The sequence below is a fragment of the Lampetra fluviatilis genome, chromosome 46 (genome assembly GCF_964198595.1).
Source record: "Lampetra fluviatilis chromosome 46, kcLamFluv1.1, whole genome shotgun sequence".
Classification (NCBI taxonomy): Eukaryota; Metazoa; Chordata; class Hyperoartia; order Petromyzontiformes; family Petromyzontidae; genus Lampetra; species Lampetra fluviatilis.
Genome location: NC_136320.1, coordinates 7,288,675 through 7,419,931, shown reverse-complemented (window position 1 = coordinate 7,419,931; position 131,257 = coordinate 7,288,675). Strand labels below are relative to the sequence as shown.

The following is a 131,257-nucleotide window of genomic DNA, read 5'->3' as shown; positions in this document are numbered from 1 at the left end:
GGGAGAAGGGGTGGGGGAGAAGGGTGGGGGGAGAAGGGGTGGGGGAGAAGGGTGGGTGAGAAGGGGTGGGGGAGAAGGGGTGGGGGAGAAGGGGTGGGTGAGAAGGGGTGGGGGAGAAGGGGTGGGGGAGAAGGGTGGGTGAGAAGGGGTGGGGGAGAAGGGGTGGGGGAGAAGGGTGGGTGAGAAGGGGTGGGGGAGAAGGGGTGGGGGAGAAGGGGTGGGTGAGAAGGGGTGGGGGAGAAGGGGTGGGGGAAAAGGGTGGATGAGAAGGGGTGGGGGAGAAGGGGTGGGGGAGAAGGGTGGGTGAGAAGGGGTGGGGGAGAAGGGGTGGGGGAGAATGGGTGGGGGAGAAGGGGTGGGGGAGAAGGGGTGGGGGAGAAGGGGTGGGGGAGAAGGGTGGGTGAGAAGGGGTGGGGGAGAAGGGGTGGGGGAGAAGGGGTGGGGGAGAATGGGTGGGGAGAATGGGTGGGGGAGAAGGGGTGGGGGAGAAGGGGTGGGGGAGAAGGGTGGGTGAGAAGGGGTGGGGGAGAAGGGGTGGGGGAGAAGGGTGGGGGAGAATGGGTGGGGGAGAATGGGTGGGGGAGAAGGGGTGGGGGAGAAGGGTGGGGGAAAAGGGGTGGAGGAGAAGGGTGGGTGAGAAGGGGTGGGGGAGAAGGGGTGGGGGAGAAGGGGTGGGGGAGAAGGGGTGGGTGAGAAGGGGTGGGGGAGAAGGGGTGGGGGAGAAGGGTGGGTGAGAAGGGGTGGGGGAGAAGGGGTGGGGGAGAAGGGTGGGTGAGAAGGGGTGGGGGAGAAGGGGTGGGGGAGAAGGGTGGGTGAGAAGGGGTGGGGGAGAAGGGGTGGGGGAGAAGGGTGGGTGAGAAGGGGTGGGGGAGAAGGGGTGGGGGAGAAGGGGTGGGGGAGAAGGGTGGGTGAGAAGGGGTGGGGGAGAAGGGGTGGGGGAGAAGGGTGGGGGAAGGGGTGGGTGAGAAGGGTGGGGAGAAGGGGTGGGTGAGAAGGGGGGGGGAGAAGGGTGGGGAGAAGGGTGGGTGAGAAGGGGTGGGGAGAAGGGTGGGGGAAGGGTGGGGGAGAAGGGGTGGGGGGAGAAGGGTGGGGGAGAAGGGGTGGGGGAGAAGGGTGGTGAGAAGGGGTGGGGAGAAGGGTGGTGAGAGGGTGGGGAGAAGGGGTGGGGGAGAAGGGTGGGTGAGAAGGGGTGGGGAGAAGGGGTGGGTGAGAAGGGTGGGGGAGAAGGGGTGGGGGAGAAGGGTGGGTGAGAAGGGGTGGGGAGGGGTGAGAAGGGGTGGGGAGAAGGGTGGGTGAGAAGGGGTGGGGGAGAAGGGGTGGGGAGAAGGGGTGGGGGAGAAGGGGTGGGGGGAGAAGGGGTGGGGGAGAAGGGTGTGAGAAGGGGTGGGGGAGAAGGGGTGGGGAGAAGGGTGGGAGAAGGGGTGGGGGAGAAGGGGTGGGGGAGAAGGGTGGGGAGAAGGGGTGGGGGAGAAGGGGTGGGGGAGAAGGGTGGGGAGAAGGGGTGGGGGAGAAGGGGTGGGGGAGAAGGGGTGGGGAGAAGGGGTGGGGGAGAAGGGGTGGGGAGAAGGGGTGGGGGAGAAGGGGTGGGGGAGAAGGGGTGGGGGAGAGGGGTGGGGGAGAAGGGGTGGGGAGAAGGGGTGGGGGAGAAGGGTGGGGAGAAGGGGTGGGGGAGAAGGGGTTGGGGGAGAAGGGGTGGGGGGAGAAGGGGTGGGGGAGAAGGGGTGGGGGAGAAGGGGTGGGGGAGAAGGGGTGGGGGAGAAGGGGTGGGGGAGAAGGGTGGAGAAGGGGCGGGAGAAGGGGTGGAGATTCTACTGAACTTGGTTGGGGGGGAGGGAGATTCTACTAAACTTGGAGTCTGCTAAACCGATTATTTATATTCGTTTCCTTAGAACGGCTTTTTTGTATCCCCCCCGCACCTCCGATTAGCACTGTTGGCTACGTACGGTGGGAAAGAAACGTGATTTGAAGCTTTCATGACTGCAGGAATTACTCTTTGGTTCTTTCGGTAAAGTCACGTAGAAATACATTAAATGAAATAATAGAATACGACGTTTCGATTGCAATACCACCAGGTAGGGTGTTGACTGTTGTGTTCGCCTACTCTCTGTGTTGCATTGCATTACATTTTAAAGTTTACTACGTTTGTTTTCTCATTCATTCCTACCTGATGCGGGTTGCTTGTGTTGCAATCGAAACGTCGTATTCTGGTATTACATTTATTTTCTTTCTCCGTGACTTCACCGAAAGAACCATAGAGGTGCAAAAGAAGTTCAACATAAACCGCACCTCCGATTAGCACGTTTGGCTACGTACGGTGTGAAAGAAGTGCAACTTACACACAATACCACCGTGGTAGCGTTCGAAGCAAATGATGACCGGGGACCAATGTTGTCGGTTAGAGAGATCGCTTTTAAAACACACACATATACATACATATAAATACATGTTACCACGAGGTGCATGAAAAAGAAAACATCAGATCGAGATAATTGTCGAGGAGTCTTCTTCGTTGGGGCGGTAACACCTCTCGAATGGCACGACAGCAAAAAAAAAAATCCCAAAAGTTAATTATAGTCAATCAGCTGTAGAGGGGGGGAGGTGTGGGGGGACGAAACTGAAAAGAGCTGTCGTGTGGGCCCCTTTGTGCAGGAAAGATCTGCGGCGAAGGATCGATTCCTGAGAAGTGAATTTTACCGTGCAGCGAGTGACCTTGAGAAGGAGGAGAGAGGGTTTTGCTTGGTGCCTTCGCGGTTGCCGGCGGTCGTTAATGTGCAACCCATACGGTTGACCTCGGCTGGGCTCAGTAGACCTTGATGAGATGATTCATAGATGATTACGATGGCGAGTATGGTTCGTATGTTCATGACAATGATCACGGCGATGGGGTTTAACACCCCTGTGGGTGTGGTGTTGGCCACCCACCCCCTCGTGCGCCGTGCCGGCCTTCATATGTGCTCGCTAACAGCACTTGCCCCAATCATATGTTAAGGATATACGGGGGATCTTTGTCTTTGTGTGCAAGGTTTTTTTTTTTATAATTTACAACCTCCTTACGTGTCTTCGTGGAACTTCTTTCGCACCGTGCGTAGCCACCCGTGCCGATCGAAAAACTGCGGGATGAAGGCCTCCGAATGCCGTGTCGGCTGTTGGGGATGTTGGCCATACTTCACCACGCTGGTCAATGCTGCTTTACGAAGGGACTGTGGGGGAGGCGGGGGTGGGTGGGGGGCAGGGAAGCCAGTGCTTGTTCGGATATCACTCAACAAGGATGATAGCTGTGCCGGGGAATCGAACTCAGGTATGGCGGGTTCGCGGTACAGCGCGCTAACTACTGCACAAGAAAATATATAAATAAATCGGTCGTGTTCAGACTGTAGCAATGCTATCCAAAATGTAAAGGTGCAGCACCTGAGATTACTTGCTGTTGGCAGAAGAGCCTCAACTGGATGGCGGGGGGGCTCTAGAATAGCGCTGCGTCTCTAGATTTGGCCAACTCTTCCAGGCTGGACAGACTTCTTGGGAGAGGGGTGGGTACCCACACTTTACCCCCCCCACCGACACGAGACCTGCCGTGTGGTTTGACCCATTTACACCGCTCGGTGGAACAGAGGCGGGCGTGGAGGGGGTGCATTTGAGAAATCTTGCATCGTTGTTTTGCAACGGACAAGCTGCGAGGTTGAACCCGCAACTTTCTGGACTGTAGGGTCCAGTTTTCGAACCCTTAACACACCACGTGACACACGGTGGGTTATTCAGTTTATTATATTATTAATAATAAAGGTGTTTTGGGGTTTAGATCGCGTAAGTATAAATGTGTCGTTAACCCGCCACCACCCGACACAGCCAACCAGTAAGGTGCCAATTCGTTACTGCTTCAGCCCACCGGTGTGTTGTAGAGTTAATCCACAACATTTATAATTTGAGTACTGTGACGTTTCGCTGGTAATCACGTCAACCGGCATCATCGGGCGACTTGTCAGAATTGCGACGAGATCCACCTTGCTTCCGGTCTTATATAGAGCACAAAGATGACGTCATCACGGTGGCCTATTGTTTGTGTGTGGTCATTGATCGCTTGAAGTCAGGCAGAAAGCCCTTTGGGACCCATCCACCTAACCTCCAACAATGCGAAGTTCGACCTCCTACCCACCCCCCCCAATGAAGTTTGTAGAGAGCTGTAAATGGAGTTCAAAAGAACTCACAAACAACGCCACGTTGTGAAAGATCCAACGCAGAAGATCTCTGGGTTTAATCTTTCCACGAAGTTCATGGTTCCACCCTAAACCACATTCACTGCACAAACCATGGCATTAGATGCGGATAACTGATGATGCACAAATGGGAAATGTAAAACTCTCCGGCCGACTGTGATCATTCAGAGCGGACCGTACAACATATAACGACCCAATGCCCCTAGACATCACAGCGAAGATGATCCACTCCGCTGCTACTGACGCGGTTATCTGGCTTGACCACTTGAATATGAAATCCTAGTTGTTGCTCTGCATCTACATCAGCCGTACGAAAGATTAAGATTGATTGCCAAGTCGAGACAATCAACTGGCTACAATTGAGAAGCCGGTTTCATTAAACTTAGTTGCTGATTTCAACTCAGATTCTCAGGGGTGGGGACAGGCGTGTGTATGTATGTATGTTGAACTTCTTTCGCACCGTATATAGCCAAACGTTGCGAATCGGAGGTGAGGGGGGAGGACACCAAATTGAACACAACAATCAGTTCTAAGGAAATGAATTTTCAATCTAGCTTTAAAAGTGCATAGCTCCAGTGGCTTTCTAATATCGGAAGGAAGAGCGTTCCAGACGGATGCAGAAGCGCATCTGTAAGCGCGCGATGTGGTGGCCGTCTTTGTTCGATGGCCAGCTAAATGCTGCTGCTGCGACGATGACCGGAGTTCGCGCGATGGATTATTGTCCTTGACGAGATCGGCAAGGTATTGTGGTTCATTTGTGGCAAGCACTTTGTGTGTGTAACGGGTGCGACACATTATAATGTATTCGTTCAGTGACAAGATGGTGGGGGGGGGGGGTGGAAAATTCGAAACTCGCCGCATTGTTTCAGCAGCCGCGCCGGGAGAGATGGAAGCGAACCAACGACTCGATGGCAAGTCCCTTGCGTGACTCCCATTTACCCCATGGCAGCATCCTCGTGTTGCAGAAGTAACAGATGGGACAACGTGCCCGCCCGACGTACGTATACGCGTCGGTGCATTGTCGAGACGCAAGGACATTGCCTTCCAAAGCAGCGCACAATTGTGCCATTACGAATTTGCTCCGATGCCAGCCAAATGCCCCCACGAGTCGCACAGGATACATTGCCGCCCGAGACATTTACATGCCCAGCACCAGCGGGGTGTGAACAGCCGTGCGTGTGTCGACTTGCAAGCACGTGTTTATTGTTGTTGTCGGTTGTTGTTGCTTTTGTTGTCGTTGCTATTGCTTCGCTCATTCAAACGTTGCCCGAGTGTTTTGTCAGAGACTCGGGATCGTCCACCACCCACCGTCGTCGTGAACACCGCGCGCGCGTGCCCGCCTCTGCATCTTCCACAAAGCTGAGTCATCATGGGACCTCCCTTGCCAGTATCAAAAGATAAGAGGAGGTTTTACCCTTTCTGGCAATAAAACAGTTTGTGTTAAGATGTTAAAACACCAAGCAGAAGCCTTCTGCAAGGACTCATGTCACTGCATTAACCACATTTGCTTGCGGTGAACATGCATAAAAAAAAAACATGCTGTGGAATTTTTTTTTTGCATGAATGCAGACATGATTCCTTGAAAAAGGTTTCAGTTTGGTGCTTTAGCATCTTAACACAAACTGTTATATAGCTAGACAGGGGAAAACCTATTCTTATATTTTGAAACTAGCAAGGGAGGTCCCATGATGTAGCTGATCACCGCGAGCTCTCAATGCCCTGAGAGTGGCATTGTCTTTGTGCTGTTCGCCTTTTGGCGTCCTCTGGTATAACACCGTTTGAGACTAGGATCTAAAGAAATCTGTCTCTGGTGTGGACCAATCGGTTTCAACGACAATGCATCCATCATATACTGTACTGCCAGAGCATGTTTTTTGTTGTTTGCGTGTTCACCACAGGTATGTGTGGTTAATGCAGACATGATATCTTGCAAAAGGTTCATGTTTGGTGTTTTAGCATCTTGAACACGAACTGTTTTATTGCCAGAGAGGGTTACGAAAATCTATTCCTAAACGCCGAGTCAGCTCACGTCGTAAAGATTGCATGAGCCCCCTACCGGTCTGACTTTACCATTACGTTGCAGCTGGGGATGGGGGTGGGGTGTTGTCAGCGTCGTTATTATTAACACTGCCAAAATGCGTGGCGTATGCCACGGGAAAGCGGGAGAGTCAGTCAAGGACAGCATTTCAGGTCGCCCCTCGCTTTACGAGGGGTTTGGGTCTCTGCGCGATTTCGCGTGCCGTGTCCGGCGAAGCCTGTTGACACCCACGCAGTCGTCGCTGTTTGCCGCTTGAAATCACTCGGCATGCGGCGACTGTGCGGTCGCACGTGGGGACAACATTGTGTGTACTGTGTAGACTGTGTGTACTGCGTGTACTGTGTGTACTGTATGTACTGTGTGCGCTACTCGGCAGTGCCGGAGTGCAGGCCACGTGGGGCGTAGCCACCGCCGCCATGACAGAGCATTCAGAGGAGGAGCTGTGTGTGAAGAGACGTCAGACGAGGAGGGGTGGGCTCCCTCCGACAGTCGGAAGGAGCTATGATGCACTTCCCAATCAGCGAGTGTGCAAAGCCGTGTCTTTAGAGGCCGTCCATAAATGACGTCACGCGATTTTGGACGATTTTTGACGCCCCCCCCCCCCTTCGTCACACGGCGTCACAAAAGTCAGATCCCCCCCCTCAAAGATGACGTCACAATGCTCTGCCCCCCCCCCCCCCCAAAATATAAAACACGCTTCAAATCGCTTTAAACTATTGTCATTGTAGTGCTTATTTAATGTGACGCTGCACTAATGTTGTAGGAGAAAACATTGATTTAAAAGTCTATTTAATTAAGTGGAACCTCTTCTTGGTTCTTTCGGTAAAGTCACGTAGAAGGGAAGTAATAAAATAATAAAAATAAAACATAATAAAATAATTCTCACGACGTTTCGGCTACAACGCAAGCAACCGTCTTCAGGTGAAGAATGAGACACTACCAAGCTAGGAGCTTATATATAAGCTGGGTTGGAGGTGGAAGAGCGCCTTAACAAAAAGAATGTGCATATGAAGAGGAATTTAGCATATTCATGGGAAATGCGTAGGAGGTGGGCGGGGGGGTTTCAAAGTCATATTATGCCCATGCATTATGCAGGATCAGCAGCACCAAGGGGGGGGTGCAGGGAGTAGCATTAACAAAGGAAAGGAATGTTAATGATATGTAGCTGCAGTTACTAAACAACCACGTAGAAAACTAAAGTATAAACTACATAAAAAACTAAAGTATAAACTGCATAACACCATCAGTATACTTACTATACTCTACAATAAGCTGAGTTACTAACAGCAAGTAATACATTTACAATTCTACGTCGTAAAAATTATATAATATGCTTCCATCTAAACTATATTCTCTTACATCACACGAGCATATACCGTACTATATACTGCCATAGATAAACCCAACATTAAATTATATACTGTATTGCTATAAACCACCTTATACATTTTAATAAAACACTATGTATTATTTTACCCACCCTAATGTGTATCGAAATGGTTTATCACGTCCTTCCAATGATTGCTAAGCCAGAATCCATCTTCTCGGTTAAAATTGTCTCTGTGTTTGTATATGTGGATCGCCTCATGAACGAATCTCTCATGATAGCCAGATGGCTTGTAGAGAACCTCTGTCTTGGAGAAGTCAATGTCATATGAGCCCACTGAGTTGTAACAGTGATCTGCCACGGCTGAGGTGTTTGTCCTACCGTGTTTCAGGTCAGCTTTATGTTCACGGATGCGGTCCGAGACATGTCGTTTGGTTTCCCCAATGTAACTGCTACCACAGAGGCAACTTAGTTTGTAGACGCCAGGGTACTGTATGTCTGGAACCACATCTTTTACAGACGGTACCAGATCACGGATTTTACGTACTGTGTTGAATCGGACCTGGATCTTGTGTTTAATCAGGATTTTGGAGATCTTTTTTGTGACCCCAGCAATGTAGGGTAAGGTGATGGTCTTGAAAGGCTCCTCAACAGGATCCTTCTTGATGGTTGGAGTGATGGCTTTGCGGATTATGTAGTCGTAGTAACCATTAGCCTTAAGAGCTTGGCGTACGTGTTTGAGTTCACTGGAAATGTGTTCATGGTCGGAGATGCATTGGGCTCTATGATATAGAGTCTTGATGAGGGAATTCTTCTGGGATGGATGGTGGTGGGAATCCAGTTTTAGGTAAGCATCCGTATGGGTGGCTTTCCTGTAGACAGAGTGGCTCATTGAACCATCAGGTCTCCTTTTGATTAGGACATCCAAAAAGGGTAGCTTGCCATCTTTTTCGACTTCCATGATGAATCTGATGGCTGGGTGTATGGAATTGATGTGGTCGAGAAATTGGTCTAGAGCAGGCCGGCCATGTGGCCAGATGACAAAAGTGTCATCTACGTACCTCTTCCATAAGGTCGGGCGTAGAGTGGCAGTCTGGATGGCGTCCATCTCAAATTTCTCCATGAAGATGTTGGCTACAACTGGAGATAGGGGGGAGCCCATTGGGGTGCCCTCAGTTTGCTTGTAGAAAGTTTCATTCCAGGTGAAGTATGTATTGGTTAAGCAGTGTCTCACCAGGGGGGGTACCCCAGCATTCAGTCCTTGATGAACCAAGTCTTCAATGATTGCGATGGTGTCAGGTACAGGAACCTTGGTGAATAAGGAAACCACATCAAAACTGACAAGCAGGTCGTCTGGGGACAGGGCAATCCCCTTGATTGTCGATACCAGGTCAGTAGAGTTTAGTACCACAGAGGTGGTTTTTCCAGTGAAAGGCCGTAGGATTTCAGACAAAAAACGAGCCAATTTATAGGTGGGGGAGTTGATAGTAGAGACAATGGGACGAAGAGGTGTATCTTCTTTATGTATCTTTGGCAAGCCGTATAATCTTGGTGGCCTGGCTGCAGAAGGTTTCAACGAGAACTGTTTGGTATGATCAAATAATGCGGTTGAATCAGAAATGATTTTGTTGGTTTTAGTGACGAGGCTGTTGGTGGGGTCTCTTTTTATTTTTGTATAGCTGCCATCGTTGAGTAGTTCTTGAATTTTGTTGTTGTATTCTATTTTGTCCATGATGACAGTGGCATTGCCTTTATCGGCTGAGAGGATGACAATGTCATCCCTCTTTTTTAATTGAGCTAATTCAAAACGCTCATCTTTGCTGATGTTGCTAGCTGGCATCTTAGCGTTTTTGAGGGTTGCAGAGATTTCAGATCTTGCTACGTCTGCATTTAATGTTGGGTTTATCTATGGCAGTATATAGTACGGTATATGCTCGTGTGATGTAAGAGAATATAGTTTAGATGGAAGCATATTATATAATTTTTACGACGTAGAATTGTAATGTATTACTTGCTGTTAGTAACTCAGCTTATTGTAGAGTATAGTAAGTATACTGATGGTGTTATGCAGTTTATACTTTAGTTTTTTATGTAGTTTATACTTTAGTTTTCTACGTGGTTGTTTAGTAACTGCAGCTACATATCATTAACATTCCTTTCCTTTGTTAATGCTACTCCCTGCACCCCCCCCCCCCCCTTGGTGCTGCTGATCCTGCATAATGCATGGGCATAATATGACTTTGAAACCCCCCTGCCCACCTCCTACGCATTTCCCATGAATATGCTAAATTTATGCACATTCTTTTTGTTAAGGCGCTCTTCCACCTCCAACCCAGCTTATATATAAGCTCCTAGCTTGGTAGTGTCTCATTCTTCACCTGAAGACGGCTGCTTGCGTTGTAGCCGAAACGTCGTGAGAATTATTTTAATATGTTTTATTTTTATTATTTTATTACTTCCCTTCTACGTGACTTTACCGAAAGAACCAAGAAGATGAATCCCTGCAGTCACGAAAGCTTTAAATCGAAATTTAAGTGGAACCTGTTGTCTATATTTATTTAAAGTTGCGCATTTTTACGTGACGTCACATTTATAACCCCCCCCCGTCACACATCGTCAGAAATGTCTGACCCCCCCCCCCCCCCAACTAGGTGCGTGACGTCATTTTTTTTGGGTTAACCGTCGAGCAAAGAAGGGCATTGCATCTCGCGCGCTTTCAGATGCGCTTCGGCTGCCATCTGGAACGCTCTTCCTTACGATGTTATTGTAATAAAGGACTCTTTCTCAGTGTCGATCTCCGTTGTCCTTTATTTGGGTTCGTGTAAATCTCGCTCACACGGCGTCCTCGCTCAGGCCCGCGTCTCCTCCGACGATCACTCCACAGCCACACTGCTGCTCCGCTCTGCAGCCACCCTGCAGCCACCCTGCTGCTCCGCTCTGCAGCCACACTGCTGCTCCGCCCTGCAGCCACCCTGCTGCTCCACTCTGCAGCCACACTGCTGCTCCGCTCTGCAGCCTCACTGCTGCTCCGCTCTGCAGCCACACTGCTGCTCCACTCTGCAGCCACCCTGCTGCTTCGCCCTGCAGCCACCCTGCTGCTCCGCTCTGCAGCCTCACTGCTGCTCCGCTCTGCAGCCACACTGCTGCTCCGCTCTGCAGCCACCCTGCTGCTCCGCTCTGCAGCCTCACTGCTGCTCCGCTCTGCAGCCACCCTGCTGCTCCACTCTGCAGCCTCACTACTGCTCCGCTCTGCAGCCACCCTGCTGCTCCGCTCTGCAGCCACACTGCTGCTCCGCTCTGCAGCCACCCTGCTGCTCCGCTCTGCAGCCTCACTGCTGCTCCGCTCTGCAGCCACCCTGCTGCTCCGCTCTGCATCCACACTGCTGCTCCGCTCTGCAGCCACACTGCTGCTCCGCTCTGCAGCCACCCTGCTGCTCCGCTCTGCAGCCTCACTGCTGCTCCGCTCTGCAGCCACCCTGCTGCTCCACTCTGCAGCCTCACTACTGCTCCGCTCTGCAGCCACCCTGCTGCTCCGCTCTGCAGCCACACTGCTGCTCCGCTCTGCAGCCACCCTGCTGCTCCGCTCTGCAGCCTCACTGCTGCTCCGCTCTGCAGCCACCCTGCTGCTCCGCTCTGCAGCCACACTGCTGCTCTGCTCTGCAGCCACACTGCTGCTCCGCTCTGCAGCCACACTGCTGCTCCGCTCTGCAGCCACACTGCTGCTCTGCTCTGCAGCTAGCCTTCCACAGCCCGCTAGCCCTCTGCGCCCTGACACCGATGGCTGACGGTGCCGACGTCTCCCAACACGTGGTGATCGCGCCACCCTCCCAGTACTGCCCAGCGTGGCCTCCTCCCGTTTCAATCCGTCTCAACTCCCCGATCCCCTTCCGGTTCTCTCCCTAAATCCTCTCCCCCACGTGACCCTAACTCCTCCCACTCCTCACGTGACCCAGACTCCGCCCCCCTCAATTCTTGCTCGCATTACATTATGAAGCCACTGGAGCTTTGCACTTTTAAGTAATCTACATTGAAAACAAATTTCTTTAGAACTGCCCTTTGTGTTTAGTTTGTTGTCCTTCCCCCGCACCTCCAATTAGCACGGTTGGATTCGTACGGTGTGAAAGAAGTTATTATTATTACCATCATAAATACTCCATTTGGTTTCATTGACACTGGCTCGTAATTGGCCGATTCTTACAAGTGATATCTGGGGATTCATTTGCAACTGCAATTCAGCAGCAGCCAGCGGAGTTATCAATTTGTCGTCTTGAAAGTGGTGAGACTAATGCACAAAGCTGTGGTATATCAACAATAACACAAACATGTGGGCCAATTAAACTACAGTCGATGTATGGAACATAATTGTACATATATTTATTCCGTTCATGCAAAAAAAAATGTAAAAAAAAAATGTCCCGATGATGCTGCCCTGGAGTGCAATGCTTAGCACACCAGAACCTGCAAAACCAGATATCTATCGGTTTCTATCTCACGACGTGGAAGACGAAACAATGGATCAAGTTTCTAAAATTTCACTCACTCTCTCTCCCTACCCACGTTAACTACCTCGCCTGATTTGCACGAAGTCGTGGGTTCAATTCCGACCGTGGCGCCTGTATATTTGGAGTGTGCACTTCGCTCTCTCGCTCTCTCTCTCCGGCTCCTCTGCTTTATTTCCCCTCCACATTTAGAATCAACGTCACGCGCTTGAGTATCTGTTCACGTGATAAGCCACTTCATTGGGCTACGATGTGTGATGGTGTGTGATGGCCCACCATCTAGATCCCTTCTGTAGGGATGCCTCCAGTGGCGTCAGGGAGCAATTGCAGGGATGCCCCTTTGTTTTACTGAAGTGACAAATTGTTCACAGTTTTGTTAAATCGCTTAATGCGTGTGTGTGTGTGTGTTTACATGTCTGTGCAATGTGCTCCTCATTCATGCATTCATTAAATCAATCATTTGTTATCTGTAACCTTGGATTTGAAATAATCTCAGCAAAATATGCGAAGAATTTGTTTCACGGAACTCAATAGAATAGCCTCGGGCCTAATGGCATTCTCATGTCATCTTAACAAAACTCGACCGTGCCCTTCAGCACGTAGCTTGCTTACCTTCCCTCTATGTTGCACTCATATCGCTTGCATTGCGTTGTTCGTTGTTGTAACTTGCTGAACCCGCCCTGACTATACTTGACATCTGTGGGAGGTAAAGAGCTTCATAGCTCATCGGATTCCTCCAGTCTCAGTAATGATTCTGATCGCTATCGAGTATTTCAAGTTCAAGTTCATTTACTAGGTATAGCCCTGTGAGCCATTCGGCTCTTGAATCGGGTGCAACCGCAACAAACAAAAAACAAAAACATGAACAAGAAAACATCTTAAAGTGAATATGTGACTAAGTGCAAACAGAAAATCCAAGAAGCGGTGCAATTGCCACTTTAGAGCCCAGTCGCCAGACGGACAGAAGGGGGGGGAGGACATCGCCAGTTTTGGAAGCCGGAAAGGGAAATTGGACAGGGGGGAATCCCAATATAATGCATTTTGCCAAGGCACAATTCACCAATGCTACGCCACTGGGGCAGTACAATATGTGGCGTGTATTATTGGGTACAAAATATATGTATAATCATCATTGGGACGCGCTGCTCAATACACAATGACTCCAGCATTGCATGCAGTGGGCATAGCTGTCGAGGCTGCAGGCGATGTGCTACTACGCTTGTGCCCGCTGGCCAGAGGAACCAGCTAAACCCATTAAACTATATAAATGTTTCTACATTTTTACCAGGTAAGGCCCACTGAGCTATGTAACTGTTTTTCTGAAGCGACCTGGCTAAAAATTATAGCTCAGCGGAGTGGCTTGTCACGTGGACAATTTATTGTCGTAGCCAAACACTCTAAGACGCGTGGTGATGTTGATTCTAAATGTGGAGGGGGGAAAAGCAGAGTGACCCGGAGACAAAACCACGCGACCACGGGGAGAGAGAGAGACACGCAAACTCACACATTTTCAGTAGCATTACTCTTTGGTTATTTCGGTAAAGTCTTTCTACGTGACTTTACCGAAAGAACCAAAGAGTAATTCCTGCAGCCACGAAAGCTTCAAATCAAGTTTTATACAGCAGCAGGCGTCAGGATCGGGATCAAATCCACGACCTCCTGTATGCCAGGCGAGGTAGTCGACATCTCGCACAACCGTGGTGCCCATCGTCGGGGATACGGTTCTGGGGGAGAGGCAGACAGGCGTCACACCGCCCCTCCTGTGTTTACATCGCGGTCTGGGATGCGAGTAACCTGATGGACTCATTTCGCTGTTGCCATAACGTTGTTGTTGTTGTTATTTGTGCCTTTTTAGTTTTGTTGCCATTGCTTAATGTCTTTGTTTAATTATGTTTAATTTTGAATGGCAGTAGGGGGGGGGGTCTTCATTTGCTTGGTGGTCGGATTTGGTCCTTGTATCTAATTAATGTGATGTACAGCATTATGGGATGCAATTAGAACGAATGACGCTATATAAAATTTAATTATTGTTGTTAATTCATTCCTAGCACCAGGACCCGTGCCAACCACTCATCCACCCTTACATCACCGTGTCCATGTATTGATCAATGCAGAAAATTGGCGGTATTTTTTGTTTGTTAATAGAATCCCATGTATGCATAGTACATCTCTTTGGGGGTGGAGCGGTGGCGCAGTGGTTATCGCACTGCTTGGCGATAAACTGGCCGTCTAACGTCGATTACCTAGACGTCGGCTGACATGGGTGGGGGGCGATATCTGCCCCATTCCACCAATCCGCTCTTTGACCAGCTTGGTGAAATATGTCCAAGCAGCCCCTCGCGACCACCTCTGCCTTTATCCAGCAGCGGACCGACCCAAAGGCCTGCAAATTGCTAAGACACGCAATACGAAATGGCACGACATAATGATTACATTTAGGGGTTCAGTGTATAGCTCAAAAATCGAATTATAAATATGACAGTATTAACTAGAGAAGGAATATCTTGATGTGTATAAAAGTGAAGCTGTTTGATAAATCTGCTGGTTATTAATGGAATCTGGTATCATGGTATTTAACACTATCCACCTTGAAACAGTCAGCCAGCCTTGGATATCATTTTCTGCTTCAGAACTCATTACAGCGCCATATGACCACGCGCTTAGCAACGCGCGGGGTTCTGTGCCCTGTGTGTGTTACGTGTTTGCGTGTATGTGCGTTACGTGTGTGTGTGTTTGCGTGTATGTGCGTTACGCGTGTGTGTGTGTGTGTGCGGGTATGTGCGGTACGTGTGTGTGCGCGTGTATCTGCGTTGCCTGTATGTATGCGTTAGGAGTGTGTGTATGTGCGTTACGTGTGTGTGCGTTTATGCGCGTTACGAGTGTGTATGCGTAATGAGTGTGTGTGTATGTGCGTTACGTGTGTATGTGTGTATGTGCGTTACGTGTGCGCGCGGGCCACTCACCCTCTCGTGTGCCGTAGCCCGCCTTCACAGGTACTCGCTCGCAGCACTTGCCCCAAACGTATGTTTAGGCTATACGGGGGATCTTTGTCTTTGTTGCGGGGGCGAGCGGTAGCGCTTAGCGCGCTGCGTTACGAACCCTGGCGAGCCGAGTTCGATTCCCGTTCACGGCCAACACCGGTGACGATTATCTGAAACGGTTCCTGCCCCCCCCCAGGTCGACTCAACCTCAAATGAGTACCTGACGCAGAGTGTGTAGACATCGCCACGAGGGAGACCAAGGCGGTCAGGCGTGGCGCTGGCCACCTACCCCCTCGTGTGCCGTGCTGGTCTTCATAGGTGCTCGCTAACAGCGCTTGTTCCTACAGTCTGTTACAGCCTATACTGGAGATTATTGTCTTCGTTTACCACTGCTTGTGCCTCTTCATATTACACCGTGGGGCTGCGTGAGCGTGCCTGTGTGAATGCGTGTCTGGAGTGCGTGTGGCCTGGGTGTTTGTACGTGTGTATATCTGTATGTATGCGCGAGGCAGTGCACTATTTTAACCGGTTCTGGGCCTCCCCTATGTCGTCTCAGCCTTAGACGAGTACCTGGTGCTGTGTGAAAACATCAGCACAATGGGTCGTCAAAGGCGGCCGGGCGTGGTGTTGGCCACCCACCCCCGTCGTGTGCTGTGCCAACCTTCACAGGTGCTCGTTAATCGCGCTTGCCACAAACAGTTTGTTAAGGGCTATACGGGGGATCTTTGTCATTGTGCGGTGTCTGAGCACGCGTGGGTGTCTGAGTGGGTGTGCGTGGGTCCGTGTGGGTGTATGTGTGCGTGCGAGCCAGTGTGAACGTGTGCGTGCGCGCGTGTGTGCGTGTTCTTACGCCTGCGTGCGTATCCGAGTTGAGAGCGTGGTGCTGGCCAACTCACCCCCTCAGTGTGCCGTGGCTACCGGCCTTCATAGCTATTCGCTAACAGCACTTGCCACCAGCCCCCCCCCACCCGCAAATTCTGTTCCGACGATACGGGGCGACCTTCGTGGGATCTTTTGGTGTGCGTGTGCGTGCGTTGCTGTGCCTCCCTCCGTGTGGGCTAGCGGAGACTTGGCGCTGAACGGGGCGTGCAAGAGAGACACGGGGCGGGGAAGAGAAAGAGTGAGAGAGCGAGAGAGCGTGCGAGCGAGAGAGAGAGAGAGAGCGTGCGAGCGTGGAGGGAGGAGAGGCAGGGAGAGAGAGGTGTTGCTAGATGCCCGGGAATCAGTGGCACACACACACTCGCTCGCAGATCGGCAACGCGCGCAGTCAGAGAAGGCTGGGGCGCGGTCCGCAAGTGCCGAGCGCTATTCCGGGTTCGATTGGCGTGTCTGTGCGTCCCTGCTGTTCAATGTAATCGCATAGCCCGGCGACCATTAACGCAGCAACGACGAAGCCGAGCGCAGGTAAAATAAAAAGAAGAGAAGAAGAATCATTGTCACCGCTCCTGCAACAAGAAGCGCGCCGAGAAAGACGAACAGCAGACAACCTGCCCAGATATCGAGGGGACGATGCCTTAATTATGCCGACACCCCGCTGGGAGAATTAAAGATACGTTGGCGTGTGTTTTTTTTAATTAAAACACAACTGTGAGAATTAGAGCCACTGAGGAAGAAGAGAGAGAGAGAGCGAGAGAGGGGGGTACGGAAGGAAGACACGCAAGCCGACTCAAACCGAGTCGGCAACTACGCGTGAGCCGACGCTGGTTTGCCGGGGCATGCAGCTGCCCTGTGGCGCCGCTCCACTCGAGGCGTGCGTAACGGGCGTCGCGCCGGACAGGCGCTGTGGACGAGCGGGCGACCAGCTGGCGGCGAGGATGCGGGAGGGCAGACCTCCACTCTTGCCCTTGCACCTCCTCTCCTGGTCTCTCGTCCTCCTCTGCCTCGCTGCACGTGGACACTCGCACCCGCAGCCCTGCCGCATTCTCAAGCAGATTCGCAGCACCGTCCGCCTCGCAGTGGTGCTGCCCACCTCCTCCTCCGCCACTCTGCCCTCCTCCTCCTCGGCGCATTCCACGCTGCCCTCGCCGGCCACTCAGAGCCGCTCGCTGGACGCCGAGAGGGCCGTTTGGGCGGCCGCAAGCGATATCAACGCGCGGGGCCTCCTGCCGTACAACATCACGCTGGACGTTCAGACGGCCGGCGGGCTGGGCCAGGGTCATGATCCGCAGACGTTGATGCAGGAGCTATGCCACGGCGTGGTGGTGCACGGCGTGGCGGCGGTGCTGGCCTTCACCGAGTCACCGCGGCGGTTTCTGCAGTTGGAGATGATGTCGGCCGCCCTCCAAATCCCCTTCATCAGCATCAGCGACCAGGACTACAGCGCCCTGGCGCAGGTGAGCCGGGCGGTCCCTGTGCTGTCACGTCGTGTGCGGTGTGATGATGGTCCGTGCGACGTTGTCCTTTGCCACCCCATTCGTGCCACGTGTTCATAACAATGCCACATTCCGCATTCCATTGTTTGTACATCATCAGCATCATCATCTTCTTCTTAGTCAATCGTGGTCAATTCACTTCTGGATGAAGGCCTCCTCCGAGCTGTCGACACCTCTCGCGAGCCCCGAATAATCCACACCTGGCACGTGCGCGCGAGCCGATTTCACCGCTCCGTCTACTCGCTGGACGCTTCCATAGGACGCGTTTAATTCATTCCCCGTTAACTCTAGGACGCGTTTCATTCATTCCTCGGCATCCACTCCGCGTCCTTGCCCACGTCTCCCCACTTTTTGTTCATAGTTTGAGCGATTCAATTAACCTCAGCCGGCACGCCACGCTGTTCGTGTGGCGAATACGCATCTCGCTCGCCATGTCGGCTTTGTCTACCCTGCCATGCTGATGTTTACTTCATCGCTACTGCTGCTGCTGCCGTAACAGTAGCGGGTAGTCGTTTTTTTTAGGGGGGGGGTGCTGATGAGATCTTACCGGGTATGACTGGGACCCCGCTCAGATTGTACCCAGCATTGGCGGAGTGCATGGCACATGATTGAATCAGACCTCGTTCGCCAGGCTTGCGAGGCAATGCGTTAAGCAGCACTGTCCCGCTAATAGTCCACCGACACAAAATCTACGGAGTGTATAACGAACACCGACTCAGAGTTGCTGAGCGAGTGACGGAGAGGCTAATGATGGTCTGGACGGGGCCAGAAATCAAATATGCGAGAGAAATGAGAGCGGAGTTTGTGCTCACAGTGAGAGGCGCGTTCGGTTGATTGGTTTCACTCGTAAGGCGGGTTCAGCCTGAAGTTCTACTCTGCTTGGAGGTCTCGTGCTAGACATTTACACAAATAGCCTTCCACCCCCAGCAACAGCGAGCCCATTGTTTTTTTTGTCGCTGTGGTGTGTGAGGCTAAATCTGAGAGAGAGAAAGAGAGCGGGTGAAACGCCGCTAGTAACTGGTTACTCGTGTAGATAATAATTATAATGTTTCACGACTGGTTTGTCAATCCACTGCTGCATTGAATGCCTCCCCAAACGTAGTGGGGGGGGGGAGGGTTGTTTGACCATACTTCACCATCACGCTGGTCCGTGCGGGTATGATATATCGCTCGCCACTGGTGTTATCCGTGGGGTGGCAATCGTAAAAATAATGTCCGCCGGTTTCACAGCGCGGCGGTGCGCTAACCAGCTGCGCCACCGCTCCGCCGGTTACCAGTATAACATACTGCACGTAGCAGTCACTCAGTCGGCCGCTCCACGTCAGGCGGTTGTTTGCCCTGTCGCGTTCACGATTAGTGTGCGTCGCATAATTGTGCGTACTTCGCATTTTCGGCGTGCAACACGCGACCTCTGGCATCACGCGCAACCCTGGAACGCGAGTGGCATTGTCATCTGGGCTTCAGGGACGCGACGCATAGGATAATGGTATATTACATTACATGGTCTCATGTGTAATTGAATGGGATTCCATCATAGTTGGGGGTGGGGGGAAACACGATTGTGTCGCTAATTGGGATAGTTATTTTAGTTGTTAAGGTTCGTTATAAAAGTGTTACTTTTTTGCGCGTAGATGATATATATATTTATTAATTACAGCCCCGTTCATTATATTTTATCTATTGAAATAGCGCACACTTGTTTTCAGATTCAAACAAATGTAGAAACAGGTTGCAACCCGAACAATCGACACGCGGTCCAACAAGGAACCTCTCAGCGAATGCCCCAGTAGAGTAAAAGGGGATGAGATCATAATTGTAGCCATAATAGGATATCCAGCGCCGTGGTAATGTGAAGCCTGGGCACACACCGTAGATAATTGTGCGTGTCGCATCGTGAGCGATTGAGTGACGAAAATAAAACTCATTCCAACGACACCAATAACAGCTAAAACGTGACAAAACAAATGCAAGAGTGCACACACTTCCAACGTTTGATTAAAGAAAAAAATTCCAATCCGATTGAGGATTACTGCGTTGACAAAGCCAATGTAGACTCGCGAAGCCAGACTAACACTTTACAGCAGAGAAGCACCCCCCCCTCTCTGACCCCATCCCCCGTATTAAATTAGCAATGTTGAAATTTGAAGCGCAACGGGAGGTAGTTCCAGGAACAACGGAGATCTAATTTAATTTCAGCACCAGGGACAGCTACTTTGTGGTCGAGAGCCGAGCCCGTTTATTCCACGAAGATTCGCCCGTTGAAAAGAGGCGTGGCGGAGTTTAACTCCAGAGACTCCGTCAAGGCCAAACTGAGGCCGCGTGACCTCTGAATTATTACGAATCACTGCGAAAATTGTACTCGGGATCTCATCGTGATGCGTTCAAAGTTTCGCGAGGGCGAGTGGAGCGCTGTCTAGTGGCCAAGTGCTGTTCATTAGCTGGGAGAAGTGGGCGGTACAGCCACCTCGCGGTGCTGCGATATCAGATGTTTTATCCATTGCGTCTAGAGATTCGTGTTTGACATTTAAGTGGAATTAACATTTCATTGCAGTTTCTTCCCTCCACATCACCCCCGGCAAAATGATTTGTATTCTTGATTGTGATATTGGGCCCATTTAATTTACGAGTATAGTATGAATGTTTATGGCCGTGTATGTACGGTATGTCAAAGAAAAAACCTGGCATTGTAATCAGAAAAAAAGACTGAAACAACAGGAATAACTTGTTTGCGCAATAGCCTTCACTTGCTGCGCTGTCACTCCAAGGCACAACAGTGTTTCCCAGGTTTGAGATGATACATTGAAATGAATTAAACTCGACTGCCTGGCCATGTTATTCTGTTTGCAGTACCTCTGTTAACTGTTCTCACTTAGGTGGAAGACAAACGCCTATACTACTTCCTCTAAAATGACCCTAATAATTTCACCTTTTACTGCGTGGAATATTTTTCCGTGTACGCTCTCGTTAACTCACTGACGAATGCACCCTGGTTGCACAGAACACTGCTGATCATCGCCCTGTAAGGCCAATGCATACTCGGAATACAAATGGACGTTTAAATGCCACCTAAACACGCGCGATCTCTTTAATTGAGCTGTTACCATTGTGTAGCAATTATGCGTTTACACCTGTTTTTCAGTGACTGTGTAGATTGCTGTAAATTGTCCTGAGCAAAATTGACGTAGTCGTCATTAATGCGTCCCCAATTAAAATCCTTGCTTCTGAGCATAGAGAGCCGACGTAAAAAAACAATTTTGGTGAAAACAGAAGTTAATCGAGAATGAAACACTGTTTTGCCAAGGATCATTATGGGCAGTGGCACAAAAACCCTACCAATTAAACGTGCAAAATGTTATATACTGATACTATTCCCGGCGGTGGAAAACACAGCATTACTTAACGAAGGTCAGGTGTACCATTAGCAATATATCCTGCCCATTTCGCTCATTACAGACTTGTCATATATGTTATGGTTGCAGGCCATAAATTGTGTCTGCTCCGTGTCCTCGTGCGCAGGGTGCAATGTAATGGATACGTTTGCTTCAGTTGAGTATTAAAGGTTGTATTATTCCACTTGAACCTTTAAAATGATATTCATCAAATCGATCTGTCAATGAGAATGAGTTCAATGTCACTCAATGTGCCTGCCCTTTCTTATAGATGTCAAGATGGTGATCTCTAGGAGAAACACTCCGAATACACTCATATCAGTTATCTATGGTAGGCAGCGCCATGGAGGATCCATTAAATACTCTCTCTCTCTCACGCTCTAAACAAAAGTGGGCCCTTTTAAATATTCAAAGTGGGTATGTACAAAACAAAGGTGCAGCCCTGAAGTTTCTTCTTCACACCACTGCTGGAAGAAGGGCATCCGTTGAAGGGAGATCCCTAATGAGCCCTTGGAGAGAATATGTTGGCCTACTCTTCCACGCTTTGGTCAGACATCTTAGTAGAGGTGGCGAGTGCCCACACTCTGCCCCACCAGGCACCACGGCAGCATCCCTTGAGTTATTGTGACCTCTCAAAACTCGATAACTCGTGAACCTGCAATCTACGAACAATACAAATTTAAATATCCAATGCACTTGGTCGTAACCTGACATTAACAATAACTGCACATGACACGCGCTGGAATTATGCATTCATGGCTTCGTGCGCAGGTCAGGACATTTGCCGACGCAGCAATATTGAGTAGACGCAGGTTGTGCAACGCATAAACATTATGGGGGCGGGGGGGGGGGGAAGCAGCGAGGGTTGGTGGATTACACTGCTGCCGTGACAACTCCCCTTCCTACGGGTGTCGAGCAGGTGGCACACCCTGGCTCGCCAGGAGAAGGTAGTACAGCAAGTGCAGACTAATCGCCATCCATAACCGAGGATTTTGGGTTAGATCGCGTAAATACAAATGTGTTGTTAAAACCTGCCACCAACGACGCAGCCAATTAGTAAGGTTTGTAACGTAAACAAATCTAGCCAATTCGTTACCAGTACATCACACCGCTGTGTTGGAGAGTAAAGTCACAACATTATTCATTCGAGTACGACGTTTCGCCAGTAATTACAACCAGCATCATCAGGTGAAAGCCAGAATCTCCATCTGCGCCTTCTGTGTGGGATACGGCGTTGCCCGTCTCCCTCCTCACACACGTTTGGTGTCTCCACGTGCTCCAGTTTCATCCCACTTCGTTGTATAAACAACTCAGAGGTTGGCTGAGAACATTTTAAGATTCGAAATAAATAAACGATACAGCAGGACCATCCTGGATACATCAGTAATTGTAATTTTTGTATGGTAACGACGTAAAGATTGGTCGTGAAGTCCTTTATGGTGAAGCAACTAGAGCTAAGGACTTTTAAATCTAGATTTAAAACTCATTTGTCTAGGACTGCTCTCTGTGTTTAGTTTGTTGTCCTTCCCCCGCACTTCTGATTAGCACAGTTGGCTGAAAACGGTGCGAAAGAAGTTCAACATAATACATACTTACAATTGTGATACCAATAATAAGTCATAAATTGAAGGAAAGTGGAGTTTGTGTTTGTGTGTGGAGCCAGCAAACAGAGATTAATTCTCATCCGCAGCTATTATTAGCGGCAAGTTTTGTTTAAACCTGTTCTAGAAAGCTCGAGGTCAACTCAGCCTTAAACGGGCACAGTACCTAGCGGGGTGTCAGCACTGGGAAAGAAAACTCGTCTGGGTGCGATTTTCACCACACCCACACCTCAGTGCGCTGTGATAGCCTTTAATTTGTGATCGCTCACAGCACGCAATCGTCGATGCAGCAACATCAATAGCTTCCAGAGCTAGATGTCCGTCTCGTTGATAGGTGGCTTAGAGAGAGCGAGAGACTTCTTCTTCCCTGCTATTGTGAACGCACCTCCGATGAGCGCGGTTGGCTAAGTACGGTGCAAAAGAAGTTCAACATGCACGCGAACAACGCCGAGAACTTTCCTTTTGACACCTTTGCACTTACTCTTTATGTTTTTTTCGGTAAAGTCACGTGGGTAAAAGAATTAATAACATAAAATAAATTAAAACAACTAAATTAAATCACGACGTTTCGGAGGCAACATAAGCTTCCTTCATCAGGTGTAAAAAAGGGCACAGCAAAATAACTATGTAACAATGTCTCATGACAAGTAACTCTCGCTACAGTTAGTTTGCTGTGCCCTTTTTTACACCTGATGTAGGAAGCTTGTGTTGCCTCCGAAACGTCGTGATTTAATTTAGTTGTTTTCACTTATTTTATTTTATTGATTGTTTTACATACGTGACTTTACCGAAAAAAAACCAAAGAGTATGAATCCTTGCAGTCACGAAAGCTTCAAATCTAGAACCTTTGCACTTGTTCGCATCGTTGTAAATCCAATGGCGACACTCACTGGGCGTGATGGTGTCTGCTCAGCTCTGCCGCGCGCATGGCTTCTAAATTTGCATGGGGAGCTCACAGCCGCGGGTGATGCGGGGAACAGCTGTGGCGCAGTGGGTCGCACTGTGGTTAACCCCACCGCACTACGAATGTAGAAACCTGAGTTTGACTCCTGGCCATGGCTAATATCAATGGCGAGTAATATCTGAACCAGTGCCATGGGCTCCCTTCTTATCCATATGCACTGACCAGCAAGATGAAGTATGGTCAACCCACCCCCCCCCACCCCCATGACCACATGGTGAGCGGAACCCTTCATCCAGCAGTGGATTGGCAAAGGGCTGTAAATTTTGAAGTTGTTCATTATAGATGGCAAAGAGAACTTAACCGTGCCATGTTCTGCACTGCGCGGAGATACAATTGTTTTAGATATTCCACACAAATACCTCTCGCATTGCCTGTCATTGGAAGTAATTCTTATTCAGATGCACGTGGCGATCTCAACAAATGGTTTATTCCGTGCAGGTGACTCGAAGCACTCTCAAAAACTTTGTTCGTTGGATTTTTGGCCATGTTACAAAAGAAAATGAAACCGTGGTTCATTTGCATAGCGCCCATCCCTACAAAGCCCTTGAAAGAAACCCACGTTAAAATAAATCGTGCAACTGAAAACCTCATGCCCGCATAACAGCGCACTTACGCGTCCTGCCGATACCATACATTTGTTGTTGCGTTTTTTTGCAAAACGTCTCGTTGTCCAGTACATCATCGGTGGCCAAAAAAGAACAGGGGCAGGTAACGATGGAGGGGTATTTACCGTGAAATGTTTCTATTCGAGACTGACGCTAAAAATGCCCGGGTAATAGCCGCGCAAAGAGCGGGCCGTAATAGCCATCCTGAAACCAACGCTGGCACTTAAGACCGACGGTGTAATTCATCATATCGAAAATGCCATTTTTTTTCACGATGACGGATAAGTGAAAAGGGGCCTCTATATGTATGTTGAACTTCTCTCGCACCGTACGTCGCCACCGGTGCTAATCGGAGCTGCAGGAGAAACGTCTCGGGCAGCGGTGCTTAACCTTCACTGCAGCCTTGGTTCTCAATCGTAAACAAATAAAATAATCTCCAATATTAATAAATACATCGGGTTTGATGATACAAATGTAATTGCTACTTACGTGCTCGCGCTACATTTGTGTTTCGATGATTTACCTTCTAAAACAAAACAAATCTGGCCACGTCTCGCACCCCCAGCAAGGGCATCTCGCAACCCAAGCTGTGTGCAGCGTGCAACCCGGGTGAAGACTAAGAAGAAGAACCGCTGCTCATGCGGCTCGCGTTTTGCCTTCTTTTTCCATTTTTTTTTGTCGCTTCTCTTTCCGGATGGCGACGTATCACGGGCTACGGTTTTGTTCTTGTTGTTGTTGTTGTTGTGTGTCGTCCTCGCCTCTTAAGCGGCCCACGCGGCGTTGCGTAGAACGCCGTCGGGTCAAGGTGAGACGCGCGGCGGCATGCGCCTTTACACTCACGCGGCGCCTGCATCCATCAGCCGTCATCCGCGCGGCGTATCGGTCAACCTTTGACTCCCGTTAACCACTCTCCATCTCGTTTGCCTCCCGCCTAGTTCGCCGCTGCATTGTGGGAGCAATGAGATTGCGCGGCGGCGCACGATCTGTCAGTGGAATTACATTTTTTTCCGTGAAAAAAACGTTACGTTATTCTACAATGTTAACGTTCGAATGTAAGTTGATCGTCTTTCGCACCGTACGTGGCCCACCCGTGCTAATCGGAGGTGCAATTAAAAGGTGCAGCCCTGCAATTGTTTTCCCATGCCACTGCTGGATAATCGGGTATCTATAAGAGGGAGCTCGAGTGAGACACGCACCTATTCGGTATTTGGAACATTTCTCCACACTGGCCAAATGTCTCGCAATACGTGTCAACACCCACACTTTGCAGCACCACACACGACCTGCCAATGAACTGTGGCGCACCCACTTTTACAGAATGATAATATTTATTCATATTTAAAGGAATGTGACGAGCTATGAAGCTCTTTTTAAATCCTTTATATTAAGTTCGCTTGCTTGCTTGCGTGCTTGCTTGCTTGCGTGCTTGCTTGCTTACGACCGTGCAAATCTTTCGGTCGTTTTTTAACCCACTTCCCCTGATCCAATCGAGCTGACATTTTCCACACAGACTCGTTGTGCGAGATAATTAATGTTCGTGAAAAAAAATTCCCAAAATTTTACACTGTTTAGGGAAAACAAATTAAATATTTAATTACCAATTGCTTAATACTGGCAGACAATCATCTGACCCATAGGTGGCAGCCATCTCAAGCCAGAGGACGAGAAGACTCTAGCCGCCACGCATATAAAGGATTAATAGTGAAAAACTTTGTTTTTACGGGTTTACTTGTTCCACAGATACCCATCTCCGTGGTGGTCGTTCTCCTGGGCGTGTGCTCCCTCCTTTGGCTGTAGCTCCACGTTTAGGCTTGACCACCACCCGTCGTGCCCACAGGCGACGTGTCCTGCCAAAGCCCCGTTTGCTTTTCTCAACAGTCAATATGACGACCGTCCCTACCTTGCATGTGTTCTCCAATCCAGAGGTGATCCTCTGTCTCTGGAGTGTCATTCCAAGTGTGTGTCTCTCATCGTTTCACTCCGCCCTTTTCAGCTCGTGTTACTTTGTTAATTTCCTCACACCGCTGTTAATAAAAAATTGGTGCTTTGAATCGGCAAGAGACCTGGGTTTGAGCTTCAACGAAGCTCATGGTGGGCCCTAAACCGTATCCGTACAAACCGTGGCAGTAGATGCGGATGCCTGATGCACAAATGGACAATTAAAAACTCTCCAGTGTGCGACTGTGGTCATCCAGAACAGATCGTACGACGTATAACAACGCAATGCCCTATCCACAAATAACGAAGGAGACGTCCGAGCGATACACTCCCACTGCTCTTGACGCGGTTATCCAACTTGACTACCTGAATGTGAAATTGTAGTTGTTGCTCTGCTTCTATACCAGCCGTATGAAAGAAGACGACAATCGACGTTTGTAAAATTCTGAAGAAATGCCTGAGGCTCAGAACAACATATTATACGGATCATAAACACTTGAACGCTGACCAAGAAAAGCACGTGGATTAGCGATATCTATCAATCGACTGATGAATAAAGCAAGACGCTGGTCATGGAGGTTGTTTGACCATACTTCACCACATTGGCCAGTGTGGGTTGGTAAAGGGTGGGGTGATTGGAGGCTGGGGTGTATCACTGGTTCAGATATCACTCTGCACTGATGCTAGCTGAGGTATGTTATATGATGGAAGAAAAATATGTTACACATTGGAACGTGTTTTTTTTGTCTCATTTAGAGCTATGAAATCAGCTCATGGGAGCAGTTTAGGGTGGCCTTCATCATCCAGCGGTAGAATGACTGTGGGTGATGGTCATTAGTAATCTATCCTGAATCATAATTTTAAATGATTTTTTTCGTGGGGCGGTTATTGTTTGTTCTGTAAATATTGGAATTTCTTTCCTGTTTTCTCCATCCTTATTTAAGGCCACGGTCTGACTTGAAATACAAGACTCGTGGTCTCAGTGGGCTCTTAAGGGGTCACCAAGGTCACCCGAGTGCCATCTATCACCGATTTAGATCAAGGGTAAAGAGTCAAACGCTCGTGCAAAACGATGAAAATGAACAGGTGTGCAAAGCGGGGCAAAATTCTGTTAGTCTTGAGGTTACATCTTGGGAAAATATTACAAATGAACATTTTTACATGGCAGACAAAACGGTGGCCAGTGCTGCACAAGCACAAATAACAACACTCGTGGTGCTGTTGGCGCACTTGTCAACAACACCGCTCACAAGAGGAAACAAAATAAAAACAGCCTGCCTCAGCAGCAGACCATGCTTTCCCACCTGATGACGGACGCTTGTGTTGCGCCCGAAACGTCGTGATTTATTTTATTTTATTTTATACCTACATGACTTTAACGAAAGAACCAAAGAGTATAGGAAATACATATTTTTGACGGTTTTGCTCGCGTAAAAAATATATTTGACCGATTGGCATTCATTATATTATCTACGTGTTTTTCTTCGTGTCTGTAAGTACGTGCGTATGTTGAACTTCTTTCGCACCATACGTAGCCAACGGCGCTAATCGGAGGTACGGAGGTAGGACAACAAACTGAACACAAAAAGCAGTTCTAGTTTTCAACCTAGATTTAAAACTGCAAAGCTCCAGTGGCTTCCTGATATCGGAAGGAAGAACATTCCAGACCGCCGCGAAAGCGCATCTGAAAGCGCGCAATGCGGTGGCTGTCTTTGCTCGATTGGCCAGTAAAAAGAAAGAGGAGGAAATGGCCTTTTCCCCTTCGCACGCAACCTGCTGATCGACCGACTGTGGTGCAACCCATGGGCGGACAGAGGCGAGGGCATTTAAGAGATGTGCACCGTTCCTAACAAGTATACATTCTGAGCACGAATCTCCCCCACGCGTCTTTGTAAACTTTTTCAGATTTGTTTTTGCCATCAAAATTACTCGTCCTCGTTCATAGAGGAATTAATAACTTGGTTCATATGAAGGGGTGGGGGGGGGGTGCAAACTTTTGACCGCTCTTCCATGAGCTATCAGGATTTCCGAGTGTCTACTTGTTATAAATGCGTCTTAAAACATATTTATACGCTTCCACTTATTAAAGTTTGAGTTAATTTAGTAAATGGGTTTTTTAAAATGTATTAATAATATAGTTTTTTAATGCCGAGTGTCTGCTGCTGGTATGATCCTTGATGAAAAGCGCTAGATAAATGGAATTATTATTAAATACAATAAGCAAACAACAATATGCTTCATTCCGATATATGTCTTGGAAGCTGTGATAGGGCCTCTAACGCTGTGGCGACACCTACACTTGTACATGTCGCTCTGAACAATGGCGCTGCTCACAAATCAAATTACTATCTCCCCGCACATTCAAAACATATATTTAAATATATATATATATTTTACACCTCCCATTAGCCTTGTGGGAGTGACTCTTTTCAGCAGCATTGGTCTAATAAAATCAGACACCACCGGTGTTTTTTTTTTCTCCCTTTCATGCAAGTGTCTCATCGGCAGAGTCAGGGTCGCTTGGAACCATTGCTGGTGAATTGCCAGAAATCTCTACGCAAGGGCCCTTTTCGATTGGATGTGGGTCCTATATCAAGCGGAGAGCGATTTAAAAAAATCGCATCTCATTGTCAAAAACAGTGGGGGCCGCCTCCCTCCATCCTTCTTATTTGAATGAGACTTGTGCACTCGCCCTTGGGGGCTTTTTCCAGTGTTTGAAAAAATAATAATGTGTTTTACCCTTTCTGACAATAGAACAAGTATTGAGATGTTCAAACACCAAATAGCTACCTTTTTCAAGGAATCAAGTATGCATTAACCACACTTGCTTGTGGTGAACATGCATTATTTCCAGAAATGGTGAAAGCTATTCTTATTTTTTCATACTTTGATCCTGGAAAAAAAAGGTCCTATGAAAATGTTCAGTGTTAGCTGCAAAGGTTGTTATCATTGTCATGCTACTGTCTCCTTTCACTACATCCATTCGTCTTTTGTTGTTAATCCCATCTACGGGTGTGGGGGGGGAGCCTAAGTGTCATTCGCGTGTGTATTATGTCACTGGTCGACTCATAACAACGAGCGGAGCGCCAAGCGGCTAAAACACAGCAAGTTGGCACGTTTTGGGGGCACAGGTGGTGCATCGGCCAGTCAGTCAACCCATGGCACCTGCTGGGTCTGTCCCGTGACCTCCTCCCAGCGGGCGTTCGACACTTCACGTGGCCTTAAAGTGCACATAGCCTGGCACAAACGCCGTGGTAAAGTAACCACCACTTAGTGGCCAATGGGGGTTGTTGTTGTTGGTGGTCGACTCAGCCTCAAAGGTGACCGGGCGTGGTGCTGGCCACCCAATCCCACGTGTGCCGTTGCGGCCTTCACAGGGTGTTCGCTCCAAGCAAGTGCCCCAACGGTCTGTTCATGCAATACGGGGAAGGGGGTGACGGTGGAAGGGGAATCATTGTCTTCGTTAGACTAAAATATAGAGCTTACTTGCACCTGTACCGAACTTGTCATCTTTACACGTGCACTGTTATTGTTTTTGTTTGACTCGCGCGTGTTTCGTTTTCGGACCGTCACACACCTCGCTTGTTAGCTGTGCAAATATTCCTTAAGGACCCCTGCTGCTGCTGTACTCCGTGCTCGTTCTCAGCGATATTGACGTTTTTCGTCCAAGTTTTTGTTGCCGCTGTAAAATAAGCAGGTGGGGGGGGGGGCTAACTAAACGGGATCACCGTCGTCAACAAAACCAAATGAACTTAGACGTATCAGAAAGTGAAGACAGCAAAGAGCACAATCAGCGAGGAGGTAAATGATGGGGGACAGGGTTGCCGGAATGGAGGCAAAGAGGTTGAATCGATGCGAACCGGCATGCCGCATCCTTGGGTTAACGCTCATCCCCATCACCAGCCATGCTGACTCCACTGCTAGACGGTGTCTCCCCACGAGTTGTCTCCGTCTTTCTCTCTCGCTCTCTCAGTCCTACGTTGTAGACATACATCTGCGGCCTCCTATTGTTTTGGCAGTCACACGGTCACTTCTTGACTCCGGGCCTTTCATCCAGCAGTGGATTGAAAAGAAGCCGTCATTGATTTAATAACAGCAGCCGATTTGTCCATGCGACACCCACGATTGACTGCGATCGACTTGCCACTAAGTGGTACCTCCTTTATTGACCGTGACCAGATGATGGGCCGAGTCAATTCCGAGAGAGAAATGTGAACTTGCCGACCTTCTGATTGCGAGTGTCCCCAACACTTTGATCGCCCTTGCAATGCAGCTTGTTGTTGAAAGGAGGAAGATTTCATGAACAGCGAACGGGCTGGCAATCCACAATGCATCAATTGAGCTTTGCTATTTTGTGACAGAATTCTCGTGCACAAAAACTGTTTACCCACGGCACAACACGGGAAGGGGGAGCAGAGTGAGTTGTGTAAAAGGGGGCAGACCGGGGCAAAGATGCCGGGACGGCGGAGATCCCCAGGAGGGCACTGCTCACGATGAGCGGCAGGAAGGAGGGAGGAGCGCTGGGCTAGAAGGGAAGGAGCAGGAGACGGAATGACTGGGCCACCATGTCGGGGAATGAGAGGATGAAGATGATGAGAGAGGAGCGAAGAGGGAAGGTTGGAAACGTACGGTGCAAAATAAGTTCAACGTGCATGCATTCAGAGAGCGGATGTGGTCGCACACAAGCCACGGGATTTATAGGAGGACTCGAGCCGATTTAGTCGGAGAAATGATTGTGGGCACAGACTCACGTGGCACGCACACACACGTGGGCACACCTGCTGATTTCACGAGCGTTGTAATATATGTGACCTCCTCGCATGTTAATCCCACGGCTACATAGCAGGGCTGAACGATTAATCGATTTCAAATCGCAAAGGCTGCGTTTTTTTGCGATTTGAAAAGTCCTATTACTTTCTAATTGGAATAGTTTTATTTTTTATTATTATAACTTCATTTCTTTAACTTAACAATGGTTCTATGTTTGATTGTTCTATTTCAATTTAAACATTTTCATAAATACATGTTGGAAGCAATTCATATCTTGTAAGTTCTCATCCTTGTGTAATAATCCTTCCAGAGACGGCTTCGGAATCGGTCCTTTTATTTCCACTCCACAATACACTTTGCTCACTCACTCTCCGTTGCTGGCAGACAACGGAGAGAGGACAGACTACGCACTAAGTCCCCACCGCGCACGTGGCAACCCCAGCCCCCGTCCGCGCGTGACCCTGCTCTTGTCAGTTTCAGTCTGCTCCCGATCGTTCCCCTCCACTCGCTCTTAATACCTTCGTCACGTGGTTCCCCCAGCCAATCGTACATGGACAGCTTCGACCATTCTCGATGGTTCCCTGTCAATCCCGGGACCACGCCCCTCATCCGGCTCCCCATTGGCTGGGGCCCCGAATGGCTAGGCCAATCACTCCTGATGACATGCCGTGATCACGCCGGGGCCATGGTCCCTATCTCAACCCTTATTGGCTACAAGCAGGACCGGCAAGCCAATCCCCACGTGAACCCTCTATGGCTGTTATTACACTTGCATTATTATATATAGAGCAGTTCATATTTTGATGGTATCATGTGGTAATGCTCCATCACGTGTTTTAAATCTATTACACAGTGAAAATTGAACTGAAGCTTGACTTAAAAAAATGTAATCGCAAATCAAATCTCAAATATCTGTCAAAAAAATCGCAATTAGATATTTCCCCCAACTCGTTCAGCCCTACTACATAGCAAAGGTGTAGCGCTGTCATTATTTGTAGGTGGATGTCCTCCACACTGCTCTAGCGGACCCCTCTAGACTCTGGTGGCCCCTGGTGGAATTTTGTGCGGCCCCTGACGTACGGCCCCTGGCAAGGCACAAAATCTGAAAACACCCCCCCCCCTCCATCACCATCATCGTGCTGTCAACCCCCAAATGATTTCAAAGTGCCCCCCCCTTCTGAAAATTAGTGAAGAACACTGCTCTCTCTCTCTCTCTCGAGAGAGTATTTTGGTTTTGTTCTACCACGCTTTGTTCTACCACGCTTTGTTCTACCACGCTTTGTTCTACCACGCTTTGTTCTACCACGCTTTGTTCTACCACGCTTTGTTCTACCACGCTTTGTTCTACCACGCTTTGTTCTACCACGCTTTGTTCTACCACGCTTTGTTCTACCACGCTTTGTTCTACCACGCTTTGTTCTACCACGCTTTGTTCTACCACGCTTTGTTCTACCACGCTGTCCAGATATCTTGGAAGAGGTGGGAGTCACCCACACTTTCCTCCAGCACACGCGACTTGCCGATGGCCTAACTATTTAGAGTATTCGGCTGCGATACGTTTCCACATGATGAGCCACTTCGTTGGGGTATAATTTATGATGACCAGGTCGCTTCTGAACAGAGCTGTCGGCTTTACATGGTAAAATTATAACAACAAAAAGTTAGTACACGTGTCGTAAAGAAAATGATACTGCTGTGTGGACAGAGGTGGGCAGCATTAATAATCTTGCACCACTGATCGAACCAGCGACTTCTGAATGGCAGGTCCACTGCATCCGCATCGGTGAAAAGAGAAGGCGCTTCCTTTAGAAAGTATTTCACTTCCAATTTTAAGAGTTGTAAGGATCCCACTTCCAATTGTATTCAAAAACCATTTACAACCGAGTGGTGCCATTGGTAAGCCTCGTGGTATGTTTCACTGAAATCGTTGATGGGTTTTTGTGCTTTTTGGGGGGTATTTTCCCACAATTTTATTTCAATCGTTGAGTTCTCTCTCAGCGTTTGTCAAGCCGTGAGATGAAGAATTCATTCAGAGACGTCTCAGAGCAGTGCACTCCATTTGTTAGAGACTAGCTGTGGAAGACGTTTTTTTTTTCTTCACAGGACTTCTGACAAATCTTTCAAGTGGGCTTATTTGTACACTCTCCACAGCAAAGGATGCACTTTGCCACTCACCCTGCTATAAGATTGTCCCTTGACGGTCAAACCAGTGTTTTCAATTTCTCATGATCTACATGACATGGAGAGGCTCTCATCTAACAGTGAATTGACACAAATTAAGTGCACGTGGTTTAATCTCAAAAACAACATTTCGTGCTTAAATACATCCCAATTTTAGATCTTTTTAAACTACACAATTTTTTATTTCACCAGGCAAGGCCCACTGAACTATGTAGCTCTTTTTCATAAGCAACCGGGCCACAAATGATAGGTCAACGAAGTGGCTTATCACTTGGAAATTCATAGCAGCCAAATACTCTGAACGCATATTTCTAAATGTGGAGGGAAAAACCGGAGGAACCGGAGAAAAAAAATCTACGCGACCACGGGGAGAGAGACATGCAAACTTCAAGGTCGGGATGGAGCCCACAACCTCCTGTATACCAGGCGAGTTAGCTAACATCTCGCCACCGTGGCGCCCCCTATTCATTGGACAGTACTTACTCAGATTCGATGCTGAGCAACGGTTTTGACAAACTTTGCTTCGCTTTTGCCGTTCGTTCTCCTCAACCGTTTTGAAAGCGGAAGTCAGAGACGCCGGGTATCGATTTGCGGTTGAAGTAAAATCTTTTTTGTAATTCCGGAAATGTCACAGGGAGCTCAAGGGAGTTACCCCGTGTTCCCGAAGATGCCGGCACACGGCGGTTGTATTGCTCCGGCTACTGCGCACTTTGTCACAACCGTGTGTGTTATCTTTTATTAAATATTCAGTGGGGTGTTTTTTTTTTGCGCGTGCATTTGGGTGTGTTTGCTACGAGCCCCGCGACCCGAGTTTCGCCGCTGACGATTGTCTGGTTTAGACATGTTTGTTTGTTGAAGTACAGAGTTAGCCTAATAACTTTAATGTAAATTATCTCAAGGTTGTTATTGTTTGACTTGCATCCCATTGGGATTTTTAGCACACAGCAATGATAAACGGTGTTTTTTTCTGGCAGACTTTGCTGTTTTTTTCTTCGATTTTTCTGTTGCGCGTAGTCACTTTAAGATGTTTGTTTGTTGCGGTTGCACCCGAGTCAAGAGCCGCATGGCTCACAGGGCTTTACCTAATAAATTAAACTGAACACCGGTTCTGGGCCTCCCCTAGGTCGACGCAGCCTCAAATGAGTATCTCGTGTTGTTTTTAAACATCACCACTGGGGAGACAAAGGCGGCCGAGCGTGGTGCTAGCCACTTTATGTACCGCTCCTGCCATCATAGGTGCTCGCTAACAGCACTTGCTCCTACAGTCTGTTGAGGCTAAAGAGCGAATCTTTGTGTTTGCAAGTGCTCTTAGCGAGCACCTGTGAAGGCCGGCGCAGATTGGGGTAAGGGGTGTTTGGTAACCAACACCGCACTTGGCCACCTTTATCTCCCCAGTGCTGATGTTTGCATACTGCACCAGGTGCTCATTTACGGCTGAGTTGACCTATAGGTGATGCCCAGGACCAGTTCAGACATTCGCCACTGTAATTGGTCGTAAGCCGGAAAAGCTTGGGTCGTCGTATTCATAGCAGGGTATGTTGAAGGCTCTTCAAGGAATTTTGTCAGCGGTGGTGTCGTGGTTTGGGCGCCACGGTGGCGAGATGTTAACTACCTCGCCTGGTATATAGGAGGTCGTGGGTTCCATCACGACCCTTACGCCTGTGGATTTGGAGTTTGCATGTGCCTCTTTCCCCGTGGTCGTGTGGATTTTTCTCCGGGTCCTTCAGTTTTTCCCTCCACATTTAGAATCAGAGTGTTTGGCTGCTAATACATTTCCACGTGATAAGCCACTTCGTTGAGGTATCATGCGTCGCCAGGTCGCTTCTGAAAAAAGAGCGATATAGCTCAGTGGGCCTTGCCCTGTAAAAAATAAAAGTTTAGTTTTTATTTTAATGGCGTTGGCCATTACAGCCCAGCGGAATATCATCTTTGCTTCACGTAGATTTTTGCAACGTCCACGATTTTGTTTTGCTGTTGTTGGTGGTGTTATGCTGGCCCACCCCCTTCTCACCATTACGCTGGGATAATCGAGAGTTGACTGCATGACAATTGTCTGTGCAAGAGGATCGCCGGACGGCATGCCATCTGGCAAATGATATTGAAAATTGTGAACCCAGAGGTGGACAAGCGACCTGGGGCAATAGTGCCATCACCGACACTCAGCCAGCACCGCTGACATCCTAGATTCGAAACTGGGTTTCAGCCGTCCGTGATTAAATTACCTTTTCAATTGTGGTGAACTTTAAAGGCGGCTAAAGCTCGGCCACCGACAGATGACCGCACGTGAAAGTCAACAAAAAAAACAAGGTTACGTTTAACAAGGTTACTTACATGGCATCAGTATGGGATGACAGCAGGGTGAATGACGCTCTATAAAATGAAAGTGTTATTATTACTACGTCATCTGCAAGTAGGGTTTGTGACTCTGCGCAAGCAAATGTGGCACGTTCCAGCGAGTACGATTGAAGGGTTTTGTTTTGATTGCCATCTGACGCAAACGAAAACATATTTGCAGGACTCATAAAAAGGTAGAGCGCTTTTGGAGTGAATTCAGAAGTGGTTCTGTGACACAGCCTTTTTGGGGGGTCATTCCCTGAAAAGAAAATTGTGGCCTACTGCTCACACAGAGATGCTCTCAATGGACAATCATTTCTTCTCTTTCTCGATTGAGAACTCATTTCTTTAGGACTGCTTTTTGTGCTTAGTTTGTTGTTCTTCCCACCACGCCTCTGATTAGTACGGTTGGCTACGTATGGTGCGAAATAAGTCCGACATGCATGCAAACGTACATTATGACATGGCGTTGACAGCATAATTAAATACGAATTTATTCACAGACCTTTGCCAGTAACCGTACAACGTTGACTCAACGTTGGCTCATTGGTCCAAGTTTTCTGGGTTGTCAGTCCAATTGTTGGATGAAGGCCTCCCAAAGACGTGTTCGTCATGGCGGGTTTTTTTTTTACCATAGGGGCCGTCCATAAATGACGTTACGCACCTAGGGGGGGGGGTCAGACATTTTTGACGATGTGTGACGAGGAGGGGGGGGGGTTGTGACGTCACATCAAAATGCGCTTTAAAGTGATTTGAAACATGTTTTTTTGTTTGGGGGGTGGGTCTGACTTTTTTTGACGCCGTATGACAAAGGGGGTGGGGGGGTCAAAAATCGTCCAAAATCGCATGACGTCCATAATGGACGGCCCCATACTTCACCACACTGGTCAGTGTGTGGGTTGGTGAACTTTCAGCTCTCACTCACCGCTGAAATTCGCTGCGGAGTCAGGTTCAGATTACTGGGTTCGCCGCGCACTGTCCTCAACACTGCGCCATGGTGCCGGGATGTTAGCTAACTCGCCTGGTATACAGGAGGTCGTGGGTTCGATCCCAACCCTTATGCCTGTGGATTCGGAGTTTGCATGTTCTCCCCGTGGTCACGTGGATTTTTCTCCGGGTCCTCCGGTTTGTCTCTCCACATTTCGAGTCATGCGTTCAGAGTATTTGGCTGCTATACATTTTCACATCATACGCCACTTCGTTGCGCTATCATTTGTGGCCATGTCGCCTCTGAAAAAAACGAACTATATAGCTCTGTGGGCCTTTCCTGGTAAAATAAAACATTGTTTAATTGTTGAATAGTTTTAAAAGCACGCTGCAAGCTAAGACACGCACACAAGGCATTCTGCCGATGCACCCGAGTAATGCAGCAACTTGGATAGTGGCTTAGAAGGATATGTAGATGATAAAGATGATGATATTAACAATTCTAGCCAGTAAGACCTCACTGAGCCTCAATATTATGATTCGGTAGGGTGCTGCATTGGGATTATTCGTCGAATTCTTATTATTTTTGTCATAACTCTTTTACATGTTTAAGTATCCAGGGAAAATCCACCGATGCTTGACGCTCGGAAATCCATACGGATATGAAAGTAACCGTTGGCTATATACAGTGTGAAATAAGTTCAACATACATACGGGAAAGTGGTGATGCAGTGGTTAGCGGACTGCGCTATGGAACTACAACAATTAAAATATGTTTTATTGTACTAGATAAGGCCCACTGGGCTATACAGCTCTTTTTCAGAAGCGACCTGGCCACAAATAATAGCTCAACAAATCGGCGCATTATCATGTGGAAATGTATATTAGCCAAATACCAATAATAGGGTTTTTCCCCCTTTCTTTCTGGCAACAAAACTGAAACCTTTTTACAAGGAATCATGTGTGCAAAACAAAAAACACACTGATAATATATGCATTGTCCTAAAAATATCTAAATTAATTAGTCCTAAAAATAGCCAAATACTCTAGACATACGTTTCTAAATGTGGAATGAAAAACCGGAGGACCCAGAGAAAAATCCACACGACCACGGGGAAAACATGCACACTCCAAATATACAGGCGTCAGTCAGGGTGGGTACCGAAACCACGACCTCTTGTATACCAGGCAAGGTAGTTAACATTTCGCCATGGTGGCGCCCTTCTCGCCACGCATGAACGCAGTGGCCATAGCCAACATCAACAGCAACAATTCATTTTTAACCTGCACTGACAGTGTGGTGAAGTAGGGTCAAACCATCGCCACAACAGGCACGGCGTTGAGAATACCTTCAACCGGCCATGACTCAACAGGCCCATACATTCAATTATTGCTCATTGTTCACGGTGTCTCGGCACGCGTGAGTCCCTTTCAAAACTAACGGCATTGTTGTGTCACCTTCGCACGAGGTTGCCTTAATGCACCTCAAGATGTCGTCAACAGTGAATTGGAGACCCCATTAGCTCCATTTGTTTTTGGCAAAATTTTCTACGAGTGGAATGAATTTTGCCTGGAATTTCGACCTACACAAATGATCAACATTGAAGTTACCCCAAGGACCCAATATGCCGTAATGTAAAGCGTCGCTCCACAATTTAGGCCATTATTCCGTCTCCCGCCGCGCGTATAAAAATATAAAAATAGACGAACAAATAAATTGGACGGCGCGCTCGTAGAGTATAATTTTTCGCGCGTAACAGCACGTCCAGGGGAGCGTTTACAAAAGTGCGTCAAGGTTGAAATTGCAATAAAATAAAGACGCGTTATGCGCCAGGGAAGTGCTTCTCGTGGTTGGTAACGTGGCGCGTACCGCGGAGTACGCACTTGCGGCGCTCCGCTCGCTGTCACCATCTCTTCATCGCCCGCCTTGCGACTCCATCTGGCGGGGGTCAAACGTGGGCTGGTCGCAATCTGTCTGGCTGCCGTCAAGAAGGAAAGGCAACAAATGCCACCGATGGATGCCACCCAAACATGCCCTCTGTTCGGCGGTGATATCGTACAGCCCCTTTGGCAAGCCGCTGCTAGATGAGGGCCTCCCGACGCTGTGTCAGTCATGAGGCTTGTTTGACCATACTTCACCACGGTGGTCAATGCAGGTTGGTGAAATGGGGATGGGGAGGGGCAGGACTAGGTCAGATATCACTCGTTAGCCGGTGTGAGTCAAGGCTGAGAACCGAATGCGGGTCGCCAGGTTCACAGTGCAGTTAACTAACCACGGCGCTACTGCTTCGTCTGGCTATGACAGTAGCACTCAAAACGCGACGTGCAGTTACGGAGGCGATTCACGACTTGACCGAGGTGGTCAGGCGGCTTAAACGGAGGTCAGAATCGCCGCCGTGTCATAGCGTGGGACCAGCACTGCTGAAATCCTGGGATTCGAGTTCAGGCCAACAACACAATAATATCAGAGGTGTCCCCGATATTGATTCTTAAGCTCGCGACCTCCACGACCAACGCAGGATTTTCAGGACTTAATCCAGGTGGTGGATTACCTTCAACTCCAGCTCTTTCTGCTGCTCGTCACTGAGGGCCTTTGCCTTGCAACTGTCATTTCGAACACAAGCACACACAAAAAGTGACCATGGCCAAATAAGCCCAGAATTTTCCCGATCTCATCATGTCTCAGACCGCTATGCAAGGTTGAATTTGGGTTTGGAACACCCGCAAAATGTGTTTAACAAATTTTTTTTTACCAGGTAAGGCCCACTGAGCTACGTAGCTCTTTTTCAGAGGCGACCTGGCCACAAATGATATCTCGACGAAGAGGCGTATCGTCACGTGGAAATGTATCACAGCGACTAAACTGGGTCCCTCAAATTGTAGCGAGCTGATGCTCTCATCCTGCAGCCCGGTGACCAATGACTGCACGCAAACAAACAAAACAGCCCCACCATGTTAAATTGAATGTTGCACTCAGCTAAATTCCAGCTCTGCGATCGTACGTGCATGCAGAGTCATTTATTGATTGATAATCCTGTACTCATCGATTCACTCCAATCATTCACTTACCAGAGGTCAGTTGCATTCCTTATTGCTCATCTATCGCTACTACCACTGTGGATACTGTTCCCATGAACTGTAGTCGTTGATTCCTCCACCATTGTTGAGGACTGGCTCAAGCAGAGTGTGGCTGTTTTGTCTCAAAGGCACTGTGTTCAACCACCGCACTGCAGATAACAACAACAACACACTCACTCACCCACCCTCTAACTCACTGCATGTGAGGTCACAACACACTCACTCACCAACTCACTAACTCACGCACTCACTCACTCACCCACCCTCTCGCTCACCGTACAGCATGTCACAACAACACACCCACTCACCCACTGACTCACTCATCCACTCACTCACTCACAAACTCACCCACCCTCTCACCGCACCGCATGTCACAACAACGCACCCACTCACCCACCGATTCACTCACTCACCTACTTACTCACCCTCTCACCGCACCGCAGGTCACAACATTTCACATCTGGTTATTCCCTGCCATAGTCTCCTTTACAACCTTGCTCAATTGAACAAAGTATTCACTCCTATCTACCACAACTTTAATAGCGCTGATTGTCGCTGGCTGCTCGGCGCTTTCCAGCCTGTATTTGAGCAACCGCGAGCTGAAAAACAAAACTTATGCTCAACTAAACTATTATTAATTTCACCAGGTAAGGCCCACTCAACTATGTGGTAGCTCTTTTGCAGAAACGACCTGGCCGCAAAAATTATATCTCAACGAATTGGCTGATCACGTGGACATTTACAACAGCAGCCAAAACAATGAAAGTCATCAAAAAAATGCTTCTATTCACGGTAGAAAAAAACCACGCCCTGACGCATTGCCATTTTTCACCTCGCGGTGTGGGGGGGGGGGCTGGGCGAGACAGGATTCCAACCGCCTGCTGCTGAGCTTCAGGACCCACCGGAGGACCTTCATGGACGTGCTCGTCGAGCTGCTGGAGATGCGCGGCTGGAGCGACGTGAGCCTGGTGGTGTGCAACGGCGACGTCCACTGGCACGTCTACGAGCAGTTCCTCAGCCACATCTACGTCAACTCCACCTTCGACATCCAGACGGTGCTCAACGTCAACCCGGCCGTGGGCCACCACGGCCTGGCGGAGCAGCTGCGCACCCTGAGGGGGGCGTCGGACACCATCGTCATGTTCGGCTGCGAGGTCGCCGAAGCCGGGGCCGTGTTCCGCGCCGCCGCCACCGCTCGCCTCCTCGCGCCCGCCTACCAGTGGGTGCTGGGCGACCCGCAGGACATCGAGGGCCTCCGCAGGGAGGAGTTCCCCCTCGGGCTGCTGGCGTTCGGCCGGACCCGCGACCCGAACCTCTCCAACTACCTGGTGGACTCGTTCGAGCTGGTGGCACGCGCCATCCGGACGGCCGTCATGGTGCGGCCGGACCTCACGCTCGTGCCCACGGTCACGAACTGCTTCGACCTGGACACGACGTCGGAGACTTCGGGACAGTACCTCTTCAGGTGAGAGGGGTGAAGTCATTTGCGGGCTGTGGCTCAGCGGTAGAGGGAGCAGAGGCTCGCGGTCGGAAGTGCCCGGGTTCAAATCCTGCTCAGGGGTTTAACGCCAGGGTCGACGAAAAGAGTACTGGTCCGATTAGCATGGCTGGATACATACGGTGCGAAAGAAGTTTAACATGCATACGAGTTGTTTAGTCTATGGCTAGACTCGATCTACCCTTCACCCCAAAAGCAACCCTCCGTCCCCAACCCTGCCATAGAAATGTGGAATTTCCACCACTGGCGCAGGGCTGTGAACAGCAGACGAGTACTGCCTCGATGCTCATTTGAGAATGAAATCACTTTGACCTTGTTGATTGTACAATCATTGATGTTACACCACAGGAACTTGGGGGATAGGAGGTGACATGGGGAGGCCTTCGTCCACAAGTGGCTTGGCCATGGCTGATGATGACCATGATTAGTATTGTCCTACTAAGTTGGTTTTCGAGGTCATGCTGCCGTACGGCTCTTCCGGTACGTTTCCAGGTCTTACCGCGCGTTCCGCACTATGTCCGACCTTTTGCTCCACGTGCCACGGAGCTTCTTCAGGAAGTGAATGTTGACTACGGTGCTCCGAGCTGCCACTGGAACTCTTTGCTCAAGTAGCCCGATGCCTTCTCAGCCTAATTGTGTGTAGACACACCGCTGCAGGCTTACATAGGCCTTCATCCAGCAGTAGATCGACCATGGGCAGCTCCTGCGGCTGCTGGTGACGATGATACACACCAGAGGTGGGACAAAGTCATTGTTATGCAAGTCCAAGTCGAGTCGCAAGTCATCAAATTCATGACTCGAGTCTGACTCGAGTCCAAGTCACATGACTCGAGTCCACATCTCATAGGTGGGACAAAGTCATTGTTATGCAAGTCCAAGTCGAGTCGCAAGTCATCAAATTCATGACTCGAGTCTGACTCGAGTCCAAGTCACATGACTCGAGTCCACACCTCTGATACACACACACCGTTCGAAACCTCCAGATGCACACTTTCATAGATCTGTGTTGAAAATCTCAAAAAAGAACCGGTATAAAAATTGCCCCCCCCCCCCAAAAGAAATTGGATATTTCCCATGAGAACTAAAGACTCAGCTAGAGTATATTTTTGCCAAATTTCAGCATTCCCGCTCTCCTCGATCATAATTTGCATTAGCGACTCTCTCACTTGCTCACTCAAGGCCAGCTATATATATGAGATTTGGACTTAATAATTGAGCACCGGGCATTTGGTGCGCATGATTAGGATTGTAATGCGAAATATGCCACTCTTGGCAATGAGTGCAAAAACACTCAATTATCTCCTCTCTCGGCTTAAACCCCAAACGGTGTCCCTATAATTACAAAGGGGACACTTTTCAAGAGATCAACAGATTTTGTCGCATTGGCCCAAAGTGGGCCATTTGCTGCCGAACCGTTATATAACGGTTTAACACGTAGGCTGTCGCGACCAATATTATGCATAATAAACGTTTTTGGGTTAGATCGCGTTATTTATAAATGTGTCGTAACCCTCCACCACCCGACACGGCCAAACAGTAAAAATGTGTCACGTTTGCAAAGGACAAAATCATTCACTTCTTTGGCCCACCGGTGTGTCGAAGAGCGAATCAACATCATTTAAAATTTGAGTACGACGTTTCGCTGGTAATTACATCCAGATTTATCTGGCAAATCGCCCGATGAAGCTGGATGTAATTACCAGCGAAACGTTATATAACGGTTCGGAAGCACCCTGAGAATGATTGTTTAAGGGCGCTTTATACGCTTAAATTATAATTATTATTAGTGAGAAGTCGATATTTCAGCATTCTTGGTGAAATAGAGCAGTGGCGTAACGGTGAGCACGCTTGCGCTCGGAAGCCGACAGCTTGCACGCGTCACCTTTGCCCGCCTGCACTAACCAGGGCGGTGAAGAACGGTCAAAGCAACCGTCATGGCCGACAGGAAAATTAGAATGTTAGCATTTCATACATTTAAATACACAACAACAATAACAACAACAAAACTCCCACGAGTTAAAGCTGCGAAGTTTGCAGTTGCCGAGTAATATTTTAGGCAACGTTGACAGAAATAAATGCTCTCCTGCAATGGAAGGCTACAGCGGCTTTCATGGAGTGGTGACCTTTAAGTTTTTTTGCGTGCGCTGATAAATGGAACTTTGACGGGAGGAAAATTGGTTCCTTGTAGCAATAAGTTTGTTCATTCATCGAAAGACATTGCATGAAAAAACGCTTTGCAGGTCTCATTTTAATACAAAGCAGAGGTCTATTGAATCATATGTCAAAATGCAAATGTAATCCAGACTAAATAACTAACTACTATCACGTGACATTTACGAAACGTTCAAACTTCAGGATGATTTTCATTGAACCTCCAAAACATTATTTTCTTTTTCAAAAGATTTCCAGGGGTGCCGGAAGGATGAGGGGGGGGAGGGATATTTGTCAAATTTAAGACGCTGAAATTGCCCTGCAATGTGCTTTTTTGGGTCGTACCGCCAGCATGCTGTCAGGCGCTATGAGCCCAGAACAACAGAGCGGGGGTGGCGGGGGGGGTTTCAGACAAAAAAAAACGTTCGGCTCCTGGAGGGAGTTCACGCAGAGCGGAGCGAAACCTCGGCTGTCACTGCTGACGTTGTGCCGGAGGCAGAGCGCGCGGCAACAACCTGGGAGCGCACTGCAGGGCCGTACAGCCACGGACGCGTGGCGCTGAAACCGTTTGAACGAAACTTTTTCTTTTCTTTAACTCGGTAAGGCCCCACTGCGCTGCCGTGTAGCTTCTTTTTGCAGAGGCGACCTGGCTATCATGGACGACAGCTCAACAACGTGGCTTCTTATCGACGTCGTCGCCATCATCATCACGTGGAAATTCATGGCAGTCCAAATCGTTTTACACAGAAACTAATGCATGAAACAATGCAAGATGGATGTGAACAAAGCCGTCGACGTTTTTTGTCACGTAAGTAAAACAAGTGAAGGTGGTGCAGCCCTGCAATCGCTCGCCACTGCTGGCAGAAGGGTCCTCCACGAGAGAAGGGCTCTCGATGGTGAAAATATCATGGAAGAGGATGGGAATACTGCCCACACTTTTTCCCATCACAAACCACGACCCACAGATCAACCGACTGTCGATAACACTGGTCAATAAAAAAAATAAAAAAAATTTCTGGCCTGGACTTTTGCAGCTGTTTTAGACTAATTTCAGGGTGCTGATTCCAAATCTGATGTCAGATTTGCTCTATCACATCTCATGTTATGCTATCGGCATTGATTTTACCCGAAGTTAACTCTGTCACTTATGATTGCAAGTTGTTGCGAGTCAGTGACTGCTTTAGTGTTAAAATATGGTGTTGTATTTTTAGGATAGTGTGTTTATAATATAATTTTATGTAGATATCCACATTTATTTAATATTTTTCTTCTGCAGTTTTTATTGAAAATGCAATATTTGATATCTCAAAAACCTGATGTGATAGACAAAAACTGATGCCAGATTTGGAATCAGCACCCCAACGTTACCTTTAAACTGTTGGAATACCTTATGCTAGAAAAAGTGTGTTGACCAGTGTAATTGATTTACAACCTATTTAAACTATTAACTATTTGTTATTCTTTGGGTCTATCGGTAAAGTTACGTAGATAGGTTCAAAGAAAATAACAAAAATCTACGACGTGTTGATCGCACCATAAGCGGTCGTCATCATTTCGGTAAAGTCACCGTTAGGAATTCCTGCAGTAACGAAAGCTTTGAGTCAAGATTGAACTATTTGTTATTTTACCAGGTAAGGCCCACTGAGCTGTATAGCGCTTTTTCAGAAGCGACCTTGATATCACAGAGGATTGCTCAACGAAGTGGCTCATCATCACATGCAAACAGCAGCCAAACACTCTAAACGCGCATTGATTCCAAATGTGGAGCGAAACACCGGAGGACCTGGAGAAAAATCCACCCGACCACGTGGAGAGAGAGACGCAAACTGCAAATGTATATAGGTGTCACGGTCGGTATCGAACCCACGATCTCCTGAATACCAGGCAAGGTAGTTAACATCTCGCCACCGTGGCCCCCTTATTCACGCAGTGAAGCACTACCAAGCGCCGCAATTATGGAACACTCCGAGCATTGAGTTGTCTACGCCAACACGTCACTGTTAGAAAAAGTTAGATTCGCAGAGTGCTTTGTTTACATTTTGAATACAATTGTAAGGCAAAGGCAAATGCAAAATACGGTTTTGTTACGCATATAAATGAGGCTATAGCTCAAGATACTTTAACAAGCGGGATTTAAGAGGATTTTATTTTATTTTTACGTATGCAGGGACAGCAGCGTAGAATGCTAACGGGCTTGGGGAGACGATGTTCATAGCAGAAGAGAAAATGAAGAAACTTGTAAAGAGAGAGAGAGAGGCACACAGTCATGAGGCAGAAAATGCAGGTATTGATGATGCATTTGAACACAGGAGGAGTCTCAGCAATTGTGGACTGTCAGAAGAAAGGAAGTATAGACCGTGGGGACAGTAGCAGAGACCATAATATAGTTTTTGTAAGCTTAGATCACGTAAAAATCAATGTCGTTAAACCCGCCACCACCCGACACAGACAATTAGTAAGGTTAGTCTCAGACAATTTGATAACTCAGATTGTAAATGTTGTGGGTTTACTCTCCAACACACCGGTGTGCTGTACTAGTAACGAATTGGCATGTTTTGTTTACGTGACAAACCTTACTAATTGGCTGTGTAAGTTTAATGACACATCTATATATTTACGCGATCTAACCCCCCCAAAAAAACCAATATTACGGATGATATTGGTCGTGAAAGTCTAAGTGTAGCAGAGACGGTTATCCCTCCAACCAAATGAGAGAAGGTTGATTGAGAGGTTTTTTTTACAGAAAGGCCCTTTTCGCGGCATTGTTGTCATCGTTATTGTTGTTATTGCAAAGGACACCTTGGAATTTCAGAATTCGCAGGGCGACTGGGAATGAATGCATTTCTACATCTGGGGCACTGCCTTCCCTAACAAAAGCCTCCACTTGTAAAATAACTTAATACATCATCTGGCCACCTATTTAAAATCGAGCAGCTCTCCATACATAATGAATACAGCACTCTGCATGCAGCCATCACTTTAAGATACAGAGCCGATCAGTTAGGGTAGAGCAGTGGCGGCAGTGGTGAGAACACAACGCTATGAACCCAGACACCTCACTGTGTAGCAATTTTTTTTAATTCCTGGGTAGTAAATGTAATTTTATTGCTTATGCCTCAAAAGTACAGAAAATGGCTATTATTCCCCACAAATTTTGCTTTTGTGACCAGGACAGTGACATTTTGAAATGGACCTATTTCCACTGAGAAAACGTGGTGTGCATTTGTGTCATTCCTTCACATAAAGTCCTGGTCACAAAAGCAAATGTTGTCGGAAATAATAACCATTTTCTATACTTTTGAGGCATAAGCAATTAGAAAATAACACTTAGTACAAAAATCGTGTTACATAGTGAATTTACCAGCCGTGGCTAACATCAATGGTGGTTGTTATTTCAACTGGGCCTGTGCCCCTGCTTGTATCAATCCACACTAACCAGCATAGTGAGGTATGGTCAAACAACTGCCTTGACTTCATCCAGAAGTTAATTAACAAAGTGTTATACCTTATTATTATTATAATGTTACCACCTGCAACCCCTCCACCACTCCATTAATATGCTTTCCAATGTCAATGCTGGAAAAGGTGGAGTTAATACCAGTGCCGGATTAAGCTAGTGCGGGGCCTGTAGCATATGTTATAAAGGGCCATAAATAAATAAATATCACACATACATATTGAAAAACTAATTTTTTACTTGCATAGTAAATTCATCTTTTTTTCATTTGCTATACAGCCAGATAATACGACAAATCGATAACCTTGAACACCCAGTCGTTCATAAAAGTTGAAGGCAGTATAGTACTATAGTAATAGAGCAAGTGCAGAATCACTGAACCGAAATTAATAGCTTGAAAGCATTTCGCGCGGGGCCCTTGAAAGTGCGGGGCCCGTAGCATATGTAGCTACTTTTGCTACGAGGATAATCCGGCACTGGTTAATACACGAGAGTGAAGAATATTATTCGAGTACAATCTCAATTGTGAGCTTGCGAAGGATACCTCTCGAGAGGGGATGGCAGCCGACGGCCAAGACGAACGATTCATAATGAAGGTTTTAGGGGTTAGATCAGCACGCCGGTGTGTTGGAGAGTAAAACCCACAACGTGCACAATGACTCTCCAACACACCGGTGTGCTGAAGCAACTGGCGTGTTTTATTTATGTGACAAACCTTACAGATTTGCTGGTGATGGGTTAACGACACATTTACATTAACGCGATCTAACTCATGAAAACCTTTATTATGAATAATATTGCTTGTGAAAGCCTACTAAGTGTTAAACTGAAGACCCACGATGCAGTGGCAGCCGAAGGGAGAACCTGTCTGACAGCTCGGGTATTCACAGCACAACAAACGTGGTATTTAAGTGACAGTGAGCTGTGTGGGCATTCAGTGTTAATTTAGTAGATGTGTTTTTTGTGTATTTTTACGTATATATGTTCAAATTCTTTCGCACCGTATAGAAACAACCGTGCTAATTGGAGGTGCGATGAGCAGGGTTGGTCGACGAGACCCCGTGGAATTTTAAAGGTCGTAGTCTGTGGATTTCCTTTGGTTATCGTCTCACTCGAGGCGACAAAAGAGCCAGAGATGAAGTCTGCTCTTGATTATTGTTGGTTGCAGTGGAATTCTCTGCCGATGTTATGCTGAGGTCAGCCGTTATAAGTGAACTCGGGTAAAACAAATGTTTAATCTAAGCTTCCTCAGTGCACTATTGGCGTTCGTCTTCGTTGAGACTCGCCAGGATCGCCTCGTAACGGTCGGTCGCGCTACGGTCAGTGGTGGGCAGCGGCCCAAGTGATCGTCGCGCTCGGCAATTTCCACCCACTCATCATCGTCATCATCTAACGGAGCGACAATAAACACTCCGTCGACGAACATTCGAATATTTTTTGCCACCCATTTCATTAGCGAGATGAACGCCGCTTGGCGTTAACAGCCAACAACACTCCACACGATGACCCTCTTGACCACCCCCTCACCACCACCCCCTCTCCCAACCCTCCACCCCGCGACCTCCACCGTTACAGGTTCATCACCAACACGAGCTTCGAGGGCATCTCGGGGTGGATCGAAGTGCAGAACGCGTCGAGGATCACCGCGACAGCGCGCCACAACATCTGGCACCTCCAGCACGACCTGCTGGGCATTCCCACGTGGACCAAGGTCGGCTCGTGGGACTCCTCCGAGATCACCATCGAGCCGAGCCTGTGGCCGGACACGAGGGAGCACGCTCGCAAGGGCGCGGGGGGCCCCGCCCGGCCCCGCCTGCGCGTGGCCGCGCTCGCCCACCCGCCTCTCGTCTCCACGGCCGACGCCGCCGACGAGGGGCGGTGCGCGACGGGACGCCCCTGCCTCGAGGCCGTCGCCGGCGGGGGGGTGGCGGCGATGGCGGCTGCCGCCGCCGAATCGCTGGAGGCCGCGTTCCGCGAGCTCCGCTCGGGCAACGGCAGCGTCGCGACGCCGGCGGGCGACGGCCGCCCAGGCCGCGGCGAGGGTCGTTACCGCGCCCGCTGCTGCTCGGGCTACGCCGTCGACCTCCTGGACAAGCTGTCCCACGACCTGCGCTCGTTCGACCTCGACCTGTACGTAGGCGGCGGCGACGACGTTGACGAGGAGGAGGCGGCGGTGGTGGACGATCGGGGCAAGGCCCGCTGGACGTGGCCGCTGGCCGAGCTGTCGAGCGGCGCGGCCGACCTGGCGGTGACGGCGCTGGGCGCCGGGGGGCCGCGCGCCGCGCCGCCCCTCGAGTTCACGGCGCCGTTCCTCTCCAGCAGCCTCTCCATCGCTGTGGCGCGGCGGCAGGAGGGGCGCCACCCGCTGGGGGCCTTCGCGCTGCCGCTCCACTGGACCGTGTGGGTGGGCGTCTTCGTCGCGCTGCACGCCATCGCGCTCTTCCTCACGCTCTTCGAGTGCAGGACTCCGCGCGCCGACGGCGAGGCGCCGGGCGGCATCTCGGGGTCGGCGGCGGCCGCGGCGGGGACGCCGGCCAAGGCCCGGGGCTCCTTCTCGCTGGCGGCTGCCCTCGGCCTCTGCTACTCGGTGCTGTTTGGCCGCAACGTGGCGAGGGGGGCCCCTCGGTGCTGGTCCAGCCGCTTCCTCGTGGGCCTCTGGGCAATGTTCTGCCTCCTGTGCTTCTGCATCTACACGGCCAACCTGGCCGCGATGCTGGTGGGAGGGAGGTCACGCGACGAGCTCACGGGGATTCACGACCCCAAGGTAGGGCGGCGATGATTCGGGCGATGATTCGGCGGTGCGCGAAACTATGATGCCGTCGCTTTGATGTTGACGGAGCGGTGCTCCAGCAAGGTTCACCGTCATCATCAACAAGGTTCACCGTCATCATCAACAAGGTTCACCGTCATCATCAACAAGGTTCACTGTCATCATCTCCATCAACAAAATTTACCATCATCATCATCGTCATCAACAAGGTTCACCATCATCATCTTTGTCATTGTTCCCATGGTTGTTGTGTAGAGCAGCAGAACGTTCTTTTATCAATTACAAACTCAGATTCATCATCATCAACAACCACAATATTTCGTAGATTCATAGTGTATGGCTCTTCGTTGATCCACATGTTAGATGAAGGCCTCCCCATGCTGTTCATGAACGTGGGATGTTTGACCAAACTTCACTACGCTGTTCAGTACAGGTTGGTGAAAGGGCTGCCCATGAACGCTTCAGATATTACTCGCCACTGGTGTTAGCCGTGGCCGGTAATCGAACTCAGGTGGCCGAATTCATAGCTCAGTGCGCTAACTACTGCGCCACCCCCCCCAACCCACCCATTATATGTTTGAAAATATCTTTCTCAAAGCCAATTTTGTTTTAAAAAAACTTAGAAACTAGGAAGATGGCAGCTTCATTAAAGTAATAAAACAATATGAGACGGAAACAAAACACATCCATGTTTTTTTTCAATTTAAAGCTTTCGTGACTGCTTGTGTTGCAATCGAAACGTCGTGAGAATTGTATAATGAATTTTTATTATTTTATGATTTCCCTTCTACGTGACTTTACCGAAAGAACATCCATGTCTCTTGAAGGATCTTAAAATCTCTCGCAGAGGCCGATGCTGTTTCAAGATATCTAATTATAGCCCACACGTCAACAAAAACCCAAAACAAAAAACACACATAAGGCGCCGTTACAAGATGTATAAAAAAGACATTCACCAGAACAAAGAGGGTTCTTAGCAGTCTGGCTGCAGCACGATAAAGAAAAAAGTCATTTGTAGGCGCAACAACAACAAATTTGCCCAGATTACATTTTCGAAGCTTATTACCCTCAGCGTATCATCCCACGGCAAACAGATTTTCTGTAAATACTAAATACACGTAATATCAAATTCCCTTTAGTATTACTACTTGCTCTGGCTATTTGAGAGCATGTTTAATTTTGCGTGAGAATTCTGCATGGGTTTTTTATTGCCCTTGCTGATGCGCTCGCTCTCTCGATGGCTTTTGTAAAAAAGAGAGATAATAGCGTTATCCGTGATTAAAATTGTTTCATCTACAGAGGCCGTTCCGCAGCGGTTGCGATGTTTGGCGGCACATCAGACCCCAGAGGTCGTCCGGTTCACGTTCAATCTCCAGGCGCGGCAGTTGAGAGCAACGATGCACGCTTCTCACATCCCATAGCCTTCGCCCACCCAGTCACCCCTTTCAAAGCGCTGTCCGCCCAGCAGTTGTGAATGGCCACGCGATCCGCGGCTCGTCGATGGGCCACGTGGCGGTGTGGTGGTGGGGTAAAGTGTGGGTACTGCCGCCCTCGTACCAGATGCCTGGCCGAGCGTGGAGGGAGGGGGTGGAGGTCGCAACACCGCGGGAGCTCTCTGGAGACGCCTCGAGTGGAGGATTGTCTGGCGGCAGTGGCGCGAGCGAGCAATTGCAGGGCCTTACCCTTTACCTTATGGCTCAGCTGCACGAAAGTTAATTAGGAATCGAACGATTGTTTGATTTGATTTATATTTAAACAAAAAAAATAGTTGTGAGGCGCACGTGTTAAGTTGTGTTTGTGTCGCGTATAATTGTTTACTTTAATAATGTATTATACGGCTACAAACATACGTGCTCTGGGTTCATATCCTCAGACAACAACAACATTAAAAAAAACACAATCAGCGCTGTTACTGCTTTGCACCCTGCAACTGTGAATCCAGCGACCCGAGTTCGATACCTGCCCAGGATCCTGGCCTCCTCCTCCACTCCCCCCCCCCACTTCACAAGCCAGCACAGACCACCGTGGTGAAGTATGGTCAAACCATTCCCTCGTGTGACAGAGCAGGGAGAAGCCTTTATCCAGCAGTGCACGTGCACATTCGTTGGGAGACTTATACGAATAAGTATTCTTTGTACGTGGCGGGAGTAACAATTTGCCGAAGACAACTCCTACGTGTACACTTCTATAATCTACCCAATTCAATGAATAGAGGTCAGAAACCTATTTTCTGTACTGCCTCGCCCAATAACTTGGCTGCCGCAGTGGCTTAGACGCATCAAAGACAAACCATCCCCCGTATAGCCTTTAACAGACTGTTGGGGCAAGTGTTGTTAGCGAGCACCTATGAAGGCCGGCACAGCACACGAGGAGGTGGGTGGCCAACAGCACGCCCGACCGCCTTTGTTTCCCCAGTGGCGATGTTTAAACACCGCACCAGGTACTCATTTGAGGCTGAATCGGCCTACGGGTGGCCCAGGACCGGTTCAGATTATCGTCGCTGGTGTTGGCAGTGAGTGGGAATCGAACCCGGGTGACCGCTACCCACTACACCACCGAACCCCGTATCACACAAGCACGTCGCGATCTCCATACAATGAGCAGTGGAGATGCCCGGCCCTTGCAGACTGTACTGGGTCCCAGGCACGGGGATACAAAGAGGGGTTGGGGAGGGGGTGTAATACAGGGGAGGGGGGGACCCCATTAAACCTCCGCGATTGGCTACGTACGGTGCGAAAGAAGTTCTACATGCAAACAGACAAGCACGCCAACTGATCAAGTCCCGACAACCTCTCCTTGACAAAGCTCACGGAGACTACGCACGCTGCACAGGAGGGTCCCGAGCGAGTCCGCGTGTCTCTCGTGGCACGGCGGGGTAAAGCGTGCGTACGTCCACCCCCAATCGAACTCAAACTCATCCGACAACGCGACAGGTTTTGTTGTTGTTGGTGGTGATGGTGGTGGTGGTGGTGTTTCAGCGGACCCCGTTGTGATCGTCGGCGTGGTGTGTTTATCGGGCGGAAACTGGGAATTGAAAGTGTGGGGGACCTTCCTTTGATGGAATCAAACCCCGAGCGATCAAATTCAATCTACGGGCAATGCGCAATGAGCAAACAGCGGTGCAGCGAGCGAGCGAGCGAGCAAGGGGGGACCGGCGGATAAGCAAACACTCCGCTGCAATACGCCCGTGGAGCACATCGCACGCGCACTCTCGTTTGTAGAACGCGCTGCTACTGCGGTCACCGCGGCTACTGGAGTCGATTTTTTGTTTTCTCCGAATCCTCCGTTTTTTAAATATTTTTTTGTGCCCTCCACAATTAAGAAATGTTCGTTGCACGCTATTTAGATTATTTGGCCGCAATGAATGCCCAAATGATGACGTTGCTTCGTCTAGCTGTCATCTGTAGCCAGGTCGCTTTAGAAAAATAAGTGAATACCTCAGTGGGAATTGCCTGGTAGGATGGGGATGATTTAGTGTTGTATTTGTTTGTGTTTGGGTGATTTGTTTACCTCTCTTAAAATTGCACTACTGTCGTGTTTTTGTACTGTTTGTTGTTGTTGTGTAGCGGGTTCCACGGAGACACACACTAGAACTTGGAGGCAACACGTGTATTATAACACCCCAACAGGGTAACTGCAAAAACCTACACTTGGTTAACTAGACCACAACGGGGTAACTACATAACCGGGTCAGTCAGTAACACAATGCCTGACCCACGAAGCCGAGCGTAAAGACCGAAGACCGAGGACCCAGGATGAAAGAGACGTAGCACCGACGGGTTCCACTCCAACAGAGAGCCGCGATTGCTCTCGGGACCTCCCTTTTATACTCCCTAGAGGCGTGGCCACGCCCCCTTCTGGGTCTCACCAAAAGGTTCTCGACCGAGCATCACGTGTCCCTCAAGCCACCCTTTCCCCCCCCTCGCTACCCTGTACCGGTTACGTGCCCTCTCGGGTTCACCCAGATTGTCACGTCCTCACTTGCCCTCTCTCAGACGTCACCAGAACTATCCCCCCTAGGTCCCACGTCCATGCCATAGGGGCCGTCCATAAATTACGTCACGCACCTAGGGGGGGTCAGAAATTTGTGACGATGTGTGACGAGGGGGGGGGGGTTTGAGAAATGTGACGTCACATCAAAATGCGCAATTTTAAATAAATACAGACAACACGTTCTACTTAATTAAATAGACGTTTTAATAAATGTTTTCTCCTACAACATCAGAGTGCAGCGCCACATTAAATACGCACTACAATGACAATAGTTTAAAGCGATTTGAAGCATGCTTTGTGACGTCGTATTTGAGGGGGGAGGGTCTGACTTTTTGTGACGCCGTGTGACGATGGGAGGTGGGGGGGTCAAAAATCGTCAAAAATCGCGTGACGTCATTTATGGACGGCCCCATACCAACTCTGGTGCCAGAGAGAGGCTCCAGACGCACAGTTCCACTCTTGTGACAGCAGCTAGCGCTCATCGCCATCGTGACTCCATTGACGTCACTACAGTTGTAACGTTCTTACCACGTGCCCCCACTGGACATCGGTGAAAAAGAGCTGTATGGCTCATCGGATTCCTGCAGTATTCATATTCTGATTCTGGTCTGGAGTCGGGTTGTGCAAGCGCACTCTCATTTGTAGGACACAATGCTGCTGTTGCTGCTGCTGCTGCTGGAGTCGTGTTGCCACCAGTCCTTGTTTTTGCAGGACAGAGAGGCTGGAGAAGGTGCTATGATAAAGGGTCATATCTACTATTGCCTATAATATACTATTTATCTTTAATGTTGTTAGGTGTTTTTTGTTGTTGTTATTGTTATTCGTGGTTCTTTCGGTAAAGTCACGTAGAAGGGAAATAATAAAATAAAATAAATATAAAACAATAAAAATTCTCACGACGTTTCAACTGCCACACAAGCAATCATCATCACACCTGATTCATATTCATCACACCTGATGATGATTGCTTGTGTTGCAGTCGAAACGTCGTGAGAATTTTTATTGTTTTATATTCATATTATTTTATTATTTCCCTTCTACGTGACTTTACCGAAAGAACCAAGAATATGAATCCCTGCAGTCACGAAAGCTTTAAATCAAAGTTGTTATTGTTGTTGCCGCTGCAATTTTATCAATGCGTATACGAACAACCAGAGCAAAATAAAAAAATGTGCAAATGCATATTCCCGTGACAGCTGCAAGCAGCCGTCTTCCGTGATGGCAAGTCAATACCTACGAAGACAAACGCACATTTGAAATTCATCTTCTTGGTTCTTTCGGTAAAGTCACGTAGAAGGGAAGTAATACAATAATAAAAATAAATCATAATAAAATAATTCTCACGACGTTTCGGCCACAACGCAAGCAGCCGTCCTCAGGTGAAGACCAGGTCTGTCGAGACGACAGCGAAAGAACCAAGAAGATGAATCCCTGCAGTCACGAAAGCTTTAAATCGAAACGTTTGAAACTGTTACATAACCCACGCATAAGCGTCATTCCCCCTCCCACCGCCCCACTGTTTAGTATAGAAAGCAGGACAATGCTCAGTGTTGCTCATCTCTGTTCTTATGGCACTGGAGCAGTTGGTTGCAAAATGTCGCGTTTCCCACTGTGGGGCCCAGACACTTTAAAGTATGACAGCTGCTGTTTTAAAACACGAGCAAGTTGCATACTCTTCGGTTCTTTCAGTAAAGGCACGAAGGTGAAAAAAATTTTTTTACCGAAAGATCCAAAGAGTATAGATCCTTGCAGTCACGAAAACTTCAAATCTAGAACGAGCAGGTTGTTTTTCTTATTTTTAAGGTGTTAAATACAGTTAGAGCTAACATTGAAAGTCCCTACGGTGAACCACATTTTTTTTACATTAATGATATTAATTATTGTACACTTAATGAATATCATTAATGGATATCATGACGAGATGTTAACTGCGCATGACGAAACGTTAACTATCTCAATTAAAACAAAAATATCCCCAATAAACTCACGAAGCTTTAAGTACCATGCAGCATACAAAAACTTTGAATCCTACAATTATTATCTACTTTAATTAACTTCTCACCACAAGCCACATTTCCACGTGTTTTGTAATGGTCTCGGGGGAAAAAATCGCAGCGCCAAGCGTTCACTTTCACTGTTTCCCGTCCTTTTGTGGGATAAAATAAATCACTCGGTGGGTAGAAACGGAGAATATTCTTCAGCTCACTTCCCAGGATGCCTCCGTTGCCCCTTGTGATCAATTCCCTCCACCCCTGTGAACGTGCCATTAATGCGAGCCAGGTATTAGACATCGTAATTAGTGTCGCTTGGACGGGGGGGGGGGAGTAGCCAGCGTTATGTTTCGTTCGAAATAAGTCCGAGAAAAAACACACACACACGTTGCCCGGGCTGGGTTCTTTTTTCACGTCTCGTGCGCATTCCTCCAGATCGCCGGGGCAAAAGTGAGCGTCATGAATGTCTTGCTGGAGATGTATGTGGATAGCGCGCTCTCCGTTGATTCGGCTGCCGTGACATTTTTTTCCCATTTGAACCCCGTGTTCCCACTTTGCCCACGTTGGGAGATCGTTCGATTTTCGTCCAGACAGCATCGGCTATCGCTGTTATCTCTCGCAACTAAGGTGGGAGGGGCACCTCCAATGTGGTGTGTGAGTTTGGGCTACTTCTCGATTGTTTTTTCCTCTAAGCCACAAGTCCCGTTCATGGAACGGGCTCAGCTGCTCAGATTTGTATGCTCCGTGGACTTATATTCTGCACCTCTTTTCGAATTATATCCACTATCTACTGTATGCGGCCTCCTGAGACGCTCTCCCTTCTGAAATTGAAAGCCACTGAAGCTATGAATACTACATATAGAATTGTAATGTATGACTTACTGTTAGTAGCTCAGCTTATTGGAGAGTATATTTAGTATATTGATGATATTGATGTAGTTTATATTTTAGTTTTTTACGTGGTGGTTTGGCTGCTGCAGCTCCTTACTATTATAATTCCTTCCCTTTATTACTGCTCCCTTTGTTGCTGCTAATCCTACATAATGCACGGGCATAATATGACTTTGAGACCCCCCCCCCTCCTACGCATTCCACAAGTAGTGACTAATGCCATATCTGCATTTTTCATAAATATGCTAAATTCCTCTGTTGATATGCAAATTCCTTTGTCAATGCGCCCTTCCTCCCCTAACCCAGCTTAAATATACGCTGCCAAGCTTGGTGGTGTTCATTCAGACGCTGTCTTTCCGACAGACCTGTTCTTCACCTGAGGACGGCTGCTTACGTTGTGGCCGAAACGTCGTGAGAATTGTATCTTATTATGTTTTATTTTTATTATTTTATTATTTCCCTTCTACGTGACTTTACCGAACGAACCAAGAAAATGACTAATAGTTTACTGACCTCCATCAAAGCAGTGCTAATTGAAGGCCTCCCAATTCTCTACTACGCCAACATTTAGTCGATCGACAGGTCGTATGTGGTGGGATAAGATGTGGCTATTCCCACCAGTTCTGAGGAGTGGAAGAGTAGGCCAATATATCCTCCACAGGAAGCTTTCTGGAGCTCCCTTTCGAGAAGGCAGTGCTCTGAGCAAACTCAAATAAAACTAAACTTGTTATTTTACCAGGTAAGGCATTGTAGTTCTTTTTACAGAAGCGACCTGTACAGAAATAATAGCTCAAAGAGGTGGATTATCATGTGGAAATTTACAGCAGCCAAATACTCTAAACGCGTGACGTTGGCCATCAATGTGAAGGGAAACACCGGAGGACCCGGAAGAAAATGCAGGCGACCACGTGGGTAGAGAGAGAGACACCGCAAACTCCAGATATACAGCAGGCGTCAGGGGTCGGGATCGAACCCACCCACGACCTCCTTTGTACCTAGCGAGGAAGTTAACATCTTTCCACGGCGGCTCCAAACAATTGCAAGGCTGCCCCTTCACCTCTTTGACACTGTTCATTGAGGAGTTGTAACGATTTACCGTCTCCATGATTCCAAAAACTGTCGCGATACGGGATCACAATTCGATTCGTGATTAGATTCCTGCGGAACATAGCAACGCGCGCGGAATCCAAATCATCCGGGCGTTTTTTTAGTTTTTTACGGGAACCCTCTTACGAACCAGCTTCTTGAATTAAGTGTAAATAACCAATCGTTGCGTGATTCCAGGCATACATGCTTACAGTTTGAATAAACAAATCCACGTTTCACCGTACCATGCAAAAGTGTATACTTACCGAGTATGTTTTGTCACATTCGGAAGGTTAACCTTATATATCTAGACCTTGGCATTATTTGTTTTGGCTTGTTGCTTCAAATAATGCATTAGCCGCCGTTCAATGGAGCCTTCGGAACAGATGCAGTCTCGGGGACTGAACAACACTGAACCATTGTTCCGTACTGTTGTCAGATTTTTACCGTCAGTTTCTGTCCTTCGGCGTGCAGGTGGGTGTACATTTTAATCATAAGTAGGCCAATGAAGTGAATCGTGGGAGCATTTTTTTTAAGTAAACACTTTTAATCCGTCATCTCGACAGGATAACATAATTTCTGCCCCCTTAAAAGTGCACGCCTCTCAAACGATGGTAGAATTTGTTTTGTATCAACTCCCGCATCTGCTTTCCATCATCCTGCGGGGTTTTCACGGAGTTTTTTTTTTACCATAATTACAAAGATGCCTTTTTGGAGGTGGCTCAGAAGTTAGAGCGCTGAGCTGGCGCTGCTAAGATGTTGGGTTTGAACAGTGGCGGCTCCTGCAAAATCTCTCAGGGGGGGCAAATGTCTGGATGATTGATAAGGATAAGGTCCACCCATGCAATGGATAAATTAACAGCTTAAGCATGTAAAGGCAACTTCACTTCTTTAATATTAATGAAAAATAAAGTGACTCTTACAATACATCTTGTTTGTTTCTATACTCACTATTAAAACAAACCACTCAAGTTTCTTTTATTAAAGATTCCACTAGGTGGCAACAAATTATATTGTTGGATGAAACGTGCTTACGTATGATGACGTAAGCACGTATGATGACGTAAGCACGTTAGGGCGAGCCCTCCCGGAAGCCATAGAGAATGCATTGCAGCGCCCCCGTTCGAAAAAAAACATCTTTGAATGTAAGTCTATGGGACCACTCGGGGCGATTCTCAGCTGGAGGGAAATCGCCCAAAAAGAGGCGGTACTCCACAGAACGTAGCATGACGCTGATTGGACTATATCCAGAGGCACAGTGACGGCTAGCGTGACTCTGTGGTTGAATGACATTGGTGGTGCGTCGCCCAATCGCCCTAATGAAGAAACCGCCCCTGGGTTTGAATACTGTGATGAAGAGGGTAGTTGTGAGGGCATGGTCTGAGCCTGATTACCAATGACTGCACAACGAAATAAAATGAAAAGCATCACATTCGAATTGGTTCTGGCACTTGATTGGCCTACGTTTCAGCTCTTAGGAATTGTAAATATCGGGTTGATCGGCGTGGGACAAGACACCGTTCTCCGTAGCAGGGCGGGTTGGGGCATTTCTGCCTCCTACTGTGAGGAGCCAGCGTACGCTGGGAAGTAGACGTTTACATTATTGTCCAACTAGCTTGTGACATTTTGGCCACTCCACCACCCCTCCAGTGGAGGTTCTCCAAAATCCGGCGAAACGTTGGGATTGTGGTCTGGGGTATGGCGACCGAACGGATTTATTTATTTAAATTTATTTTCTCTGCGATGATTTGTTCTTGTTGTGTATTTGTTTTTCGTTATTTGCATATTCATTTGTTTTGCTAAATAGTGGGGTTTTTGGTTTTTGTATTATCTGTCTACGGAGCTGGATAATTGATGTGCAGCGTGGTGGGATGCAATTGCATTAATGACGCTATTTAAAATGAAATAAATCCTAATAATTACTACCACTACTTGAGGGGATCTCAACGGGAGTAGCTCTGTGATATCCACATCTCGAACACAACGGGCTGCGCTGCTCTGCGCAAACGGATGCCTCCTTCCCCGTGGCGTGGAACCCCGACGACGCAATCTGGATACAGCTGTGGCAAAGACGCAAATGTATTTATAAAACGTAAAGATTGCACGCCCCCCCCCCCGCTCCTGACGCATTGCGCACTTTATCGCGCACACGCGCTTACTGCTTTCTACCTCTGAAACCCGTAGCTGTTGCTGCGTGAGCACTCGATTGATCGCGAGCTGATTCATTCGTCGCGTCGACGTGAAATGCTGTCCCACTGCCCGCGAATTGCAGTCGCTGAGCTTGCATTGCACTGCGTGCGCTGGACATTCTTACGATGTCTATGGTTTTTTTTCAAAAGTTTTTTTTTTATTGCGACTCAACACGAGCCCGGTACAATACGGCCGATTGAAATTGGGGGAGGAGGGGCGGGGGTTGGAACAGAAACTCCTCGAGAGTTCAAATTCGGCGCAACGGCGATCGTTGTGCCGAATTTGTGGGGGAGTTGTAACCCCTGTCCCAACTCAGTGAGGACTACGCGATGGGGGGATGGGGTGAAGATTTATGAGGGGAAGGGGGGGTAACTAACAAGACTGAAACAGGAGGAAGGATGTGTCCACAACTCTGGCTTTCGCCTGATGAGGCTGGTTGTAATTACCGGCGAAACGTAACAGACACTCGAATTGTAAATGTTCCGGTTCACTCTCCAACGCACAACCGGTGTGCCGAAATAGCCAATCATCGCCACGTTTTGTTTACGTGACAAACCTTACTAATTGGCTGTGTCGAGTGGTGGCTGGTTTAACGACGCATTTATATTTACGCGATCTAACCCAAAATGCTTCTATTGTGGATACTGAGGGAAGATCAAGAGCAGAAGGAGCGGGGGTTTGGGTGCGGGTGGGACAATTCTGATAATGGTATTGGTATCCGTGCGTATCCTTTATATAACTGAAAGCCAGCGATGTATAGCAAGCAAAAGGTGCTCTGGCTCTCACCCCCTGTGTGTATATTTCCTACTGGGCATGTGTGGAAAAAGAGCTTCATAGCTTATCGGATTCCTCCAGTATAAATATTCTGATTCTGATATGTATCCATGTTGAACTTCTTTCGCACCGCACGTAACCAGCCGTGCTAATCGGACGGCGGTGGTGGTGATGCGACTGCAAGAGCGTTCCTCGGAGTTCAGATGTCGAGTTTACACAATGATGGCCGATGTTTTGAACAATGGACCTTCTTGATAGCGCGCGTACATTTTACCCTATTCGAGCGTCAGGGCTGCAATGTGTTCAGGAGCCAAATGCCAATGGCGAGGTCGGCTAGACACGACGAGAGGGCTTCAGGAGACGACAGTTCGTGTCGTTTTGCCGTTCCGTGCTCTTGGCGATATGGACGTCATGGACGTCAGAGCCAACCGTGATAATCGGAGGTACGTGGTGGCGGGGGGAAGAGTGACGAACTAAAGACAACAGCAAGCAGCTCTGACGAGAAATTAGTTTTAAAATTTCTGTGAGAAAAACAAATCGGCAAAAATCCTCCTTAAAGTCTGGAGACTCAGCGAGGCGTTTCTGGGTCATCAATCGTAATCACAGGAATGTACGTCATTTATGTAACGTATGCTTTTTGTACGGATCATCACATCGGGAAGAAAATGCTTGCGAACAATTGTACGTGTCACACATTTTATAATGAGCACACTTGCCTAAAACCACAGTTTCAAGATTCTTACATCATTGAAGTTACATCTTTTTTTTTTACAATTTAACACCGCCCACAGCGTTTGTTTACTAGGGTCATCCAAGGTTAACCAGTACCATTCGCCCTCGTAAATGTGAAACGCAGCATGGAAGTGGTTGAAGCCGATTCAATTTTCCACCATAATCCGCCGACACCCGTGTGAATTTCTCCCCTCGGCGTTGTTACATCTTATTTGCTGCCAGAAGCGAAGGACTTCTTTAGGATAGGTTGCACTTGGCACATTCTCGGGACATCTGTTTTCACACCCTCATCACTCTTGCATGAACTCGCATCCATTTTTAAACATTTTGCACCGCTCACACGTTCTGCCTGGAGACTAATGTATCATGGATTCGTACAGTTAAAACTACATGTAACATTTCACGCTGAGGTTTTTTTTTTATTCCCCATCACCGCGAAAAAATCTCATCGCGTAACGCGCTGCCGCCCCACTGCGCATTGTGACGTGGTGCTTGCCCGCCATATTGACATTACCCAGAGTGCTTTGTGCCAGCTGCAGTGTCACTTCACGGGTTACTAGATGCTGCTGCTATCGTATGCATGTTAAACTTCTTTCGCACCGTACGTAGCCAACCGTGCGAATCACATATTCGATATGCATGTATGTTGAACTTCTTTCGCACCATGCGTAGCTAACCGTGCTAATCGGAGGTGCGATTAGCATGGTTTGCTGTCGCTCCGCAAACCTCCACCAGCGATCTGTCTTTCCTTTCTGATTGTCGGGATCAAAACGAAATACTCAGTTGACCTAAAAATCCCCCCACATATCAATAAACCTCGTAAAATGCCGTTAATTAACGGCAGACAAGCTCTTTATGTAAAACCGATGTCAATGTAAATATTTGCTCCGCATGCCTGCACTGTTCTCAACACCATTAAAGCCACGATCCATCGATACCAAATTTCATTTGCTTCTGCTTCTGTATGGCTACGTCTCGAGTAGCAGCCATGTATGCAGTGTCGCCCCAGATAGGGACGAGTCAATCTTTCGGCGTCTCCCCACAGCTCTCTCACAATCTCCCAGAGCCGTTCTTGCAGCTTTAAGGATTTATAAGAAGTCCAACGGAATGTCAAACGCAACACGGGCTCCGAAGGATATTTCTTATGAAGTGGCCACACACATACACAAACACCCGACACTGGCTCTGACCCACGATCTCGAGCACACGCAGTGCGTTCACTTGGCGCGACGGATTTACGCGGCTTCAGCTCCAAAGTCTTTTCTCGTTCAGGTGCAACACGGCAATGCAGTTTCCTGCACTGGCTGGCACAATGGCCTTCTCAGCTTGCGTCCCCTTCCTTGAATGGTTCTGCTAATGCCCTTCTGTAATCCTGGCGGAGGGGGGCTTTCTCTCTTTCGATTTTTTTACCAGCATGTTGAACGTGGCCAAGCGTGCAAATCAGAGGTGCGGGGGAAGTACAACAAACCAAATTCAAAAACAAACATCAGTTCTTAAACAACGGCCGAAGGAATGGCCAAACTCAACAGGAATCGCACAGTGTGATTCTAAAGCAATGCCCATGCAAGAACTGAGAGGAGCCGGATCTGAATGAAAACGCGTGCAGATTGGCCTCTCGACGAATGGGAACACTGCTCAATTTAATCCCGCGTATAGAATGCCGTCTCGTTCAACGTGCGTTTCGAGTTGTTTGGCCGCTATGAATCCCCACGTTGATAAGCCGCTTCGCTTCGCTATCATGTGTGGCCATGTCGCTTCTGAAGAAGAGCAATAGAGTGAGCCCCCTCGGTTTAACGGACTAATAGGGTGTAAGGGGTGTCCGGATAATCCAATTGTCCCTTAATGGCCAAATTACGTATTTAGAGCATTAAATCACACCCTACCACACGCAAAAGACTCAGCGACAGTTCAGTAATGGATTGTTATAAAATATTGTAATGCTTTTCATAATAGGAAAATCAACACAGTAATAATACCAGTTTAATAATACTTGTACATTAACAATACGTTGAAACATTGCAGTGCTGTACTAATACTGTAATATAGTACTACTGTACATTCACATTTTAATACTAATGATTTGAGTGGAGGGTTACATGTAGAGACTTTGTATTTTAATGACATACCAACCCGTCCTGTTGAAACTGTCCAAGCATCAAGCAATCACTGTTCATCTTTGTCGCAAAGTTACGTATTCGATGCTGTACTGTCAACTCAATTTCCACTTTTATTCCTCATATGTGTTGACCTATTTTAAATACAAAAAAACATGTGCAGTGTCATAAATGCCGAGCACCCATTTCAGGGGAGGAAGCGAATATTGACCGGACTGATTTCCCCATTACTGGACATAGTTTGTTGTTTGGAAAAAAGTCCGTTTTTGTTGTTGTTGTTGTCTGATCTTCGGATAAAACTCTTGATTCAACAGATTGTGTCCGTTACATCCGAGATCCGTTGAATGGGGGTCCGTTAAACCGAGGTTGTGCCATATATCTCATCGGGCCTGATGCGGTACATTAAACACGTGTTTAGTTTAGAGCGCAGAAACACAACTCGGCAAACGTGTGCTGGGGAGGCTTTGATTGACAAGATCTAAACTTCTTTCAATGGTAGGCCAAACGTCTCGGAAGCTGGAGGGTAATACCCCTGTAACCTGGCACAAAATACTGACAGAGAGATTTGTAGACTCACAACAAAGACCGACAACAGACGCCTTTTGGACTCACAACAGAGACTTCGCATATACTTGCATACAGAGACCCGTCGGCTCACACAGGGACCCACAGACGCATAGTATACGCGAGTGCGGGCGGAACGATGGGAAGCCGTTGCCATCGGGGTGTAGTCGAGTCACAACAATGGACTTGCTGTTGCACCCCCCCCCCCTCTCTCCTGACAGCATAGCTGAGCAGCAGCCCACACCGCAACAGCCTGCTTCGGGCACCGGAGGTTGCCCATCCAAGCACTTCCCCAGGCTCAACCCGCGCTTAGCTTGTGGCGTGATCTGCGCATTCCGGAGTGATTTGGTCGGAGGCGTCGCTTAGCTGCCTTGCGTGGAAAATCAAGCGAGGCTGTTTTGTCGTAGTCACCTGCCTCCCGGGGTAATGGTGTGGAAACACAATTTATTCCGCGGAATACGAATTGCGGTCGATGAGCTAAATGATCGACCTTTATCAGCGCTGCATGTAAGCGGCGTTTGTCTCAGTCAAAAATTGCTTGTGCTTATGGCGATGGACGCGATATTGGGACAGCGTGCTTTCTGTAGGGTGCGGGTGAATGTACTACGTACAATGTAGCGGAGCTGTTCAAACACATTGTCACACTTGTATGTACGTGTGTTGAACTTCTATCGCACCGTACGTAGCCAACCATGCTAATACGAGGCGCAGGGGGGAAGGACAACAAACTAAACACGAAAAGCAGTTGTGAAGAAATTCGTTTTCAATTTTATATATTTTTGTAATGCATAGCTCCCAGTCGCTTCACGATGTCGTAAGGAGGAGCGTTCCAGACGGCCGCGTCTGGAAGCGCGCGACTAGCAGACAAAAGCCCACCGCCTTGAGTATGACCAGAGTTCGCGTGATGGTTCACGCGCCTTGACGCGATCAGCAAGGTGACGCGGTTAATTTGTGGCAACCACTTGGTGTGTAATGATATAGCACCTCAGAGATGTCATGTGCTATGAACAAGCGGCCATTGCACAAAACATCGCCTCTTATATATGTATATATTGTTTTCCCTTCAAGGCCACAGTCTTATCGACAAATGTGTTGAGTTTTTTTTTCTGTTACAAACATATTGGATTATCATTGAGCACAGCTGACTCATATTGGCAGCGCAGGGATGTCTATAATGTGTTGGGTTTTGTGTGTGTGTGTGTGCATGAGTATATCAACCCGTGGGTTTCAGTAGTTGGGAGGGGGAAAGGCTGCGGCATGGATACCGTGCAGGGGACATTTTTCGAATGTGCGCGGGAAAAATTCCGCATCAGTGTGTAGCAACAGAATGTAGTAATACATGAAACAAATGCCTTACCAGCACAAAACATACGCTTATAAACAACATTAAAGAAATGCCTTACGAACACCTCTTTGATTAGAGTCGTGAACATGTGACGTTCTCTGTATATTCTGGCTCTTAGTAACCGGACGAGTTGCAAATATACCAAAGGGGTAGAGAGAGTGCGCTAAACCTCAGAAACGATAGCAATTTACGGACCGGCACAACGTTTGCGGTCTCCGTTCATGCATTTCTAAAAAGGACATTCAGGACGCACACTCAAGGGGGTTCGGGCGGATTGGCACGTGAGGTCCGATTGAACTTGGCCCTGGAAAGTCACCGGATCTCACCCCTCTTGGCCTTGTTCTCCCCCGGCCGTCCCAGAGACGACACAGAGCTAGCGATGACACCTCGAGACGAGTGAGCTCACGTCAACGTGGGCATGAGGCGGAGTGCTCATGCATCCTGCGTGGAACGGACTTCGACGTGTGTCCAAGCAAATACGACAAAGCAAATTATAGTCGGTGGCTTGCAATAATTGGCAAATGTGCAGTCCTGCAATGGCTTTGCTCATGCCGCCGTCGGCAGATGAGCTAAATGATATTTTGGCCTACCCTTAGGGGCCGTCCATAAATGACGTCACGCACCTGGGGGGGGGGGGGTCATACATTTGTGACGATGGGGGGGGGGGGGTCAAAAATCGTCCAAAATCGCGTGACGTCATTTATGGACGGCCCCTTACACGCTGGCCAGATGTCTTCGAAGAGGTGGGAAGTTACCCACACTTTACCCCACCGCACGCGCCTTGCCCATTGACCGCTCGGCGGACAGGGGCGGCGATGATTTCAGAAACTTGTCCTTTGTTTCCACTGCCGCGACTGGGGGATCAAACCGGCGACTCGTGCCGATGCTCACGCGCGCGCTCACACATAAATCACGTGAGCCAAGTGGCTGTGCGAAAAGCGGCAATGCCCCTAGCCAAGGTCCCCCACGACGAGAGCTGCATCATCTTGCATACTCCAAGTCTCTCAGGTGCAAATGATCAATTACGATCCCGGGATGTTTGCTGTCTTCGCCATCCGTGGCCTTCGTGGATGCAATGACCGAGCAGCAAGAGCGTTGAACGGAGAGCGAGTGGGCAAAACTACACCCACGCATGCGCACCGGTTTCTCAAATCAAATCCACTGCCAATTGTTTTTTTTATATTTGAGCTGCACGCAAGGCTGCGAGAGCGACCCTTGAAGCACGTGTCGACCGGGTAACAAGGGGGAGACTGAGAAGCAGAGGGTATCTATTATGTATGTCGGACCTGTCTCGCACGACACGTAGCCAGCCGTGCTAATCGGTGGTGGTGATGAGACTGCAAGAGCGGTCCTCGGAGTTCAGATGTCGAGTTTGCACAATAATGGTCGATGTTTCCGGGGGAATGGTCCTTCTTAGAAAATAATTTACATGTATTTGCAAGGCGCCTTCCACTGATGATAGCGCGCATACATTCTGTTCTACCGTTGCGTATTCCTGCAACGTGTTCAGGAGCTAAATGACGATGTCGAGGTCGGCTAGCCACGACGAGAGAACTGCAGGAGACGACAGTTCGTGTCGTTTTGCCGTTCCGTGCTCTTGGCAAAATGGACGTGATGATTTTAAATGCGGGTATGAATAGAGATGCCGGAGAAATGCAGCTGATAATGATCAGAGTCTGAGACTACACTGAACAGCGTGGGACCTCAAGAGAATCGCCCACCTTATCCCTCTGGCTTCTCTACCTTGTGCTATGGAGTAGAGCCATTGCCCGAAATGTCGACTTTCATATATTTCAATCTTAATTTTGGAGCTTTCGTGACTGCAGGAATCATTCTTTGTTTCTTTCGGTTAAGTCACGTCTAAAGATAAAATAATAAATTAAAATAATAGTATATTACGACGTTTCGATTGCAACACAAGCAATCATCATCAGGCATAAAAGAAATAGCAACAAAAATCTAACTAGAAAACTATAGGCAGACATACAAGCAGACAGACATCACATCGGAGCAACAAAAATCTAACTAGAAAACTATAGACAGACATACAAGCAGACAGACATCACATCGGCACAAAGAGAGGGGTCGTTTCTGTGACGGTCCCTTAAATATAGAGAGGGGGGGCGGGGACGGAGAGAGGGAGGGGGCAGAGAAAATTAGCATATCAATGAGTTTACGGCAACGTACTGCTGCTGCTGCAAGTAAGATGACGACGTGGCACGGGCACGCAAGCTTGAAAATTAGGAGAAAGGCACACGAAAATTAAATAACCTAGTAAAATATCGAAATGTGATGTAATACAACACAGAGAGTCGGTTAACACACAATTAACGCATAGCCTGGTTGATTACGTATTTCAAAGATTGCTAAGTTAGAATTTTAAGTGTGACAATTCCACGGGGAAGTTTTAAGCTTATCCTTTTCTCTCTCTGGCTATGTGTTCTCTCTGCCTGTGTCTTCTCTCCCCTAGGTCGCGAGACAAAGGCGTCCGGGCGTGGTGTTGGCGGTCCACCCCCTCCTCGTGGCGTGACGGACCTTCGTGGGTGCTCGCTAACGGCACTTGCCCCGACGGTCTGTCGCAGGCTATACGGTGTTGGATCTTTGCCTTTATCTGTGCGTGCGTGTGCGCGTGTGTCGGTGCGCCCAGCTGCAGCATCCGTCGCACGGCGTGCGCTGCGGGACGGTGCGGGGAAGCGGGGCCGAGAGCTACGTGGCGAAGGTCTTCCCGGAGATCCACGATCACATGCGCCAGCACAACGTGCCTTCCGCTTCGCAGGGCATCGCCCGCCTCAGGTGCGCCCACCCCCCCGCTCCCCCCGTTTCTCTCCCTCCCTCCACCCCCCACCACCACGGTTCTCACAAAGTCACCCTTCGTCGTGGTTCGTTCGGCTCGGACTTGGCACTGGCTCAAATGAGCCGGCTCAAACGACGCGCTCAACTCGAGCCACTCGAACTCGAGGTCGTGGGTTCGATCCTGACACTGACATCTATATACATTCGAATTTTGCATGTTCTCTCTGACTATCTGCCCGTAGTTTCCTGATCCTCCGGTTTTGCCTTACATATTTATCATCGACGTGCATTTAGAGTAATCGTCTGCTGTGCAATCCTATGCGATAAGCCACTTTATTGAGCTGTCATCTTTGATGGCCAGGTCGCTTCTGACAAAGAGCTATGAAGCTCAGTGGGCCTTACCTGGTCAAAGAAAAGTTTAATGGTAATGCTCACGATCTGAGATCTCGATTTCAAATCCGGCGATTGACTTCTTATGGACACCACGCCAATGGATGTCTCAGCAATTGGCCCTCCCCCATGCTGCACACACGTGAACCACCCAGCGCAACCGTGTGTGCACCTCCGATGAGCACGATTGGTTATGTACGGTGCACGAGAAGTTCAACACGGAGGGACGCCTCCACTTACAAACATTCGACTCATGAACTTTCAGAGATACGAACAAACCTGACCGTATGTCCAGTTGCCTCTTCGGACCGATAGTCGTAAGTTCACTGCCGTGCAATGTATGGCGGTGGGGGCATCTATATCTGCAGAACGTGAAGAACCAGTGGCATCTCTATCTACAAGAGAGTATGCAACTTTTAAAGCCATTCCCCATGTTCAGTGTATACACCGTACAACATGTTTGGAATCGACCTGAGTAAAGTTGGACTTACGAACAAATCGACTAACGAACAGACCTTTGGAACCAAACTCGTTCGTAAGTAGAGGAGTCCCTGTACATGTGTAGGGACAGTGCGGAAAGAGAGAGACGGTGCGTGGGTGGAGATAATGAGGGGATAGGGGCAGTCCGTGGCCAGGTGGTCACGAGGGATAATTACAGGAGGGAACCATGGGAGGATGTTCGGGTTGGGCTGAGCCAGATTTGAAGTGTTCGTGACTGCAGGGATCCATACTCTTTGGTTCTTTCGGTAAAGTTACGTAGGTATAAATTAAAATTAATGAAGTCACGATGTTTCGGGCCCACTTCAGCAATTGTTTTTTGCCGTGGTTGTCCCACCTGATGACGGACGCTTGTTTTGCGCCCGCAACGTCCTGATTTAATTTATTTTATTTTATACCGACGTGACTTTACCAAAAAAACCAAAGAGTATGGGCTGAGCCAGTTTGGGAAAGAGGGCGTGGCTAGGGGCGTGGCCGGGGCGGGGGCGGGACAGGGCCACGCCGGGGGGGGGGGGGGAATAAAAGGCGGTGACTGAAAGAACTTGGGGCTGCCCTGGGATCGGAATGGACAGATTCGACCCCGCCGTCGTTGTTTGGTGTGCTATCCTAGCCCAATTATCTGTTGTTATTCTAGCCCAATTATCTGTTGTTATTCTCGCCCAGTGCTGTGTGCTAGTCATAGCTCTAAGTATTGTAGGATATGGGAGGACGTTATACTGGTAGGAATGAAGTGAACCAGCCTACAATAGATTATATCGTCCGTCCGTCCGTCCGTGTAGCAACATCGCCCCCTACTGCAAACACTTGGCAGGACCCTACAAAAACCTTCAGACTCAGTGACGCTTTCCTGGCTAAACAAGTGTAACATTCCCTTATAATTCCCTGAGATAGCTTTTAATTAAAACATTTAAATTAAAAATTAACTCACAGCGGCCTAAAGCCTACAGCTAGGCCTAAAGCCTAGAACTAGGCCTCAAACTCTCCCTTCGTATCGTACCCCCGCGTGTGTGAAAGGGAGTTAATGTTTAACAATGTTACATTCCCTGATGTTTTTTTTAAATAGAAACATTTACATTTAAAGCTTTTTCATTAATAATTTAAACATTTAAATTAACAATTAACTCACAGCGGCCTAAAGCCTGCAGCTAGGCCTAAAGCCTAGAACTAGGCCTCAAACTCTCCCTTCGTATCGTACCCCCGCGTGTGTGAAAGGGAGTTAATGTTTAACAATGTTACATTCCCTGATGTTTTTTTTTTTAAATAGAAACATTTACATATAAAGCTTTTACATTAATAATTAAAACATTTAAATAAAAAAATAACTCACAGCGGCCTAAAGCCTACAGCTAGGCCTAAAGCCTAGAACTAGGCCTCAAACTCTCCCTTCGTATCGTCCGATTAGGTGTAGCAACATCGCCCCCTACTGCAAACACTTGGCAGGACCCTACAAAAACCTTTACACTCAGTGAGGCTTTCCTGGCTAAACAAGTGTAATAATACACTAGCTTTACTACCCAGCTTCGCCCGGGACTTGGATTCTCGACGCCCGGCCGTCTTTGTCTCCCCAGTGGCGATGTTCACACCATGGTTACTTGTTTGAGGCTGAGTCGACGTAGGGGAGGCCCAGGACCAGTTCAAATGATCGTCACAGGTGGTGGTAGTAAGTGGGAATCGAACTCGGGTCACCAAGTTCATAGCGCAGCGCACTAACCACTACACTACCGCTCGCCCCACACACGCGCCCCCCGTCCATAGGTACACATACACGCGCTCACCACTCACCCTCAACACTCACCCTCACCACTCACCACTCACCCTCACCATTCACCCTCACCACTCTCCCTCACCACTCTCCCTCACCACTCATCCTCACCAATCACACCCTCACCAATGACCACTCACCACTCACCCTCAACACTCACCCTCACCACTCACCACTCACCCTCACCATTCACACTCACCACTCTCCCTCACCACTCATCCTCACCAATGACACGCTCACCAATCACCACTCACCACTCACCCTCAACACTCACCCTCACCACTCACCCTCACCATTCACCCTCACCACTCTCCCTCACCACTCTCCCTCACCACTCACCCTCACCACTCAACCTCCCCTCACCACTCACTAATCACCACTCACAATCGGCACTCACAACCGCCCTCACCATTATATTTTTGCCCCAGTCAACGCCGGATATTTCCCATTCGTAGCAGTTTATATCAACTCTATAAGCAACTTATATTAAACAGGAAGCGCGATCCTAAAGTAATTTACAACCTTCGATTAGTCCTTTGTGCGATTCAAAGAATCGATTCCTGGCATGTTGGGGGTTTACATTTTGAATGATAGAGTTTCATTTTCATTGTTTTTTTATTTTTTCAGGAGTTTTTAATTAAATTTTTGGCCCTGGTCAACGCCGGATATTTCCCGTTCGTAGCAGTTTATATCGACTTTAAGCAACTTATAGTAAACGGGAATCGTCCGAATGTAAAGGAATCTACAACCTTCGATTCCTTGCGCGATTCAGAGAATCGATTCTTTGCGCGTCGGGTTTAAAAGTAATTACACAGTTGTTTTTTCATTGGTATGTAATGTTTGTAAGTTTTCATAAGATTTTAAATGTATTTTCCCCCCGGGCAACGCTGGGTATATCGAGTTTATACCACAAATGCGTGCGCATATTTTTAACGGGAATTAAAAATGGCGTCCACCCGGCAGCGAATGCGTCGCTACCCGTTGCCAGGGGCAACCGCCGTCCAATGAAACTGCGTATGGTCCGGCGACACACAGACACACACACACAGACAGACAGATTTGTGATTTTATATATATAGATTATGTTTATATTCTTTGGTTATTCGTTCCTACCAGCCCACCCCGCAGGGACCTGTTCTGCGCCCTAATAAATAAAGAATAAAGACGAGAAGTTTTCGAGAGTCATTAAACATGCATACGCCTAAATCATACTCCCCAGCACTGCCCTGCCATGTCCTCTTCCGAACTTCCACATTGTCTTATTCCTTTCTCGAAACGAAATTCCTCGTTATAAACGGCTTCAAATAGATTAAAAAAAAATCAATCCAGCCATCAAGGATAATGTTATTCTCAATTGGACAAATTGACAAGCATAAAATCTATTTTAGATGTATACTGAAAATATATTTTTTTACGTATAAAAATAATCCCATGATTATTTCTGTTTTATAAAGTTACCGACACCGCATTTACGCACGGGGTCAAAATAACATTCGATTTTTCCGATTGCCCATAAATGTATATACGCTGTAGTCCACCTTGTTCCCGGCTCTGCCTTTAGCCTGAACGACGCGCAACTGAAGAGCAAAGCACTTAATCCCGACTCTGAAGCTTGTGTAACGAGCACCGCGCACACGAACGTAAACAGCTCAGAGCCATGGCCATGACAGACTCCCGACCCGCATCGGGATTTGTGCTTCGGGGATTAAAGAGGCAGATGCGCTGTCCTTGCTGGCATTTCGAAAGCAAAATTCCCCCGAGTTCCCCTCTGCGTCCTACGGCAGGTCTAACGTGTGAACAATTGTGCATCCAAAATTCCCACGGGAATCTTCCGATGTAAATGCCACACACAAAACAACAACAACAACAACAAATCCGCCAAGGCACTTTATGCCGCACGACTTTGTTTGTCGTGAGAAATGCAAAGGTAAAGGCACAGCCCTGCAATGGCTTGCTCACGCCGCTGCTGGTGGAGGATGCTCGACTCGAGGGGGCTTTAATGCGCCCCTCTATAGCAGCGATTGTCGGCCTACTCTTCCGCGCTCCCCAAAAATCTCGGGAATTCTGGGAATGCCCACACTTTACCCCGCCCACACAGCTAAATGCTGTGTGTCCCAGTTACACTGGGCATCCGTGAAAAGGGGCTTCATAGCTCGGTGGAACAGAGGTGAGGGGAGATTTAAAACACGTGCCATTTGACCTATCTGTCGTGCCAGGAGATGGCATCGAACCTGCGACCTCTGGATTGCAGGTTCCTTTGTGCTAACCGTTACACGTAAAATACATTAAAGCACAATTTGTTTTACTGGAGTTTCTAACGTCAATGCTAAAATACAAGTTTTTCATCATGAGCAAAGCATGCGAAATATATATTAGATTCTGGGTCGGCATTGCATAGGGCCTGCCAAATGATTTTGCGTGTGTGTCGGATGTAATTTTCTTATAAGCTTCATGAATTGTTTTAAGATGCACAGCCGTTTCAATTAGTTTTTTTTAATGCAATTCGATATGATTTATAAATATAAACTTACCATAGAGTCTCAGCCATAATGAGATATAAATTGGTACAAAATACGTTTTCGCACCAATGAAAATCAACACCAGCTAATTATAATCCTCAGTTCATTAGGAGACAATATATGCCCTTAATTACCTTACACACGTTCCTCTTATTGATGGAGCCTCTCTCAAGGTCATAATGAGACAAATGTGGTTTTCTCAAATCCATCTCAAAGATTTACTCTCACCAAATTTGTTCGAATTAATCGGCGTTGCTGAAAACATGTTTGGAAAAAAACATTTACACGCGTGTTTGTTTATTGTACATCGAGTTTTGTTCGTCAAAATAACAGCGATTAAGATGCAAAGATAAAGATCCCCCAGGATAGCCTTAACAGACTGTTGGGGCAAGTGCTGTTAGCGAGCACCTCTGAAGGCCAAAACGGCACACGATGGCGTGGTTGGCCAGCACCATGCCCGATCGCCTTTGTCTCCCTAGTGGCAATGTTTTAACACATCCCACTAAGTACTCATTTGAGACTGAGTCGACCTAGGGTGGACCCAGGACCGGTTCAGATAAAATTGACTGGTTTTGGCTGTGAGCTGAAATCGAACTCGAGTCACCGAGTTCGTAGCACAGCGCGCTAACCGCTGCACTACCGCTCCATACACTACCGCTACACTAAAACACACACATACAGTACTCACACAAACACTTGAGAAACACATCGGAGCATAAACACCTTGGGCAATTATTGACGTTGGAACATCGTAGAAATTATTAAATAAAGAGGGAAACACGTGGCAGTTTGGAGTGCTTTTGGAAGACTGAATGTGCAAAAGATCCGTTTAAATTGTCGTGTATAACTCACTTTGGAATCCAAAAATAAGGCTATTAACAATAGAAAAATGCAACTAAAATGTAAAAGTCATGAATTACATTGAGATAGAAACAAGGAATGCATAGAACAGGGCACGAATATATTAAAATCAATGATATCGCCTTGACTTAAAAAAAGCGAGTGGGCATTGGCAGGACGAGTCCGCAGAATGGGATGGCAGACAATGATCAATGATAGTAACCAACAATGGCCCACGCAACAGAGAAAGCACGTCCGCTAAGGAGACGGAGTAATAAAATCAGCTCTTGCATAGGCGCTACCACGGATCATTTTCATCGCAGGATCGTGAAGAGGCGGTGGCAGCTTGGCAGGGGGGGGGGGGGGGCAGGCCGTCATCCAGCAGTGGAACGATCATGGCTGATGACGATGAGTGGGATAATGTGTTTTTTGAGCGCGGTGCTTGGCTTCGACGAGACGTTGCCAAGATAGCGCGCACTTTCTGCAGATAGAAGCAAAGCTTACGAGAGAATGCCACGTGGGGACGGCTCGCGGTGAGTAAAGTTCAGGGGAGGGACAATCTTCTCCAATTCCGTCCCGGCGATTGGAAGAAAAACGGGGGTCAGTTGCTCCATTGCAGATAACAGCCTCGCTCGGTTGTTTTGTTGTTGGCAGTAGACAGACCACGAGGCAAGCTGAAAATGTCTCCCCCCCCGCACACACTCACACGAGCGTCAGTCCACGGTTGCCTCCGTCATTGGCTGCCTCGAGGCCAGAAGCCGAAATTCCACATTACTATGGAGGGAAATTACTATTCTCAGTGGAAGGCTTGCCTTTCCTGTTGTGTATGTGTAAGGAAAATAATAATTATAATAATGATGATATAATAAAAAGACATGTTACTTTAAAATCCTTTAGTTTTCTTACATAAATACAATCTGCATTTAGATAGCGTCTGAATGCAACCTCATCTCAAGATGCTTCACGGAGGGGGAGAGAATATAAGTTTTGCTCGTAGTATAAACCATAATAATGGAATCATTGAATATCCACATTCACAAAATATACAGGGTGGTCTATTTAGATATACCCCCCACTGTTTGATAACAACTCTCTAAGTTTCTTCTCGACAGCTCATTGAACGTTTGCGAAAACGATGGCTCTGTATGTGAATAGATCATGGCTGATGATGATCGTAAGTGCACAACATTGAATGATTTAATACTCCACGTGGTATTTACGAGCCTCCATACAGGGGGCACTTCGAACAGAACTGTTTGCAGACGGAGATATGCTCCTGGTGCTGTTGTTCATGTCAGCTAGTGATTTCCCACTGTTGGACAAATGCCATTTTCTCTCATTCCATTCCACCAACCACTCCCGTGTCGTCCTGACCTCCGAACTCTGTAGTTCCGTCTCACTGCTGTCATCTTTTAAGCTGTCTTCCTCTGCGCTCTCTTCTTCTGCTCTCTGTCGCCACACTCGACAGTTGAGTGAGAGAGAGCGCGAGGAAAATTGTAATTACAAGAGGTTAACAACGTGTTAAAATAGGAAAATGCATGGGAAAAAAAGTGAACAAAAAAGTTGTATTCGGTAATGTTATTGCACCCGTGAAATATTGATGGATTTTGGTAGTAAGGGATAAATGCGTGCCATGCAATTTGAATGTTTGTAATTATACATCAGTAGTGGTAACATTGACAAATTATTCAGTTTGTGTTGCCTTGTTTTACATACGTTGTTAAAAGACAACAGCCATATCCGGCCAACAAAAGTGCTCAATTTTGACAGGTAATTTCCTGTAGTAGTTTTTGTGTGTGTGTGTGGCATTTTCATAAAACTATGGAGTATGACAGAGCTCTTGATGTCATTGTGTGCATTCGAGGGGAAGGCCAAAAAAGTTCACTGCCTGACAAATATGTTGTGCATTTATTTCCACAAAAATCTTGGCAGTGGACTGCTTTTCTAGATTTCCTTTTTTGTATCACAGTCTTCCTTCGTTGTTCGCGAACTTACGATCCGCGATTTGTTCCAAAAATAATAAGAAATCAACAGTAATTTGGCAGAAAATCTTAGAAAATCCAGAAAAATCTGGAGTACAAACCCACACTCAATTGAGCTGGCTCCCAGTGCCGTTCACGCGTTGTACGAGCATAAGAATCATTATCTTCGGGGAAAGTAATTTTTCTAGCGATTGAATTTTGATCCCACCGTCGGTGAGACTCACCAGTGAGATTAGGCGGTCGTGAAATTTGTCCAAGGTCTCTGATAATGTCACCAAGGCGTACTGGCTTCTTTTACTTTCAATCGGTAAAAAGGCGTCAGCTATACGGGCACATGGGGGTCTCGTGACACATTTAACTTCGTGTAATTCCCGTGGTAAGTTTGTGTTGCTAAAAAATATATATATATTCCGGTCGCACAATAGCACTGCATGCCAATATTGTATGAAGAATGGAGAAACTGCGTGGGGTTTCATCATCACCAACTGTCTATCTACTGCTGGATGAAAGTCTCCTGAAGGCCATCACCAATTCCTACGGTTATGCGATTTGGATAATCTATGTAGCTCCTGCCCACAAGTTTATCTCGTGACGAATATTTCCTCAGTGGTGTTCTCAGTATATATGTTCAATCTATTGGCTGCCACTCTGTCATTATTATCTAACGCTAACTATGGACCCTAACCCTCGCGATGTGTCCCTGCCCTAGCCCACTTGCGTTTCTTTAAAGTGAACGCTCAATTGAGCAGGAAATAATTTAAACTTCATATAAATACGACAGTAATTAATAACTTACATTCATCTGCCAATGTACTACTAGATGAAAGGCTCCCCCATGCCGGTCAGTTCGGTGTCGTGAAGGGGCCAAATCCAAGACCCGTTTCAATATCACTCAGCCGTAGGCCGGGAGTCGATCTCGGGCCGGCAGGTTCATAGTGCATTGCGGCAACCACGGCTAAACTTCAAGCACCCCAACGCATTTATTCGCTTTTTTAACGAATAACCCCGTGACCTAGGCTTGCCTTCGACGAAGTGGGGGGGGGGGTTGTCCCGCTCGTTTGCTCGCCGGTCGTTGCCTCCGCTCCGAGTGCTTCGAACGCAGAGAGAGAGAGAGGGGGGGAGAGAGAGAAGGGGGGAGAGAGAGAGAGGGGGAGAGGCTCGTGGGAACGATCCCTGCTCGCGCACCGAGAGGCGAGCACGGTGGGGCGAGGGGGGGGAAGGATTGGGGGCAGAAACCGACGTGCACACAGCTTGGCCTTAGCCATCGCAAACAACTTGTCTTTTGGCATTGGCCGCTCCATACTCCCCGCGCCCTCCGCTTGCACGGACAGCGCCCGCTGTTGACCCTGAGTGCCTATCACTTCCCCTTTCGAGCGGCCGCCTTCTGCAGGATTTACAGCCTCGAAGGGACGTGCCGAGGGGCTCTGCTTGCCCCCTGTTATTTTTTGTTACATTTCAGACGGTAAAGCTCTTGTGGGGAGGCAAACCAGAGGCAATGATCCACCCGTGCAGCCTTGGGCAGGCTGATGGGGCAAGCGATTGTTCGCGAGCACCTACTTGGGTCGGTGCCTCGCACAAGGGGGTGGGCGGCCAGCACCGCTCCCGACCGCCTTTGTCTCCCACGTGCCAATGTTTTTACACCATACCACATTATTCATGTAAGGCCGCTCAACGAAATTGCGCGTGCTCGTACCAAGCCATGTAATTTCGATGTCCACATTGAAAATGGGGTCTCTTGGAACATTTTAATTCAAACCTTCGCCTCGCTGTGCTGTCATGCCACCAGGAGTGGTCTGCTGGACGCCTTCATAATGGACAAAGCGCTGCTGGATTACGAGGTCTCGGTTGATCCCGACTGCCGGCTGCTGCAGGTGGGCAAGCCCTTCGCCATGGAAGGTGAGGATGCCCTCGACGCCCTTTTACACAACACAAAATGATGATCGGCGTCGTCGGAAAGATCATGAGTAACGCAAGCATGTAGATTGTTGTGATTTTTTTATCCCTTTTATTTTATATACAACCTATCGACCGCATGGCCTTCTGGGAGTGCATTCATTCAGCAAAGTTGATTCCAGTACATGGAAGACCTCTGGACTCATTTCGAGACACAGTGTCTCATCAGCAATCAGGTTTACCTGAATCAATGCTCGCGAACGTCTAGATGTATGAGGCAAGGGCCCTTTCTATAAAATACTGGGTCCTGGTGTGATGCTATATTATTTAACAGTTCCCCAGAGTTGCATTTAGCAGGACTTACTCTGCCGATGAGATGGTAAATGTCAACGCCGATCGACAGTTTGCTTATATTGAACAAGTGCTGCAGAAAATAATGACTCACAGAAGGCCACGTGGCTGATGGGATGTGTAAAGAAAGATGTACTTTTATATTTTACGTGAAGGCTTTGGCAAGGAGGGACATCGTCTGCGTGATTCTTTTTTAAACTTATATTCTCCATGACGACGCGAATGGTTATTTTGTGTTATCGTTTATTTAACAGGCCAGGCAGTTCTTCAGCTTGACCTTATTTAATTTTTTTTTTAACTCGAGGTGGGGGAGGGATGACAGAGTGAACGTTGTACACGGTTTAAACGAATGTTCAACGCTAAACAGGATGAGTAACAGTTCAACACGTAGTAGGAGGCGTTCACGACAATATCATCCATAAGAGGTTTTCTACTGGGTTAAATCGCGTAAATATATAAATGTGTCGTTAAAAACCCACCACCACTCGACACAGCCAACTAGTAAGGGTTGTCACGTAAACAGAACGTGGCCAATTCGTCACTAGTACAGCACACCGGTGTGTTGGAGAGCCAAGCCACAACATTTACAATCTGAGTACGACTTTTCGCCAGTAATTACAACTAGCTTCATCAGGCGACACATTTATATATTTACGCGATCTAACCCAAAACACCTCTATTATGGAGGATGAGTAACATTACCTTCTGCTTTTATCTATCGTACATTGTGCTCTGGTTCTCACCCCCTGTGTGTATATTTCCTACTGGGCATCTGTGAAAAACAGCTTCATAGCTTATGGTATTCCTCCAGTATAAATATTCTGATTCTGATATGTATACATGTTGAACTTCTTACGCACCATACATCGCCAACCATGGTAATCGGAGGTGCGGGGGAAGGAAACCAAACTAAACACAAAGATCAGTTGTAAAGAAATTAGTTTTCAACCTCGATGACTTAAAAGCGCAAAGCTCGTGTGGCTTCCTAATATCGGAAGGCAGAGCGTTCAAGGCGGCCGCCAAAATCGCATCTGAAAGTGTGCGATGCCGTGACCGTCTTTGTTCGATGGCGAGTCAAAAGCCGCCGCCGCCGCCGCCGCTGCTGCCGCTACTGCCGTTGCTGCCGCTGCTGCCGCCGCCGCCGCTGCCGCCGCTGCCGCCGCTGCTGCTGCTGCGAGGATGAAGGATGTGAGGGAAGGTTTATGAAAACCGCCAGGGTACCACAGGGCGGGAACAATAAGAAATGAGTTGCTGAAATTAATTTGCGAATATTCAAAAAACAAGTTCGGAGGAAGAATGCATTACTGACGATGATAATAACATATATATATAACAAGGCAGATTGTTTAATTACCAACAGATAATCTATTGACTTGTGCAATCTTTGAGATCAATGTTTGCCGATAGCTTTTAGCTGTCTCGTGTGAACAAATATGAACATGTCGTGACTACATAATTTTAGTCAGGCTTGTTTATTTATTTAGTAAAATTTTCTCTCCGGCACCTTGTAGATTATAGACGCTACTTATCAACCTCCTGAGTGGCCCAATCTCAAACGTTTGTTGGGTGATTTGTGCTCTAAAAATGTCCAATTTTGCATAAGTCATGCCACTGAAATGCTCGTCCTGTCTTAGTCTTCAGCCGTCCTTGATCCGAGGGTTGGCCGCAACCACGGGCAAATCCTTCGCCACTGACCTCTGTCTTCTGCTGTCCTCATTTGTCTGTTCCAGCGTGAGCCTCGTCCATGCTTTGATGTTGTCCATCCATCGTCATCCTCGGGTTTCCTCGCGCACGTGAACCGGGTAGTGTGCCTTGCGAGTGTGATAATATGACTCGCCTTTCTCCGCACCCGTAATAAGTACCCCACTAACTCGCTCACTCATCTACCATTTAAGGCCCCAAGACTGGATGATATTTTCACAATTTTCAGCAAACTGGCTGATGATGCTGATTGCAACTACCAGCAAAACAAACGCAAACACATTTTATATTTTTGGCCCTGAAAAGAAAAAAATTTGGGGGGGGGCGGGGACGGTGGAATAAATAAATCATAGTTTAAATAATTGAAATTTGTTTCTGGGGACCTATTCAAAGGTTTTCAACATCATTAAAAAAAACAAGCATTGTTCATTGCGGGCCAAAATTGTGAGCTTTAAAAAAACCGTTTAAAATCGAGGCCTTTACTTGTTCTGCTCTTGTTATTTCAGCGAGACTCACACTGGTCTCCTGAGTTCTCGCCTAGTTAAACAAAATAAAACTGTAACTTGAGGGGAGATATATCAAGGGGGGGAAGGGGGGGGGGTCAGTGTTACAGAAAAGATTGGGCTAAGAGGAGGAGGTTTTTGGGACACCATTGAGCTTCGTAGCTCATCGGATTCCTCCAGCATAAATACATATTCCGATTCTGATTCTGACGTGGGAATTGCAACCTGAGCGAAGCCATGCACTGCCCCCTCTTAAAAAATACAGCGCAATATCTAAAATACTCAACACATCCGTCAATAACACTGTGGCCTTAAAATGTTACATTTCTATTCTACGAAGTTTTGGGCAATGGCCCTTCTTCTTAGCACACAAATAGAGAGGCCAGAGAGAGAGATAGAGTGGATGGTAAGAGTTGGAGACTTGCTTACAGCAGCGGGCCTGATGAGAATTAAAACTTTAATGCTTTCTGATGACCATTTTTTTTCTGAAGCTAATAGTCGCTTTTGCAATAATTTATGTAAATATTTAATCTTAGCTCGTTCCATTCCATAATGAATTACTTCTCGGCCCAGCAATCTGCGTGTTCCCATGTTCGCAACGCAAGATAATTATGCGGCGCGTAAACATTTACTGCATACACATGACTCCTGATGAAGATGATGATGGTGATGACGGTGGTGGTGGTGGTGGTGTTGGCAACGCCATCCGCGGGCGTCACATTTCACATATCATATTACGTGCGTACGCACAAGCAATCGGCGCACGTGGGTGGACGCGCGTGAACTCTGCTCGCTCACTGCGAGTTGTTAATTGTTGAGCTCTGCAGCTTCGGGCATCAATTGCAACGCCAAATTCCCGGCAAACTCGCGGTGTGGTTTTATTTTATTTTACTATTTCATTTTCATGTACGTAGCGCCCTTGCCCCCCCGAGCTGTGTATCGCATTCTATCCTTGAAGTTGTCATTGCACTCAGCGGTTATTCTCACGACGCTCTGTTAAATCATGTTTGCTTGCATTATTATTGTGATTGTATTTTCGTATTTCATCCAGAGGGCTAACCCCCCCCCCCAATCCCCTTCCCCGCCCTGTTTATGTTTTGCGCCGATAGTTTTTTTGTGCATTTAAATGAGATATTGTATCGCGCTAAGCTCTTATCTTTCTCCATGAAGAAAGCAATTCATTTGTGACTCATATTGACATCGTGGGTGCTTTCGCTATAATTGAGATGTATCGTTTGAGCATGGGAACAGGGGAGATTGTCATGCTACACGAGAGTGCTATTTTTAGACTTTTTTTTATAAAAATAATGTAGAATGATTAGGCACATTTTCCAATTGATTAATGCTGTTTGAAAACCTGTCTTCATTTTTTTTACCACAAAATAGCCGTCAAATGATGCACTGTATGATGATTTCACAGAGGCCCGAACCTCTGACGTGATTTGGTGTCGGGACGCAATCGGAGATAAACTGTGAACAAGTAACGGCGTGCATCCCTTTCGTCCAACCGCTGCTAGATGGAGGCCTCGCCACACCGTGATGGTCGAGGAGGTTTTTTGACCGTACTTCAGCCACACTGGCCAGTGAAGGCCGGCGAACGTGGCGGTGAGGCTAGGACCGGTTCCCGCTTCAGCTGTCACTCGCCACCAATGTTAGCCAGGAATCAAAGTCACGTGACCAGGCTCGGGAGGTCAGCGTGCTAACCACTGCTCCACCGCTCGACCGTCCATTAGTCCGTCTAGGTATGCATCGAATAATGATGTTAAATACATTCTTTTGCTCACGGCGAATTCATCCAAAATTCATCCAGATGATGTCTTAGTTGTGCAACGTGCATGCTCATGTTACACTATTTAAACATGTAAAACGGACGGAGTGAATATAACCGTACAAACAACGGTACGAATTACAAATAAAACGAATGAGTTCTAGATTTGAAGCTTTCGTGACTGCAAGGATTCATACTCTTAGGTTTTTTCGGTAAAGTCACGTAGGTAAAAAATACTCACTTGATACAGTAAATCTAGCTGGGACGGTCCCACCTGATGGCGGAGACTTGTGTTGTCTCCGGAACGTCGTGATTTATTATTTTATTTTATTTCTATTATTACTTTTATTAATTTTAATTTAATTTTTTACCTACGTGACTTTACCGAAAAAACCTAAGAGTAAGAATACGAATGAGATGACATCCTCCATCACGAAGGTGCACATGGGAATGACTTCATCCAGCAGCGGATTGAAACATGGCTGAACATAACATGTGTTATTAAGTCAAGTGTATCTATTCGCGTGATTTGGCTGAGCATATGTTTTAACAACATCTGTTTTTGGAAAGACCTGTTCTTACTTCGCAATAATACTCACTCATTTGTCACCTTAAATGATTCCAAGATTCAAAGCCGGAGCAAAGTTACGATTTCAAATTAATAATTCAGTCAATCTGCATGCCCTCTCTGCTACTCCCGTGTCATCTGTTGTTGCAAATCAATAGTCTTAGTTCAATCACCAATCACTGGAACAACTGCAAAACATATTCACTCAAAATACTGTGTATATTTTTTTGTTGGGGAGTTCTTAATCCTACCACGCATGAATAATTAAAAGCAAAAAAAGTAATCAATAAAGTATTGGATTCATTTAGATTTCACGATTGATGTGAAAATGATCCAAACGTGTAAGAACAATCATACCATTTCATAGCAGTCGTATAAATAATTGCGGTCCATCACAGTTGTATCATGAGCTACGATGAGAGGTTTCATTCACAACCCAGCTGAAGCCGAGCATTTATTAACGTGGTCCATCACCTTCTAAGCATTAGATGAGACAACCGTGCCGAAGTTGCCCGTGTGGGATCTTCACCTTGCGGGGGGGGGGCTTCATCCGTTCACGTGAGTCGACATTCCCTGTGGCAACGGGTTGGAGTCGTCTTTTTCCTTTTGTATCACGAGGCAGCCAACTCTTGAATTCCTATGAGCTGGGCACGTGCTCTCGTTGGTGTCTGCCCCACGGGAAAAAAAATATTTGACCCCTGGCCGGGATTTGAACTCCCATCGTGGAAATAATCCGGTTTTGTTAAGGAAACTGACATACCTATAGCCACTGTCCTGTACATCCCTTTACACTCTCTGATCATGCCATCTGAATTCCCTCCCCCAGTGTTGTGCTGCTCACTGGCTGTGGTTTAAACCTCACCTCAAGGTCCAGTTATTTATTTATTGCTTTCTGTTCTCTCAATTAGATTCTATACTTCTTAGTTTTTCCCTCCCCTTGGCTAATACTTCATTTATTTATGTCTTGGCATTTACAGCACCTTGAGTGGCTTGCATAGAGGTGCTTTGTGAATGCGATTTATTGTTATCAACAGCGCTCTGGTTACTTGCAAGATAGCTGCCGCAGAATTATAGCTTACATGTTTCTAGGTTTATAATGAAACTCCCGACGAAAACCTGAAAGTTGAGGAACCGTTTATTATCACGGACGTCGAAAAGCTCTTTTGGAAATCAACAAAAGTTGCATTCGTGAGTGACCTGACGAGGATTTGTTTTTTTGGAGCATCCGACTATCGCGGGCCACGAATCAATCGCGAATCTCTTCAAGTGGAGAATGCCCACGCGCGTACACAATGGATGATCTTGACCCAAAATGCGCCTCCGTCCGCATTGTGTCATTTATCCTAATCCTCTGTTTTATTTACGTCGCGTCAGCCTCGCGCGTAATGGATGTTGAACGTGCGGCGTTCCCAGCACCCCCCGCCACCGGCTTCATTCTCTCTCCGGAAGGGGGAGAGCTACGCCATGGGCCGGTCGTCGGATACGACGGACGGACGGGCGGGCAGAGGGATGGAGAGACGCGATAGACAGACGTGCTGAGAGAGATGGAGAGAGAGACGCACGGGCGGACAGAGACATGTGTCCGGCTGGACGTCTGTGAAAAAGAGCTTCTAGCTCATTGGATTCCTCCGTTATTAATAAGTATTCCTATACTGATATACAGAGACGGATTGGCAAATGTGCAGAAATGCGGAGAGACAGATTGAAATGTGATGAGAGCGATATTCAGGTACACACGTATTTACGCTGACACGGAGACAGACGTTTAGAGACATATATATACAGACATATGACAATATAGACAGAAGTGTGAAGAGATAGAAAGGCAGAGACACAGACATGAATGTGAATTTATACACTAAAATGTGAACTTCCAGACATGCGAGATAGGTAACAGCAATTTGCAAGCGTAGGATTTGACTCATCTCCCATATGAGAGGTCATAAAAAATAAAATGAATCAGAATTCAAGCCAACAATAGCTGAACACTCATCCGTTGAAGCGACGGCAGATTTAGCCTCAGCAGTCTCATCGTTGGTTCCGTAAGTCAGAATTGGAATGTTTTTTTTTTTAACTGGAGGACGAATCCGTTGAGTTAAAAAGTTCTTTTTCACAGGTGTCCAGTCGGAGCAGGTCCAGAACGTTCTCCCACGCCTCAAAATGTCCTTTTGACGTTCAATGTGTACGCGCCACAAGATGTGTTTTTTTACTCACGGAGGAATGCGGGGGAGGAATCCAGAGGCAGGGGTTTGGGGAGATCTCAAAACGCTCAACTTGACCACGAGGATCGCTTCGTTCAATTTTTCCACCGGCGGGCGAACTGAAACAAACGATAACAATTGGCGGCGCCGTTAAACACTCGCCCGCGTGGAAATGTAATCCTGTTTTAGGTTCGGCGGAGGGTTCGTAATGTCACGAAATTGAGGTGACGTCGTTCGTGCGTCCAAACCGAAATTTCCGGTAAAGAATAGAATGTTAACGATATGCAGGGTGCTTCAAAAAAATGTCAACACTTCCGAGAATTTGCAACAAAACCACAAGAAATGTGCCTCCGGGCTCTGGAGACCACCTGCAGAAGATTCCGGGCACGCGTTGACAATGATGGCGAACAAGTGGAGACTTTGACTTTTTGAGGCTATTAACATACGTAACGTTACAGTGTAGAATCCGTTTATTTTCCCATTAAAAATGATAGTCCCATGTGAGTGTTAACATTTTTTTTGCAGCACTGTGTATACTTAAAATAAAAATCGCATCATGTCAATTTCGGATATGCGCGAATTCACCAGAATCTCCGCACTCGCCGTGGTGGGCCGTTTCCGACACTGCCCTGGAGCATGCGTTACGGTCGCACACAAAACAATTTGGAGCAACACCGATTTCGTTTGAATCTTCATATTTTTATTGTTGAACCTGTTATTTAGGGCGATGCCGCCACGGTACGATGGTTAGTTCGCACACCGCCCACTGTGCCTTCGGTTCCATCTCATGGTGAGGCAATTGCAACAACGATGCAAGATTCTTAAATCTCTTTCCGCTACTGCAGTGAACTCAAATGGCCTCGATCGGTCCCTGGCGTTAACAGCGTATCGCTGTTACACGCTCGCGATCTGCTGTTTCCCTCCTCCTCAAAGTTTCGCTTGTATTCTGGGTCCTTGAGAAACAATTTAAAATAATGACGAAAATCATATCTCCCCGGCTCTGTCCACCGAGCGGTAAAAATAGGGTGCACCACGACTTAGACAATCGGCAGGTTTCCGTTTGGTGGGGTAGAGTGTGGGTACTTGCGACCTATTCCAAGACGTGTGGCCAGTGTGGAAGAGTAGGCAAACTGCCCCTTCTAGTGGGATTCTCTTCGAGTTCACTTCCACCAGAAGTGGCACGGGCTGCTCCTTTGCCGCTCACACTCGCGTCTATTTAAAAACAATACCCGCACGCGTATCGGCGGCGAGCAATTGCGGGGCCGCACCTTTACCCCGCACCAGATTTTACGACGATTTTTGTTTTGCATTACCGCCTTCTTTCCCTTTTGCCGCTGCAGAATACGGGATCGGACTGAGAAAGGGATCTGGGCTGACATCCAACATCTCGGACCTGATTCAAACGTACAGGCTCAACGGGGACCTGGGCGCACTACACGACAAGTGGTACAAGCCGGGTCCCTGTGGGCAACACGGACTCAAATCAAAAGACGTGAGCATTTGGGGGTGGGGGGGGGGGCCCTCCAGAGGTGGGAGCCCCCCCTCTTGCCCCCCACCCAACACCCCAATACCTCCCCCCCCCCACCCTCACACAACACAGTTGTGTCGCGCGGCGCTCATTCTTATTATTTTTTGCCGCTGTGATTCCGCGAGACTTTAAATGTGATCACCGGGCCGGCGTGATGGGGTTCGCGTTGTGATTCTGTGCGAAATGGACTGGAGACTGAGAGAGTGTGAGCGAGGGTTTGTGTCTGTTGCGGTTGTCGGATAGTTGTGATGCTTGCTGCTACTGCTGCTGGTGGTGGTGGTGCTGTCGATTTGACGGCAACACCACCAGCAGATTCGGAAGGCTCTGCCTGGAGAACTCTGCGCCTGACCGCTGAGATTCTCCCGTTTAGAAATAAACAAAAAACCAACGCTTATTTTCTATCATATGTGAGATGAACTGGATTTTTCTTCTCCAATACATTTCACTGTACGGCGCTCCAAGGCCTTTGTTGTGTCTGCTGCGTCTTATTAAAAACGTGAATAGATCAAATAAAAACTGTTATTATTTAATGATGCAAAAATAAGTCAAAGATGTTGATGGTAGTCGGTGGTGGCTTTGGCCGATTGATGAAGATGACGATGATGGTGATGATGATGCACTACAGAATGATAATGATGATGATAATGATGATGCACCACAGAATGATCATGATGATTATAATGATGCACCACAGAATGATGATGATGATAATGGAAACTGTTGGTAGTGGTGATGGTGGTGGATGACTGATGTTGATGCTGCAATACAGAATGGTGATGATGTTGCAAGTGATAATGGTAGGAGTTGATTCATGATAATTATTAGTAGTGGTGGTGATTGACAAAATGTGGATGGCGATGATAATGATGGTGCAGTGAACAATTATGACGATGGTGGTAATGGTGATGGTGCTTAATTTATGATTATAATGATGATGCTGATGATAACAGTAATGATGGTGGTGGTTGACTGATGCTGAACTACAGAATGATGATGATGATAATGGTGTTAGCGATGTTTGCGTATATTCATCGGTAATAATTGTGTAGTTACATATGACGTCACTACTATGTCGGGACTGTACGAGCGTAGGGACACATGACGTCACTACCGTGTCGCCTCGGTATTGGGGCTGTAGGCGGATGTCACGGGGGTCGTGTCAGGCCGTGGCACTCCGCGTGAACCCAACAGGACACGTGACCGGATAAAGGGGGGGGGGGCAGAGGCCCCAGGGGGAAGCTTGGGGGGTCACGTGGTTGGGGGCCCAGACCTTCCGGAAGGATCGAGAAGGGGGGCGTGGCCTGGGGTGGAGCCGGCCACGCTGGAGTGGTTATAAGCGGGGTGTGAACGGGGAGCTGGGCTGTTTTAATCCGGGATGAAGACGCCATGAGACATCCTCAAGTCTCTGATCGTCGTTCGTGACCAGGCAGCAGTCACCTGCCCTGGTCACGCTGTGTAGTGTTCCCCAAGTGTTAGTGAGATTAGGAACGGTGGTTCTACCATGTGTCTAGTGTTCACGTTGGTGGTGTGTGTTAACAAATAGTGTTGGCTCCAAATCGAGTGCGTGCCTCAATCGAACCCATTACAACTATGGGCCGTCCATAAATGACGTCAAGCGATTTGGACGATTTTTGACCCCCCCCTGCCTTCGTCACACAGCGTCACAAAAAGTCAGACCCCCCCTCAAATATGACGTCACAAAGCTCTGCCCCCCCCCAAAAAAAACATGCTGCAAATCGCTTTAAGCTATTGTCATTGTAGTGCGTATTTAATGTGGCGCTGCACTCTGATGTAGGATAAAACATTAAAAAGTATATTTAATTAAGTAGAACGTGTTGTCTATATTTATTTTAAAGTTGCGCATTTTGATGTGACGTCACATTTCTCACCCACCCCCCTCGTCACACATCGTCACAAATGTCTGACCCCCACCCCCCGAGGTGCGTGACGTAATTTATGGTCGGCCCCTGTATACACCGGTCTTTTATCACCACAGCAACGTTTCAGGATGTGTGCGGTGATCACGTCAATGGCAAAAAAAAAACATCGTGACCGTTGACAAAACAACGAGACGTGCATTTGACAAGAACCAGTTCCAGCGAAATAATGAACTTGGCCCCTGAACACGACATCGGCGTGCTGCTTGTCATAAAGCGCAAAGCAGGACGGACCGACTTGTGGGATAAGCAATGACAACGTCGATAAAAGCACACGGAAAACAAAAACTGACACAGAAAAAGACAAAGACCCCCCCCCCCCCGTGTAGCCTTAACAGACTGTTTGGGGCAAGTGCTGTTAGCGAGTAGCGCCTATGACGGCCGGCACGGCACACGAGGGGGTGGGCGGCCAGCACCACGCCCGACCGCCTTTGTCTCCCTAGTGGTGATGTTTACACACGCACCAGGTACTCATTTGAGGCTGAGTCGACTTCGGGGAATGCCCAGGACCGGTTCAGATAATCGTCACCGCTGTTGGCCGTCAGCGCGAATCGAACTCGGGTCGCCCCGGTTCGTAGCGCTGCTACACCGCCGTTTCCCTTGCACACAGGAGCAGAACCCCCCCCCCACCCCCCCGGTAAATCCGCGTGCTCTCCCTTTGCCTTTCAGAGCCAGCACATGGGACTGAAGCATTTGCTGGGACTCTTCATCTTCCTGTGCGTCGGGGCGGCGGCGGCCCTGCTGACCGCGGTCGTCGAGCAGCTGATGCATCGCTTCGGCCTCCAGAGGCAGAGGCGAGCGTCTGGCAAGTCCATGTCGGGGCACTACACCAGCCAGGTAACCGATACGAATAATAACAATAACAATGCTAATCTATAATTGGTGTCAATTGAAGAGTATCTTTAGTTTTAAGTAACATGGGGAGGTTGTTGTTGTTGTTGTGAATCTGCCGTTGGCTAAGGTGCCTGAGTGCAGATAAGAAAAGACTGGGCAGGTTTCTTAGAAAAACACTGCCCTGAATGAAAAATTGATGAACGTGTTGATTTTTTGTTAAGAGACGCACACATCGTTTACAGAATGAGTCGATGGTGGCACACACACACACACGCGCGCGCGCGCATGAAACTGTAATGCAGCATCGTCGTTGGTGCGTGGTATTTTATTAGGCATTTCTGCCTTATCGAGGAAAAGTGCACAAGTTGTTCTCATCTGAATTACGGTCCTAATTGGCTGACTTACTTTTAATTTTCTCCTGGGATTTGTCCAGCTCATGCGGGGGATCTTGGCTGCCTTCCCACCATCACGCGAACTTCCGGTCATCCTCGTAGCAGCGGCTTTGGCTGGCCATCGAACAAAGACGGTCACGGCACCGTTCACTCTCAGATGCGCTTCTGCAGCCGTCTGGAATGCTCTTACCTCTGATATTGGGAAACCACTGGAGCTATACAATGTTTGTAATCTAGATTGAAAAGTATTTTTTAGAATTGCTTTTCGTGTTAAGTTTGTTGCCCTTCGCCCGCACATCTGATGAGCACGGTTAGCTACGTATGGTGCAAAAGAAGTTCAACATACATATTTCACCACTCATTCATCTCAACGCCCACTCCACAGTCCTTCACATCCTGGTTGACCACTCTGAACCACCTCTATCTAGGCCCTGCCTCTCGGTCTCCGTCCTGATAACTCCACGTTCATCATCTGCCTGGGATGCCACATGCCAGTCATCCGAATCGATTTCATAATCGGTCGGCATACTATGCCCAAGTCAAAAGCCCCCCCCTCCCCACCACGATTATATGAAATATTCTACCTGAGTTTGCATTGTGCAGACTTTATACCACAATCTGTTGTGGACCTCCCAATCTTCTGGGCGGCTGGAGGGTCCTGCCAGGTGTATTCCCAATCTGCTGGGCAATGTTGCCAAGTCTAATCCCAACTGAGCTATTTCCAGGTAACGATTCAGCATTGGGATGTTTGGCCAAACCAAGTTCCATTGCATGGTGCTCCTTTTATAGCTACAGGAGGGGACCGGAGAACTCGGAGAAAACACGTGAAGACATAATGAGGGGGAGAGAACATACTCTTAGGTTTTTTTCGATAAAGTCACGTAGGTAAAAATAAAATAAAAATTTATAAAAGTAAAATTAAAATCACGACGTTTCGGAGACAACACAAGCTTCCGTCTTCAGGTGGAACCGTCACAGCACGATTGCTGTATCAAGTAAAGATACATTCTAAGAGACCCGTCCTTGTATATATACTGGTTGAGGGGGGGAGGAGCCAAGGTAGGCACCTGGATCGGAATGTTGTATTATTATTGTGAGGTTGGTGCGGCTGAGGCTGCTGCTAGGAATGAGTCTTTGTTGTGTAGACCGGTTGAACTGGGAGGTGCCAGGGTTGTTAAGGTGCGGCTGCTGTAAATGGGACTGAGCCTTTGTTATGGGGAGAGAACACACAACAAACTGCAATCGCAAACCAGCGCCCGGGTCGGGCATCGAACCCAGGTCGTTCTTGCTACGAGGCGCACGCGTCATCACCGCGTCACGCCGGCGCTCACCTCTGTTCGCCTCCATGAGCCCCCTGTTCCTATGGCAGGGGACAAGTCCATCCATAAGATGACCGCAGGGAATGTCCCACCCTGGTCCTCGCGTACATTAAGTTGAAGTAAATTACATTACATTTTAATATTGCGTTTATTCAGTGCAACAAACAAGGGGATTGATAACCTATTTGTATGGATTTTCGAGAATCCATTTGTATGTGGGGGCTTTCTAAAGGTACCTTATGTATATTGTACCAGTTATGGTGGAATGATATTGCCTCTGTGGTACATTCTTCATCCCTGCCACCGCAATAATATTTCATTTCATTGATCGATTCTCTAATGGCCAGTCGTTACGACAATTGTTTTTTAGAGACCATTAACGCAGACAGCTTATATAGCACATTACGCTAATTATATTTTAATTAACCTGAATTATTTCATTTTTAAACTGCCGCTTGGCGCAGTTAATAGATCACTAGTATTTTTTTTTACTTCATGCTCTTTGCTCTTTCTAAAACAATATCGCTCGGCGGTTCAGTATATCTCTCATTTGATTTTTCATTTCGAAGCGTTCCCTTTTCGTCGCGTGCCATTGTGCGTCTCGCATTTTATTTTCTGCGACCCACATTGCCGGAGAGCAGGGTCGCCGCAGTGATTGTGGAGGAACTGAAACTTTGAGAATTCATTTGCGCCCACGGAGAGGGGCAAACGTTCGCGCTCAGCGTGCAACGACAGCGCTGCTTCGATTTAAAATTGTTCTTCGAAAGAAAACAAAAACTGAGGTCGCTCGTGAAATACTGACGGAACGAAATCTCGCAAAGTGCCCAAAGAGGCTTGGAGAGGCACACGCTCAGAGTTACGCTGAGAGGCGGACAAAGAAATTAACGGATCAGCAAACGTGCAGGAGCTTAGGGTCGTCGGACATCCCAATTACGAAATAAATTTGGCCTTGGGCAGGACGCGCGTCACGGCACGAAGAGACAATGGCCGATGGTCGAGACTTATAGCGGAGCGGTGGCGGAGGAATGGAACGCGCTGGAGAGGATCTCGAGCGGGAGATGGAGCGATGAAATCAGCTCACGTCGCAGGCGCTGCGTGGCTTGTCAGATCGCAGAATAATGAGATTGACAACAGCGTGGGGAGACACTCATTCAGCAGTGGATTGATCGTGACCGATGATGACGATGGTGACATTTCACGCGTTTTAAATCTCCCTTTGCAAAAGAAAACGTTTGCCTCAATGCCCTCTCACGTGGTTATGCGTAAGGGGGACCTTGTCTAATTACTGATTCGGAGCGGTTGTCAGGAAGAGTGGCCCGGAGTGATATTCTAAAGGGTGTGCGAGACACGCACAGGAGTGAGAGTGAGAGACATAGAGAAAGAGAGAGAGAAATGGGCAGGCATCACTCGCTCGCGCGAATCGTCCTAATCATGTGAACGCTGCCTGCTCCCGCTCCGTGACAGAGCTTCCACGTGACGCTCGACTCCCCCGAGGCCAAGACGCCACAGACCCAGCTGCATCACAACACCGAGATGAACAACAGCAGGTACCGTGCACCCCCCCTCCCCCCCCAGCTTCCAGGCCTCTTCCGAGCACGATCACAAGTCACACACTCCCACCGATTCTGTGCCCACGACTCTCAGAGCCGTAGCGAGACTTTGGTTGGCACTCCGGGGCAAGGTGCCATCCTTACATCCCCCCCCCCCCCATCCCTCCCCACCCCTCCCACCAACAATCGGGCTCCCCATTCAAGCGGTGCCCCCCATCACCTCTCGGGAGGGATGCCTGAGGCAGTCCACCGGGCCCGCCCCATCCTTGCTAAGGCACTAATGACCTCACTTGACAACCTAGCTGATGCATATCCTGGCCTGTGTACCCAATAGTGTCGTGATGATCTTGATTGGGTATAGCAGGTTGGCCGCAATGGGAACACTTTGAAAACGCTTCCTCTTGGGTCACACTCGTATCTGCTTTTCGTTCACGGGATTTGTTTGTCAATGAGCACTCCTTCCCGGTCCTTGCTCACCTCTTTATTTCATGATTTTCATTCCGATACATTCTCATCTGTTGCATTTTCAAATCTGTGTCCAGCCGATGATTATTTTACGTGGTTTTAAAATTTAGTACACCTTCCACATCACGAGTACTCTGTGTTTTAGCCCACAGGCCACATCATGTGTCACTCCGCTAATGTAATGCGAGGGCATAGCAGCGGCAGCGGTTTAACCCCGACAGCCGGGCACATCTCGCGCTGAAAATACACATCCTATTTGAGTGAGCAACGTGCCTTGCTTTCGAAAGAAAACAAAGCAAGCCACGAATCAAGAGTAATTAAAAGTCAATGGCTTATGTAAATTCCCACATGATGACCGGACACTTTGTTGAGCTATCATTTGTGGCCAGGTCGCTTTTGAAAAAGAGCTATACAGCTCAGGGGGCCTTACCTGGTAAAATATTATTAGTTTATAGTTTTTGTTTTAATAGCTTGTACCTCAACAGCTAAAAGCACATCGGTTCAGTTCCCGAATCGTGTGCTGGTCCGTTTGGAGTCTGTAGTGAAACACTCTCCTGGTGTACATTGAGAGTCTGTGTGATAAAGTGGAGGAGGGGGGGGGTGATCCCGACCTCATGGTGCTGAATTGCGAACGTTATCAGCACCACTGAGTGGACAGGGGCACCCACTCCCAAAAGCTCGTGGGTGTGACGTGGAGTGCGGTCGGCGGGGAGCTGTCAGTCGGGGCAGCGTGAACTTGGCAGCAACGAGGCTGTCGGTTTGGGGCAATTACGGGAGTGTGAGAGTCGAGATAAAAGGGGGCGAAATAGCAGTTTGGAGGCAGTTAAGCCTGGAGAGGAGAGGGAGCGGATGGGTTGTGAGAGCTCCGTTGGAAGTTATAGGATATATAAGCGGAGGGGTGTAAACAACAAGCTACCGATTGTTACATTTGTGAAGCGATATATTTGATTAAATTGTGTTACCCATTCTGGGTGCAAAACATACATGATTGTCAGAGTCTTCTCTGACTGTTTATGTATAGCAACGTTTAGGCGACGTTACATTTGTATGCCCTCTGCCCCTGTATTTCTTCATTGGTGTCCTCCAGGTTGTTCGGTTTCCTCCTGTAGTTGTTGTGAACTTCTTTCGCACCGTACATAGCCATGCGTGGTAATCGTAGGTGCGGGAAAAAAATAAGAACCATTCACTGTAACTGCTATTGGCCAAACATTCCAATACCGGAAAGTTACCTGGAGATTACTCATTTGGGAATAGATTTTTTTATTTTGTTTTACCAAGGAAGACATCTGACCAGAAACAATATGTCAACGGACATCGCCCCCTTGCTGCCAATAAACTTGGCAGGATCCTCCCCAAAAAGAGTCGTTGTACTCAGTGAGGCTTTCTTGGGTAAACAAGTGAAAAAGATACAAAAAAAATATACAAAAAACGTCGTAATATTTGTTTTTAAAACTTCATTTTTCCATGAATTATTTACACGTAATTTGACTAAGCCAACGATGTATGCTTTGAGGTTGTTTTATTTGATATTCTATATTTATATATTTGTGCGGTGTGTTTTTATTTCCCCTGCTACGCGGTCGTTCGGCTCCTGCGTTTGTTTGATGTCCCCCATCGTCCGTATTCCGCTTCATGGCCCTTTGTCCCCTTCTGGTGACCCCGGGGTCACTCCCACAAATGAGACCATCCCTGACCAGTTTCTTAAATTATCGCTGGGTCTAAACAAAACAACAATAAACCAAAATAATGGTTTAACACTGCCATTAATTGTCACAATTACATCTCATGCACACCTGCCTCTTGCCGCGACAGCATTGTTGTTGTTGTTGTAATAATTCCTTACAAAATGTATCTACTGTATTTGGTGTTGGAACATTTTAACACCTGTGTTTCGTTGCCAGAAAGGGTAAAACCCATTCAGATATTTCACGCTTTGATACTGCCAAAAAAGGTCCCACGATATATGTGTATTTATTTATTTTATGCAGCGTCATTCATGCTGATAGCATCCGACAACGCTGTACGTTAATTATATATAAGGACTTTATCTAATTGTCAATCCACCGCTCAATGAGCGCCTTTCTGCAGACTAATTGCGGGTCATGGAGATTATTATCTCTGTACTCTTTGAAACGGACGTCATCGAGGGTCAAACATTGCAAAGGCAAACACACGTAATTATTTCGTAATATAATTTGGCTTTATACATATGTATTATTTACATATTTTATTTCGTGTTGGTGAACTCTTGCTGCCGTGTCTGTCTGCTGGCCGAGTCACCCTTGAAAAAAGAGAGCCCTCTAGCTCAATGGGTAATTTACTTGGATGATGAACTCCTGATTCTCATTTGACCACACTTCACCACGCTGGTCAGTGCGAGTTGGTGAAGATATGGAACATAGCTCGTGAAAGCGTAGAGTACAACAGTGGACTTCCCTACACTGTCCCTCTGTTGCCTACCACGTGTTCGCGAGTAGCACCGATAGAGGCCGGCATGGTACGTGAGGGGGTAGGTGGCCAGCACCACGCCCGACTATCTTTGTCTCCAAAGTGGCAATGATCACACACCACATCCAGTACCCATTTGAGACTGAGTCGACCCAGGGGAGGCCCAGGACAGGTTCAAATAATCGTCACTGCTGTTGGCTGTGATCGGAAATTGAACCCGGGTCGCCGGATTCGTAGCGCAGTGCGCTAACCCCTACACCACCACTCCACACAAAAACAAAGATCCCCCATATAGCCTTGACAGATTGTTGGGGCAAGTGCTGTTATTGAGCACCTATAAAGGCCGGCATAGCACATGAGGGGATGGGTGGCCAGCACCACGCACGGCCGCCTTTGTCTCCCCAGTGGCGTTGTCCCCACAAACGCAAACGGACGTGCGTTTCTCCGCGACAGGACCGTGTACCGCGACCTGAGCCTCGTCCCCGACAGCGCTGAGTTCGACTCCGACGCCCTGCAGCGCACTTTTCCCCGCCGCTCCAGCAAGCAGCAGCAACAGCAGCATCAGCTGCAACAGCAGCAGCAGCAGCTGCAGCTGCAGCGCCACGCGTACCGCGAGACCCTCCTCGCCAGCGCGTCCGCCCCTCGCCGGGCGGCCGCCCTCGGCCATGGCCGCTACGCCGGCTCCAAGGCGTCGTGGGGCCATCGGCTGTCGGCGCCCAAGCGGAACCCGGTGGTGGCTTCCGCGGCGGCGGCCCCGTCGCCAGACTCGGGTTCGCCGGCGGCGATCGCTTCGTCCGCGAGCGCCACTCCCGTTGCGTTTCAGCAGCAGCAGCAGCATCAGCGGCAGAGACAGGGCTTCCTGCCGGCCGACGGACACGTGTCGGTGCTGCGCGAGCTGTCGGAGCTCGACTGCGAGATCGAGCAGATCAAGGAGCAGCTGCGGCGCGTGACGACGCGGAGGGAGGAGCTCGTGTTACTGATGGACCAGCTCAAAAACTCCAAACTCTGAGCGCGGCTCATACCCGCGCGGTCACGCACTGCTCGCGCCGATGCTGCTGCTGCTGGTGGTGGTGGTGGTCGCCGGACGTATCGAGACTATGGACCCAATAGGGAGCCCTCCGATTATTTTTTTTTTCTGGGTTGTCCGATGTTTTTGCTGCGAACGTTCCGGAAGGCCGGGGAGCTTCTTCGGGAACTGAGAGGAAGCACGTCCCGCTGTTCGGCACGACGCCCGACACGTCTTGCTCTGCCCGCAGAGTTACCAAAGCGCCCGGTTCCTGAACAAGGTCCCGGCACGTGTGGAGCGAAATGTCGGACGTCGCGCCAAACAGCGCGCGGTACGATACCGAAGGCAAATCGAGAGAGCAGCACAACCGCGAAAAGCCACGCAGCAGTGTAACGGACTTTGTGATTTATAATTCACACTAGCTATTTGTCTCGGAACGATGAAGCAAAGGTTTTTTTGGGAAGTTTTGCTGAAGTTTCTCAGATGGAACCCGGGAATATAGATTTGCTTTGCTAGAAGAAGAAAAATAATTGCTAAAAAAAGAGCGATTTTAAAAAAGAATTCTGAAACCTCCCGAAGCTTTTGATGAGCACTTTATTTTAAGAAAAGTTGTGGAATTAATTTGAATGTTGTTAATAATGTGGGGGATACACGCATTTGGCTGAATAGTACTATACCGTGTATTCTATATGCAAAGGATTCAAAGTAAAAAATGTGCCCAACATATTGGAGTTCATGCCCAGCAGGTGCAGATGACTTCAATATATTAAAAGGAAAATGCTTTAGCATGCAACAGGCAGCACACACTAGGTCTGGTAAATAATTAAAAAAAGAAAAAAAGACAGCTTTAAGCAATCTTAAAAGAAGAAAAAAAGCCATTGCTGCACTTGCCTGGATAACATTGCAATTAAGGCAGGGTTGGAGGATTACGCAAACATCATCGTGTTTTTTTTTTAATGGAATTCGTGAACAAAAATGGGCGTGTTGATAAATGCATGCCGAGCTTGGAGAAGCCATTTCGATGGCGCCCCGGGCGTTTTGCGTCCCCTGCAAATGAGCCTGTCGGGGGCCAAAGATCGGTCGCAGTGCAACGGTTAGCGCACGCGTCGCACTACCAACCAGGCCACCCGAGTTTGATTCCGGCTCCCGGCCAACACCAGTGGCGATTATCTCAATCGGTCCTTGGCCTCCGCCTAGGTTGACACTCAGCCTCAAATGAGCACTTGGTGCGGTGTGTGAACATCGCCACTGGGGAGGCAAACGTGGCCGAGCGTGGTACTGGCCACCGACCCTCTCGTGTAGCGTGCCGGCCTTCATAGGTGCTACTTGCCCCGACAGTCCGTGGTGTGAGCGGTGGACTCCGCTTCACCGCAGTAATCATTAGAACTCGCATAGACACCCACAGAGAGATGTACGTGCTCACATAGAGAGCCCGCAGTCTCGCACCGTCCGTCGCTCACCTCGCCGAATAATTTCAACTTGTGACGCACCGCAAACTATTCGCTCGCTCTCGAAGAGGGAGAGAGAGAAAATAACTCGGAGGCACGTAAAAGCACAGACAAGCAGAAAAGGCAGCACGGCTGTGAGCTGGTGCCAACTATTGCCTAAGCTCTGCAGGCCTCTCTATATTAAGGTGTTATAGGCCAATTAATTAGTGTTTGTATGTATCATGTTGAATTTCTTTCACTCGTAAGTAGTCAACCGTGCTAATCAGAGATGTGCGGGAAAAACAACAAACAAAACACAAAAAGCAGTTCTAAAGATTTTTTTTTTCAATCTGGATGATGCTTTAAAAGTGCATAGCTCAAGTGGCTTCCTAATATCGGAAGGAAGAGCTTTCCAGATGGCCGCAAAAGCGTGCGATGCATTGACCACCGTCTTTGTTCGATGGCGAGCTGAAAGCCGTTGCTGCGAGGATGACCACCGGTGTTTGCGCGATGGAGGCACGAGGAAGCACTTTGTGGTAGGAAACCGGAGCACGCAGAGAAAACTCGCGCGCGTGAAGGGGCAACGCTTGTCTCGTACAGACGGAACAGGTGGGCTCCACGTTTGGTCGACCGCCTTCTTCTGGCAAGCCAGGGTATGGCTCCACCTCGATGCCCACGGGGAGTTTCGCAGAGCGTGCGTGATCCCCCAACCCTCTCCTCCACGGTGGTGCTTCATGAAAGGCCACATGTATAGCCACAGACACTCGGCACGTTTGACATTGTGTTGCGTATTATGGCAAAACATTTAGGCAGATGATTGCTGGCTCCCAAATATATGTATACTACCCGGTCTTGAGTGCTGCATTTTCCAAGACGTACAGAGTTGCCCCCCCCCACCCCCGTCTTCTCAGAGGCAAAATGCTAAAAAAGGAATTGGTTAAAATATTCTAATGCAGGACCCTCCTCCAAAAGAGTCTCGAGACTCAGTGTAGAGAGATTTCCTGGGTAAATCTCAATCAGAATCTTTATAGTGGCGGAATACGACGAGCTAAAAAGCTATTTTTTTCCATAAATGTCCAGTAGGGGCGGGCCAGAGAATACTAAGGCTGCGTGGAATATTCGCTTAGCATTCAAACTTGGCTGAATACTGTGTCGGTTTTTTATTGTTTCTCATTGCACATTTAGCTGAATTGTAACATGGGCAAACATTCCGAGTCAAATATCTTGAACTGGCCCACGTTTCGGAGGCCACGTGATCACGTCACGTGACCATGGTGGGGGGGGAGACAGGTAAGTCGAATGCCTAGGGAATGGGAGCTCCAGGTGAGATGCTCATATTTTTGCCATAAAAACACATTTATTGGTGATATCAGTAAAAAAAAAATATCAAACAGTAAGAATAATACAATTAGAAATTTTACATGATAAAAACTGACAACCAATTAACAGTTCAGATGATACCAGCTAAAGGAATCAGGAACGTGTAACAGCAGTGGTTGTTATACGTTCCTTCAGCGAAGGGAGTGGAAGTGGTGGCGCGGCGGTTAGCGCACTGCACCATGAACTTTGTGACCTGCGTTCGATGACCCGGTCACGGCCAACACCAGTGGCGAGTGACGTGTCAACCGGTCCTCAACCCTCTCCCCATCTCCCCCTCAAAAAATGGCACTAACCAGCGTGGTGAAGTATGGTCGACCGACACGACGAGGAAGGGACCATCATCCAGCAGTGGTAAGAGGAAGGGCTGTAATTGGTTAATTGACGAATTATCATTCTCCACGAAATCAAAGTTAATTTGGACATTGTGTTTTTAAGACACTATTGTGCGTTTTATAGCCACGAACGGCCAGCGCTGTGTTTAAAAGGCGTTTAAGCAGTGATTGTTGCAATTTGAAATGAAACTCTACATATTTTCAGGAAAATGAATCAAAGGCTTCATAATCATCAGTATCCACCGGAGGTTAATGAGCAGTTTACCAAAACATACATATGGGGGGGATGTGCTGCAGATTTATTTTATTTTTCTGAAACTTGGATCGACTGAACGAAAACTAGCATGAATTTTCAATTGTTTTGTTCATTTCGGATTTATCTGAAAATGTGACATCACAGGAAGTGACATCACTTCCTAGACGTCTCCACATCTTGGCTTTTCATGTAAACAAAAAAGTATTATCCCTCGACGGTAAAATTTGCTCATATTATTCCTGTTAAAATTCTCAAATGTCTACTTGAATATCATTGCTTCACTGACTGAACGTTGTTTTTTTTTAAATGCCACACTCTTCATACGGATCGGTACCGTGTAAACAAGTTAAGTTAATCACAAAAAAGAGAACACGTTTGGAAATAACACTGCATTCAAATACAAATGTATATCATGTGTTTTTTTAAGGCAACAGTGTTGTTGACGAATGTGCTGAGTTTGGTATTGTTTGTTAATTGTGCGTGTGCACCACTGCTAGAGTAGCAGCATCAGCAAATCGTTTGTTTAAATATAATGGCAATGTGTTTAAAACAACAAATCTAAAATAAACTCCCAAAATGGACTTGGTAAAATTTTTAATCTGATGTCTGGATAAGAAATGAGATCAGAAACTCATCCCTAGTACATACTAAAACACGTCTTTTTAGGATACAAGTCATGGATTATAAAAAAAAAAAAAATTCCTTTATTTTCAGGGGAGAGGGGCACTTCGATGCTTTTAAAATCTGACTTTCTGACATCAATGCAGTGGCTCAGTTTGATGGACCAGACGTACTTGCATAATTTTGTTGGGGGGGGGGGGGGAGAATACGTAAGTGAACGAAAGCACCTGCTCAGTCTCAAAACTTCCATTAGCTTTTTGTGATGTCTGAAACTCTGCCTCGAAATGTCCAATGTTAAAGGAAAAGTCAATTCCATTAAAAGTCGTAGCTCTTCGTTCCACCGCATTCTATTTGTAGGGGGGGGGGAGGGAAAGCACTCGGAGGCGGATTCACGGTGTTTTCGATTGCTGGCTGGAATTTTTTAAAAGCACCGCGGAATGAATTTAGAACTTTCACGACGCACGGTTTGCATTAACCGTTTTCTATCAAAGCATTCGAACGCAGTTGCCATCCATGAAACTAAACAAAACAATTTTTTTTATACCAGGTAAGGCCCACTGAGCTATGTCGCCTTATTTCAGACGCGACCTGGCTATCGCAAATGATAGCTCAACGAAGCGGTTTATCATCGCGCCGACTCTAAATGTGGAGGGGAAAAAACCGGAGGGCCTGGAGAAAAATCCATGCAACCACGGGGAGAGAGACACGCAAATCCAAGTATACAGGCGTCAGGGTCGGGATCGAACTCATCATCTCCTGTATACCAGGAGAGGTAGTTAAAATCTCGCCACCGTGGCACCACTCGCGCTGTCATTCATCACACTTCATCCACAGCGCTCGTCTTCTCAGCAGCGTTCCCAACCCACCCCTTTGGCTGCCATTCTTTCACCAGGCTCTCCCATTGGCCAGTTTCGTCCTTTTCTTGAGCGTCTCAATCGGGAAGAACTGGACCAATGCCACTTCTGGATTGAAAATTAATTTCTTTAGAACTGCTTTTTGTATTTTGGTTTGCTGTCCTTCCCCCGCACCTCCGATTAGCACGGTTGGCTATGTACGGTGCGAAAGAAGTTCAACTTACATGCAACATACATGCTCAGACGTACTTAGCTATGATGACGTGGCTTGCTCAAGCCCAATCTTCTTCAGTCAAATGTGATGTTTCTGATTTGCGTTTTTTTTATTCGATCAAAGTCTTCATTTTCGTCTCGGTTTAATATCAGTTGTGCATCTCTCCATATTTCTTTCTGCACTTAGCAGGTTTTTTTTTTCTCCCAGTCTTATTTTTAAGTGTTTCTCAATTCACAGGTTACAGTTAGCAATGCCTACTGATTGAAAACCTTCCTCTTGGGGCACACTCCTATCTGCTTTTTATTACGGAATTTACTTTTTTGAATGAGCACTCCATCTGGTTCTTGTTCACCTCTTTATTTTTTCATTTCCATCAGATACATTTTTAAAAAATGCCCTGGGTATAGACTGATTATGTATATTCTGCTGCATTTTCAAATTTGCATCCAACCAACGGTTATTTCATGTGGTTTTGAACAGTACACCTTTCACATCGTGAGCACTCTGTGTTTTAGTCCAAGGACCAATCAAATGTCACCCTGCTAATCTTATATGATGGCAGAGTGGCTCAGTGGTAACACTTGTATCTCACAGCTAAAATGACATAGGTTCCGATCCCGACTTGGGTGCCTTTCTGTGCGTAATGCCTACGTTGCCTGGCTGCCCTGTATGGATTTTCTCTGGCTTCTCTGGTTTATTGCATAGCTAAATTAAAAAAAAACATCCATCAGTCTAACTCGTAATGGCCAAAAAATCCGATGACTAAAAAAATACAAATTTTCTCAATAGAAAAATCTCCTCTTCCGATTGGAAAAAGGTATTGACACCCAATGAGGCTTTCCTGGGTAAACAAATATGGTAATAATATTGAATACATATGCAGATGCGGTTAACATTTGTTAAATACTAAATCTCAAACTACACGCTTAAGTGACATAACATGCAAATGTTCACGTGGAACAGAAAACAATCTTCAATCCCAATTCTAGGAGAATAAATTAGACACCAGTTGCATAGCATATATTTACGAGTGGTGAAAGGTCAGGGGCGATGGGGTTAATGCATTTTACTGACACCAAATCCCATTATCACTGCAAATGCCAGTATAAACAAAACATTCCAAAATTCGTGTCACGACTGAAAGACGTAAATATATATAAACGTTTTTAAAAAATGCCACTGTAATGTCACACTTCTGTCAGTATTACAATATCTACATTTGACAGCTTACTATGAGTACCAACACGATGACAAAGGGAGCTTGAGGAGGCAAGATGCACTTGTGAGCCAAGCCAGTCTGGGGCCCTCGCGGTACGGGTGAGGTTTTTTTTTTCCACTGGCCATTTACCGAGCCGAGCCAGAACCACACTATGGTCACAACAAGCCACCCGAATCTGGCTTGAGGCCAAGCAGGGCCAGTGTGCGGGGGCTGGGGGCTAGATAGCGATATTATATTACAGGGTCGCGTCGGTGCGGGTGGGGCCACGGGGACACACCGTCGCATATGCTGTGTGCCTCCCTGAGCTTCATGGCTGCATCTCAACTCTTCGCAAATAGACATCACAACGATTAACGACGATACGCCACATTACGCTGATTGCTGCTGGCATCCTGACATTCCAGCGCTGAAAAAACACCGCTCCTAGATTCCACAATGCCATATGACATAATAATTGTTAAATTAATTACCGTTTTTTTTTTGCTCGCTGTCGTATTATCTGGTTGCTTCGTTCTTGTTTCTCCGTCGTACTGCGGTTGATTGTCGTGGTGTCCGACGTTTCGCTCCACAATGGAATTCAGTTCGTGAAGAAGGTTCCGGCACGTGGAGCAAAACGTGCAGAACAACATGCAGTACGACCTTAAAATGCATCGGAGAAATACAAAGCAGCAGAAGCACAGCTGCACGAACACCGACACAGTCGTAGACATGAGGAATATTATTGTTGTTGCGTGACGTGTGATGTCAATGTGACGTTAAATGCCATGGGCCTTAATGATTTAAGAACGCTACGTTGTGTGTCCGTTCTTGTGCCAAAATTCTGCAAAGTTTGCAAACAGCCCAAGATGTTTGACTCCGATTGTTACTCTGGCTTTCTAGACCTTGTCCTGATTATGCTTAATGCAGTCACAAGCGGAAACATCGCGTGTGTAATTGCTAAGTTTGGTTGTGGGGATTTGTTCTTCAACTTACCAGTGAGCTGAGCGAATAACAATTGGCGTGTTAAACGCTGGTATACGTGACAATTTAATTTGTTTGGCTGTGTCGGTTGGTGGAGCATTCCTTGCGACATAGATTTGGCCCTGATAATTCACTATGTAACACAATTTTTTGTTCCTGGGTACTAAGTGTTATTTTTTAATTGCTCATGCCTAAAAAGTATAGAAAACGGCTATTATTCCCCACAAACGTTGCTTTTGTGACCAGGACTGTAATGTGAACAAAAGACACAAATACACACGTTTTCTTATTGAAAATAGGTACATTTCAAAATATCACTGTCCTGGTCACAAAAGCAAAGTTTCTGGGGGAATAATAGCCATTTTCTAAACCTTTGAATCATAAGCAATTAGGAAATAACACGACCCAGGAACAAAACTTTTTTGTTACACAGTGTTATTAATGGAGTGAATTATTAACTTTGCTTTTGTGTGCTGGTGAAAAAAGCAAAGTTCGTGGGGAATAATAGCCATTGTATGTACTTTTGAGGCATAAGCAATTCAGAAATAACACTTACTACCCAGGAGCAAAACAAATTGTTGCACAGTGTAATTGCTTGGCCTAGCCCCAAAGTCAATGACGAAACATAACAGCGGCTGAGAAAACCCACGTGCTGGGTCGCTCATGATGAAGCCTATTTGTAAACGATTTACCTGCCGTGGCAGGACGGCCGTACGAGTGAGATGGACGCATCTCATTGGCTGTAAGAAGTGCAGGACTGCTGGCGGAGCCCTAAGAGATTCCCCCTGTATAGGGAATTCGGCCCACACTTCAATGCTGGCCAGATATCGTGAGAGAGGTGGGACCAATTGATTGACGTGTGGTGCCTCCCCATCACCAGTGCTGGGCAGACAGATGTGGGGTTGGATTTGAGAACATTTAGCCGATTGTTGTCACTGATGCGCCAGGAGACGGAATCGAACCGGCGACTTCTGGATTGCAAGTCCAGTGCGCTGCGAACCACCGCAACCACATCCCGAGTGACTGTAGGCAATGTAAATAATGTTTGTTCAAACCGAGATAGATTTATATCAGCACGTCCGAGGTAAATGTGCCCCTTGTTTGTCAAGCCGCTGCTGAATGAGGGCCTCCTCACGACCGGATTGGTCAAGGCGGGGGACGTGCGCAGACATTGGGGCAGAGCACAATTCAACGATGGATTTTCGTATCTTCTCAAGATTTACATGGCCCCTTTAAACCAGGGGGCGCTTTACATCAGTGATTAAACAAAAAAATGGTACGTGCGGTGAGAGCGGTTGAGATGTTTTTTTTTATTTAAAGTGGGGTTATTGAAAGTGGTATTTTAGCTACGGTGAAAGTTGGGAGAACGGGCGGGAGAGGTTAGCGGGGGGTGCGTTGGGCCTGGTCGTAGCTGGGGGGGCAGGGAGCAGCAGTAGGGTGGGCTGCACTGCCCCCTGTTACCCGCAGTGTAAACACCGCAGCAGCCTATAGCACCTGTTTTGCACGACGGTCGCCCATCCAAGCACTCTCCAGGCTCAATATCTGCTTAGCTTGCGAGTTCCGTCGAGAGCGGGATATTTTGGGGCCCTTTGGTCTCATGCGTGTGAATATAAATACATTCCCAAAAATCCAACTTGCATTACAATGCCCCTCATTAAACTGCATATCTCTACCCAGGGCTTGATTTGATACCTGAAGCTGTCAGGGCGGTGAGCTCCACACCCCCTTCCGCCACAACACAGAATAGTTTCCGTGAGAAAGTGAGGCCTCTTCATACCAAACTTCGTTTAAAGCAGGGTGGGTGGGGTGGGGGGGACAGCAGGGCCAAGAGGTATCTGGGAAGCGATGAATTATTATACCTATGGGTGTCCTTTATGTAAATGAATCATAGAACCACAACACGCTCCTCGGAGCTTATGTGTGAAGGGGGGGGGGTCACGGATGGATGCCTGCTTTTTGAATGTAAGAAATGGCTTTGCGCTGATGATTATACTCGTTTTTTTTATACATCAACGGACAATGCTTTGTGTGTGGTACGGGAAACGCCAGGTTGTGGAAAAACAAATACGGCGAAGAAGAAGAAGCGACGGACCACAGTTTGAGGACGGGGCGTGCGTTTCCTCCTTAGGGGCCGTCCATAAATGACGTCACGCACCTAGGGGGTGGGGGCGTCAGACATTTGTGACGATGCGTGACGATGGGGGATGGGGCGGTTGAGAAATTTGACGTCACATCGGAATACGCAACTTTCAAAAAATATAGACAACACGTTCTACTTAATTACATATACTTTTTAATAAATGTTTCTCCTACAACATCAGAGTGCAGCGCCACATTAAATATGCACTACAATGACAATAGTTTAAAGCGATTTGAAGCATGTTTTTTTTTGGGCGGGGGGCAGAGCTTTGTGACGTCATATATGAGGGGGGGTCTGACTTTTTGCGACGCCGTGTGACGAAGGGGGGGGGGGGTAAAACATCGTCCAAGATCGCGTGATGTCATTTATGGACGGCCCCTTAATTAGTCGCGATTGAGTCGGCGATTTGGTTATTCGTTTATTCTGATCCTCGCAACACACTTGTGTCACATCGGAGGCGCGCACTGGCTCCCCCCACCGCCCCCGCCGTGCAACAGGATAAAGAAGAAGAGTGTTTGAGTTGACAATTCTCGCTCGTTTCCCTCTTCCCGCCGGGACGGGGGAAGGCTCCACGCGTGATGGACAAACCCCCCCCCCCCACACTCTCCGCGTGAGACTCGTCGGTAGCGGCGCTTAGGCAAAAGCAAACAAAGCAAATCAAGCAAACGCTTCGAGCCCCCAAGGGAGCTCAGGGGCGGGAGAGCGTTGGGGGGGATTAATGAAAAAAAAATAAAGGTGAGCCCAATGTTGTATTGTCATGAACATAACACGGTCATTGGTATCGAGTGTCGATTACACTTTAATTGTTGTTTTCTTGAATCTCTCCTTAAATCTCACTGGCATCTCTTTTGTCTACCTGCATTCGTCTTACTTCACCACGGCTCCATCTCTTTTGTCGATATCCCCTCTGTCTTGCCACCTCCTGATTAGCGCGGTTGGCTACGTGCGGCGCGAAGGAAGTTCAACCAACAGCGCTGTGCGTACGCACATTCTGTCATCTCGCTTCACGAGGGAGTTTTTTTGTGCTTTATTGAAAAGTGTGGAGCTCCAATTTTATTTCGTTGAGGCCCCACCACGGACCCTCGCGATGACCTCACCGCCGATCTCCTCGAGCCTCCCCAACGAAGAAGGTGCTGAACAACATCCCCTGCTGTGCCCGACGCGTCGTCCTTGACACATACTTACACTCGTTCTGCATTGCGCGTAAATAAACTTGATCGTTTTGGTTTGTCTCTTGAACAGCGACCCTGGCTGTCCTTTATTCACGTAGCCCCGCCGCTCTTCGTTTCGTGCGGGGTGGAGGCGGTGGTAGCCGAGTTCGATCCCCGGCCACGGCGAACGTTGCTGGCCGGGATGATGTCTGAAGCGATCTGCCGGGCCAATTCGTGAAGGCTGATGACTCTGGGATTTGTTCGGGACCGCGCGACGGGTCAGTTGCCGCAGAAGCTCCGGGCAACGTGGAGGGCAAAACGTGGGACGTCGTGCCGGGCAACACGCGGTACGACCCGAACAACACATTGGAGAAATAATTTGGCATTTCATCGATGATTATTTGGAACCAAAAATGCAGAGGATGACCTTTGAGGACTTTCATATAACGTAAACGAATTACACACGTGCAGGGCATTTTAATAATTGGCGGATGCTATGGAGACATTTCGCCGTGTAAAACAAATTATAATGCGTGAAACACCCTTAAATAAAAAGACAAAGCAGTTGTTTTTTCTTGTAACTATGTGTGCACATGTACGCGAATGCATAATGAATAAATAAACACCACAGAGGGTAGTGGCCAGGTACCATTAAATTACGTATGCCACGTAATTAGATTACAGAAATTGTCTGGCCTTGGGCCAAAATGACACGAATTTCATTTTGTGATTTCAACAGCTTTCTCACAGCGCAACATTGTAAATAACCCACAGCAATGACCAACAAAATAAACCCATTACAACTCTCCGCCGTGTGAATGCTTTCACATAATGATGTATGTGCTGGCCACGGAGTCATTATACGTGCCACGGTATACGATACGGTAACATGATATACATTCACGTCGGATTTGGAGTCGTGGCGCGGTGGTTATCACTGCTTATTGCCCTGCGCCACGAGCCCTGCGACCTGAGTTTGATTCCTGACTGCAGCGAACGACGGTGGCAGGTAACATCTAAACCGGTCCTGGGTAGCACCCCGCACACACCTCCCCAACCCCTCCCCCAACCCACATCCATCAGTAGATTTGAAGTTTTCGTGACTGCAAGGATCCATACTCTTTGGTTCTTTCGGTAAAGTCACGTAGGTGAAAACGTCGTGATTTAACTTAGTTTTTTTTATTTTTACGTTCACCTACGTGACTTTACCGAAAGAACCAAAGAGTATCCGTCAGTAGATTGAATTGACCATACTTCACCAGGCTGGTCAGTATGGATTGGTGAAGGGGGTACCCAAGGACCGGTTCAGCTATGACTGGCCACTGATATTAGTCTTGGCTGGAAATCAAGCTCGAGTCTCTAACCACTGCATGAGGGCTTCTCTTTAATACAAGAATACATGGACACCATCATTATTCTCATCCACTGATCACATCCCGTCAATGGAAAGTCCCAAATTCCAGACCCCGTGAGAGTTTTGTTACAAGAGTAAAGCATTGCATGTCACGAGACACACCCCAGATTTCATTATTGCCACCGTCATCAGCCTTGATCTATCCACTGCTCGATGAAGACCTTCCCAAGCCGTCACCATCCTGTGATGGGCCTGTGATGCAACAGTTCACAGATCTCCTGCGCAAGAAGTCGTTGTGTCACGCCATCCCCTTTGGGTGAACATCATCTAAGATGCGTTTCCTTCTTTGGCTGCGACTTTGCAGTCGTCTCAGCCACCAGCCAAAATGACGAGCAACTTCAAGCGGATGCTTGCGAAAGCATCACCTCCCAAGATATGGCTTGCAAAAGGCGAAAAAAACTAAGAGAGGTCACGAATCGCAACAGACTTTTAGCTGGCTACGTATGAGACGATCGCATGGAATGGTGCGAATTCAATCTGCAAACTGATATTTACCCTTTCCTAACCTTGGCCATATGAGAAAACGCCACAGGTGTCCTGAATCGAGCGCTTATTCATTCACACGAACGGCAGGGGAGTTTTAGAGCACCACACTTTTGAACAGCCCTTAAATCCCAGGCACACAGCTCTCACCTCGTCTTACATGGACGTGGTCATGTCACGGTGACGTTTGCGGTGGTGAAACTCGCGCATTCCCATGGCACGCTCATGATATGGCCGCATTGTGTTGATATTTCATGGGTGCTTTTGTGCTGGAGGGACCTGTCACCCTGCAGGGGTCTAGGCGCATTTCCTTCATGGGAGAAATTGAAATATTATGTTTCGGAGGTGAGCCCAAGGCTTAGGGCACTAATACCGTGTCAGAGACACTGAACAAGCACCGCTCAGATCCTGGGTTTGACATCAGGTGCCACGGTGGCGAGATTATTCACTTTCTCGGCTGGTCTACAGGAGGTCGTGGGTTCAATCCCGACCCTGGCACCTGAGGTATATTTGGAATTTGCATGTTTTCTCTCTCCCTGTGATCGCGTGGATTTTTCTCCAGTTTTTCCCTCCACATTTAGAATCAAAATGCGTTTAGAGTATATGGCTGCTGTAAATTTCTACGTGATAAGCCACTTCGTTTGGCTATCATTTGGGGCCAGGTCGCCTCTGAAAAAGAGCTAAATAGGTCCGTGGGCCTTGCCTGGTGAAATAAAAAAAATCGTTTTTTTATAGTTTACATCTGGCCAGTGTGGAGAAATATGCCAAACACCCAATATGTGCAGCACACTACAGCTTCCTCTCAGAGATGCATTTCTTGTCAGCGGTGGCATGAGCAAGCAATTGCACCTTGACCTCTTCATTGCACCTCTGCACCTCCGATGAGCACGGTTGGCTACTTATGGTGCGATTAAAGCTCAACATACATGTTGGTACAATTTTGAATGCCGCCGCTTGAGATGTAAACCATGCTCTGAAAGTTAGACAGGTCGTGGTCTCAGCCCAGTCAGCACGTTAAGGCCACGTGACGTGTCGAACGCCAGCTGGCAGGAGGTCACGGGACAGACCCAGCAGGTGCCATGGGTCAACTGATTGAGATGACTGGCCGATGCACCACTTGTGTCCCCTACTGTGCCAAGTTGCTGTATTTAGCCACCCGGCGTTCCGCTGGTTGTTGTGAACGTCGCTCCTTTGCCCTCCGTTGTTGCTGGAGGACAACTGCCTTCCAACTGCCCAATAGCGTCCTTCACCTTTACACCCTGCCAAGACGTATTAGGAGGGAATGAGATATATTAAAACGGCACCTGCACAAAAGCACTCATGAAATATAAACACAATGCGGCCATATCATGAGCGTACCATGGAAATGCGCGAGTTTAACCACCGCAAACGTCACTGTGACATGACCAACAACAGATGCTTAAGATCTACATTGTTTTGATGAAAGACAGGGGGCACGTATGTCTTAAAATGCCAATACAGTGAGGGAAAAAAGTATTTGATCCCCTGCTGATTTTGTACGTTTGCCCACTGACAAATAAATCATCAATCTATAATTTTAATGGTAGGTTTATTTGAACAGTGAGAGACAGAATAACAACAACAAAATCCAGAAAAACGCATGTCAAAAATGTTATAAATTGATTTGCATTTTAATGAGGAAAATAAGTATTTGATCCCTCTGCAAAACATGACTTAGAACTTGGTGGCAAAACCCTTGTTGGCAATCACAGAGGTCAGACGTTTCTTGTAGTTGGCCACCAGGTTTGCACACATCTCAGGAGGGATTTGTCCCACTCCTCTTTGCAGATCTTCTCCAAGTCATTAAGGTTTCGAGGCTGACGTTTGGCAACTCGAACCGTCAGCTCCCTCCACAGATTTTCTATGGGATTAAGGTCTGGAGACTGGCTAGGCCACTCCAGGACCTTAATGTGCTTCTTCTTGAGCCACTCCTTTGTTGCCTTGGCCGTGTGTTTTGGGTCAGTGTCATGCTGGAATACCCATCCACGACCCATTTTCAATGCCCTGGCTGAGGGAAGGAGGTTCTCACCCAAGGTTTGACGGTACATGGCCCCGTCCATCGTCCCTTTGATGCGGTGAAGTTATCCTGTCCCCTTAGTAGAAAAACACCCCCAAAGCATAATGTTTCCACCTCCATGTTTGACGGTGGGGATGGTGTTCTTGGGGTCATAGGCAGCATTCCTCCTCCTCCAAACACGGCGAGTTGAGTTGATGCCAAAGAGCTCCATTTTGGTCTCATCTGACCACAACACTTTCATCCAGTTGTCCTCTGAATCATTCAGATGTTCATTGGCAAACTTCAGACGGGCATGTATTTGTGCTTTCTTGAACAGGGGGACCTTGCGGGCGTTGCAGGGTTTCAGTCCTTCACGGCGTAGTGTGTTACCAACTGTTCTCTTGGTGACTATGGTCCCAGCTGCCTTGAGATCATTGACAAGATCCTCCCGTGCAGTTCTGGGCTGATTCCTCACCGTTCTCATGATCATTGCAACTCCACGAGGTGAGATATTGCATGGAGCCCTAGGCCGAGGGAGATTGACAGTTCTTTTGTGTTTCTTTCATTTGCGAATAATTGCACCAACTGTTGTCACCTTCTCACCAAGCTGCTTGGCGATGGTCTTGTAGCCCATCCCAGCCTTGTGTAGGTCTACAATCTTGTCCCCGACATCCTTGGAGAGCTCTTTGGTCTTGGCCATGGTGGAGAGTTTGGAATCTGATTGATTGATTGCTTCTGTGAACAGGTGTCTTTTATACAGGTAACAAGCTGAGATTAGGAGCACCCCCTTTAAGAGTACCTAATCTCAGCTCGTTACCTGTATAAAAGACACCTGGGAGCCAGAAATCTTTCCTATTGAGAGGGGGTCAAATACTTATTTCCCTCATTAAAATGCAAATCAATTTATAAAATTTTTGACATGCGTTTTTCTGGATTTTTTTGTTGTTATTCTCTCTCTCACTGTTCAAATAGACCTACCATTAAAATTATAGACTGATCATTTCTTTGTCAGTGGACAAACGTACAAAATCAGCAGGGGATCAAATACTTTTTTTTCCCTCACTGTAGGTCGTGTACCCGCATAGAACCAACGGGATGTGGCCTAACGCCCAGTGAGGGAGACAGTTTTTACAGTTAGAGGCAAATGGCCACGTCTTTGTGTGTTGCACTGGCTGAGTGACATGGGCGTGCAGAGGCGTTCATCCAGCAGTGGATTGAGAAAGGCGTTTTAAATTATCATAAATTTGTAATTGCACAGTGTACGATTGTTCTACGTTCAGCATTAATCTTTGTCATACTAACACTCCATGACCTTTGAAATGTGACAACTATATCGACCCTAATCTGGGTTTCGTTTACCGATGTTACATTGTCATAAAAAGACGATGTATCGTCTCCATAACATTTGACTTTGAGTTTGCATACATTAAAGTTAAAATTGCATACAAGATAAACTCTCCGCTGAGAGCTCACTATGTAACACAATTTTTGTTCCTGGATGCTAAGTGTTAATTTTTAATTGCTTATGCCTAAAAAGTATAGACAATGGATATTATTCCCCACAAACTTTGCTTTTGTGACCAATACTTTACGTGAAGGAATGACGCAAATGCACACCACGTTTTCTCATTGAAAATAGGGAAATTTCGAAATATCAATGTTCTGGTCAAAAAAGCAAAGTTTGTGGGAAATAATAGCCATTTTCTGTACTTTTGAGGCATACGCAATTGGGAAATAATACTTACTACTCAGGAACCATTTTTATTGTTACACATTACCTTCGTGAAAGCATTTGTTTTTTTTATAAATTAACTGTATTCCCAAATTATGTAATTCACGTTGATGCTTCCGTGAGTGTGTGGGTGGCGGATGGAGGGGGTTAGAGAGACATTGTTGCATATTATCTGTCAATTATGAGCATGCATATTAAGTTTTAATTTACAAATCTTACGCGCAAATGTGTAAATGTAACACAATAAACTTAACCGCGATTTTCCTTGACGATTGGTAAGTAAAAGGTGCAGGCCCTGCAATAGTCTGAATCAAGTCTCAGCTGGGCGGAAGGGCCTTGAGTTCCCCGAGTGTATTTGGCCTACTCTTCTACGTTGGCCTCACCTCCTGGAACGGGTTTTGCAGTTACCCACACTTTACCCCACCACACGTGACCTGCCGATCGACTACCTGTGGCGAATCCATTAATACAGCCGCTGGCTGGGAAGAGGCAATGCGGGGGGAGGAGGGGGCGGGGGGTGGAGGATTTAATAAAACTTGGACATCTGTGAACACTACTGGACATCTGTTTTTTTAAGCGCTTCATAGCTCATCAGATTTCTCCAGAATAAATCAAGATCCTGATTTCAACTACCAAGCCGGGCAGATCAAATTTGAGCCGGCAACCTCTGTCCAGTGCGGTTTAATAACCATTAAATCCCGATAGCATCTCCTGTGAAGGGGGTGGGGGTGGGGGGGCAATAGAGCAACGTGCTCGTTGTTTTAACTTGCCGCGCTCGTAGATCAGCATCGAACCGACGACCACCTGCGTATTGCAGGTCCAGTGTTGCTGACCGCTCCACTACTGTGGCAGCATCCGATGATTCACGCAGAACGTACGGCCGTGAGGGATGGCGGGGGGGTGGGGAGGTCATTTTCCAGCAGTGGAGATACCACGGGATGATGATGATGACAATGATAATGCCCAACGTATAAATGTCACGGTTTTTTTTCCCCCACGTGTAAATATATAACGCGTGCGCTACTTGACCACAATTCCCCTCTGAGTGATAGGGGTCCCTTTAAATGTGAGACGGATTTAATTGAAACCGCTGTTTGGTTAACAGTGAGTGCATGCGAGCACATTAAATATCCCTTCCAATTATGTTTCCTGATTGCTTTCTCTGCACTTCTGTGGGATTAGCCGATGTATAACAGACAAACACCAATTAATTGAGGCCGGTCTGTTTAAGCAGTGAATTAAATCGAACACTGACGCAGGGCCCGTTACTTGACGCAAGTCTTATTTGCAGTCGCGAGCATTGATACCGGGTTACATTGTTGTTTGGCACCTCGTGTGTATTTTTTTTTCGTATCCGCACATTTAAAATATTACCTCTTATTTGATACATTTCAGTTATTGAAAACGTTGCTGTTGCCTTGATTTAAATTACGTTTTCTTGGTTCTTTCGGTAAAATCACGTAGAAGGGAAATAGTAAAATAATAAAAATATAAAACAATACAAATTCTCACGACTTTTCGACTGCAACACAAGCAATCATCATCAGGTGTGAAATCCACAGCAAGAAAATTTTGCTGTGGATTCAGCAATCATCATCAGGTGTGAAAGTTTTTCTTGCTGTGGATTTCACACCTGATGATGATTGCTTGCGTGAAATCCACAGCAAGAAAAGTTTTCTTGCTGTGGATTTCACACCTGATGATGATTGCTTGTATTGCAATCGAAACGTCGTGATCATTTTATTGAAAATTTTTATTATTATTTTATTATTATTTCCCTTCTACGTGACTTTACCGAAAGAACCAAGAATATGAATCCCTGCAGTCACGAAAGCTTTAAATAAAAATTTAAATTACGTATCTATAATTATTTACAGTCGATTCTCAATCCACAGATGGATGAAGACCTTCCCCACACCGTTGTCAGTCACGAGGGGTTGTCTTGTCCATACTTCACCACCCAGGTCAGTGCGGGTTAGCGATTTGTTACGTTCACAAAAAACATGCATTGCCTAGAGCATTAAGCATGAACCCTGAGTAGTGAAAATAATATATTATAATAACAGCAATTTCTATCGGTCAGTAACACCGCAAACAAATGTGTTGAGCTTAGTTTTAAACGCAGATAATACAAGTCCTTCGCTCATGTGGGTTCTCTCCGGGTGCTCCGACTTCCTCCCACGTGTATAAGCACCCATTAACTGGCTGAAAACATCTTCATATGTAGAGGACAGCAGAGCTCGGGAAATTGCTGGTCTTTGGTAGCGCCGGCTCACCGTGTGGCTGCTGCCTTCCCACTCGTTCGTGGTTCCTCCTCGCGCCTCTCACTCTTGACAGCTGTAATCACATATTGGCTCTCGAGCCACATTCATATGTGCTGACCCCCCTCCCCCATCTGTGAAAATAAAAAGTGGACATCTGTGGAAAAGGTCTTCGTAGCTCATCGGATTCCTTCTCTAGTCTAAATAAAGATTATGATTCTGATATTTGTCGTGAGGTCAACTTATCGTGATTTATTCTGGCTCAGCTCAGCAGATTAGCAGATTCATGAATCGGGCTTCTGTCTGTGTGTGGTACGTATGCTCTACCCCCTATTCTGCATGAGTATTCTCCGAGTTTTCCACTTTTCTCCCATAGATAATATATTTTAATGCAATGCAACTGGCATTGACCAACATCCCAATGTTGAATAGTTACTTTCAAATGACTCAATTTGGTTAACACGAAGCAACATCGCCTCCTCTCCCTATTGCAAAACATTTTTTGGCAGAACCCTCCTGAAAAAAATATAAATATTGGAAATGATTTATATTCGGCAGCCTCATTTAGTCGCACTACTTGGGACGTGTCTCTGTAAGCCCAGAAATTAGAGTTTACCTGGATTCAAACTCATGATGCCTGCGGCGATGTGCATAACACATGGCCGTGTATTGTATTATCCCTCTGAGCCAGCCAGAGGCCTCAGAGTCTTTGGCATGTGCCATATGAAATAAGTATCAATCTGAAAGTTTAACTTTTTCATTCCCCATTTGGTGGAGAGTCCAAGGACACTGCAAAGTGGTGAATATTTGTCAAGGGGCAAAGCATGCACGGAAATCCCTCCCTTGGCAAAAAGACACGGAAGATGCTACGCAGAAACAAGCGACATTTTATGGCCCCAAGCAAATGAAGGTGCCCTGATTAATAACAATCTTTTTTTTTTAAAGAAGAGCGCTTGTGGTGTCACAGGTGAATCGCTGGATTTTTTAAACGGAACAAATGGCTTTGCAATCATTGCTATCAACTGACATTGCTTAGTGCGCGGTACGAAAATGCCAGAGTAAATTTTTTTGTAAAAATATATATTTATATATATTTTAATTTTTTGAGCGAGTGTGTTTGTTAGTGAGTCGGCGATTCGGGGCGATGCATTTTAATCATTTATTTACCTTACATGCTCGTCAGCTCGTGGGCTCCCAGCCCCCCCCCACCGCTGCAATAAAACGAGTTTACAAGTCTCGCTCATCCCCTCTTCTTACCGGGACGGCTCAGCGCATGATGGACAACAACCCGCCCACACCCACCGCGCTTCCTACCCCCTGCCCCGTCGGTCGCGGCACTTGAGGTGTAAGCGAACGAAAGCGAAAGCATAGAGCCCCCAAGCAGCTGAGGGGGGGGGGGAAGCCCCCCCCTACCCCCAATTCGTGGCGAAACAACGGTGCATCAAACACCAGCTCAAATTCACGCGCTGATAAACATAACAAGCTAATTGTTATGAAAGGGAAAATTCATCTCACGGATCTCTAGTTCTCCCGCTAGCTCTCACACTTGTCATTTCACGTCTCCGTAATTGTGTCTACATTTCTCTTATCTCACGACCGTGCGTCTCTATCGCTTGCCGATATCACATTTGTCGTACCGCTAGGAGCTCATTTATGGGTTGAAAGAGAGGCCTCCCAAAATGTGTTTCTACTTAAAGTCCCAAGTGGGCCCACACCACCACTGACAAAAGCCTCCCTCACATGCAAGGTAAAGGTTGCTGCTCTTGAGCTCCACTCACGTCAATGCGAGTGTCCACATAATGCGGCATTGGTGTTGCACCTGACATGTGTGAGCATTTATTTTTTATTTAATTTATTATTTCACGTATCAAACTAGATTCGAAGCTTTCGTGGCGGCAGGAATAACTCTTTGGTTCTTTCGGTAAAGTCACGCAGAAAATAAAATCTAATTATAATAGAATACGACGTTTCGATTGCAACACAAGCAACCATCATCAGGTAAGAATGAATGAGAAAAAAAACAACCATAGTAAACTTAGAAGCACAATGCAACACAACACAAAGAGCCGGCCAAACACAACAGCCAACACCCCACCAGGCTTACCACGCTCCTCCAAAGAATGACAAACAGAGGAGCGTGGTCATCCAGGTGAGGTGTTGGTTGTTGTGTTGGCCGGCTCTCTGTGTTGTGTTGCATTGTGTTTCTAAGTTCACTTTGTTGTTTTTTTCTCATTCGTTCTTACCTGATGATGGTTGCTTGTGTTGCAATCGAAACGTCGTGTTCTATTATTACTTGATTTTATTTTTTACGAGACTTTACCTTTTTTAGATGATATAGAAAGTGCCATCTTATCTTATCACACATTAATATAGCGCCTTTACCGAGGCGCTGTGCAGTGAACTAACTATGGTACAAGATGATTGGCGGGATGAAACGAGACGAGTGGATGGGATATCTTATCCTATATTTACATAGCGCCCTTATCCAAGGCGCTTTACACAGGTTACGAGTGGTGCAATGAGGGCAACTAAAAGTGATGTGGTGCATAGGGATGTGGTATGGGGAGGGAGGTTAGTGGGTACGGGAATGACGGGGGGTTACCTAGGGATGGAGGGAAGGATGGGCCAGGGAGAAGAGGCGCGGGTCTTGAGGGAGGAGCGGAAATTCGACAGGGAGGGTGCTCGTTTATTGCGGAGGAGAAGTTTGTTCCTGTGCAAGTTGGCTAGGAGGCAAAATGGTTGTGGAAACGGGATTGCGTAAAATGAGGTGGTGACGACGATGCGTGGAATAAACGATTATTGAGTTGAGATTAGTGGATTGATGATGGGTGACCAGGGGTAGTTGGGGACAGGGAAGGCGTTAGTGGGGAGGACAACAAGGGGGGAAGGAAGGGTGAAAGAAAGGTGGACAATAGAGAAGAGCAGAAGGTAGCTCGAGAGGGTGATTGTTTTACGTGCAAAGGCAGTCCACGTGATGAGCCACTTCGTTGAGCTACTATCTGTGGCCAGGTCGCTTCTGAAAAAGAGCTGCATCGCTCAGTGGCTCTTACCTGACAATTAAAAAATGGTTTTTAATAGTTTTTTTAAAAGTTAAAATCTGACCAGTGTGGAGAAATATTCTTAAAATACCCATTATGTGCGGCTCACTCGAGCTCCCTCTGATAGATGCCCTTCTTGACAGCAGTGGGATGAGCAAGCAATTGCAGGGCTGCACCTTTACCTTTTAATTGCATCTCTGCATCTCCTTCTGAAAAGTAAACTAATAACTCAGTGGGCCATACCTGGTAAGATGAAGTTTAGTTTTATTTGTACATACTTTGCACAAACGTATATAACCTTTGGTTGCAGTATAGCTCTCTCGCTACATTTCCTCCTCAGCAGTCCGCCTGCTGTATTGTTTCACCTGAAGATGGTGGCTTGTGTTGCTATCGAAACGTCGTGATATATTCGTTATGTTTTTCTATCTACGTGACTTTACTGAAAGAACCAAAGGGTATGAATTCCTGCAGTCACGAAAGCTTCAAATCAAGATTAGTGGTGACGCTCGGAAATACAACGAGCTCTATGGTGTAGAGTTTTGATGAGGGAATTGTTCTGGGCTGGGTGGTGGTGGGAGTCAGGTTTTAGGTAGGCATCCGTATGGGTGGCTTTCCTGTAGACAGTGTGTCCCATTGAGCCATCAGGTCTCTTTTCGATTAAAACATCCAAGAATGGTAACTTGCCATCCTTTTCCACCTCCATTGTGAATTTGATGGCAGGGTGTATGGAATTATTGTGGTTGAAGAATTGGTCCACAGCTGGTAGGCCATGTGGCCAGATGATGAACTTGTCATCAACGTATCTCTTCCACAAGGAAGAACGATGGGTGGAAGCCTGGATGGCATCTGTCTCAAATTTCTCCATGAAAATATTGGCTACAACTTGAGATAAGAGAGAACCCATTGGGGTGCCTTCAACTTATTTGTAGAATGTTCCATTCCAGGTGAGTGTTGGTGAGGCAGTGTCTAACCAGGGCCGGTATATCAGCATTCAGTCCTTGTTGGACAAAATCTTCAATGATTGCAATGGTGTCAGGCACAGGAACTTTGGTAAACAAAGATACTACATCGAAACTGACAAGCAAATCACTTGGAGATAGTGAGATGTCCTTAATTTAAGTTTCCAAGTGAGCTGAGTTAAGTACAGCTGAGGTATTCTTACCAGCAAATGGTTGCAAGGTCTCAGACAGAAATCGGGCCAGTTTGTCGATGGGTGAGTCAATAGTTAGGATGATAGAAAGAAGGGGTGTACCCTCTTTATGGATTTTCGTCAGCCATATAGTCTGGGTGGTCTTCCAGCAGAGGGTTTTAAGGAAAGCAGTTTGGTTGGTTCGATTAAAAATGTCGAAAAAGTGATGATATTGTTGGTTGTCGTAACCAGATGGTTGGTAGGATCTCTATTGATTTTGGTATAGCTTCCATCATTAAGTAGGTCCTGCCACGGTATCGCAGGAGAAGGTCGATATTACTATACGTGTGCAATCCCAATTGAGTCATTTCCAGGTAGCTACAATATTGCAGCATCGGTCCCATTGATTTTGCCAATAAGGTTACACCGTGCGAGTATGTTTTAGCTATGGACGGAAACCGGCGAACCCGGACGAAACCCATAGGGAACAAGGGGGTAACGAACACACAGAACCCATGCACATAGTCAAGAATAGAACCAAGCGACGTCTCGCTTCGAGGCACACAAGTGTTACAGACGACGCCACCCTGCCACCCAACGTGCATTTTGGATTTGTTCGACGGCATCTGTCCAGGTTGAACGGCTCGGCGGCTGAGCATTCGCTTCTCACGCGAACGAGTGATGCCGCATGTTATGGATTGTAGCTCGCACGCACACACGCATGCTGCCCGAGTGTGATGTTCTCTGATTATATATCGGTCGCGGGACTATTCTTCAAGTGCGATGTCCCCCACGCTCAATTGAACGTCTGGGGCAATACTCGTCTTTATGGGGCCTGTGGGCGGAAATGTAATGTTGCCGTCATGGGAATCAGGCTCTCTTATGTAAATCCACCAAGTGTTCTGATTTCCAAGTGCCGGTCCCCGTCTGTCCCAGATCGTTTGCGTAACTGGGGTTGTATGCATGTTGAATTTATTTTGCACCGTACGTAGCCAACCGTGCTAATCGGAGGTGCGGGGGAAAATACAAGAAAGTAAACACAAAAAATAGTTCGAAAGAAATTAGTTTTCCATCTACATTTAAAAGTGCTTAGCTCCAGTGGCTTCCTAATATTGGAAGGAAGAGCGTTACAGACGGCTGCAGAAGGGCATCTGAAAGCACGCGACCGTCCTTGTCTGACGGCCCGCTTACTTTTCTTCAATGTCACTATGATGTATTTAACCTGCTCTCTAATCCACGTGGTTGTCTCTCCATCTCACAGTGCAATCCAAGGGTGCATCTCTCCACGTTTACTCATGTACCTTTCAGCTTTTTTTTTTCATTAATCCTGATCTACACATCAGAGCGGGTTGTACAAATTAATGTTATTAATAATTATTAAAATTAACTTTCTTCTGATGACTCATCACTGCGTTGCAGTTTTCCAAGAGAGCGCTCCAATCTGCTCTTGTCTGCTTCTTTACTTCATAATTAATATTCCGGTCTGTTTCAAATTTCCTCTCCCACGTTTCCACACTCGGCTGGGTTTCCAGCGAGGTACCGTCCTACAAGATTTCTCCGACTGTTTAGAAAACAGGTCGGACGTGACTTTTGTTTTTCTCCTTATTATCCTGGGCAGTTAATTCTCTATCGAAGGTTACGTTGACTGGGTCGTTGGCAGATATAAGACGGTTAATGTTATGAGATCTCTTTTACCAGTGGCAAAAATATAGTAGTAGGTTTTTACCCTTTTAAACTGGTACAAAACTGACACCTTTATTCAAGGCATCATGTTTGCAATAACCACAACACAAGTAGTCAATAAAGCAAACAAAAAGAAACAACTCTGATAATGATAATAATATGCACTGTCCTTGAAGTTGATTGGTCCACACCCGAGACGGCTTTCTTTAAACGTGTCAGTTTTGTACCAGTTTAAAAGGGTAAAAGCCTACTACTATATTTTGCCACTGGTAAAAGAGATCTCATAGTGTAAATGCTTACCCCGAGCTCTCAATACTCTGATATTGCACTGTGTTTGAGTTGTACGCCTTCTGGTGTCATCTGGTCCAACACCAATGGGGACTAGGCTCTAAAGAAAGCCGTCTCGGGTGTGGACCAATCAACTTCAAGGACAGTGCATATTATTATCATTATCAGAGTTGCTTCTTTCTGTTTGCTTTTTTGACTACTTGTGTTGAGGTTATTGCAAACATGATGCCTTGAATAAAGGTGTCAGTTTTGTACCAGTTTAAAAGGGTAAAAACCTACTACTACGGTTAATGTTGTCCCATGAATACTCCAAATACTGTTTTTTGGGAAATATTGCAAAATTCGGATTCTCTAATGATCTCTAAATGAATGGGTTTATAATGATTATTAAATATGATGATGCTATGGCGTAAGGGCTCATACACTGGGCATCCCAGTCCATAGGTCATCGGTTCTAGCTCTCAGGAGATCGGCTGTTGAACCAATGATGCAAGTTTTTTTAAATCTCCCATGCCTGTGAATAGTTAGTTAAACAATAATGTGCAATTTTATTGAGAGGCTACTGTGTGGTGTTGTCTTGTTGTGGTCTGGGACTGCGTTGTTGTTGTTGTTGTTGCTGCCTTGCCACATATTGATACATTTTACTTATATAATTGAATTAATGTTTTTTTTTTATTATTTCGTTATATTTAGTGACTTGCTTACCATTTCTCTATTTTGTATTCTGTTTCGCTGTTGTAACTTGCTGGCCCGCTCGTACTGCTCTGTGAAAAAAGAGCTTCACAGCTTATCGGATTTATCTTGCAATCTCTAAAGTAACGATTCCGATTCGGAAATGGGTACACAGCACATGTGATCAGCAGGCCCGCCGCGTGGTGGAGTAAAGTGTGGGTAGCACTTGTCGTAGTAATTTTATTTTTTACAAATATTACATAGATAGATAGATCGTTTATTGTCATTGTCACCAGTACAACGAAATTTAAAATGCTCACCAGTCAGGGCATCATTCATAAATTTAAATAAAATAAAATAAGAAAATAAAAATAAAATTAAATGAATGATAATCAATTTATACTATATATAAAAACAGCCCAAGTATACCCACATACCCACATAAGGTTACATTTTGTCATTGCACATCTCTATTTCACATTCAATTGTAAACACTATTACTTAATAATTATTTAGCATTATTGAGTGTGGTGATCGCTGTAGGATAAAAGCTCTGTTTGAATCTGTTTGTCCTTGTTTTGACTGATCTGAATCGTCTGCCTGATGGCAACAGCTCAAACAGTGAGTGTCCAGGGTGTGAAGAGTCCTTTAGAATGATCTGTGCTTTTTTGATGCAACGTGAACTGTGTAGTTCTTCCAGTGTGGGGAGATGGCAGCCGGCGATCTTTTGGGCTGTGTTGATGACCCTCTGGAGCGCTTTCCTCTGAGCCACTGTGCAGCTGGTGTACCATACACAGATGCAGTATGTAAGAATGCTCTCGATGGAGGCTCGGTAGAAGGACACCAGCAGTTTCTGTGTGATGTTATTATTCCTGAGGATTCTCAGGAAGTAAAGTCTCTGCTGGGCCTTTTTCAGAAGCTCAGTGCTGTTGGCGCTCCAGGTCAGGCCCTCCCCAATGTGGACTCCCAGGAAGCAGAAGTCTGCCACCCTCTCCACACAGTCCCCGCTGATGATTAGTGGTGGAGTGTCCGTTTTCTTTCTCCTGTAGTCTATTATGAGCTCCTTGGTCTTTGCGGTGTTAAGGAGCAGGTTGTTGCCCCTGCAGTATGCTGTCAGCCGCTCCACCTCGTCCCTGTAGGCAGACTCATCCCCCCCAGAGATGAGCCCCACCACTGTGGTGTCATCAGCAAACTTCACAATGGTGTTGCTATGGTGGACGGCGGCACAGCCATGTGTGTAGAGGGAGTAGAGCAGGGGGCTCAGTACACAGCCCTGGGGGGAGCCGGTACTGAGGCTCAGGGCTGTGGATGTATGACGGCCCACTCTGACCCTCTGTCTGCGGCCCGAGAGGAAACTATGTATCCACATGCAGGTGGAATGTGGAATCCCCAGGTCGCCCAGTTTTTCCACCAGTTTGTGTGGGAGGATGGTGTTGAACGCAGAACTGTAATCCACGAAGAGCATCCGCACATAGCTCCCCTGCTGCTCCAGGTGTGACAGTGTCACACCTGCTGCTCCAGGTGTGACATAGAAAACAGAGTAAACATCGACATAGAGTGGGGAGAGAGGGGGTAGAGAGAGAGGGGGGGTAGAGAGAAGGGGTAGAGAGAGAGAGGGAAGGGGTAAGAAGGAGGAGAGCAGAGCGTGAAATCTTTCAATTAAAAGAGGGGGGGCACATAAAGCAAAGCATTGAAAAAAACGAAATGATGAACGAAGCAAAGTGCCGACTACAACGAGCATCTTATTGTTTCCTCTGATCGTAAAAAATAAAAAAGTGTGGGTATATTCACACCTTTTTTTTGCAATACGGCTCGCCAGTGTGAAAGAGTAGGCCAAAACACCCTCTTAAGACCTTTGTCGGCAGTGGCGTGAGCGAGCAATTGCAGGGCTGCACCTCTGTTTAGCGATGCACCGCTGGTAGCGCTCGCACGCACGCAACTGCAACAAATCTGAATTGGACATTAGTATTCGTCTCTGGAATTGAGGACACTTGTGGAGAGGACCGCAGTGAGTGCACAGTGGTATAAATTATTTATGCTGCTCCATAGCCCTGATCTCTCCCACTTCTAAGCGCAGTGCAGGCAGAAGGCGGATTAATTGCATTGCGTGAGCCGCACGACACACCTGAATATTGTTTAACAAAAATGTTCTTTACAAAGTCATCGGAATCCAGAAAGTTCGTTTGTTTATTTCCCAATTAAAATTGCAGTGTTGGGCGTCAGTGCGTTTCAGAAGAGGAGAGGCCATGTTGTGGGCGTTCCGTTTTATGGTTGCCAACTATCCCGGATTGGGCCGGAATCTACTTCCTGGAATAGATACTCTTTGGTTCTTTCGGTAAAGTCACGTAGGTAGAAAATAAAATAAAATATGGATTCCTGCAGTCACGAAAGCTTAAAATCAAGATTATTCCTGGAATAGCTATGGCTTCCCCCCTGACGTGAAAGCAATCCGAGGGATTTATTCCTACGATATTATATTTTAAGACAATAAATGTAACAAAAACACGAATGTACGTAATTCGTACAGAAGCTCGCGCATTGTCAAGAGATATAACGGTGTCAGCTCATGGCATGTTTCTTTTCCTTCGGCAGCGTCAGACTTAACACGTGATCTAAACGGACTTGGCTTCACTCAAGAGTTGGCAACTCGAGCGCACAGGGAGATCACGTGTAAGGTTATCAACCGTCTTCATTTCTCCACTCAGCATCTCTCAGGAAGCCACGGAGTGGATCGCCAAACTAAACGTCCCATTGCCACCTTTTTACGTCAAATGCATAGCTCTCTACTCAAACGCTTTATCCGTATTCCTGTGCAGGGAAATTTAGTTTTTAAGTCCATAGGGCGTACATTCAATTCAATAGGAGCAAAAATGTATTTTTTGTCTGTGTGTGTTTCTCCTTTGTAATGGGACTTTGCAGGATGAACGTTGATATTTATAAGGGCCACGGGGTGACCAATACGGTCTGAATTGGTCTGTAATAAGGTAGGGCACTGATAAGGAGTTGACAGGTATGAAAATGACAGAAGATGATTCAAATGTTGGTCATCGACCTCGCGTCACGAGATGGAGACTCCATTCGGAAACTGTGGCGGAAGCAGCGCTTCAATGGCCAGAAGAAGTTGACATCACATGGCCACTTCTAGATCCTTTCAATTGCCTCCTGTCCACACACGCGAGACAAATCGTGTGGCGTGGCTACAGAGGTGCCTGTAACGTCGCAGTTAAACGGAACGCATGCGGTTCTCAGCGGGGCGACGGAAAATTTGAGCGAACACTGAAATTTTACAAGATGGGTGACCGGGTTGAGATCATGAACTCGCTCACACTTGAGGGCCCAGTTTAATCAAAGCCGGGTGCCCGGGTTGAAGCCTAAGTTCTCAGCATTAGATCCCAGGGATTGAGTTGTAATCGCAGTATTCCCTCGTTATTCGCGAGGGATACGTTCCGGAGATGCTCATGCACAGCACATATTGTGGACAACGACGTTGGCCTATGAATATCGTACAACGCGCAACGTCTGCAGATGTTTTTAAAGCCTCGGCAAGTTCTCTCTATCTCTTTCATCTCTCTGTATCATCAATGTCTCTCTCATCACTTTATTTTATCGCGTTATCTCGTCACATTCTCTCTCACCACTTTGTCTCATCACTTTATTTCTCTCTCTCGATGCGTTCGCGTGGAGTTGAACATGTGATTCGCGGAGAGCCAAAATCGCGGACAGCAAATTTGTGAATGCTGCACCTCGCTTAATAGTGGCAGGATGCATGAAGCGAAATCACACGGGTCATTCCTTTGAAGAACCAAAAAACATCCTGATGTTATGTTATCTGTACTGCAAATGTGCACGCGCGAAATTTTGTTAATCCACTATTCGATGAGTCTCCCCCAATGTCATGGAGCTCGTGGGGGAGCGGGGGTTAAATTGACCATACTTCCCCACGCTGGTCAATGCGGTTTGGTGAAGGCAGAAAGCATAGGGGCACCACAGTGGTGAGATGTTAACTACCTCGCCTGGTATGCAGGAGGTTGTGGGTTCGATCCCGACCTTGACGCCTGCTGTATATTTTGATTGTGCGTGTCTCTGTCCCCGTCGCCACGTGGTATTTTTTCTCCGCGGCCTCCGGTTTTTCCCCTCCACATTTAGAATCAACATCACGCGTTCAGAACATATGGCTGCTGTGCATTTCCACGTGATAAGCCACTTCGTTTAGCTATCATTTGTGGCGAGGTCGCTTCTGAAAAAAAAGCCATACAGCTCAGTGGTAAAAAAAAAACAGTTTAAAAATAGACGCGTTTATAGATGCCGGAGCATAGCCGTATCATGGCAACGATGGAATTCGTTGCACCGCCCAAGAGCTGCCCCACAACGCAGTGTGACAAATTAGAACCTCGGCTCACAAGAACTCGCCCGCAGAGAAATGCTTGAAATTATTTATTCGTGGTATTCGTGCAATATTTTCTTTTTTTACTGGGGTCGGGGGGGGGACGGAGCGAGATTTTCCATGGACACTGCTCTAAGAACTGAAACACTCTCACAAATGGACACCCCTCGCTAAAAATTTGCCACCGCAAAGGACAACGCGATCTCTCTGGGCCTCCACAGGGTTCCTCGTTTTCTTGATATTCAACAGCATTTCGCACACACCCAGGTTGTCACGGCGGACACAATTCAAGGGTTGGTTTCTTTTGGGTTCCATCGTCGTGGAGGTATAATCTCAGTAAAAAAATAAAACCGATTAAAACCCTCCACCACCCGACAGAGTCAATCAAATCGAGTTGCCGTCACATTGTGGGCAACTATTTAGGTTGATTGTGTGTGTGTGTGTGATTGTACGTGTGTGTAAGGTTTTTCATCAAAACCCGATTACGTTGTGGAGCAGGCAGAAAAGCGTCGACAATTCCGGACGACGTTTCGCTGGGGATGATTCCATCCGGCAGCATCGTGCGCGTTCACAAAAGCTCGCCTCTCCCTCGTGCATTGTTTACCACCACGAGCTGCCATCCGTCCCTTTTCCCCGGCTTCCCCCTGCGCCTGCAACGAAGTGCGCACTTAAAATCATGAGTTATGTCGGGCGGGGGGCTACTGAGCCCCCCACTCGTCTGTTTTATAAAACTCCCGCTGTATTGCAAAGGGGGTGGACATCATCATCATCACGACCCATGGGCAGAGAGCCCGTAGGTGCCCACTGGACACACACACACGAAGAACATCTAAATTCAGTAGAATTGAGCAATCGCAGTCTTTCATCGTGCACACAGGGACACAGCGGTTGTGGTGGTGGTGGTAGTGGTGGTTGGGTTGCGTAACAGCAGAGCAGAATGCACGACAGACGCGGAAGATCGCACCGTTACTCATTCCGGTTCGCGCTCAACATATGTTTAAGGTGTGTTCCGCATTGATCGTGTGGTGCCTATAACCACCGCGGTCCTCTTGCACCCCCCCGTTCCCCCCCCCCTGGAGTATTGAACCCCCCTCCCACTCCCCCACCAACTTTTAAACAAAGCCACGCTCTGGGGACGGCTGCTTCCATTCCTGAATGACGAGACGCCCTCGTATGCACGTACGTATGTTGAACTTCTTTCGCACCGTACCTAGCCAACCGTGCTCACCGGAGGTGCGGTGTTGGGCACGGGCAATTATTTTCCACGCACACTTGAGTGTCTTTCCCTGTGCTTGCGGTGGTCCCCGTGCTGGGAATGGGGGTGGGTGTCAGTACGAAGTGAGAGCTTGGCAATGGCAAGCGTCCATCCCCGCTCTGTGCCTGAGGCATCTAATGAACAGCGCCTAGCAGCTGCCAATTGTGGCGACCGCCTGATGATGCTGGCTGTAGCTATGTATGTACGTAGTCAACCATGCTATTCGGATTACACCGATTTGTGAAATGTTGTGAGATCGCTCTCCAATCACGCAGCGGCGGTGGATGTTTAAAAGCAATGCTGAATTGGCCAGGTTTGTCCATCACGTGACAACTTCATTAATTGGCCGTGTCGGGTGGAGGAGGGGTGTACGGAACACATTTTACTGGTGGGAACCTCCTGGTAACACCAGCAGGGAGGGGCTGGGTGGGCAGGGAGGGGCTGGGTGGGGAGGGGAGGGTGGGGAGGGGCTGGGTGGGGAGGGTGGGGCTGGGTGGGGAGGGTGGGGAGGGGCTGGGTGGGGAGGGTGGGGCTGGGTGGGGAGGGAAGGGTGGGGAGGAGAGGAGCTGGGTGGGGAGGGTGGGGAGGGGCTGGGTGGGGAGGGTGGGGCTGGGTGGGGGGTGGGAGGGTGGGGCTGGGTGCGGAGGGACTGGTCACCCCGTGGTGCCCTTATAAAACTCAACGTTTAACCTACTCACGCCGGCTTGTGCCCACCCTCACAGTCGGGCATATTTGCGGAATACACCACGCCGCCGTTGACCCTGGCCATTGACCGATAAACCCAACGTTCCTACCAGCTCCCTCCGCAGGAATGTGTTAATATGTGTGTCGTACACACATATTGATGAGGCTAGTTGTAATTACCGGCAAAATGTCGTACTCGAATTGCTGATGTGGGTTTACTCTCCGACACACCAGTGTGCTTAAATAGTAACTAATTGGCATGTTTTGTTTACGTAACAAACATTACTAATTGGCTGTGTCGGGTGGCGGCGGGTTTAATGACGCATTTGTATGTATGCGATCTCACCCAAACACCTCTATTATGAACACATTTCGCGTGATGTGGCCCGAAAATCTATTATAAAAGCATGCACGTGTTAAATGAACAGTCATGTGTAGCATACGTCTTCCCCTACCCGCATGTATTTGTTGAGTTTACTGTGTGTACGTATGTTGAACTTCTGTCACACCGTACGTAGCCAACCGTGATAATCGGAGGTGCGGGGGATGGACAACAAACTGAACACACGAAAAAAATGCCCCCCTTGCCTATCTCCGCCCAACAGCGTGGTGGGGCAGAGTGTGGGTTCTCCCACCTCTTGCAAGACGTCTTGCTAGCCTGGAAGAGTAGGCAAATATACCCTCGAGAGGGGGCTCGGCAGAGCTCCGTCGAGTGGACAGCCTTTCCACCAGCAGCGGTGCGAGTGGGACATTGCAGGGGATGGCACCTTTACATTCACCACATTAGCCCAGATGCAATCGGCGAGTCATCGGGACAGATGGAACACGCGAGAAATATCACTTTGCAGAGTTTCAAAGGTTTCGAATTCAACAAAAACGTGACAAAAATATATATTACTGCACAGAATGTAGGTAAGGGTGCAGCCCTGTAATTACTTGATTATGTCACTGCTGGTGGAAGGGTCTCCACTAAGAGGGAGCTGAAGAGAGCCCCCCCCCATCGCCCCCCCGCCCCCACCCCATTAGTGGTAACTTTGGCCTACTATTCCACGCTTGGCCAGACGTCTTGGAAGACGCTTTACGACCTGCTGATTGACTATAACCGGGGTGTGCGTGTTTACGCTGTTCGTCTGGCACATGCTAATTCAATCATCGCCACGGGGGGCAGTGGTTGGTGTGGGGGGGGAAACCCTGACGGTTTCAGGTTTAATTATAACGCGAAATTGCACGCACGTTGCCTGCGCGCGTGTCTGGCTTTTCCGCGGAGAGCCGCGCCGATAGTAATTTCTTGGTAATTATAGCTCGCAGCTCAAGAATACATTTCACTCACAAAATGGGGCGGCTCGCTTGCTAAAAAAAAGTGCATCAAAGAAAGCATCGACAGACGCATGTTTGGCAAGACACCGAGACACGGAGAGAGGAACACATGACGTCACGCGATTTTGGACGATTTTTTGAATCCCCTCGCCCCTCGTCACATGGCGTCATAAAAAGTCAGACCCCTCCCTCAAATATAACGTCACAAAGCTCTGCCCCCCCCCACAATTTTTTTTTAAACATGCTTCAAACCGCTTTCAACTATTGTCATTGTAGTGCGTATTTAATGTGCCGCTTCACTCTGATGTTATAGGAGAAAACATTTATTAAAAAGTCTATTTAATTCAGTAGAACGTGTTGTCTATATTTATTTAAAATTGCGCATTTTGATGTGACGTCACATTTCTCAACCCCACCCCTCGTCACACATCGTCACAAATGTCTGACCCACCCCCATCCCCTAGGTGCGTGACGTCATTTATGGACTGCACCTAAGATATTTTCAAGCTATTCATAAAGGTGATCGGATGATGTGGGGGAAGAACAACACACTAAACACAAAAAGCAGTTCCAAAGAACAAAAATAGTGTTCAATCTAGATTTAAAAGTGCATAGCTCCAGTGTCTTCTCGATATCGGAAGAAAGAGCGTTCCAGACGGTCGCAGAAGCGCATCTGAGGATGATGTTGCCGAAGTTCAAGCATAGGCCAGTCAAGGTAAGGAACGCGCCTAGGATGACGTCCAGAGACGGAGCGTCGAGGTTGGCTTGGTGAACAGAGTTCCGCGTGGATTTGTTACATCGCGAGAGGCGGCGGCGGATTGGAGAGGCCTTCATCCAGCAGTGGATTGATGATTGATTGATTATATTATTTTATTTTATTATGTTTTATTTTTATTATTGTATTACTTCCCTTCTACGTGACTTTACCGAAAGAACCAAGAAGATGAATCCCTGCAGTCACGAAAGCTTTAAATCCTAATTTAAATCGAAAGATTGATTGATTCTTTATATTTGGGGTATCTTAGAGCGCTTTTTACGCAACAGCCGACTTAGGTCACATTTACTAAGCCCCCCCCCCTCCCCCCTTAGCGAAAGCTGTCCCTCTGTGGGACAAGGTGACTGAGCACATGGCCGTCAAACAGGCATTAGTCTATGATACAGGTTTTGTTTGGGTTGGATCGCGTAGATATATAAATGTATCGTTAAACCCGGAACCACCCGACACAGCCAATTAGTAAGGTTTGTCACATAAACAGAACGTGGCCAATTCGTTACGAGTACAGCACCACCGGTGTGTTGGAGAGCCAAGCCACAACATTTACAATCTGAGTACGACGTTTCGCCAGTAATTACAACTAGCTTCATCAGGCGACAGCCTTCGTCTGCTAATAACGGGGCGATGAATTGCAATGCACAACCTCAGCTGAAGTCATCAGCGACGATGACGTTTCAGCCACTCGCGCCAACAATGACGTCGAACTATGGAATTGTTTTTTTTATGCATCTCGTGGCTAACTCTATCCGATAATATTATTGCGTGGCGCCGCAGGTAATAATCGAGCTGCATAATGTTCAGCTCGTTCCGTACGAGCGGCTACTTATTTGAATTTTAAATACGCCACCCTCTCTCTTATGCAAGAGATCAGAACATTTGGAGGCTGGAAGCAATGCATATTTACGCGTTGCCTCTTCAGCATCTACGCATAAGTTAATACTTCAGTCAGAGGTCTCATATTCAGCACTCCCGTTCATTGTCAAAGTGTGGAGAGCTGCAATGTATCATTATGAAATGAATACATATTCAGAATAGATTCCCATGGAAAGCGTTTATCAACTCTCGGGGCTCATTTATACAACACGTGACCAATATGTATTTGTGTTTGTCTGCGTAACTTCTCGCCAAAATCAGCAATTTCAATGTGAATAAATGAACCTTGCCCTGAAACATTTCAGATTTTGTGGATTTGAAGGACAACTTGGGATTATTATTTTTCGGATATATATTTGATCATTTCCATTAAGTACTGGATTAAACACGCAGTTGCGCTGATGAAAACACGTGATGCCACTGGACACCAACTCTGGAAGGGATGTCACTTCGTATGAGTGACAGCTGGTTCCAGGTTTATACGCGCTGTGGCGATGGTGGATTTTCCTTTTCAAATTGTAATGTGTGTACGTACGTTGGAATTCTTTCGCACCGTACGTAGCCAACCGTGCTGTGCAGGGGGGGGGGGGCAACAAACGAACACAACAATAGTGCAGTTAAATCTTGACTTAAAGCTTTCGTGACTGCAGGAATTCATTTTCTTGGGTCTTTTGATAAA

General features: G+C 47.4%; 1 protein-coding gene across 1 annotated transcript; it reads left to right on the top strand.

Annotated features, from left to right (window-relative positions):
- The first annotated feature begins 16,265 nt into the window (after nucleotides 1–16,265).
- On the top strand, nucleotides 16,266–99,828 carry LOC144947732 (glutamate receptor ionotropic, NMDA 3A-like). The gene is made up of 9 exons (XM_078877062.1): nucleotides 16,266–17,389; nucleotides 40,082–40,680; nucleotides 47,897–49,085; nucleotides 67,419–67,564; nucleotides 77,342–77,451; nucleotides 85,881–86,032; nucleotides 88,675–88,842; nucleotides 92,015–92,097; nucleotides 95,467–99,828. The coding sequence occupies exons 1-9, from the start codon at nucleotides 16,772–16,774 to the stop codon at nucleotides 96,020–96,022; spliced, it is 3,621 nt and encodes a 1,206-aa protein (XP_078733188.1). The 5' UTR covers nucleotides 16,266–16,771; the 3' UTR covers nucleotides 96,023–99,828.
- The last annotated feature ends 31,429 nt before the right edge of the window (nucleotides 99,829–131,257 follow it).

Bases quoted from the DNA above. Each gene is read 5' to 3' on its own strand.
- LOC144947732 (XM_078877062.1), top strand. From the start codon at position 16,772: ATGCAGCTGCCCTGTGGCGCCGCTCCACTCGAGGCGTGCGTAACGGGC. The intron at 17,390-40,081 runs GTGAGCCGGGCG...TGGGCGAGACAG, and splicing joins ACTACAGCGCCCTGGCGCAG to GATTCCAACCGCCTGCTGCT. The intron at 86,033-88,674 runs GTGAGCATTTGG...TTTGCCTTTCAG, and splicing joins ACGGACTCAAATCAAAAGAC to AGCCAGCACATGGGACTGAA.